General features: G+C 33.7%; 5 protein-coding genes across 5 annotated transcripts; 3 read left to right on the forward strand and 2 right to left on the reverse strand.

Annotated features, from left to right (window-relative positions):
* The first annotated feature begins 24,155 nt into the window (after positions 1-24,155).
* Positions 24,156-28,024, forward strand: LOC133202007 (bifunctional 3'-5' exonuclease/ATP-dependent helicase WRN-like). Its single transcript, XM_061337788.1, has 4 exons — positions 24,156-24,170; positions 26,904-27,710; positions 27,820-27,921; positions 28,019-28,024. Exons 1-4 carry the CDS (start codon positions 24,156-24,158, stop codon positions 28,022-28,024), a joined length of 930 nt encoding a protein of 309 aa, XP_061193772.1.
* A 28,702-nt stretch (positions 28,025-56,726) lies between these two features.
* LOC133202269 (uncharacterized) lies at positions 56,727-81,337 on the forward strand. Its single transcript, XM_061338063.1, has 8 exons — positions 56,727-57,570; positions 60,251-60,421; positions 61,798-62,256; positions 63,105-63,353; positions 71,544-72,071; positions 75,799-75,896; positions 76,668-77,840; positions 80,601-81,337. Exons 1-8 carry the CDS (start codon positions 56,739-56,741, stop codon positions 81,309-81,311), a joined length of 4,221 nt encoding a protein of 1,406 aa, XP_061194047.1. The 5' UTR covers positions 56,727-56,738; the 3' UTR covers positions 81,312-81,337.
* Positions 81,338-96,299: 14,962 nt separating this feature from the next.
* LOC133202083 (uncharacterized) lies at positions 96,300-99,716 on the reverse strand. The gene is made up of 3 exons (XM_061337866.1): positions 99,701-99,716; positions 97,198-97,469; positions 96,300-96,705 (listed from the first exon to the last, which is right to left on the reverse strand). The coding sequence occupies exons 2-3, from the start codon at positions 97,460-97,462 to the stop codon at positions 96,437-96,439; spliced, it is 534 nt and encodes a 177-aa protein (XP_061193850.1). The 5' UTR covers positions 97,463-97,469; positions 99,701-99,716; the 3' UTR covers positions 96,300-96,436.
* Positions 99,717-101,057: 1,341 nt separating this feature from the next.
* Positions 101,058-102,538, forward strand: LOC133202089 (uncharacterized). The gene is made up of 2 exons (XM_061337868.1): positions 101,058-101,347; positions 102,170-102,538. The coding sequence occupies exons 1-2, from the start codon at positions 101,074-101,076 to the stop codon at positions 102,412-102,414; spliced, it is 519 nt and encodes a 172-aa protein (XP_061193852.1). The 5' UTR covers positions 101,058-101,073; the 3' UTR covers positions 102,415-102,538.
* A 4,398-nt stretch (positions 102,539-106,936) lies between these two features.
* On the reverse strand, positions 106,937-118,115 carry LOC133202252 (1-deoxyxylulose-5-phosphate synthase YajO-like). The gene is made up of 8 exons (XM_061338047.1): positions 117,974-118,115; positions 114,651-114,713; positions 112,295-112,480; positions 110,253-110,411; positions 109,731-109,909; positions 109,299-109,350; positions 108,560-108,721; positions 106,937-107,459 (listed from the first exon to the last, which is right to left on the reverse strand). The coding sequence occupies exons 1-8, from the start codon at positions 118,091-118,093 to the stop codon at positions 107,364-107,366; spliced, it is 1,017 nt and encodes a 338-aa protein (XP_061194031.1). The 5' UTR covers positions 118,094-118,115; the 3' UTR covers positions 106,937-107,363.
* Between the last annotated feature and the right edge of the window lie 11,036 nt (positions 118,116-129,151).

Consider the following 129,151-nt stretch of genomic DNA (forward strand, 5'->3'; position numbering starts at 1 on the left):
TGTCTGTACTTCTAACTTTGTTTTATGCTTGTTTTATTGTATATTTAAGTAAAAGTTGTTGAATTATTTTATTATGCCTATACTTTATGTTGATTAACCTACCAATCTTCTAAAAAAATATACATACAGGTTTGTACAAAAATTCATTCATAAAAGTTTTAAATATTGAACTCACAGCATTGTTTCCCAGGGATAAGAAAATGTGACCCAGAAGAACTAGAGAACATGAGGTGAGGCGATTCAGATCTTCGGAGTTTGCCATCTTTAGAGTTTCTCTTAGGTATCGTCTGAAAGAAACATAATGTATAGTATAAGAAAACTGAATATTAACATTCTGAATTTCCCAAAAGGCATACCTAAATGCACCATCATTAAAAACTGGGCCTAGTGAGGACATGTAGCTGTTAGGAATTTGATCTTTTCCTTGTTTTCTAAATACTTTATTCAGTAAACTCTAGTTACTTTATTACATCCACTCATTCAGTAAATAGAAAAAAAAAACTTTTCTCAGGGCTCCAATTGTCAACAAATTTAGTCATTTTGGCTCCTAAAATTTTTTATTGGTGCCTAAAACTTCTCTGTAAGTCACAAAATTGATGACCATTTTAAATTGACATGGCGATCATCATTTTCCAGAAATATAAACATTTTAAACTATGTTTTTTTTCTGAAGAGGCAAAAAAATTAAAGAGGAGAGAATCATTTTTTAGCAATGGACTTTTCTTATGTTTACTTTTCATCTTGTTGGGGTTTTTTAACAGTCAGCGCATTAGCGAACAAAATTTCACGTAGCTACAGTGCATGTTAATCATGTAAACAATCCTCAATATGTTAATGATTTTTTAAAAAGAAAATACTGTCAGTTTAATTTTGGTATCTCAAACACAGATATCTCAAATACCATGGATATGTTGAAGTGACTTAGAAATTCCAGGTACTTATTCTTTAAGTAATTAACCCTGGATATCTAGAATCCACGGACATCTCAAATTTATTTCTTGGCCCCAATGAGTTCAAAATAACAAGGATTGTCTGTATAATTAAATCCAAGTTTTTTAAAAAAAGAAATGATAGGTTTAAAACTTTTGAATATTAGAGTTTTACATGCATGTTTAAGTAAAACCTTTGGCATTTAACTGGCTTATATTTCATATTGATTTTTACTTTAAGAAAAATATGATTTTCTTGACTCTTGAGAATGCACTGATTGCATGTACAGTGTGCGAAACTAACTTTTTTAAGCTATAGACAATTGGTCTACAATAATTTGAAATTCTATAGACCTGAGAAATTTCCTATAGACCAAAAAATTATATTTCTGTTTTTTTATTTAATTGTATATTTTTCAATTGCTTATTCCTTTTTCCCTACACTGCATTATTTTATGAATTGGCATAAGATACATGGAGGTTTATAACCATGATTATTAAGAAATGATTTTACGGGAGGGGGGGGGGTGTACTTTGAACAGTAAATTTATTATGTTGAATTTTACAGATGCAGGGAACATTAAAATTTCTAAGAAGATTTCAATTTTTGTTAATGAAAACTTGTGTGAATAGGCAAAAAAAATGTGTTTACTGTAACATGTTGAAGAAAAAAATTCTCGGCTCTTAGGATTTTTTTTTTCATTTGCCATATTGGTTTAAAAAATTAATTAAGCATATTGCTGAAAATGAAGATGATTTTTTTATCATTTTTATGTACTAGTTAATCAATAGTCATGCATAAATATCACTGACTTTAACTATCTTTCTATCCCCTTTTGCAAAGGTGCATACCTATAGATTATAGAGTGAACATCAATTTTTTTTTTCATGTTAGAATTTAAAATGTATTTTAATTATATTTTTTATGTGTTATAAATCAAACCAATACCCATTTTTAGGTTTACTGAGTCAGGAAATAATTTTCTGGGATATTTACACGTATCTACAATAAACAGAGGAATTGAGGAAATTCGGACTACAAAAAAATTACGATCGTTTTAGGAATAAATAAAACATGTAGTACTGCAAAATGGATTAGATGAAGGAGATTTATCATATGTTTATGAACAATAGAGCATTGAAGCTTAAGTTTTTCCTTGGCTGAAAAGTTGTATTGAGTAAAACGGCCAATTTTACTCTACAGACAAATCGGTCTTGAGATATTCACCTTGTTATAGACCGGACGCATTTTCTATAGATTTTGTCTATCGGTCTACCGTTAATTTCGCACACTGCATGTAGAAAGTACAAAATATTTGGAAAAAAAAACAACAAACAGTTCTTTTTACAGTTCTACTTTGAACATTTCCTAGGTATTGTATCTCTTCCATTACTATTCCAAGGGGGGGGGGGGGGGCATAGAGATACTCTCAAAAGTGGAAGGGGCACTAGATGTCCCTCTCCTGTGACTATCCCCACATGAGTCCCCAAGAAAAACTTGCCTGGTGACTAAAATTTCTGCAATGGCGATTAATTTTTTTTTTGATTAGGAGCCAGCTGGCACCTAAATTTTAGAGGTCACTTAGAGGCCTGCCTAGCATTACTTGTAGAATGCATCCCTTGATGCATAATTCACTTGATCTAAGTATGGCTTTTAATAATAAGGGACCTGGCCTATTTCAAAGACTTAATTTAAGTCACTCATCCAAAAATATGTCAGATGCAGTGTTTGAAACACAACTACATGTAATTGAAATCATCCTTCAACACATCATAGTAGATTGCTCAAGGTAAGACTTAAGTGACTTCAAGTCATCTCATCCCAAAACTTGAATTTATATCTAGCTATTCATCCAGAAAATGTATCAGATGCAACAGCCAAAGAAAGATTAGTAGTTAGAATTCACAGATATATCATCACTGCAAATTTGTTCCAGCTAAGGCTTGCACAGTCAATTCAGACAGAGACTTAAATATAAATAAATTGAATTTCATTTGTCAAGAAACATTAATAGAAAACTTACTGTTAATCTATGAATAATAAAACCACACCCTCCAGCATGACAGAACGTAGCACCACTCAACATTGCTTGATGACTGGTTACATATTCCACAAGAGGCCCAAGGGCCTTAACGGTCACCTGAGTATAATACAACAATTTAGAGGATCCATAGAGTATAAAATGAACTGAAAGGTGAAGCTTTGTTGCCCAAAAGCAAGAAAAATAGGGTGATCAGGATTAACAAAATAATTAGTCTAGTATTCATTAAAAGTTCATAAATTGGGTTCTAATCTGTTCCCCATTTATCACTCTCACCAGACAGTATATTAAGAAACTATCAGTGCTTCTGTACTCTTTTAATTCCTTGTGGAAATCTCTTACATTGGCCTGAGTAAGACTCTTGGTCTTTGATGAACATTTAAGGTACTGGTATTCCATCCCTAATAGCCTCAGATTCAATGAATTTGAATACATAACAGATGTGTACGGGTGGAATACTCAGAATATTTAGACATAATCTACATTTATTACTATTAGCAGTAAAGAATGGAAGTGTCCTAATTTATGACTTGACCTTTGTTGAAGAGTTATCTCCCTCTTTTTTTAAGTAATAAAAATCAATTTTAAAAAAATATACGGTAAAAAAATTGTTTTCACAATTTTGGTAGAGTCACTCTTGCTCATCATAACTATGTATTCAATTTGTTTCAATAATACCCAGGAGTAGAGAAGAAGATTTTCAAAGAAATAATGCATTTTCATTATATAATCAAAAGAGCCCCGCCCTAGCACCAGAACCCCTGACCCAGGGGCCATGAATTTCACAATTTTGGTAGAGTCACTCTTGCTCATCATAACTATGTATTCAATTTGTTTCAATAATACCCAGGAGTAGAGAAGAAGATTTTCAAAGAAATAATGCACTTTCACTATATGATCTATATAGCCCCGCCCTAACACCAGAACCCCTGACCCTGGGGCCATGAATTTCATAATTTTGGTAGAGGGCTCAATGCTTATTACAATCATGCCAACAGTTTGACTGCTTGATGTCCAGGAGTAAAGAAAAAGATTTTTAAAGATTGCATTAATTTTGATGGTTTTGGCCTCACCCCTCAGGCCCCAGGGGGCCAGGGGCCACGAATTTCACAATTTTTGTTCTTATTCACCCATAGATGCTATATGCCAAAATTGGTTGAAATTGGTTCACTGGTTCCAGAGAAGAAGCTGAAAATGTTCAAAAGTTTACGACCGACGAACGACGGACGACGACGGACGAAAAGAGATACACAATGTAGCAATAGGTCACCTGAGTGACTCAGGTGACCTAAAAATTTTGTAAAAGCATCCTTGTTCATCATAACTATACACTTGTTTCTTTGCTTTATAACCAGGAGTAGAAAAAATATTTTGAAAGAAATTATGAATTTTCACTATATAATCAGTAGAGCCACCCCCCCCCCCCCCTTTCACAAGAACCCCTGACCCTGGGGCCATGAATTTCACAATTTTGGAAGAGGCATTTTTGCTTATCATAACCATGCAATTCCTTTGTTTAAATAATACCCAGGAGCAGAGAAGATTTTCAAAGAATTGATGCATTTTCACTATATAATCAATAGAGCCCCACCCTAACAGCAGAACCCCTGATTCAGGGGCCATGAAATTCACAATTTCTGAAGAGGCACTCTTGCTCATCATAACTATGTTTTTAGTTAATTTCTTTAATACCCATAAGCAGAGAAGAAGATATTCAAAGAAATAATGCATTTTCACTATATAATCAATACCCCCCCCCCCCCTTCACCAAAACCCCTGACCCAGGGGCAATGAAATTCAAAAGTTCTGAAGAGGCACTCTTGCTCATCATAACTATGTACTTAGTTAGTTTATTTCATACCCATAAGCAGAGAAGAAGATTTTCAAAGAAATAATGCATTTTCACTATATAATCAATAGAGCCCCCCCCTTTCACCAGAACCCCTGACCCAGGGGCCATGAAATTCACAATTTTGGAAGGGGCATTCTTGCTTATCATAACTGTGTACTTAGTTAGTTTATTTTATACCCAGGAGCAGAGAAGAAGATTTTTGAAGAAATAATGCACTTTTACTATATGATCTATATAGCCCCGCCCTAGCCCCAGAACCCCTTACCCTGGGGCCATGAATTTCACAATTTTGGTAGAGGGCTCAATGCTTATTACAATCATGCTAACAGTTTGACTGCTTGATGTCCAGGAGTAAAGAAGAAGATTTTTAAAGATTGCATTAATTTTAGTGGTTTTTGCCCCACCCCTCAGGCCCCAGGGGGGCAGGGACCATGAAATTCACAAATTTTGTCCCCCTTTACCCATAGATGTTATATGCCAAATTTGGTTGAAATTGGTTGAGCGGTTTCAGAGAAGAAGCTGAAAATGTTCAAATGTTAACGCACGACGCACGACGCACGCCGACGGACGAAAACGGATAGCAATAGGTCACCTGAGTGACTCAGGTGACCTAAAAATGTTCTTCTCAAGGCTTGTGACTGGACGACATGTAGTTTGTAATATGTGAAAATATGTAATTTTTTTTGGTCTATCATATTTTATTTCTGAAAGATCTCTACCTCTACTAGTGAGTACCATTACTATAACCATTACTGTATCCGATATTGCCAAATATTTTGCAATTACATATTTTTCAATGTGCGTAAATTTTCTTGGAATCTTTATTTTGTTTTTCGCATATCATACAGTACCAACCAGACCCAACCTGACACTAAAGCAGTCCCAGAAAGCAGTCCCCGGGACTGCTTTGGAACCGCTCTGGGACTGTTGTGGGACTGCTCTGGGACCGCTGTGGGACTGCTCTAGGACTGCTGTGGGACTGCTCTAGAAAGCAGACCCAGCAGTCCCAGCAGTCCCTGGGACTGCTTTCTGGGACTACTTTGTTCTCTCATGCGTGAAAAAGGTTCTGAGTGACATGATAGCTCCGCCCCTTCTGTATTCTGAATTTGCAGCTCCTTGTTGTTGTTTTGTTTACTTTCTGCAGAGAGATGTTTAAGATAAAAGCAAATATAAAAAAGCAAGTATTAATTTCTTACAAAAATTAAATAAATAGAGATAGTTATACATGTAATTACTAAATGTCTTCAGAGGGCTGTAAATTTACACAATTGTAGTCTAGAATTAATTTTAAGAAAATAAAAGTAGTTAAAAAGGGAAGTCAGGGGATAATTTTTATCCCTTAAATTAAACTTCAATATAGGCGTTTGAAAAAAAAATTGTCTAGGCCTATTTAATAAATTATTGCTGTCAAATTACATATGTACTGAAAGTTTGCATTAGCACTATTTAAAAAACAAACAAACAAAAAACAAACAAATTTGTCATTTCAGTAAGATACATGTATTCAGAGGAACGTACTGTACTGGAGTTTTTTTTCTTAATTGAAAAAGCTAATACCATGCTTCAAAAAGAGCACTCCATGCTATTTTTTTACCACCCTCAAATAAAACCTAATAATTTATTTAATGACCATGAAATAAAATTATTCTACCGTTCTTCTGTCACATAAACAATGTGAACAATTATTCGGGGATTTATGTATGAATTAGTTTTTAATTTATAAACAATAATTAAGTCATTAAAAGAGTACATTTATTTAAAAAACAAACATTTGAAAATATCGGGAATTGTGACTTTTTTCTTATTTCTTCTGTTTGTGTTTACCTGGCCGGTTAATACAATGGGATTGTATAAAATGGTGTCAACATCTGAGGTTTCAATCGCCTTTGGGCATAATAAGCAGAAAGTCAATGCATGTTATTTGGGTATCAGTGTTACACATCACTGAACACACTGGTCAACATTGACACCAATTTCAATCTATGTCCTGCAAAAAATCTTATTTTCAATAATTGTGTATAAATTTATTTGGGATTAATTAATTTTGAACATAATCTGAGGGTTCCATTTGCGTGGTTTACAGATGTACACTCGAACATTTATATAATAAAACACTTAAAACTGAGAATCTAAAGATAATTAAATCGGGAAATCATTGAAAATAATCATGACTGAAATATAATACTCTGCAATGTTTAACAAAGAATTTTTCAAAAGCTCCAATACTTAAGAAAAATGCATTCAGAGTATAGTATGGGAATCGGCCTTGCTCTATATTTATTATTATCTATTCTAAGCTAATTCTGGTATAAAATATACAATTCAAGTTTAATTTTCTATATAAAAAAAATAAATATGAAAACCAATATCAATCACAAAAAATAAAGAAATTGGTTTATTTTGGTTAAAAATTAATATACCAAATAATTGTGTTTAAATATTCATGTTATTAATAGGTGTGAACGTCTTCTTCATTCAATAATTATAATTTGTTTCTATACGCGTACTGTGATTTTCTTAACAGTTCAGAAATGACTGTCGCATAAGAATTGTAAATATTTGTTGATACTACTCAGAAAGAATTGCTCATCAATTTCAACTGCCTTTTATATAGTTACATTGTTTATTGGTAATCTCATTCTGAGTAAGCTCCGCCCATTAAATTAATTAACCCCGCCCACTGGGACTGCTGGGACTGCTTTCTGGGACTGCTGGGACTGCTTTCTGGGACCGCTGGGACTGCTGGGACCGCTGTGGGACTGCTCTGGGACCGCTCTGGGACTGCTTTGTGTCAGGTTGGGTCTGGTTGGTACTGTATGTCGTTTCAGAATTTTCAGAATGGAATTTACAGCTTAAATGCTTCGAATATATGTAGAAGGTATAGTACTGGATGCTAGGAGATGGTTTGAATGAAAGCATAGAAATGTACACGGTCAGGACAAGTCGTATTTTTTTTTATTCACGATATATTTCCAGAAGTGGTTTGGAATGTTTCCCTAAATAATAAATGCTGATTTTGAATTTTTTTTCCCCTTTATTATAGATTTTTTTCTAAGAACTAGAAAAATTAGAAAAAGTCACTATTACAGTTCTTTTTAAACTACCTTTCGCGAGTTTCTTTAAAAAAAGAGAGATATTGTTTTTATAAAACCCCATTTTTTTTTTACTCTATTAATGATCAGAAGTGTTAGGTCCCTGCAGCATTCAACCTTAAACGGTTTTGTCACTTTCAATTTTTATTTAACCAGTCTTTAACCTCAACCTAATATGCCATAGAAACAAAAGACAAATCTCCTTTCGATGGAAGGGAATTGTTAAGAATGTTATGTTTAATAGAAGGGATGGGGGGTGTCTGGTCTGGAAAAAAATCATTGAAGAAATATAAATCGCTGAACTAACAAATACTCTGCATCAAGAAAATGTATGTTTAATGTGCTACAGAAAGAAGAGTGATTGATTGATCCTGCAGTGTCAAAAGGTCACGGCGCAATGGGTCAGACGAACTAAAACTTCATTTTTTATCTTTGCTTTTAGGATACAATTGTTCTCTTCTTTCCTTTTTCCTGTTTCTTTTCAACTATCTTTTAAGTTTGAATGATATGGAAATCAATCTGGAAAATAATTTCATGAACCCCTGTGCCGTTTGCGTAATTTAGGATCAATAATAATAGAAAAATAAAGGCAGATCTTTGTAATTCCAACAATTGGTAAAAAAAAAAACAGCTCCCTTTTACGGTCCAACAAAATTATAAAAAATAATGGACCTTTGTGAGGGTAAAATGGACAGGATAATGAGAAGCAAAGAACGGAGAAGCAATGCACATTTCCTTGTCAAATGGTTACCTTGACTTTTTTCTAATTTTTATTCTTCGTTAAAGAGTGTAATTCATATGCAAGCTTTAATTTTATATTCTAAGGGCATTTATACATAATTATACAAGCACTTTCTAAAGAAAATTCGGGTATATTGTTGTTATCCTGACCCGTCCGTCGTTTCCGTCTGTCACGCTTTCTTCTTAATCTAACCACTCCTGCATTTTAAGAAGAATTCAATTAATCTTTTTGAATATGATAGGTGGTGTCCTGTAAATGTGCAATAAGGTTTTGTAATTTTCAATTAAACCCCGAGGGACAAAACGGGAGTAAAAAAAAAAAGAAGACTTTTTTTTATACAAAAGCCTGGTTACCAGAACCTACATTTTACGCAGTAGCCTAATCATCTTTTGGAAGATGATCGGTGGTGTCCTGTAGATGTGCAATAAGGTTTCGGAATTTCATTTTCACCCTAGGGGTCAAATGGGGGTCGTAAAATGATGTTTTTAATACAAAAAGACTCTCGTTCCTAGAATTCCCCTTATATTTTACAGAGCAGCCTAATCATCTTTTGGAAGATTTTTGGTGGTGTCCTGTAGATGTGAATAAGGTTTCGGAATTTTCATTTCCACCCTGGGTTTCAAACGGGGGTCGAGAAATTATCTCTTTTATACAAAAAGACCCTGGTTCCCAGAACTTCTCTTACATTTTACGCAGTAGCCGAACCATCTTTTGGAAGATTTCTGGTGGTGTCCTGTAGATGAACAATAAGGTTGGGATTTTCATTTTCACCCTACGGGTCAAATGGGGGTCGAAAATGATGTTTTTTTATATATATATAAAAAGACCATGGTTCTCAGAACTTTTCTAACATTTTATGTAATAGCCTAATCATCTTTTAAAAGATGATTGGTGGTGTCCCGGAGATGAGCAATAAGGTTTCAGAATTTTCAATTCCACCCTAGGGATCAAATGGGGATCGAAAAATGACGTTTTTTTATGCAAAAAAACAAAAACAAAAAACAAAAAAAAAAAAAAAAAAAAAAAAAAAAAAAAAAAAACCACTGGTTCCAAGAACTCCTCTTACATTATATGATGTAGCCTAATTATCTTTTGAAAGACGACTGGTGGTGTCTTGTAGATGAGCAATAAAATTTTGGAATTTTCAATTTCACCCTAGGGGTCAAATGGGGGTCGAAAAATGAATTCTTTTTTATACAAAAAGACCCTGATTCCCAGAACTCCTCTTACATTTTATGATGTAGCCTAATCAACTTTTGGAAGATGATTTGTGGTGTCTTGTAGATGAGCAATAAGGTTTTGGAATTTTCATTTTCACCTTGGGTTTTAAATGGGAGTCGAAAAATGACTTTTTTTTTTAATACAAATACGCCCTAGTTCCCAGAACCTCTCTTACCTTTTATGCAGTAGCCTTATCATGTTTTGGAAGATGATTGGTGGTGTCCTGTGGATGTGCAATGAGATTTCGTAATTTTCATTTTCACCCTGCGGGTCCAATTTGGGGTCGAAAATGACGTTTTTATACAGAAAGATCGTGGTTGCCAGAACTCTTCTTACATTTATGAAGTACAGTACCAACCTGACCCAACCTGACACAAAGCAGTCCCAGAGCAGTCCCGGGGACTGCTCTGGGACTGCTTCAGTCCCACAGCGGTCCCAGAGCAGTCCCACAGCGGTCCCAGAAAGCAGTCCCAGCAGTCCCAGTGGGCGGGGTTGATTAATTTAATGGGCGGAGCTTACTCAGAAATGAGATTACCAATAAACAATGTAACTATAAAAGGCAGTTGAAATTGATGATGCATTTCTTTCTGAGCAGTGTCAACAAATATTTCCAATTTTCATGCGACAGTTATTTCTGAACTGTTAAAAAATAACACTAGGCATATAGAAACAAATAATAAATATTGAACAAAGAAGACGTTCACACCTACTAATAACATGAATATTTAAACACAGTTATGTGGTATATTAATTTTTCATCAAAATAAATCAATTTCTTAATTTACTGTGATTGACATTGGTTTCCATTTCTATTTATTTTTATAGAAAATTAAACTTGTGTTATTTCTTTTCTATCAGAACTAGCTTTAAATAAATCTTAGAATTATAGAACAAGGCCGATTCCCATACTATACTCTGAATGCATTTTTCTTAAGTACTGGAGCTTTTGAAAAATTCTTTGTTAAATTTGCCGAGTATTATATTTCAGTTATGATTATTTTCACTGACTTGCCAATTTTATTACCGTTAGATTCTCTATGTAACAGAAAACAATAACAATGTACATCTGTAAATCACGCGAATGGAACCCTCAGATTATGTTCAAAATAAATTAATTCCGAAATAAATTTATACACATTTATTGAAACAAAGATTTTTTGGCAGTACATAGATTGAAAATAGTGTCATTGTTGACCAGCGTGTTCATTGATGTGTAACACTGATACCCAAAATAACATGCATTGACTTTCTGCTAATCATGCCCAAAGTCGATTGAAACCTCAGATGTTGACACCATTTTATACATCTGTATTGCTTTTTTATTATTCGGCAAGGAAAACACAAACAAAACAAATAATAAATAAGTCACAATTTCCAATATTTTCAAATGTTTATTTATTTATTTATTTATTTTTATAAATTTACTCTTTTAATAACTTGTTTATAAATCAAAAACAAATTCATAAATAAATCCCCCAATAATTGTTCACATTGTTTAAATGACTGAAGAATGGTAGAATAATTTTATTTCATTGTCATTTAATATATTATTAGGTTTTATTTGAGGGCGGAAAAAAAATAGCATGCTCTTTTTTAGCATGGTTTTAGCCTTTTCAATTTAAAAAAAAAAATCCAGTACAGTATGACCCTCTGAATATCTTACAATAATGACAAGTTTGTTTGTTCTTTGTTTGTTTTCTAAATAGTGCTAATGCAAACATTGAGTACATAATTTGACAGCATTAATTAATTAAATATGCCTAGATATTTTTTCAAAACACCTGTATTGAAGTTTCAATTAGCATTAATTAATTAAATAGGCCTAGATATTTTTTTAAAACACCTGTATTAAAGTTTAATTTAGGGAATAAAAGTCATCTCCTGACTTCCCTTTTAAACTACTTTCTTCCCTTTTTAACTATACTTTCATTTTTAAAAATTAATTCTAGACTACAATTGTGTAAATTTACAGCCCCTGAAGGCATTTAGTAATTACATGCAAATCTATCTCTACTTATTAAAAAATTTCTAAGAAATCCTTGTTTTTTTTTTTTAATTCTTTATCTTAAACACCTCTCTGCTGAAAGTAAACAAAACAACAACAGAGAGCCTGCAAATTCAGAATACACAAGGGGCGGAGCTATCATGTCACTCAGAACCTTTTTTTATGCATGAGTGAACAAAGCAGTCCCAGGGACTACTGGGACTGCTGGGTCTGCTTTCTAGAGCAGTCCCAGAGCAGTCCCACAGCGGTCCCAGAGCAGTCCCAAAGCAGTCCCGGGGACTGCTTTCTGGGACTGCTTAGGTGTCAGGTTGGGTCTGGTTGGTACTGTAGCTTAATCATCTTTTGAAAGATGATTGGTGGTGTCCTGTAGATGTGTAATAAGGTTGTGGAATTTTCATTTTTTCAATTGAGGTCAAATGGGGGTCGAAAATGTCGTGTTTTTTTGTTTTTTTGTTTTTTTTAAAACAATTTGTTCCCAAAATCCCCTAACATTTTATGCAGTAGCCTAATCATCTTTTGAAAGATGATTGGTTGTGTCCCGGAGATTTGCAATGAGGTTTGGGAATTTTCAATTTCACCCTAGGGGTCAAGTGGGGGTCGAAAAATTATGTAGCCTAATCATCTTTGGGAAGATGATTTGTGGTGTCTTGTAGATGAGCAATAAGGTTTTGGAGCTTTCATTTTCACCCTGGGTTTCAAATGGGCGTCGAAAATGACGTTTTATATACAAAAAGGCCCTGGTTACCAGACCTCCTCTTACATTTTATTCAATAGCCTAATCATCATTTGGAAGATGATTGGTGGTGCCCTGTAGATGTGCAGTAAGTTTTCGGAATTTTCATTTTCACCCTGCGGGTCAAATTCGGGTCGAAAAATGACGTTTTTTTAATACAAAAATGACTTTGGTTCCCAGACCTCCTTTTACATTTTATAAAGTAGCCTAATCATCTTTTGACAGATGATTGGTGGTGTCCTGTAGATGTGGAATAAGGTTCTGGAATGTTCATTTTTACCCTGGGGGTCACATGGGGGGAAAGCGAAAGATGACGTTTAAAGTCTTAATGTCAAAGATTTTATGAGTTATGGTCTGTTTTTTCCCCTTTAATTTGACCTTTAATGAAGAAAGGGTCAATTGAAAAAAAAATTGAGTCAACAAATTTTGAGTCGGTGTCTTCTTTCCATGTTGCAAATTTGAATTCATAATGTCAAAGGGTTCTCAGATTATGCCCTAAATTATATTTTCATGTAAAAGATTGACATTGACTTTATTAATGGGTCAAGGTAGAAAAAATATTTTGTTGGCATGCACCCTTTCTATATACCACATGTTCCAAGATTGAAGTTTTAATGTCAAAGGGTTCTTAAGTTATGACTTGGAGGTGTTTTTCTCAATTTGAACTTGAATGAAGAAAGGAGTCAAAGTCAAAATTTTGGTTCAGTGAATCTTGTGTAAATATCTTCTTTCTATATTATAATTTTGAAATTCTTATGTCAAAGGGTTCTCAGGTTATAGCCTGGACAATATTTTGATGTAAAGATGACCTTGAGAAAGGTCAAGGTCAAAAAAGTTTGGTACCCTCAACCCCATATCCAAACCAACTTTTCTGGCCCAGTGATTCTTGAGAAGATTTTAGAAATACTATAAAATTTCCATCATTCTTATCTCCCCTTTAAAGAAGGTTTGACCCTTCATTTATAAACAATTGTTTTACACATGAAAGAATATTTTACATGAGAAATGAAACTCTTTGTGTTTCTAAATATTTCATCACACCTCTAGTTTGTTTCTTGTTTTTTTAACTAAGATAATGATGATTTAATCCTGACTGTTCAATTTTTGTACAGGCCTATGTATGATAATTATACCCTGAGGGGTATGTTTTCCTGTATTCAACAAGTCAGATGATTGTTCACAGTGAGTACTTTTCAACAATTTAGTTTATATCTGCCTACTCAACTACTCGACTTTCACGTATTTTAATTCCTAGTGATTTAAGTTAGGAATGAAATATATGGAGATAACGAACAGTATTCAAACTCAAAAGTCCATTAAACAATACAAAATAGGAGCAGAACAAACACGGACCTCTATACATCAGAGGTGGGATCAGGTGCCATGGAGGAGTGAGCATCCCCTGCCGACCGGTCACATCCGCTGTGTGCTCCTTGTCATGATCGGGAAATAACGGGAAAATCCGTCGACAATTCAGTGTGTAAATAATGGCAGATTTTTTTAATCGCGGAAAATAAATCAGCGTAAAGAGCAAAAGCCACTTAGGGCCTTTTTTGGCCCTGAGAATTTCTGAAATATCGAAACTTCTCAGTTTTGGTTGAAAATGCTTGGATTCTTGGAGACTGTGTATCTATAGAACATGACGTAATTTTCTCTCTAATCAATGCATTATGACGTCATAAAATGCGTCATTTTTCCCATATCCTTTAAATTCCCTTAAAAATGGCCAAAAGTTGAGGTGTTTTTTCAATATTTAATATAGAGCACAACCTCTGATCCAAAATATGCAATTACATAATGTAAGATCTGTTTCTGAAGATTACAAAACGTGTTTTAATTTTTGGATCCTGGGCTGTGCTCATATTTTAATTCTTTGCTGAAGGTAGTCAAATACTCATGTTTTCTGAAAAATTCAAGAACATTGCATTTTTTAAAAACCTGTTTTCCAATACCTGGATTCTCAAAAAGAAATTTTATTAAAGGAAATGAAAGGACAAAGTCTCTACTCTATTTTGATATATGAAATGGGACAGAGGGTGATAGTCAATTAATTGATAAAAGGACAGGGCCATTTTATGCATAAAGTGAACCTAGCTCTTTGATACAAAGTTTTGTTCTTGTAATAGAGTTATCTCTCTTTGCTTTATATAATAGAAGGTAGAAATAGCTGGATCAGAGGACAAGCGCCAGATAATAGGTATGTTAGCCTCATTGTTTGTGTAATAATTGACAAGCTAATTAAATTGATCACCTTCCATGCGTAAACCAATTTCTAATTATACCTGAGCTACTAGTCAGTATGTAACGGTGCATGATCTAAATTGTTTTAATCTCTAAAAAAAATATCAGGGGAAAACGACACTATGCAAAATCATTTCTGAAAAATGGATTTGAGAGTTGGTACGCAGCACAGTTGTGAAATCAGTTGAGCGGTCTTCCGAAATTGACGAGGTGAAGGTCAATCGATCTATCTCTTACTCGGATGAAGCCACTTGGAGCTTAATGGCTGACGAAGCTATATGATTACATGCAAACAAAACCCAAAATCGTCAGAAGAAAGGTTCAAAGAAGCAGAAATATCATCCATATTGGGATTCGTTTAAATTGTGACAGTTGATAGAAACTGTGTGAATTGTTTCGTTAATTGATACCGGATTTTTTTCATTAAATAGTAGGAGTTATACTTACGAATTCTATCATTTTCCAATTCTTTATAGGCTTAAACAATTGTGAATTATATTTCACAATGACTTTGAAATAGTGAAAATTTGAGTTGCGTAAATTTAATATACTAATTTAGGTTCTGATTCGCGGGAAAAACATGACGCGGAAAAAACCTGATATACTGTAAATAGTGTTAAGGTCAATCAATTTAAAAAACTTCAATCATAATTCCATTTCCATTTTTGGTCCAAGTCGATGTCAGAAAGAGAGAAAGAGGAGAGAGAGAGATTACCCCAGGTATAAAACCCCATGCAAAACTTAATAAACCTGTGAGCGCAAATGCTCGGTAGAAGACACATTCTCATTTAAGAAGCATTTTTTAAACTTTGTTCAATGACCTTGTCAGCAAATACAATTTATCATTCAGTCAAATGCTAACTGACGTTTTTCATACTAATCGTTAGGCCATTATTTACACACTAAATTGTCAACTTTTTTTCCCATTATTTCCCGATCGTGACAAGGAGCATGCGGCGGGTGTGACCGGTCGGCAGGGGGTGCTCACTCCTCCATTGCACCTGATCCCACCTCTGACGTTTTAGAGGACCGTGTTTCCTCTGCTCCAAAATTTGTATTGTTTAATGGACTTTTGAGCTTGAATACTGTTCGTTATCTCCGTATATTTGATTTTAGAACAGCTCAAAGCTGAAAATTTAGAATTCATACCATGTGAACATAATGCGACTTTTATCCATATCAATAAAAATGCACATTTTTTGAAAAAAGTGTGATTAATAAGCTTAATCAAGGTGCTTAATAGCACGATCAAGCTATACTTGTATAAATAATTCAACTACAGAGCTTAAGCAATTTTATGAGATTGTGCAATACCCTTTTAACCCTTTACTATTCAAAAAAATATTTATATCACCATTCCTGATTCAAGGGAGAGCTAGACATATGACCAAACAGTCCATTATTGAATTATTAAACATGTATGTTATGAGGTCAGTAAATGAAGATGACAAGAGGGAAATGGGGTTAATATTTACACATTTTAGGATATTTTTTACATTTAAGACCATGCAGACATAACTCCCACCACTTTCCCCTTCCCAGCCCCCAGGTCGTTCATATATATACAAACCAACACCTTGTTCTGACATAAACAAATTGTGAATATACAAAAATGTACATCTACACAAAGTTTGAAGGCGGGTCTGTGATTGATTTTCATTTCTAATTCGAGAAGGTAGGGCAGAACCTAGGGGATCAAGAATGAAATGTAAGATTATCATTGACGCACTTTTGACACAGGTTTATTTTGTAATCATTCCCAGTCAGTTTCAGGGGTGGGGTTGACTTTCAGGGGTTCATAACCTAAATATATCATTTAATGCATAATGACACAAGGAACAATATGATGTACGCTTAAGGGGAGTTTTCAACCATTTTCAATCTCTCTCTCTCTCTCTCTCTCTCTCTCTCTCTCTCTCTCTATATATATATATATATATATATGAATGAAACGTTAAAAACACCCCTTTGGATCATGTCATTTATAATTTTACTCATTGTCTATATATAGATTTGGATACAGGTGAAAGATTCGAGAATCCTAAGTAAAGGATTCGAGAATCCTAAACAAGTAAACAAATAGAAAGGATATTTAATTTTAAAAATGAAGATATCATGTACCGCGGTATTTTTTTTTTGCCTTTCTGTTCTATAAAAATTATAAAAAATCAAACAATGTGCGAATTCATCATGAGACCAAAAACGAAAAAAATAGATAAATAAATAAATTAAATTAAATTAAATAAAAAAAATTATACAAAAATTTAAAAAATCTGAAAAAAAATATCACATGCATACAAATTAAGAGAGTCCATTTTTCCCCGGTAGAAAACCACTCTCAGGGTAAAGGGGTCTGGACATTGTTGCAAACCACAGCCAAAATGAACGATCCTGGCTCTCCCATGCTATAGGAGGGAAACTGTATGCAGACTCCGGACCCTGGCATGAAACAAAGGGGTTTGGGCCGCCCATTCTCAGTTTGCAAGCCCATCCCCCGCTGGATCTGTTGGAATTAAAAAAAATGAACAAATCATATAGCTGAGGTTTCTCGATTTAACGTATGTCGGGATGCAGCGAAAATTGCACCCTACCGAATCACTACCTTTTTAAATCTCAGGCTTATAAGAAGCGTTAAATATTTTTTTTTTAGTTCTGAAGGATCAGCGAAACATACTTAGTTTTTTTTTTTTTTTTTGGGGGGGGGGGGGCTACCAAACAGAAATTCTTTGACAAACTAAAATATGCTATTATTGGGGGATCCCCCAAACCCCACCCCAACCGGTGACCGCGGCCATGAATCTATATTATCTTTAGTCATGCAACTATTGAGAACAATTGTCAATTTTTGTATTAAATACGTGTATAATAGCTATAATAAGGAAGAATATATCTTCTTTACGTTTACAAGGAGTTGAATATTTGATCCAGTTTAATCGTAATGGTGGATTCAGGACCATTCGGGACCCCAAATTCACCAGGAATTCTTTTTTTTTTTCAGAAGTGTCATTTAAAAAAGGTATACGTTGCAAAATGCATGAGATAAATAGACCTTATTTTCCAATCCCATGCACTGTTAAACATGAAAGCGTGAAATATTCAAACACAATTTTTGTCCCCCGCTTTCACTGAAAGTGGGGGATATTAATTTGGGTCTGTCTGTTCGTCCGTCCATCTGTCTGTCTGCATTTCTGTCTGTCTATAACACTTTCATATCCACGTGATATCTCGAGAAGCCTTTGAACTTTTGCAATTAAATTTTAACTAACACCTCCCTATCGCCTAAAGAAGACCTTAATTGATTTTGAGGTCAAAAGGTCAAAGATCAAAGTCATTGAGCTTTTGCAGTGAAACTTTATACCACAACTCCCTATGGAAGACCTCTATTGATTTTGAGGTCAAAAGGTCACAAGTCAAGGTCGAAAATTCAAATATTCTGTCTGTGTGTAAAACTTTCAATTCCAGGCGATATCTTAAAAGGCTTTTGAGCTTTTGCAATGAAATTTTATAACATAACTCCCTAAAACTCTGCCTGCTTCTCTTAAGGTAGTCTGATCCTCAGGCCCTGAAAATCAGCAGTTGGGTAATTTAAAATACTCGCAAATATGTTTATGAATTCTCAAAATAATGTGTATTTACCCATGGTATTTCTTCAAAGTTTATCATTAAAGTTAATCATATTATGTAGGGAAAATTATTAAATCTCAAACATATTTTCAGGAAATGCGAATCAATGTATCCCCTATACATTTTCTAGATGAAAATTGATCAACAAATATATTTTATAATAAAAAATTATAAGTATCCAGGCATTTGGAGGAAATTGCATGTTTTTCATACTTATTTGGTACTTTAGGTTTTTTTTTTTGTTTGTTTGTTTGTTTGTTTTTTTTGTTTATTAGTTCAATTGTTAGAAAATACATAGTGTAAAATGTTTGTGCTATCGTTGTAAGACATAACAGACTAATTCTAATTTCATATCATACTAATAAACATTAGTATCAAAGGATAGATTAAAGGAAATTCGATTTCTATAAAAATGTATTTATTTTTATACTTCATGGGGTACAAATGTCAAATTTTTACAAGATCGTTTCTAAGACTTCAAAGAATCTTGAATCATATTGAGAAACATAAAATTAAAATTGTTGCACGAAAAGATTTCAAGTTCAAGCTAAATTTTGAGACTGTTTAAATTAAATAACTATTTTAAGAGTTATCTTTCCTGGCTGAGGATCGGATATCCTTAAAATGTCCCCCATTTTGACCCCCTCCCCTCTAGATCCGCACATGCTGTTCCTTTTTCCTTATAAGCAGGGGACACAGATTCTCTGAATTAGCTTATAATTTCTAGCTAACTAAAAAAAAATGAAAATAAATTTTGAAAATTAGACAGTGACTCAGTAACAAAACTAAGATTAAAACGTTTGAATTTTCGATTCAATTTAATTGCAACGGCGGAATTAGGGACATTTAAATTGGGACCCGAAATCCGCCGGCCCAGTTTTCTTTTTTGATTTGAAAATTGTCAATTAAAAAAAAATGCATGAGATTAGTTATATTTTCAAGTTATTCTTTAACCCATTGTTTTACAATATTCAAACGCTTTTTTTCTAGTTTACTAAAAAAAATTCTTTTTTTTTAAATTGAAAATATATTTTGAAAATTAGACATTGATTAATGAACAAAAACATGATGAAATTGCATTGCTGTTTTGTAAACCTAAAATCAAATATATTTGAATGGAATAAATACAGGAATAAATACACTTATGATATGGATTTTATTAACTGTATTTTACATTTAATACACGTTTGGAAAGTTGTAATATACATGAACATCGATCGCGTAAATTTCAATTAAACAGTCGTACCCAGGGGGAAGGGACAGGCTGAAGCTTGTGTACCATCCAACTTTTGAGCGTGTGTAGACAATTTAAACGGAATTGTATTAATTAATGCATCTCGAGAATGTAAGGCAGGTGACAATACCTTTTGTGATTGTCAAATTGGAAGCAAATCTGATCAAATTCTGATCAGGCAAAATTGAGAGAGAGAGAGAGAGAGAGGGGGGGGGGGCAATTTTCCCTACATAACGTGATTTCGACAAGAACCTAATATATACTTTTAACATTCATTCGTATTATTATTATTCGTTCATTGTATTCATTATGACGTGTTTTTAGATTATCTGATATCTGTATATTAAAACAGCAGAAACATTCAAAGATAGAAAATTAGGAATTGCAAGCAAGTTTGATCAAATTTTGATCAGGTAAAATCAAAATTTTGTGAGAATTAAGTCGGGGTTCGGTAATTGACTTGAAACTTCGCATATTTATACATTGAAAGTATTCATTGTTTGTCAATGCATATTTGAAATAAAATATTATGAACATGGGCTGTAAACATCTATTTAATGTGATACATATAAACATTGAAAAAATAAAAACAGCAAATATAACGTTATTCGGAAAAAAATCTTTCTTTTTTTGATAAATAGTTACGTATACATGTATCATGTTATCATATGAAACAGATCTGTTTGTGAAACCGTGTACCTACGTATGACAGCAATGGACAAGGTAAAAATTATCAATGCAAGTCAGGCTCCAAAGAGGTCAAAAGTGTTTTTATCCAAACAAAGGTCTTGTCACAAACAATTAACCTGTGAAATATGAAAGCCTTAGCACCAAATCTTTAAAAGATATGGCTAAAGTGAAAGTTGTTCAAAAGAAGGACATATTTCAAGGTCAAAAGTAAAAAAAAAAAATTTTGGTATTCAAAGGAACCAGTGCTGGTAAAAAGGAATATATCGGTGAAATATGAAAGTCTCAACAGCAAATGGTCAAAAGTTATGGCCAATATTTTTTTTTTCAAAAGTAAGTCAAACTTCAAGGTAAAGAGGTTACAAATTATAGTGATTCTCAAGGGAAATTCTTGTCACAAAGAATAGATATGTTAAATGTGAAAGCCAAAGCGCAAAACACTCAAAAGTGTAAGCCAAGGCTAATTTTTTTCAAGGGTAGATCAAACCCCATGGTCAAGGTCAAAGGCAAACGTGTTGGTATACTGTATTCTATTCGCCCGCGTGGCGCAGTGGTTAGAGTCGCGGAGTAATTTTTAGGAGTTTAATCCTTACGTCGGCGGTTCAAATCCCAATATGGGACGTGGAGACCGGTCCTTCGAAAGATACCCTAAAAACCGAGGTCCCGTGTCGCAGTAGGTGCTGGCAAAAAAAAAGATCCCTCACTGCTCAATGGCCGTAAGTGCCGAGTATAGGACAAAAGAATGTTTCCACTTAAGCATATTAATTGCCGTGGCCCCTTTTTTCGAACCCTCTAAACATCATCTAATTAACTCAAATCTTTATCATTTTACACCTAACCCATATTTTGTTATCTGTGTGGTACATTACTTGCAACAATTTACATTGAAAACTGCGCTTTAGTTTTATTAAAGGTAATTAAAAATGCCCGCTAGTGGCTGTTAATTCCGGAATGTTGCGCTTGTCCGAGCTGGGTTTTAATTTTGTCTCATTAAGGAGTAGGCGGGGCATTTCATCGATCGATTGAAAACATGTAATGGCCAATTATATAATGGTTTCTGTGAACTACTTAGCATGATAGAATTTAAAAAAAAATACACAAAAGTAAACACAAAGAACATGTTAAAACTTCTCAAGGATTAAGCTAGTTTTTTTTTTTTTTTTTTTTTTTTTTTGTTTTTGAAAGAGGGGTGCGGGGGAGGATCTTGAAGATGTACATCATGTACTCCCTCCCTAAATCCAGATTTCCCCCACAATTTTTGGTAGGTTCTGGTAGATCCTTGAAGTCATGTAGTAAATAAACAAAATCTAGCAGCTTACTTAAAAACAGGTGAAAGACAGCTTACTTTTGTTTCGAAAATTTTTATTTTAAATAGGGTAAGTTGCGATTTAAGAAACGTACGTGGCGTACACGTGGAAAATCAACACTAAATAAACCAGGCCTACTTGAACATGTAAATACACACTTCACATTATTTTAATAAAAAAGATAAAAATAATATGAAAGAAAAACAACTTCCTCTGTATTTTCAAAAAGATTAGTGCCGTATCGATTTTTTAAAATAATATGATAAAACTCTCTCTCTCTCCTTACTAGTAAATACTGGTGTACGGAATAACAAAACATTTTTTTTGCGCTGCTGTAGTGAAACAATTTTATTAATTGTATGTGTGCTTGTTTGTTTTGTTATGTTCTTTTTTTATGTCCTAGTAAGCTTTCCAGTGTTAAACAATCTATACGTACTTCTACCCCCTTGTATCTATATTTTTACAGTCAAAAACATTTTAAGGAATGATGCTATTGCTAAGATGTAGACTATGCCTTGGAAACTCATTGAGCCCCCAAGCGAACCCCATAAATCCAAGGACTAAAACTAAAATATCATTACATTTGCCCGATTTAAAATTCCATTACCCTCATCTGTCAAATATTTCTTATAAATGGTAGCATCATTATTTTTTCTGTTTTCAATGTGGACCTAATACCTTAACAATATTAATATCCATCGGATGCCACATCGGATCATCGGTTTCATGGCCGTAGGAACCGGGGGGGGGGGGCACGGACCCCCCCTAATTTTGCCAATATATAGAACACTATAGAAAATATAGCTACCATACACTTCTGTCCCTTCAATAATTACGTCTGACCCCCCCCCCCCCACTTTTTTTTGCTTGTCAAGGAATTTTGGTAGTTGATAGTGCCCGCATGAAAATGTATGGCTGTGCCCCAAAAACTGAAATTGCTTCCTACGGGCCTGGATTTTACCAAAAGCTGGATTTCATACATACCTAAAGAACTCCTTTGAAAAGTTATATTGAACTCATTTGAAATCAATATAGATATGTTTTAATTTAAAGAATATTTTGTTAAGAAAAGTAAACGGAATTTAATAGAAGGGTCAGCCTATTATTAGCCTTCTCCCTACATCAAGGTCAACGTAAATACAAAAAAACAAAGCAAAAATGTAGAAAATGTACCAAAAAGAAGGGGTGGGGAGAAAAAAAAAACTAGTAAGCAAAATTACAGAGAAAAATAACCAAAATTACAAAAAAAAAAAAAATAGATAAAAAAAAAATACCGGTTTGAAAATATTCAAAAATGTTAAATTTACTTACAAAATAATGAATATTTTAGCAATATTTGTCACTACTACATGTAAAAATACTGAGCAGGAAAATACAATTCGATGTTGATCAATTGAAAATGTAACGGTCTGAATTGCTAATCGGAGCTATATAAAGCCACGTGATTTATTGATTTTTTTTTTATTCACTAAGTTACATGTACCTGAGTCTACAAATCACGTGATAATTGGAATATTCAACAGGTCATAATGAGGTCAATGACATGTAAATACCCGTGAATAGTGAAGAAAACGGTCGGTGTTTTCTACCTTTTTTCTAAAGTTTACCCCGAGCGCAGACTTGCCCAAAATTCTCCTTTCAATATGATGAATTTCCAACAGTTATATACTTTCTGTCCTTTTGAGAAATTTGGGCAACAATGCGCTCACCATGTATTACGGCTTTAAAAATCGGAATAACTTTGAATATCAATGGAGATTCGTGAATTTCAGTGACCCCTCTTACAAAACACAGCTTGTTCTTTATTTTTATGGACTTTTAATTCCCGTAATTTCGCAAATTTGCGATTTAGACACAGAAGAATCGCATTATTCATCGCATAGGGCTATTTTCTATACTTTATTTTTGCGCAATTTACTGGGGGCCACGTTTTGTACACTAAGTGCAATCATTCTTTGCAGCTCTCCAACGGCAAATGGTGGCGTCTCTATGTGAGTGAAAAATTCCCATGACCCATGCATGTAAAAATTAAAGCCCTAGCTTAATTCAAGTAAAGTCTAGCTTTCAACTTCAAAAGTTATGGACAAGATTATTTTTTTTTTGCTGAAAAACAGATAAACAGACGAGCAACTGTATGGCCCGAATTTTCAATGATGGTGTCATAAAAATACTAGCCCACTCTGAACTTTTTCAACTTTTTCACCGTTTTGCTGACTCGTATTTAAATGAATGAACATCGGGATCGAAATACAAAAAAAACTTTCATGTTCTAAAATAACCTGGTCCCCTGGCTTATAAGGTAGTGGCGAGTGATGCGAAGTACACGAAGCAGGGGCAGGGAACCAGACTAGTTCTAACGTAGCCTGGTTCCCGAGGCCTTCCGATGTGCACGCACAGAAGGCCTGGCATGCACCTAGCAATGTCAGCGTCCTAAGTAACATCCAAGATGGCGGCCGATATGGTAAGTTTGTATGTAAATGATGAATCTTGCCCGATTAATCACATTTTTCACTGCGTCATGTCGATTTTTTTCACTTATTTGATTAGAATTCAGTTCAATGAAATTATATATACTGCCATTTGTCCACGAATCACCTGATTTGATCTGCCAACCTACCACACATTTGCCGACATTCATCGATCAGCTGTTCACTTGTAAACATGAATGACATATCATAACACACTCAGATTTAACAAACCTCTGAACACTTCATTGAAAGTTTTTCGAAATAATTAGGTCAAGAATGGGAAGCTGCTTTCATATATAAATGCATCACGATTTTTTAAGAAATGTGATATAAATTCACAGTAAAAATAGAATGAATCTGCACGAAAATGAGAGGAAAGACACAAAATCACTGAAAACACTTCAGGTAAACATTTTTTTCTGCATGCCTCATGTATATAATTTTGCAGATAACAAAAAAAATAACGGACCTAATTACCCCCCCCCTTTTTAAGTGATTTTTTTTAATATCCCATGCATAACTGGTATTATATCCGAAGATCCAAACAGGCTATTTATCATTTTAATTTGGGCAATTACACTGATTTTTCAGTACTGTTTTACCTAATGTTAAGTGGTACCCTTTTCCTTTCCTTTGAAAAAATCTCAAAAATTTCCTTTTTTTACAGAATGCATACTTTTGCAACATTTTATACTCTTTCAAGTGAAATTCACTCCAAGATTTTTGTCTCAACAAATCTTCCTGAGATTAAACTGTTCTCAACTTTTTTCCTCCTATTGATGTGAAAAGGATAGACAGATAAAGTACCTAGATAAATTTAAAAAAAAAATGTTCCAAGCTGTTTCAAAATTTTTGAGTAAAAAAAAAATCATTTTCCTTTTCAATGCATGTAAAATAACTTTGTTTTGGTGTAATGGTAACACACCTTATCCAAGCTGAAAAAAGGGATAAGGAGATCCAGGTTCAATTCCTGGGAGCATTGTTCTTGTTATGCATTGACATATGAAAATGAGAAAAAAATGGAATTCATAGAAAAATTGAAAACTGAGTATATCCTAACAGCATAGTCTAAGCAAACATTGATAGAAACTACGTTGATGTCTTATACATAATGTTGGAAAAGACAATTTTAAAAGTCAGTTTTGGTTGCAGGGTTCATGTTTTTTTATTTCCTGTGCCATATGGCACATGTCGCACATCATAGTGCATAATTCATGTAATTACAAAATACTACTGTATATAACATTAAATATAACAATATGAGAGTGAGCATAATAATTAAAGTACATAGGGAATGTTATATCAGGTAATTGTAATTATGAAACAATTGAAAATAAGAAATAATTCATTCAGCTAATGGAGGCTTCACATGAATATTTTCTGAGATTTAGTGATTACATAGTTCCCTCACACTTTGTATTCTTAGAAGTTGAATTAATTTCCAAACACTACATTTCTTATACTAAATAAATACTTTTTTCAAATACATCAATCTGAGGTCATAATGAAAAGAATATAGAATGAAATTCATCTTCAATCAGCTTCAATGAACACATTTTACAAAATCCTTCTTGTTCATCTCATTAAAATATCTACAAGTTAAGTTTCAACATTTAGATTATGAGCAGAAAGCCAACAGTTCTTGCAATTTGTGTTGAGAGGTTTACATATTGTATATTGTACATTAAAAATATCTATCAAATGTTGTCTACAAGACTTTGAACATTGTTATGCGAAGTATATGCACCTCAAGAAATCTTTGTATTAACATGTAAAATATTTTATTTAAATCTGCATCTATATGTGTCCAAATCTTACCATGTTAAGTTCATCTTGTTTGTCCCTGATGCAACTAATATATCATATTACTTTGTTTTTAACAAATCTCAACATCCAACTTCAAAAATAGCATCTTTTACAACAGCATTACATGCATCTGTCAATACCTTGTGAACACAGTGCACATAAGAAAACCAAATGAAAATTGGCAATACTATACATCAATTATATAAACATAATTAATTCTCACTTACATGCAGTTCTCATTCGCTGACATGTCCACATCAATACATACATTTAATCTCGTAAAGGGAGACAACTCTTACACCTAATACCTATAAAATCAGTTCATTTACTAAGCATAAAAATTTATACCAAATTAAAGCCATCTGAATATATTTTCTTTCTCTGCTCTATAAGTTAAATCTAATTTATTTGATAATGATAGTTTAATTTAAATTCATTAATTACTTTTATTCTAAAAAAAAACTTCTTCAGCAAATATAATTCACACTCTTACAAAAGCAAACTGATAAATAATGACATTCACAACACAAAGTTACAACACTAAAAGTATTTCCAAACACCTCTGAGCTAAGTTATACCGGGCATCATGTAATATGACCAATATCTCATAAAATCATTTTAAGTAATACAATTGAGACACAGTAAATCTCAACTAAGGGAGTTAACTCTTACAGCTAAAAATTTCTCCCATATACATGCATATAAAAATTCACAAAATTTAAGGACATTTTCTTCCGTTTTGTAAGTTATAATAGTGAATTTCATCTTTATTTTTAAAACATTTATTCATCATTCCAAAAAAGTGAAATGAGATAAAATGAAATTCACAATACTCAAATATAACAGAAGGTATATTCAAACACCTGTAATGTCATGTTATAACAATTATAAATAGGCATTTTTACCCTTCTTTTTGAAAGGCCCTACAAAAGTACAATTTGATGTTTGACCAGAACATTTCAGCATTGAAACCACTTCAACAAAAGTCTTTGGAAAGTCTTCTGCACCATGATGTTGTAGCTATTTTGCCTACTGGATACGGAAAAAGTTTGTTATATGAACTTCTTCCGTTTTATCATTTGGAAGTGACAGGGAACCCTGCAGTTGTTCTTGTCATTGAACCTTTAAATGTGATAATTGAGGAACAAATGAAAAAGCTCAGCGATTCTTCTTTCCTTTTAAGGAATAGTTCCAGTTATGATTTTATAAAAGACTTTGAGAAAGGGAAAACAATGTACATTTTTGCACACCCAGAGGCTGTTGTTGGAAAACCAGAGGTTTATAAGCTACTACAGAGTGTATCTGACTATATGTATATTGTGGTAGATGAGGCCCATTGTATTTTAGACTGGGGACATGACTTCCGCCCAATCTTTCGGGAAATAAAGCAACTGCGTGCTGTCAGACCAGATGCTAAGTTTTTAGCTCTGTCTGCAACTGTTTCAGTTAATGGTGTTGTAGATATTACAAAATTCCTTGGCATGGAAAACCCAAAATTAATTAAAACATCACCATTGCGTGACAATCTCTCCTTGATTGTTCTACGAAGACCCAGTAGAAAAGTGTCTACACAAGCATCATATGATTACATTTTTGAAAATGTGTTTTGTGATCTGAAGAGAAACGAAGAGGATTACCCTGTCACTCTCATTTATTGTGTTGGAATCAACTGGGTTGGATATGGCTATGAGGTATTAAGAACAATATTATTGCAAATTAAAATACAGGTAAAATAAAGCAAAATATTTCCTGTTTATCAATTTTTTAAGTCGATTTCTTCACAAACTACTGTCACAATAATAAAAATAAATGATTCTTAATCAAAATTATACACAGGTTGCACAGCGCATACTTGGAGATGATATGTTTGATGGAGTAAGAGATATTGAACATGCAAGAGTAGTAATGTTTCACTCTTCAATTGGTAGAGATGAGGAGGTATGTTTAAATTCTTTGTTCTTAATTTATGTTCAGTGGCACTTAACTGTTTTTAAATAATCATTGAATTACATGAGGTTCAAATTCACTGATATAGCGTTAATTATATATTATGACAGTTTAAAATTAAATAAATTGATAATTATAAACATAATAAATATTTTAATAAATGTAGACCAAAGGTATGATCTACAAAAACATCTCCAAACACCCAAATGAAACTCCATTACGAGTTGTGATCTCCACCATTGCTCTAGGAATGGGGGCAGACTTGAGACATGTTAGAACAGTCATCCATGCAGGACTACCACAAAACATTGAAGGTCATTGTCTGTAACTTTCAAAAAAAAAAAAAAAGACATATTAACTTAAAGTTAAGTAACATGTTGTATGATTATTGGGATTCAGTTATACAATCACAAACAATAGAGTTACAACTGCAGTTACTAAATATTGTCAATAATTTTGTTGTATAAATTATACAAATCAGGGGAACTACTTTTAGCAAACCTTTGAATAAAAAAATTTCGAATTCATAATCACTGAATCCTATATTATTGGGATACTTTTCCATTTTGAACAGCATACATACAGCAAATAGGAAGAGCTGGCAGAAGTGGTATTCAGGCAGAGGGAATACTGTACTTTAACAATTCCGACATAGGTAACTCCTCTGTAAAGAAATCTATGATGGAATATTGTAAAAATGAGTCAGAGTGCAGAAGGAAAGTTCTTAATACATATTTTGGATGCGAAAATGAAACATCTATGAACAAATGTTGTGACATTTGCCAACCAGATTTGGGCTTCCTTTGGAAATTCAACGAAATTCCAAACAATATTCAGAAATCTGCTATTCGTGAAAAAATAGTTAACCTTCTGGCAGAAACAGATTGTGTGCTTGATACATATATTGTTGAGAAAATAGTTAATGAAGCACATTTGTTTACAAACTCCAAATATCTTGTATCAGAATTTGGATTGGATATAAATCTGTCAGAGAAAGTAGCCAGCATTTTGGCATCACATTAATGAACATATGTTAAGGTCGCTCTCAGCATATACCACATGTATAAGACCTAATTTTTCTGTCACCTTCAGAGCAGAGCAACTGTGACTTAGGGATCACTTTACCCAGCTTCTGTCTGTCTGTCTGTCGGTCTACCACACCTTATACCTGAAAAACTGTAAGAGGTATGGACTTGATATTTTGAATATATATTGCTTGGCACTATGGCTTTTTTAAATACCATGGTTACCAGATTCATGACCCTTTACCTTTGACATACTTTTCAAAATATTTCATACTGCATATAGACAGCATATTTTTCAAATTTAAGAGGTAAGTCTGTCATATTTAGCATGTGCACTGTTTGTCATAAAATATTACCGGGGTATATGAAAAGTACCACTGTATACAGTTACAATCAACTTGACCTTGACCTTTGAACTACTTTGCAAAAATACCCTGGACAGTTTAATTTTACTTATGTCTTTTTGAATTTTGGTACTTGAGCTTTCATATTTACCAGGTATATCCATTGACACAAGTCCTTTCTTTGGGTAACAACATTTTTGATCTCTTGACCTTGGAGTTTGGCTTGCATTTGAGAAACTTTAACCTTCACCATAAGCTGCCATACGGGGGCATAAGTGTTTCACAAACACGTCTTGTTTTTTTTAAAGAATTTAATGGTGATACTTGACTGAGAATGGGTCAGAAGTGAATCAGTAGGTGAATATTTAACAAATATCCACAATGTTTATATCATATTTATATCATATTGTATGTTACATGTATAATTGGTACCACTGTTATGGAGGGCAGAGCACTTTAAGTACTTTGATCAAGTGAAAGGTGTAAATCATTTCTACAGCATTACAATAAAGCTAAATCTGTGCACTTACCATGAAAACAGCAGAATTTTCCCTTTGTATACTTTTTGTTGCTATATCTACCAAAAACAAAATCATTTCAAATCAAAATTTTTTTCTGAGATTAATTTCTTATTGTGTATATGAATATATAATATATACTATCAGCAGTATACAATGTATATCATTACCATGAGTAAATAATTTTTGGCAAGTTATCCTGTTTCTGAGCTTGTATCCTTTGAAGTTTCCATGTGAACAGTCACTGTTTGACAGCTAGGTTGATCATGTAACTTGAAGTAGTGTAGTACAATGATAAATTTACCATCAACATACCTACAAAACTGATTCATAAAAATAAAGTCCTCAATTCACAACAAATCTTGAATTGAAGCATATTCCAATCTGTAGTAATTATCATAGAATTTTACTGCATGAAGTGAAGAATGCCTCCAAATTCCCCCTATAATCCAGGAATTGTGTAAATAAGCAAATAACACAAAAATACCATTTAACTGACAGCGAGGTTGCCTTCTGGAATTAAACTACCTCACTTCACAGGAATTACAACAGATATGAACAGATCAAAGGATGCTTATGTGAATAGCAATTTCATATAAGGCAGAAATAGCAGTTAGCGACTGGTATGTCACCCACCGCAAATTAAAAAAAATACAGGATTGCAAAACAACTGAGAACTCAGATGCAGGCTGCCATGTAATGTAATTGCAAACTACCACTTAATGAAATTGTACAAGCTAGCAAGTAATGAATTTTTTTAAAATAGCACTTAAATGACAAGTCACCCACTAGAATTAAACAAAGTTATGTAGAAGTTGTAGATATAATGGACGATTTCCCAGGAATTACAACAGACATGAACTGAAGCATGCTAATGTGAATAGTAAATTTCATACAAGGCAAAAATAGCAGTTAGCGACTGGCATGTCACCCACCGCAATTTAATAATACCATAGATCCCTAAATCAAAAATATTACATGCCCTTGGTAAAGTGGCATTTGTGAAGATAAATATTTGGGAGGATCTGATATCAACTGTTTCCTAATTTCTGTCTTGATTTTTATGTTTTTCTGAGTTGATGTCACTGACCAAGATCATGCAATTGCAAGTACTGATGTTCTCTAATCCATGACACTAAATTCTTGATGTTCAATTTCTTCAATGGACTTTGTACTGGGCTCTTATATGATGACATTTGGCGCCCTGGCACACAAGAAAATGGCTTCATTTGAATGAGTGAACTAATAATCAGCTGCTCATCATCTGATGAGGAAGGAATCTTGTGCTTGCTTGCTCGGATCAATGTGTTAGAGATGAAATCAAAATTGTTAGTAATTACTTTCATCCCAGGCAAAGCTGATGAGCGTTTTGCCATTGTTTTTTCATTTTTATTTGAATGAACTGCCTTTAAATTGTCTTTAACAAGTCTAACTATGTGCTCCATCTGTAGATCTGCAGCAATGCATGTGTTTTCTTTTCCAGAATTATTGACAAAAAGACCATAAAAGGTCTCATGTGCCAATTTTAAATCCATAGTTGAGAGTTGCTGACAAAGGAATCTTAAAATTTCTAGAGCATACTTTGACTTCCAGTTATGTCCTTTTAGTAGACACATAAGGTACTTCAAAAGAGGCAGCATTCTGTTTCTGTTGGGTATTTTGACATTCAAAAGAAGGCTTTCAAAGGCAAGCCCTAGTTCTAATATACGGGAGGAATAAGATTCCACTACATCATGTCGCTGTTCAACTACAGGTACCAGTATCCTCATAGGACTTCCATCAGAGCTGGTAATATCAATTTCCACACATGTTTGTGACTGTGTTCCTAGTGGAATTTTGAATAATTTGCAAGGAATCTTTAAAGATATATTTCTGTACAAAATTCCCAATAACATCACATATAATCTGCTTCTTCTCTGCATCACCTTGTTCACTATCAAGCAAATCTTTTAAGGTGGCAGGCTCTTCATCGACATCTTTCATGTTAAAGTATTGCAAAGCTGCCACAACGACATGTGATGATATCACAGAACTGCCAAGTTCTTTGCATTGCTCATAGTGATTCTTTACGTCTTCCCCATTTGCATGTGATCTCCCCAGCTTTATCTTTTCTGCATACAAAGTTCCAGGTTCAGTACAGTTGTCATTGTACAGTGTCTTAAAGAACGTTGTCAGGAAAGCCATCTGTAAATGGAAGAATTCAAATGTTACTGGAGACAGGTGAACAAACCGTTCTTTCTCAGTCATAGCTTGTTGGCGTACTCGCTTGGCACCAGAAAATCTTTCCCTTGTTAGTTGGTCACCACCTATGTGGACTTTAACACCATCCAGATCTGTGTTGCTTTTACCATAAACTTCTGTTATGTGGTCTTCGTAGCTGTCCATTATATCTACAACTTCTGCATAACTTTGTTCATTTTTGAAGAGAACTGGAAATGTGACAACTACATTTTTGGACTTCATGTCACAGTCCGTAGCTCGTAAATCATTTTTCAGTTCAGGTGTCAATTGCTTAAACTGCTTGAAGAATTTCATATGTCTCATCAGAATTTGAAATATGATATAGATATAATCATTTGAAATAACTTTAAAATCATTTTCATCTGGGAGAAATGACTGGGGTGGCAGGTCAAGAAGAGGCAGCTGAGGTAAATCAGATGGTAAATGATCAAAAATGTTATTTTGAATAATGGCTGCAGAGGCAAACCAATGCTCCATATGAGTTGAATTCCCTTTACGTTGATGACTTGCTGTCACCATGAAATTGACATTGTCACCAACGATTCTGAATCGTTTGCCATCCAGGACTGCTTGTATAAGTTCTTGGTTAAAATGGCCTCCAATCTGGTCCTGCACTTTGTTCAAAGTTGCATGGGAAACAGTCACTCCCAATGTCTGCAGTCTGTCATATACCTATATTTCAGAATCAGAAAATATTCAATTACTAAAATTCCTTTTTTAAATTCAAAATACCAAACTCTAATGCTTATCATTCATCAACATATTAATTCTTAAACACTTCATTTGAATTTCTTTTCCTTCTTGCTTTTACATCCCATACCATATCATTTTCAATACAGTGCTTCAAAATAATAGTGTGAATTTCCCTTTCAAATCACTTTGAAATCAATATACTCAGTAATGATTTCATTACATCTATTGCTTTCTTACTAATTTGATAATAAGGCAGATATCAATTAACTCTTATTTAGTGTTGCATAATAAGCATTACATAGAATTCATTACATTTGGTGATTCTTTTTTAACTATTTTAAAGCATCTTTCCACCATTCATTAGTTTAAGACTGAATGTTTTTGTAGGTCTAACATTTATACCCACAATTTTTCATAAATATTCATGCTGTTGAATAAAACTGCAACCCAGACAACCATATTATAGCAAATGATTAGTTCAATACTACAATTTGCTTAAAATATGATTTCATGAGTAGCAAAATACAAAGCAGGAACAATCTGCACAAAACACAAACAGGTTCTATCAAACAGCACAGGAAAGACTGAAAATGGAAGAATATAATTGTAAGCACAGAGGAATAATGAAGTTTTAAACTTGTAAATGCAGATAAACTCTAAATACAAATTTTAAGTCTTAATGCTTAAATAAAAATTTGAAATCCACTATAAATCAATTTTAATTATTTATTTGCATATTGAAATAAATTCCTGGAGTTTTGCAACTGACATCTGATCACTTGTAGTCCAGTCAATTTATTGTACATCAAATTAATTACAACAGAATGTTTATATGTAATAAATAAAGTCTAGAATGCACAAACTGGTAAAAGAAATCAGATGAGAGGAAAGCATTACTTTGGGCTATGACAATTACTATACAAAAGGGGCATAATTCTTGTCAATAGGGCAAAAACTTGGAAGATACACAGACTTATGCCCCTTTTACATAGTAATTTTTTTCTTAGGTAATTAAAATCATATGCTTTCCCTTCATTAGATTTTTTAGACTTTGTAATTCATATATATTGTGCATGTCTACCTAGATTTCATTTATCACAAAATATTTACATTTGCAAATGTTTTCTTTTATATAACACTATTAAAAGCAACGCGTATCTATATCCGTATAAACACGGGTTCCTCGCGTCATAAACGTTCGACGTAATTTCTCAGTGACATCATAAAGGGTCGACGCGCAATCAGAGGATCAAACACGTGCCGTTGGGTTTGAAAAATAAAACGTTTCACATGTTAAAGATTATAATCAGGCAAATATAAACCATGAATAAGTCACAAATGTAAATATAAGTAATAAGGTATCATTTTATAACATCTATCGGGCTATAAATACGGGTTGGTACGAGATCAAATTTACCATGAAGCCCTTCGGGCTTTATGGAATTTGATCTCGTGACCAACCCGTATTTATATCCCGATAGATGTTTAAAAATGATACCTTATTTCTTAAATAATTTCTGTTGCAATTAGCTTGTTTTTAGATCTATATTTTAGCTAAATTGACTGAAAACAAATCTCAAAAATGCCAAATGGTCACAGAAAGCTTTATTTTCCTCCAGTACTATTCCACAATGCAGATAAATTCAAATTGCCTTTCAGTTTCCTATTTTTTCAAATATTGTATTTGTACTTGAAGAATCAAAATAATGTTAAGATAAATCTAAAAGCAAAAAAGCTTTAATTTTTTTTTCACCTTTTGATGAACATTCTCCTGAGCAATTGCTATGGCAATCATTCTCTGAACCCGAGAAAGGATATGACTTCTCCTTTTCATCAGTATTCCATATATCAGTCCAATTTCTCTTGCTGCAGACATGTAATGGCAGTCATCTGTAACTTTGTTTTCTCCTGTTGAGATGGTAATGAGGATCTGCAAAAGCCTTGGCTGATAAAGAAACATTTCTTCAATAATGTTTTCCCATGTAAAGCACCTGAGGTCATCATATGTAACTCTACCTAAGTAACTCTGCTTTTTACATGCCATATACTTGGCGCTGGCTTCAATTTCTAACATGAAAAGAGACCAGAGACTTTCCTTTAGACATTTAATATTCATTATTTGCTTTGCAATGTCAATAGATGAACTTCCGGTGCAAATTTTTTTTATAATGTCAAGTACTAAGTGTGTTTCAAGATTATCATTTTCAAAAAAAAACTGTTTCTGTTCTTGGTCGGATTTGTTGTTTCTGGCACTTCTCAGATAGTGAAGCATCTTCTGACTATCTGGAGGGTCCAAAGAGTCACCTTCGAGTCTCTCATGTTGACTGGAAACCGACTGTCTACTATTAAAATACAAGTACATGCATTTAAGGAATGTTTTTAAGTTTTGTGTGAGTTATTGGTGTTAAATCACACAGACTTGTCACATACACATATTTCATGAAGCGTGCTAGCTCTTCATGAAAAATATGCATACGTGCAAGTCTGTGTGATTTACCCACCAATAATTCACACTAAACTTAAAAACATTCCTTATATTTACATTTTACATGTTCAAAAGCACCAAAGATATACTCAATGTTTGAATTATTCACTGCCCTATATCGTTACATTTTTATTAACGTCTCTGTAGCTCACTGTGACGTCACTCTAGCGCAAGTTTCTCCGTGCATATTTCTACGCATGTAGTATAAATGAAAATGGCATTCAAATCAATTTCACAAAAGTCTTAGTAGAAAAACATGGAAAATTTAAATATTGAGTTATATATGCTATTTTATATTTTCTTTGACACAAACACTTGGTAAAGCAATTAAAATATGAGTTTGTGAATTATACCTTTGAAGTGGAGGAATACTTAAGTCTGTTTGACATGACTGGTCCACAGTCATATTCTTTGATTGTACATCAGCTGATGTATCCCTTGTTGACTTTAAGAGTCTGGCATAAAAACACCTGCAGGACACACCTTTAAAAAGTATATGCATCAAACAATTATTTGATAAACAATTGATATTCTAAGTATATGCATCATACAATTGATATTCTAGCTGTTACATGCATCAAACAATTTATCTGATATTCTGAGTTATATGCATCAAACAATTGATATTCTGAGTTATATGCATCAAACAATTATTTGATATTCTGAGCAGATACTGATGTACCAAAATATTTAGTTTAAACTTTAGTCTCATTGCAAACCTGTTCTGGATGTTCCAAAAGTGTCATTAAGGCTCGATGCTAAAGAACGCCAATACTCATTTGATATTGGCATTAGTGGCGGATTGCACTCCAGAAATGTTTTCAAAAATTCTATCTCAGTACTCTCCCATTTTGAACCGACTGACTAAAAACATTGAAAGAATCACAGAAACTGAAAATAATCACATCAAGTGATTGTGTTTACATGTATGGTGTACCACATGGATATACTGGTTCATGTACACTTGGTTGCTTTTGTTTATCTTGTTGTGAATGTTTTGAATAATAAAAAAATGTAGCTAGAATTGCCACTGTGTACAATAATATTACAGTTACATCTAAGTACTTGTGTACTATGGTTGTTCTCTACAATAACAATAAATACCTGACACTGAAGTTTTGCTGGTTGGATAGGTGTTTCCCCAGAAGGCGTTCCTCTGCATCTTTTGGATGTCTTTGATTTTGGGGGGGTTAACTGGCTCTTTGCATATGAATGCATCATGAATGAAGGACCCCTTTCCTTTTTCATTTCTTGTTTTGTTTCCCGGGCATACTCATGTTCAAATGGCTAATAGAATTAAGAAAATTGAATTAAATAAACTGATGATGAAATGTAAGATAAAAATATATACCAAATCATCATTTGCAAGGGTTGATGATGACTCTTACATGAAACAATATATCACTTATTGTATATTGTTATATATGATATATTATACATTTATTGTTGTACTTGGTATTTCCTTTCAAATGTGCTTAATTATGCTAATGTTATGTGTATTGAAGGAAATCATAGTTTTTCTTAATAAGGTTGGTTGGCAAATCAAATCATGTAGGTTATATCATACACTGTACATTGAAGGAAACGGTAGGTTTTTCTTTTCTTTTTAAAAACCCTACAGTTCAACTAATCACTGCTAATGTCCTAAATAGAGAAAATACTTGTTTATCAGAAGTTGCTGCTTTCTGCTTTCGATGAAGTGTTCAGAGGTTTGTTAAATCTGAGTGTGTTATGATATGTCATTCATGTTTACAAGTGAACAGCTGATCGATGAATGTCGGCAAATGTGTGGTAGGTTGGCAGATCAAATCAGGTGATTCGTGGACAAATGGCGGTCTATATAATTTCATTGAACTGAATTCTAATCAAATAAGTGAAAAAAATCGACATGACGCAGTGAAAAATGTGATTAATCGGGCAAGATTCATCATTTACATACAAACTTACCATATCGGCCGCCATCTTGGATGTTACTTAGGACGCTGACATTGCTAGGTGCATGCCAGGCCTTCTGTGCGTGCACATCGGAAGGCCTCGGGAACCAGGCTAAGTTCTAACGGTCAATATACTCGGAGCTCCTCGTGTGTCACGTTCGTATGGGGTATATCGGAATCAGCCGAGAAATGCCGATTAAGGGTCAAAACACGCAGACGGTGCATGAAAAGCGAGATCGAGGAAAAGACAGCGAAACCCAGCATCTAACGTTAGGCATATTGACTTGAAAAACCGGGAACTACACGTATTGACAGCTTATTAAGTAGTTGATAATGAAAGTAAGGTCATATCACGTAGTCATAATCTCTGTACTGTTTTGCTCACGGTAAACTGAGTAACACGAACAAGGAAGTGGATTTTTTCATTTAGCCATTTTGGGGCAGGTCCGACACAATCTCTTGATTTAGCTATATAGCTTTATTAAGCTACTAGTATTCAGAATAGCTTGATTTATAATCTAGATATTTTATCACAGTTTTTTTCTAAAGAAGATGGGTGAACACGACGAGCGTAAAGCCTATAGTGTGACAAACATAAAGGTGAAAAATTTAAATCTCAATTGTATCAAAATTTTCGGGAAGGTATGATGCCCTGATAGTATAATGCCCTGATTGACCTGATTACATATATATAATGAAATAAAGAGTTTTTATGTGCATAAACAATATTATTTTTATTGGAAACGATGAATATTATCATTTTCTATAAGAATCATGAAGAAAATGCAAAATAAAAATACTTTTATTATGTTTTATTTGATAGAGAAAATTGATAGGGGTATAGTGTCCAGATTTTGGGGTATAATGACCTGATGACCTGATTGTATAAAAACTGCTAATAAACACAATTCAGCAGAATTTTCATACTGCAATTTGATTAAATATTTTTTAAGGATTATATATGAAAGTAGTTTAATTAAGTGTGGGAGAAAATATCTATTATATTTTGTTCAAAATCACTTTTGAAGTTTACTAAGGGTATGATGTCCTGATTTCTGAATGCCCTGATTGACCTGATTTGTGTGTGAATGCATGATTGAATTACTTGCTTCAATGAAAATCTTAAGTTACATAACCTTACTGTAGATATTATTAAAAATAATATATTGAAAAACAATATATTTCTGAGAAAAATGTTGGCCTATACAAAGAAGCATATTGATATCATGATTGTAAAACAATGCATACATATGATAATAATTAAATTAAATATACAGAACAATCTTTAAAGACCTGATGATAAAAATCACATATTATAACTTAAACATTATATTTTATTTGGGGAATTATTGATTAATGTATATTTGATGATTCTATACTAGTACTTACGTATATGTACACTTTCCGAGGATATGATTTCTTAGAATCTTATTATAATAAAAAAAAATTGATGACCTAGCTGCAGATATTTTGAAATTCAATTCAATTCACTTTTTTGCGCAAGACATACATCTTATTGTATACAATATAAATTTATAACATATAAACAGTAATATATAAACAGTATAAACAGAAATGACCAGATACCTAATCTGATGACCTGATATTTTGGAATGACTTGATTGTTTAATACTATTGAAACAATTTTTTGTATTTATATAAATAAAGCATATCTGAATATCTAAAAATCATTATTGGCAACAATTAAAGAAAAAAAAATTGCATTTTGAAATAACCTGATCTCATTTTCCACACATCCAAAAACCTGATATTTCAAAAAAAAAAAAAAAAAAAAAAAAAGAAAGAAAGAAAGAAAGAAATTTCAAATGATCTCACATGTTTTCACATTTTTTTTTTTCTTTTTTCCCCATAACACAACCTTAACTATTATATGTAATTTAATCCTATAAAAATTTGCAACAATCCAAGAAATTTATTTTGAAATGACCTGATATTTTGACTAATTAAAGTTTTATCATACTTTATATTTCGGTCGATCTGATGATTTTAAGTGACCTGAGATATTTAAAAAAAAATTTACTAGTATAAAACAAATTTGAATAACATATGACATGCAGGCAATATGAAAACTATCTAACCATCTATCCTTCTGTATTCAACAATCCAGAAGTGAAAAAAGAATTAGATAGATTACATGATCAGTACGTACTGGTCCCTGCTGACAAAGCAGGTAACAACATTGTCTTTGTTTGTAAGGCTCATTATATTAAATGTATTTTAGAGGAACTTGGATTTAATTCTACAAGTGGTAATCCAACTTATACTCATAGTTCCCTTTCTAAGGAAGAAATTCTTCAAAATCATATGTCAGTTTTGAATATTTTTAATATTCCAAACAACCAAAATGAATTCGAATTACCATATTTATATTGGATTCCGAAACTTCATAAAAATCCTTACAAACAAAGATACATAGCGGGTTCCAGTAAATGTTCAACAAAGCCTCTATCTTTACTCCTCACTAAGATATTAACAGTAGTGAAGGAGAAACTTTAAGAGTACTGTGCAACAATATATTTGAGAAGTGGTGTAAATCAGATGTGGAAAATTTGAAATCACAAGATTTTACCAAAATCAACAGCTTAAAAACTTACGACTTTTCAACTTTATACACAACCATTCCCCACGATAAATTAAAGTCCAGGCTTTTTGATATCATTGACAGCTGCTTTTTCAATAAAAATGGAACTCGTAAATATACTTACCTTGTCATTGGTCATTTGCAAAATTATTTTGTTAAAAAACATTCTGATTGTACACACAAGTACTCTGAAATTGACATTAAAAAGATGCTTGAGTTTCTGATTGACAATATCTATGTGGTTTTTGGAGACCAGATCTTCCAACAATCTATTGGAATTCCTATGGGTACCAATTGCGCCCCGTTATTAGCAGACCTTTTTTTGTATTCATATGAAGCAGAATTTGTCCAAAATCTTGTACGTGAAAGGAAGAAAACACTTGCTGTGGCGTTCAACTCGACATTTAGATATATCGACGACGTATTGTCAATTAACAATGGCTATTTTTATTCTTCTGTCGATACGATATATCCTGGTGAACTTGAGATAAAAGATACCACAGAGTCTGACACATCTGTTTCATATTTGGATATTTTACTTGAAAAAGATGTTAATGGTAATCTAACAACCAAGCTTTATGATAAACGTGATGACTTTAACTTTTCAATCGTCAACTTCCCTTACTTATGCAGCAATATACCTTCGTCACCTGCATACGGGGTATATATCTCTCAGTTGATTCGATACGCAAGAGCATGCTCTACATATGTACAATTTCTAAAACGAGGTTAATTATTGACAAATAAGTTGATGAAACAAGAATATCAGCTGTCTCGTTTAAAGTCATCATTTCGTAAGTTCTATGGTCGATACAATGACCTTGTCAGCAAATACAATTTATCATTGAGTCAAATGCTGACTGACGTTTTTCATACTAATTGTTAGGCCATTATTTACACACTGAATTGTCGATGGATTTTTCCGTTATTTCCCGATCATGACAAGGAGCACACGGCGGGTGTGACCGGTCGGCAGGGGATGCTCACTCCTCCATGGCACCTGATCCCACCTCTGATGTTTGGAGGTCCGTGTTTGCTCTGCTCCTATTTTGTATTGTATAATGGACTTTAGAGTTTGAATACTGTTCGTTATCTCCATATATTTCATGCAGCCATTTAGAATTGGCCCGATAGCTTGTTTTTAATTGAGGATCTGATATTGTGAAAGAATTTGACTTTTTTTAATGGGTCTTTCAAATGATTCGGTATATATTTTTATACTTTGTTTTAGATGAATTAAACAAAAGTTAATGTGTCTGAGATATTTTCTCATAAATAACAAGATTATAATTTAACAACATATTTTACAGAAACAAATTTTTATGTGATATATATAGCATTCAACATAGGAAAAAGGTTTATTAGGTTGTTTAGCACCTAATAGTTTTAACTGAAGACAGATTCAAAACTTCATTATATAAAGTATATAAATTCAAATGTATATAATTAATTAATAAATAATTTTGTCTTTTATATAATGTGTAATAATTAAATCAGAAAAATTAGATTCTATCAGGTTTGTTTATAAAATATGCGGTCAGCAGAGCATAGTTGACTGGTATTACACAGGTGATAATTACAGAAGCCATATAAGGGATGTAGTACACGGGATATGTATGGTCTATGTCCCTTTGACACTATCAGACATAATAAACAAGCAGTGTATGATTATCCAAACAGTGTATTGTTTTTTTTTTTCAATTGATCCATTTATTTTGTTGTACTGTCTGTACTTTGCAGTAAGAATTAAAGATAAATATTGGTATACATGTACATGTTCATTTTTTGTTTACCCTTACTTAAAATTATTTCCCCAAGAGAATTCATTCATTTTACATTTTAAAAGAAACACATCTGAACAATAAAACTGAATTTGTTATTCGAGATATATATTTTTACTTAGTAAATTTTCCATCAGCACATAAGTGCTCGTAACTTTTAAAACAATAAACAAATGAAAATAAACAAAAAATTATAAATTATATCAATCTTTTTCCACAGTTTTAAAATATCAAGTTACCTCAGGCCATATTTAAAATATCTGCATTATCTTTATACTTTCTTTTAATAATGTTTTGGCTGCCACAGCCTGTATATCAATATTTTGTTCATTTAAAAACATTTCTAATCAATTTCTCTAAAACTAGCTATCAAAGTTTACTACTAAGATTTTGGATTGTTTTGATATAAATCATAGCACAATATATATGGCAAACTATATATATGGCAAACAATATATATGTAAACTATAATTTGCATTGAATGATATAGACATAAGTATTCAAATCAGGTCATTATTGAAAATCAGGGCATTCAAAAATCAGAACATTATACCCCCTGCTAACTTCCAGAGCGGCTTTTGAGAAATAGAAAATAGATATTTTCCCAAAATCTTTTTTGTAAAACTTTTATTTATCCTCCTGAAAATAAATCAGATTGAAAAGTGAAAGAAATATAACGAAAACTTGCTTTTATTATAGGTTTTCATGTTATCATGTCATCAGGTCATTATACCCCAAAATCTGGACATTATACCCCCTGTTGTTGGCGTTGGCGTTGTCGTAAACTTTTTACATTTTCATCTTCTTCTCCAGAACTACTGGGCTAATTTCAATCAAACTTGGCACAAAGTATTCTTGGGTGAAGGGGATTGAGGTTTCTTCAAATGAAGGGCCACGTCCCCCTCTAAGGGGAGATAATTACGAAATAGCAAAAAATAAATGGCATTATTGAAAAATCTTCTTCTCAAGAACCAATGGGCCAGGAAAGATGAAACTCATGTGGAACTATTGTCAGGTAGTATAGACTCAAATTTGTTCAAATCATGACCCCCGGGGGTAGGGTGGGACCACAATGGACGATCAAAGTTTTATATAGGGATATATTAATAGGAAAAATCTTCAAAAATCTTCTTCTCAAGAACAGCAAATGTATGATTGGTCATATTTATATGGAAGCATATGCATGTGGTGTAGATTCAAATTTGTTCAAATCATGACCCCCGGGGGTTGGGTGGGGCCACAATGGACGATCAAAGTTTAACATAGGAGTATGTAGGAAAAATCTTTAAAAATCTTCTTCTCAAGAACAGCAAAGCAATGATTGGTAATATTTAAATGGAAGCATCCTCAGATGGTGTAGATTCATGTTTGTTCAAATCATGACCCCCAGGGGTAGGGTGGGGCCACAATGGACGATCAAAGTTTAATATAGGTGTATATAGGAAAAATCTTCAAAAATCTTCTTCTCAAGAACAGCAAAGCTATGATTGGTCATATTTATATGGAAGCATCATCAGGTGATTTGGGTTCAAGTTTGTTTAAATCATGACGCCTAGGGGTAGGTTGGGGCCACAATGGAAGATTAAAGTTTTAATTAACATAGATATATATAGGAAAAATCTTCAAAAATCTTCTTTTCAAGAACAGCAAAGTTATGATTGGTAATATTTATATGGAAGGATCTGCAGGTGGTGTAGACTCAAATTTGTTCAAATCATGACCCCCGGGGCTTGGGTGGGGCCACAATGGACAATCAACGTTTAAAATAGGAGTATATATGAAAAATCTTCTTCTCAAGAACAGCAAACTTATGATTGGTCATATTTATTTGGAAGCATCCTCAGGTGATATAGATTCAAGTTTGTTCAAATCATGACCCCCGGGGGTAGGGTGGGGCCACAATGGATGATCAAAGTTTTACGTAGCAATATATAGGAAAAATCTTCCTCTCAAGAACAGCAAAGCTGTGATTGGTCATATTTATATGGAAGCATCCTCAGATGGTGTAGATTCAAGTTTGTTCAAATCATGACCTCCAGGGGTAGGGTATGGCCACAATGAATGTTCAAACTTGTAGAGAAAAAAGTCACAGTCAAAAAATCATGTAAGCATCCTTAGTTAGTGTAGATTTAATTTTGTTCAAATCATACCCCCCTCCCACTCTCTTTTAGGGGTAGGTTGGGACCACTTATGCATTTAAGCTTTTCAATACTAAACAGATTTTTCCTCTTTTCCTAGCCACAGTGCTCAGGTGAGCGATGTGGCCCCTGGGCCTCTTGTTTAATTTTTTCTTTCATGAATCTTATAGACAATTAGTATTCTAATTATAATCAGTTAAAAGAAACTTGTTTTGGTACTCTTCTACTTCATATATTAGAATTAAATGTAATCAGGTCAATCAGGGCATTATACTATCAGGACATTATACCTTACCAAATTTGGGAATTTTTTCCTTGATATATCATCTAACATTAAAAAAACTTTGTGTAAAATCTCTACAATTGGCAAAAATCTCAAGAAGATTGAAATTATTTGCTTATGAAATATCGTACACACACTAAAGAGGGCAAAAAGAGTCATTTTCTCATACTGTAACACTATTTTTTGATATGAGTGGGTCTTTGCTCCATTTTTTTGAAAGTTAATCCTCAAAGTGTGCATAAGAATAAACATTTATGGAGCAAAGACCCACTATACCTTTAAAATATACTTTTATGACATAAACATTCGCATCTTTTCGAGAAATACTTGAAGTCCATTAGGGCAAGGGTCATATCACAAACTTGATTTTAATGCCATTATCCATCAGGACTTGTGTAGTCTAGTGGTTAGCGTTCTAGTCTCGAAAGAAAATGATATTCAGGATTTTTATTGCTAGGGTTGGAACCCCATGAATACCACATTATTTTTTTTAATAAAAGAATAAATTTTGCCGAGAAAATTTTCCTCAGAAAAGTTTTGTTTATCATAATTTTATAAATTTCAATAATGAGAACTTTACTTTAAATATAAATTCACAAATTGAACATGATTTTTATATATCTGAAGCTATAGGCTTTTTGCACGCTGTGTTCGCCCATCCCCTTTGTTACGCTATTTTTTCAGCATATACAAAAAGTCGCACCTTGGTTCAGTGATAATATTCAACTTTGAACTGTTCTGAATACATTGCATGTAAAAATAAACTCACCAAATTGTATCTACTTGAGAGACTTTGTACTCAAAGTTCTAATAGTTTTGGTGCTATTGATGAGTGACCATACAGTTACTTCTTGAATGAAATTATAGAGGAGATCAGTTATGGTCAACAGGATAATTGATTGGAAGTAGTTCCACACAATGAGAAGCAATCACACTTATCCATGCCTCACCGCACTCAAGGTAGTATACAGTTACTCAAACAATGGAAATTCATCTTTTACTTATAAGCATTCAACAGCTGCAATGTTACTGCTATCTTTGATTTGGGTTGTTTTTTTGATAGCCCATATGAATGGTCAAATACTTATGACTTTTTCTTCATTTCTTTAAAAAAAAACGTTTTTTTGTGAAAAACTGCATAAAAAATACTTTATCAAGCTATTTTGAATAGCTTAATACAGCTATATAGGTATTTCAAGCTATATAGCTTAATCAAGAGATTGTACTGGACCTGCAGGATGTGGATTAATTTGTTGATTTAAGGAGGTTGGATCCTGCAATCAAAAGTAATGAGAATTTTTTATCAAGTATATTTTTAGAATTTATACACATAGCTTAGTTAAAAATCAAAACAAAAAATGGGGGTAAATGCGCTTCTTTTGGTGCTACAGAGCATTTAGTTTGACCTTTTTGCACTGTAAATATGTCTTTCACATAAATCAATTTTTAAAAGTTTTCCTCCAATATTTTTTTTATTCAAATAGATTATGGGAACAAACACAATCTTATTTCATCTTGAATAGACACATTAAAATTTGTGACAACGAAAAAAATTTCAAATTACTCCGCAATTTCAATTATTTGACCTTTTTGCACTCAAAAAATAAAATAAAAAGTGGGGGTCTGTGATGTTAATTTTTAGGTATAACTAAAATAGTGCTAATTTTAAGCTTAAAATAGGGGTATTTTTTTCTTGATTTTCACAATATATTTGCTATATTTATCAAATATGATGATAGAATTCATGACAGTTTATTTAATATATAATTTAAGACCAGTATAAAACAGTTCACTGCACAATATAACTCTGTGTGCAGACTGCATGTAAAAATAGGAACCCAAACTTCACATCCTTTAAATACTTCGAAAGAGAAAAAAATGATCATTTTCTTCTAAAAAAAACCTTCCGCCACAAAATAAAGTTCCTCACCTAATGCTTTTGGTATGGAATTTAATCCTGGAGTTTTAACTGAATATAGTTTAATTGGCATTGTAGAATCCAAAATTATTGTAAGAATTAAAACCTTATGCAGAATTTTTGAAATATAGGTTAAGATATAAATCTGCTCAAAAGCTCAGGAGCGAACCTCGTTAAGATTTTTATATTAACTTTATTTTTTTAATTCCTTTTGGAAAAAACAAGATTTATTTGCTTATTAGAGAATTTTGCTTTCCTTAAAGTGGTGGCTTCAACAGTATAATGTCTCTGAAATTTAAAAATAATTAGGCTTGAACCAATCCCAAAATGGGACAAACTGTATGTATTCTTAAACAAGAAGCCCATGGGCCACAACGCTCACCTGAGTAACTTTGGCCCTGCTGTTCTTAACCTGATTTTCCCCTTGTAATACTAATTGTGGCCCAGCCCTGCCCCAGGCAGGATTCGAAATTAGCTCATATCCGTATGTCCGAGACTAGTAAAAATTGTGTCTGACTAGTCAAGCTCATGTAGCACTAGTTTGGGTTGGGACCAATCACCCAAACGGGCTAATATATCTCATTCTGGAGATTAGTCCCAACCTGTATATAAATAAATCAGTAATTATTGTAGATTAAAATAAAGTCCTAGCCCCATGGTCTACATACTATAATACCCTACTTAAGTCAAAAACTTGGCAAGTGTGGCGGTCAGACGGGTTCGATCGCCGGTGGCCAGATAGCTCAGTTGGTAGAGTACCTGACTGGAGATTCAGGGGGCCCGGGTTCGAATCCTGGTCTGGTCCGCTGCATTTTTCTCCTCTCCCGTTACATTTGGTGCCGTGCCATGCCCTGGAAGTGACAGGTGAAATACCTGCCAGGGAAGAGCCTGGGTTGGAGTCTTTGGGGGGCCAAAGACCTTTAAGGAAGGAGGAATGTGGCGTACAGATGGGTTGGATTGCCGGTGGCCAGGTAGCTCAGTTGGTAGAGCACCTGACTGGAGATTCAGGGGGCCCGGGTTCGAATCCCGGTCTGGTCCGCTGCATTTTTCCCCCTCCCGTTACACAAGCTTTATTTTAGGAGCCCCAGCCCTTACACGGAATCGCCAGTCTGGCATGATGTGTCACTGTACTAAGAACTGTAACTCTGTACTGTGTTCATAAAGAAACAATTGCTTCATTTTTTTTTTAAATTTGTTTTGTTAATTTTGACAGCTACCACAGAATGTGATGTCAACGTTATAAAGAATTGTGATGATAATTACCATCATGTACAGGTTTACTTTTTTCTTTTTATTTGGAGAAAATAAAGAAATACATTAGAGTCTTGAAAAGATCAGTTAATAGAATACTTTTATACAGGCTTACAACAATTACGTTACATATATCTGTATCTAACACCTAAAGTCTTGTTCTAAGTTTGTTCTACAAAAATAGATACTAAATGTACTGAGCTTATTTTGACAGCTTTCCCAGGATGTGCTGTATAACTGTGTAAATGATGAAGAAAAGGAAGAAATTGCTAATCTACAGGTTTTTGAATATCTTTTTGAATGTACAGGGAGTATATTATTAAAGAATTTTCAAAATTAGACTAACTACATGTACCTAGATATGCATATATTTAGGAAATAGCGAAGAATAAAAGAGTGTGTTGGTATAATTTGAAAGTTAATGATGATTAATATTTGTTCAATCATGGCCTGTGAGGATAGAATGGAACCACAGAAGGGCTCCATTGTTAAACACTCAAATTTATTTTGTAAGCTCGTTCAGAGTATCTCTATTTTGAAGAAGTGGATAAGTATTAAAGGAATACGTTTATTAAATGTTCCTTAGGGAAACCTTCAAAATCATTTTCTGTCTATCGTCTTGAAAAGTATATGAATAATTTATGCCATTTACTCATTTTTAATAGGTTTCAGATGATGTATTATAAAGTGTAGCTTTGGAAAAGAAGATTGCATCCTCTTTGTACAGGTTTATATAACTTTCTACCTCACCTGAGCCTTCGGCTCATTGTACAGGTTTATATAACTTTCTACCTCACCTGAGCCTTCGGCTCATTGTACAGGTTTATATAACTTTCTATCTCACCTGAGCCTTCGGCTCATTGTACAGGTTTATATAACTTTCTACCTTACCTGAGCCTTCGGCTCATTGTACAGGTTTATATAACTTTCTACCTCACCTGAGCCTTCGGCTCAAGTGAGCTTTTTTGATCAAATTTTTTCCCATGTCAGTTGTCGTCCTAAGCATCGTTGTCGTAAACTTTTCACAATTTCATGTTTTTCTCCAGAACCACTGGACCAATTTCAACCAAACTTGGCACAAAGTATCTTTCTAGGGGAGATAATTACAAATTAGTGAAAAATTCAGTAGTGAAGATTTAGATTTGTTCAAACATGACTCCCAGGGGTAGAGTTGGGCCACAAAGGACAGACAATTTTTTACATAGAATACATAGGAATAATCTTCTCAAGAACAGCAAAGCCATGATGAGTCATATTTATATGGAAGCATCTTCAGGTAGTGTAGATTCCAGTTTGTTCAAATCATGTCTCCTGGGGATAGGGTGGGATCACAATGGATGATCAAATTTTTACATAGGGCTTAATATAAGAAAAATCTTTAAAAATCTTCTTCTCAAGAGCAGGAAAGCTATGATTGGCAGTGATTTTTCTACATTTTTTAAAAGGGCCTGGGCCTTTACAATTGGGAAAAATTATCGACATTTGTGTCAAATTGGGAAAAATCAATAAGATTGAAATTAACCTTAATTGACAGGTAAAATAAAATATATAAGTAAATGTAATATCATTTATTCAAAATATTTACGTCAAAATAACAAATTAGATACAGTTCTACATTTTCAACTTTCCTTTTTTAAAGTTGTCATTAATTGAAACCGTTCTATATTTCCATTCCTTTTTTTTGCCATAATGGTAGACATAAGAGAAAATTCTACTCATAATAGCCATTGAAGATGATATAACCCGAATAATCTATAACAAATCATTTTTTTCTAACTAATTATTAAAGCTTTCTAAATTACCTAATGATATTGCTGCAATATTGGTGTAGAAACAGTTTGATTTTCATGGAATCAGGGGTACTTGTTGTAGAACTACCAGTACTTGGATTTACAAATAAAGCTATGTTTCGCCTGTTCACATGCATCTTACACTTACTTACAATGTATTTAGTTTGACGTTTGACATGAGCCGCATGTGTTTCTCTCTGTCTTGTAAACGCACAAAATAATCTGCTGTTCTTCGCTATTATTTTAAGTCTGAATGACCAGAACAATAGCGTTCCATTTTAGATAAGTCGTACATAAAAATTCAATATAATAACAAAAACAATCAAGGTTTTATTTTGGGAAAAAAGTAACTGAAATTGGGAAAGAACAGTACAAGGGCCAATATTTGGACCTAAATTGGGTGTAGAAAAATCACTGATTGGTCATATTAATATGGAAGCATTCTCAGGTAGTGTAGATTCAAGTTTGTTCAAATGAATAACCCTGGGGGTAGGGTGGGGCCACAATGGACAAACAAAATTTTACATGGGAGTATATAGGAAATATGCTTTTCTCATAAACAGCAAAGCCTTGATTGGTTATATTTATATATTTACATTTGCCGATATCTTTCCTTATATGACAATACTAATTAAATTGACTTTCAATTTTCAATGACATGAAGTTGGTCACATGATCAGACTTTCTTGTGTATGGAAAGCAAACTGCATGAGCCATTTGGAAAGTTCCGATTGGGACGTCATATGACGTCGTAGGTACGTTATGTTACATTTCCATAACAAAGTCTAAATAGTGCCTATTTTTCCTTGTAACACGAATAAATAAAATATAAATATAAGAAATAAAATACCATTTTTTTAGAGCTTCATTGGGATATGACATGAAGTAGGTACATGATGAAATCTACTAAAACGCCCTTTGGGCGTTATAGAATTTGATCATGTGACCGACTCCATGTCATATCCCAATGAAACTCTAAAAATGATATCTTATTTCTTAAATTGAAGCATCCTCAGGTATTGCAGATTCAAATTTGTTCAAATCATTACCCTGGGGGTTAGGGTTTGGCCACAATGGACAAGCAAAGTTATATAAAGAAATGCATAGGAATTTTTTTTTAAAAATCTTCTTCTCAAGAACAGCAAAGCCATGATTGGTTATATTTATATAGATTCTGAAGCATCCTCAGGTAGTGTAGATTCAGATTTGTTCAAATCATGACCCAAGGGGTAGGATGGGACCACAATGAAAATTTAGGGGCATTTTGTTTGAATATGAATGTAGATTTTATTTTGGACACATTTTTATGCCTAACCATTCATATGACCGGGGTATATAATAAGTATTTGTTTAATTTATCTTCTGCCTTTCCATCCTTCCATCTATTTGTCTGCCACACTTTGCATTAATCTCAGTTTTAATGAAATTGTTCATGATATTTTTTATCAAACTTCATTTATAAACCAATACATATTGGTGAAAGATATTGGACTGTGACATAATTTTCTCACCTTGACCTTCCCTTTGACCTTTCCTTTGATCTTTGATCTTCTTATGACTTTGATCCTCCGTATGACTTTGATCTTCCGTATGACTTTGATCTTCTTATGACTTTGATCTTCCGTATGACTTTGATCTTCCGTATGACTTCGGTCTTCTGTATGACTTTGATTTTCCATATGACTGATTTTCAGCATGACTTTGATCTTCCGTATGACTTTGATCTTCTTATGACTTTGATCTTCTTATGACTTTGATCTTCCGTATGACTTTGATCTTCTTATGACTTTGATCTTCCGTATGACTTTGATCTTCTTATGACTTTGATCTTCCATATGACTTTGATCTTCTTATGACTTTGATCTTCCGTATGACTTTGATCTTCTTATGACTTTGATCCTCCGTATGACTTTGATCTTCTTATGACTTTGATCTTCCGTATGACTTTGATCTTCTTATGACTTTGATCTTCCGTATGACTTTGATCTTCTTATGACTTTGATCTTCCGTATGACTTTGATCTTCTTATGACTTTGATCTTCCATATGACTTTGATCTTCTTATGACTTTGATCTTCCGTATGACTTTGATCTTCTTATGACTTTGATCCTCCGTATGACTTTGATCTTCCGTATGACTTTGATCTTCTTATGACTTTGATCTTCCGTATGACTTTGATCTTCCGTATGACTTTGATCTTCTTATGACTTTGATCTTCCGTATGACTTTGATCTTCTTATGACTTTGATCTTCCATATGACTTTGATCTTCCATATGACTTTGATCTTCCGTATGACTTTGATCTTCCGTATGACTTTGATCTTCCGTATGACTTTGATCTTCCGTATGACTTTGTCCTTCCGTATTACTTGTAATGATATTCAAGCATACTCTAGAAGACTTGTTTTGGTTATTAAAAGCTAATACATAGGAATATATGCGAAAAATTCTTAAATTTGTTGTTTCTCATGAACTGAAGCAAGCATCATCCAATACTGTATAGGGGATTAATTTCACGGGTTGTAATTTTCACGTTTTTCTCTAATCGGACACGATCGCAGTTTGTTGAATTCGCGGAATCGGTGTATAATAAAAGTTACCTCCCTTGTCTTTATCCGTGTAATTCATAGCTAATATAGCAAGAACGAGATTTATCAGCGTTATGTATTTACTTCATGAACAACAGGGTAGGTTTATATAAAATGATTAGATTTAGTAGTTAATTGATGATTAATTAAAACAAGTGCCGTTATTAAAATTTTTTGACTTTGACTATAAACGTCAAATGACTTTCCTATATGCTTTTGCGATGAGTGCATCTGTACACATCTTTCCGAAGGTATACACATCTCCGCAAAAAAAAAACACTGGACGCTAATAAATGTATAAATGTAGGTAGACGTAATAATATCCTTCCATATCTTCAGCAAGTTCGATAGTTATTCGAATGATATTTTTTTTAATCCAAAATTTCCATAAAAACTAATACGGATAATGCAAATGCAGGTAACAAATACACGTGGTAACGTTACGCACGGGTAATCAAAACCCGTGACCCATGTGTTTTAATTGATGAAACATGTATCTATTAAAACAGCTTTTTAACAATAAATACAGGTTATTAGTTGCTTATTCGAATTAAAGTAAAGCGTGATAATTAAGATAATTGAATGACAAGTACTACTCGTAATTACTGAATGACCATGTTTTGTACGTACATGTATATATACCTATCGTAGTTTATTCTCAAATTTCCAAATAAAACATTGAGGTTTAATATTTAAAACTTATTCACTGTGTCTTGAATTCACAGATTTATTAAAACCGTGAATATAGCGAATATTAACACCGCGAGTTATTTTCCCCCTGTACAGTACCCCTGTATATGTCAACTCCTGTATTATCCATATCAATCCCTGTATTATCTATATCAATCCCTGCATTATTTATATCAATCCCTGCATTTCCTATATCAATTCCTGTATTATCTATATCAATCCCTGCATTATCTATATCAATCCCTGCATTACCTATATCAATTCCTGTATTATCTATATCAATTCCTACACTATCTATATCAATTCCTACACTATCTATATCAATCCCTGCATTATCTATATCAATCCCTGTATTATCTATATCAATCCCTGTATTATCTATATCAATCCCTGCATTATTCATTTAAATTCCTGCATTAACACACACACACACACACACACACCCTCACACACACAAAAACAACACTTTATTGTTGAAATTGTAAGCATTAAGATACTTGTATTTAAAAAAAAAACGTAGCCCATAGCATTATTAGTACCTATACACCTACAGAACCTTACAAGACCATTATATAAATATATATAGGCTAATGTTCTGAATTTATTTTGACAGATTTCTTAGAATGTGATGTGCAGTTGCTAAGAGGATGAAGAAATCAACTTCTTACAGGTTTTTATCTGCAATAATTAAAAAATAATATATATAGAAAAAAAAATTCATCTATACCCTACATTTATAGATGCACTTTTGAAAATATTGACATCATGGAATAAAGTTTGTTTTAAAAAAGAAAGGGCTAATATCAAACAATTAACAATAAAACTGTTATTTGAATATTTAGTTCATCTGAGTCACTAAGGTGACCTACATGTATTACTATCTGGGGCCCGTTTTACAAAAGAACTTACGACTAAGACCAAAATTTAATTCTTCTTATTACTTTCTAATTTACATTGATTTGAAAATGGTTTTAATCCTTTTAAAAAGAATTAAACAAGATATTTTTATGCTAGCAATTTCAAACAGAATAATTAATTTTACAAAATTTTACAATCAGCTGAAGATTTTGGTCTCAGTCATAAGTTTCTTTTGTAAAACGGGCCCCTGTTCTTTTCTGTCGTCTGTTGTGCATCATATGTTAATATTTGACTATTTTCAGCTTCCTCTCTTAAACCACTGAACCAATTTTAACCAATTTTGGCATGTAGCATCTATGGATGAAGGGAGACAAAATAGTGAATAACGTGCCCTCCCCCCCCCCCCCCCCCTTGCAGGCCTTTTGGGTGGGGCTAAAACCATCAAAATTATTGCAATCTTTAGAAATCTTTTTTACGTCTGGGCATCAAACAGGCATGATTGTAATAAGGATTGAGCCCTCTACAAAAATTATGAAAATCACGACTCCAGGTTCAGGTTCTGGTGCTAAGGCAGGGCTGTAAAGATCATATAGTGAAAGTGCATTATTTCTTTGAAAAAATCTCCTTCTCTGCTCCTTGGTATTAAATTAACTAAGTGCATAGTTATGATAAGCTAGGGTGCCCCTTCTAAAATTGATAAATTTATGCCCCCTGGGTCAGGGTTCTGTTGTTAGTGCAAGGCTCTATTATAAATGCATTAATTCTTTGAAAATCTTCTTCTCTTTTCCTGGGTACTATGTAAACAAACAAAGTGCACAGTTATGATGAGCAAGGATGCCTCTTCAAAAATTATGACGTTCATGGCCCCAGGGTTGGGAGTTATTGTGAAAGGGGGGCTCTATTATATAGTGATAATGCATAATTTCTGTGAAAATATTGATTTCTACTCCTGGTTACAAATCAAAAAAAATATATATATATGATTATGATGAACAAGGGTGCTTCTTCCAGAATTGTTAGTTTCATGGCCCAGATCAGATGGTTAGATTTTGTGGAAGGGTGGGGCTCTATTGATAATATAGTAAAAATACATTATTTTTATTAATCTATTAAATAATATTGTCTTCTCCTGGATATTGAGCAGATAAACAAAGTGCATAGTTATGATGAGCAAGAGTCTCCTTCCAAAAACTTTAAAATTCTGAGTGTAGGGGATTCTGTTTTTTATGCCCCCCGTAATCGAAGATTCAGGGGCATATAGTTTTTGCCCTGTCCGTCTGTCTGTCTGTCTGTCAGTTTGTCCGCAAAAACTTTAACCTTGCCCATAACTTTTGATTGGTTAGAGCTATGGCTTTCATATTTCACGTATGTATTCCTTGTGACAAGACCTTTCTTTGGGTACCATCATATTTGACCTTGACCTTGGAGTTTGACCTACTTTTGCAAAATTTTATGACTTTAACCTTGGCCATAACTTTTGAACAGTTGGAGCTTAGACTTTCAAACTTCACCTGTGTATTTCTTGTGACAAGACCTTCCTTCAAATACAAACAACTTTGACCCTTTGACCTTGACCTTGGAGTTTGACCTACTTTTGAAAAACTTTAACCTTGGCCATAACTTTTGAATAGTTGGTGTTAGGGCTTTCGTACTTCACATGTATATTCCTTGTGACAAAACCTTCCTTTGGATACCAACAATTTTGGCATTGACCTTGACCTTGGAGTTAAACCTACTTTAAAAAAAATTAAAATTTGGCCATAACATTTAAATGTTTGGTTCTAGAGCTTTCACATTTCATGATCATGTGTATCACTTGTGACAAGGCCTCCCCTTGGGCATCATTTGACCTTGACCTTGCCGTTTTACTTACTTTGAAAAAACCTGCGCCATAACTTTTCAACAGCTTGTACTAGGGCTTTCATATTTCACAGGTATATTTGTTGAGACAAGACCTTTCTTTGGGTACCAACATTTTTGATTTCTTGACCTGGAGTTTGACTTGCATTTGAGAAACTTTAACCTTCGCCATAAGCTGCCATAGGGGGGCATCAGTGTTTCACAAACACATCTTGTTTTTTTTTTTTTTTTTTGAGGGAGGGGGTCTCTATTGATAATATAGTGAAAATGTGTTAATTCTTTAATTCTTTGAAAATCTTTTACTAAGTACATAGTTATAATGAGCAAGGGTACCTCTTCCAAATTTGTGAATTATATGACTCTGGGTCATGGGTTCTGGTTTTAGGGTGGGGCTGCGTTGAATCTATAGCGAAAATGCACAATGTCTTTGAAAATCTTCTTTGCTCCTGGGCATCTTGAAGGCAAACAGATTATAAGTTTTAATGAGCAAGGGTATTTTTACCAGATTTTTGAACATCTAGGCCATTAGATCAAATGTTCCGGTCTTGGGCAGGGCTCTATTAATTATTTTTTTCTACTGAGAAAAGTTATTCCCCCTTTGCCATTCATCTTTGATAATTATCACTGTAAATAATGTATTAAGTTAATAAAATAAGAGAATTATGCAAGAAATTTTATTGTACAATACAAAAAGTACTTTTCAGATTTTGGAAATAAATAATCTGTCCTAGAAAAGTTGGAAAATAAATAATCTGTCTTCAACCGGCAAGAAAATAAATAATCTGTCATTAGTTAGTGCTCAATAGAGATTTGGAGTTTATAGGACTTTTCTATGAATGGCATTAAAAGAAATAATCTGACTCGAAAATGTTGCTGCCCCCGAATCAAATAGTTGTTATCCTATTTCTCTTGCTTTTGGGCAACAAAACTTCATCTATCTATTCATTTCATACCTCTGTGGATCTTTTAAATAGTTGTATTATACTCAGGTGACCTTTAGGGCCCTTGGGCCTCTTGTTTAATTTCAAAATGTAGACATGATCTTGTCAATGTGTGAGTGTTTTTTTTTTTCCCAAAATGATAAATTCTATTTTTATTTTCTTTACCCAGGACACAGAAACAAGATGAATAGAAGCTGAACAGTTGTTACCAGATACAAGAAATCAGGCTGGTATTTATTTCTCTGTTACTTTATATAACTGTGTCACAAACTCACAACACACTGTAGATCATACCTATCTATATAGTTTGGCACATCATCACAAAAATCTGCATTGACATACTACACAACCTTGTAACATCTGAACTGATATATATGAAAGAAAGCAGAGTTTATTGTGATTATATTTTTGTATATTGTATACACGTAGTTGATACATTTGACTTGAAATGGTAGACATGATTTTAAATGATAATCTATAAGAATTTAAATCTTCAGTATTTTAACATAAATACATTTTATGTTTTAATCCATCAATATTTTATTTTAAGCAGACTTCATTGTGAATATTTGGACCCTGCTGTTCACAGAGAAATAAATAGAATTCTGCTGCAGTGTAAAGGTTTTTATATTTGTTTTTATTTTATTAATTGTAAGCAGAGTCAAGTTTTTGATCTAAATTAATTATATAAAATGTATAGAGAAAATTTTTATCTAAACATTTAATTCTGTGTAAAGAGATGTGTAACTGATGTAGATGATTCTAGTACAATATTGTAATTTACAGAGAGATCTCCCTGACTGAGGAAATCAACACGGGATTCTGTTATAAAACCACAGGATAAAGATGAAATAAATGTCTGCTGTCAATGATGTATAGATTAGTGTTACAGAAATCTGTCACAGTGACAGGTGTTAGGTGGTGTAATCACATTACCCGTGTATCCTCAGACCGGGTCTGGATCAGTGATATATATAACAATCTCATCTTGACAAACACAGCAGGGGATAAACTACATCTTTTGAAAGATATAGCTAGTCTATGGGGAGGACACACTGTGAACAATGACGGTGATTTAATTTATATAGACAGTGTGTATAACATCAACAAACTGTCTACAGAGAACAAGGTCAAGACTACATTAATAAAGTACACAGCACCATGGATACCAGTGAGTGTCTACAGCTCCCCCTCCACTGGAGACCTGCTGGTCGGGATGTATAATGATGATACAGATAGAGAAGGCAAGTTAGTGCGGTATAACTCCACAGGTGAACACATCCAGACCATACAGTACGACAACAACACAGGTCAGGGACTGTATAGATCACCTACCTACATCACAGAGAACCGCAATGGAGATGTTATTGTGTCTGACTTGGAACATGATGCTGTAGTGGTGACAGATCGGGGAGGAAGTCATCGCTTCTCCTACACAGGACACCCATCAGGATCACGACTACGACCATGTGGAATCTGTACTAACGCGCTGTCACACATCCTGGTGTGTGATTATTACACCAAGTCAGTACAGATGTTAGACAGTAACGGTAACTTTCTGTCACAGATACAGACATCACCACACGGGATAAACAGACCAGGGGGCCTGAGTTATGATGATACCACACAACTACTGTGGGTAGGGTCACTCAACAACACAGTCAACATATACAGAGTGGTAGATACAGACTCTCTGACTGGTAAGTAACACTGTAGTTTGTTTAAGTGTATTGTATAATTATAATATCACTACAACACAATAACCACATTATGTTAGAGAGGTCATTTAAGAATAACTTTACGTGAATGTAATCAAGTGTTTATTTACAAATGTTAAAGTTTGATCACAAATGATTTCTCATTGTGTAAACAACAAACATGAGATGTTAAAGATGAAGTCAATAGATAGATTAATAAGAAATAATAGATTAACATCCAGTCTGTAATTAACTGTACGGTGTTGTGTGTAATTAACTGTACGGTGGTGTGTGTAATTAACTGTACGGTGTTGTGCGTAATTAACTGTACGGTGTTGTGTGTAATTAACTGTACAGTGTTGTGTGTAATTAACTGTACAGTGTTGTGTGTAATTAACTGTATGGTGTTGTGTGTAATTAACTGTACGGTGTTGTGTGTAATTAACTGTATGGTGGTGTGTGTAATTAACTGTACGGTGTTGTGTGTAATTAACTGTACGGTGTTGTGTGTAATTAACTGTACGGTGTTGTGCGTAATTAACTGTACGGTGTTGTGTGTAATTAACTGTACGGTGTTGTGTGTAATTAACTGTACGGTGTTGTGTGTGACTTCATTCACTGATTCTTATTTCAAACTCTTCAGATGTGTAAATTTTTCTTAGAAATTTCTTATATAAAGTAGATACATAGATTTATACATTTTGTTAGACAAACTAAGTTTGATTTATGGATCCATGTATGATATACTGTCATTGGGGAAATTATCAACTTGTGAAATGTTGTGCTGTTTTGTTTGAGAAATAAAATTGGTGTAGTATGGTAAATTTTATGAGAATTAGTGAATGGTTTAAATTTTAAAATCTTTTCTAATTATTACAATATCCTAACCTTTATAATGTATTCAGTTTAAGTTATTCTACAGTAAGAACAGATGACATTTTGTACTGATGTTGACAGTTAGATATAAACACCATTGATATTTATAACACAGCTCTGTCTAGGAATGTTGTGTATTTCTGTAGCAGGTGTGGGGGAAATCTACACTGTGTACCGGGTTGACATTTTTGTGTATGAGAAAGTTCTAGATGAAATGTGGAGATAACGAAACAGTATTCAAGCTCAAAGTCCATAATGAAGTTTAAGATTCATGCCAATTTTATGAACAAAAAATTATTTCTTAGACACCAAAGAATGAGCCTGAATGCAACTGTATTGATCAATATTAGTAGCTTGCTAATGGAAGGGAGATAACTCAATTTTGAATTTGAAGGTGAAGAAGAAAATTAAGTTACCCCCCTTTTCATTATAAAGGTGTAAAAATAACTCCTGAAAAAAAAAATAACTTAGCCTTCTGCTTTGTTTCAAATTAGCTGGTCCTTAGCTGAAACTTAGAAATATAATTTTATTATTACTGCCTGTATCAAATGTAAGTGCATGATATGGTGAAGGAGGAAGTACTGTATATTTATCATTAGAATCATTCTGTCCATTTGTCACCCTATGTATCCCAGTCACATGAATTTAAAAGACTGGAAGCCCTTAGCTGATACTGCACTGAAAGTGTTTCATTTGTACACTGTTACAAGCATTGAAGGTCACTGGCAGATATATGTAGGGTTGATTTCTGTGGTTTAAACACACTCAACTAAGTGTTGAGGCTTGGGGGGGGGGGGGGGGGGGGGTAATGTATGATATGGCTGTCCTATTTCAAGTTATATCAGTAATTTTTCATAATAGTGATGTAAGAACTTATACTTCTGAACACTTAGACTGCATATAACCTATTTATGAGGAAATTGTTGGATTGCTTTTATTTTTAATTTATACCCACCCTGAAGATTGTGTGTATGTCACTGTTTTGTGTTTTTTTTATCATTTATTGGAGGAAGGGGGGGGGGGGGGAGGGTCTTGTAAAAGTGTTTCATCATGCTCATTCAGTGAATTTTCAATGGAGATATGTTAAAAAATCATTCTTGACACAAAGGTTGCATAGTACACGAGGGGGTGTCATAACTAAACAAAGGTCATGTGAGTATGGTTAAGGTCATCAGTACTTAGCTTATGTACATTTTTAATATATGGTGCATTGACCGTGAATGTTTTATGGAAGAAAGCAATTTAACATTGATTGCTCATGTATGTGATAATTAAAAGCTTTTCATTTGATCTGAGATGTTATGTGACCCAAACTTTTGTTTGCAAGCTTAAGAACATCATTTTGTGGGCATACTCACAGAGCCTGAACTTAATACCACAAATTTTAAAGTAGAAATAATTGTGGAGGATGCATTCAATATATCATTGATAACAGTTATCAATGACATTTAATCCCTAATGATATTTTTATATTGTTATATCTTATATGACAATATTGGAAACAAGAAATCCCCATACATAATCATTTTAGATCAGAAATCAGTGAGGTTTTATCACCACAAAACTTTCTCCCTCTGTATATCTTGGCATATAATCTTATACAAAGTTTTTCTAATGAATGTGAATATCTAGTCTTAGATTTGTTTCTAAAATTGTCTGGACTCAAAACATTTTGGCTACTGCAATATCATGAATATTGGGATTTCAGTTTGGTATAAAAAGGAAGAGTACTAAAAAGTCTTTGCTTTGTGAAGATTAATCAAGATTTATCAATTATTTACAAAATAAAACTTTATTCTTCTAACAGGACTCCCTCTGGAGGACATCAAATGCAAAAAGCACCCCAGAAGTCCCCTGAACCAGTTCTGTACCCCGTGTGGTGTTCCCTTGTGTGTGGAGTGTACCAGTTCTGAGGATCACAGCAGACATGACCTTAGAAATATAGAGGACTTGTTCCACAACATTCGCAGGATAAAAGGTAGGTGTTTGAAACTTCTTTAAAATTTTATAGCCAATGGAATATATTTTAAATATTTGACAATCATTCTGTTTTAATTATCAAATAAAATATTTATTACAATGACCTTTAATGACCTGAGCCAAACACCAAAAGGATAATTTTCTGATCAAAGTTTGTCTGCCTTGTTGCCTTGTTGCCAGTAGGTTTGTCTGCAACCAAAAGTTTTGGAGGGATATAAAAATCACCTTGTCAATCTGTCTGTCTAGCTGTCCATATGTTCTGTCTGTGCAATCATGCCCAGACCAAAACTTCATTATGGGAAAACACTGAAAGCTTATACTGGGTCCAATGATTATGTGTGTTGACCTTGACCCAAGGTCACTTTAGCAAGTTCAAGGTCAAAATCACCTCACTTAAATTCAGGAAGTGATGTATATTTACATTATTTAACTGATGAAGGGCTTTTACTAATAAACTTACAGAATTATACATGTGATGGAATTTTTGTACGGAGGCTCACAGAGTCTTGCGTTCTTTACTATTGTTCATGGGAAATGATCGCCATCTAGTGGTGGAAATCAATAACTTGACGCCATCGGTTCTCAATCGCAACTTCTTGGGCCTTTCCAACAAGTGGAATAAAACAACCTCAAATGTGTTACGTAGGTGTCCATGACACCCCCTTTTCAGAAGCATTTGAATAAATGTACTACTAGGTAGATTTGTTATCTGTACAGGATGGAGCTGAAAGACATTGAACGTAAGGATATTATCTAAAATATACCACAGAAGGGACAATATACTGTGTGTATTCAATACTTAAATAAATAGGAAGCAACTCCATTTTGTATGAAATTTTAACATCCGGTGATGTATATACATTTGAGGTGTTTTTCCAAAGTTACCAGAAAGACCCGAGAAGATTCAACTGCATCGGCTCTGAAAGAAGAATGAATGACACCTCTACAACATGTACAAAGGAGATTGAAACAAGAATTTTGCTTAGTTTTTGATAAGATTTTTTGATTATTATGTGCAGGCATTTTTAAACCAAGTGCAATTTTGAATTTTGATTATATCATGTATATGTGGGCATTTTAGATGTACACGAAATGTCGGCTCTTTCTACTCTGATATTTATTTTACCCGATTTTTAATCAAAATAAATATACATCATATATTTGTAGTACTTTATATGATTAACCAATTCACTTGCACAATATATGAGAAATTTGTACAATTTAAAATATATGTTAATTTGAATGTTAAAAAACTTGGAATTGTTATTCCCCAAATCCTGAAGACTTTCAGTACTCTGATTATTTTGTTTTAGACATTGTTTTATATATGGATGTCATTCATTTGAGATCTGAGATTTTGTTTTTATTTTGTAGATGGAGATACACTTTTGATGTCCCTTCTTCTTTCCAATTCCTACAAAATAAACATGAAAGAAGGAAACTGGATGAACAAATATAATGCTGTTGCCAAAAGTTTTCATTCCAAGAAAATCACAAAGCCATTTGCTCTTACAGATTTAGAAAAATACAAACCAATTCTGAAACTCAATGAATCAGAGATCAGTTTTTCCAATGAGCTCTTCAAAGATATCAGTTTCCTGAAATTTTCAAAGAGTTTTGGGCTAAACTTTACTGATATTTTCTTGACTTGGGCAGAAAAAGAAAATGTTGCTGAGTACTGTAGATCCTGGAATTATCCAAGAAGAGAAAATGAAGTTTGCTGTTGGTTACTGCCAGAAAAAACAGAAGAGTTGTTACAAAGACTTGGAGAAGATATTTTCACACACTCAACAATGAATGACCAGTCATTCCATGAAGCTGTATTTAGAAAACGTAGGTCTATTTTCAGCTCACCTGAACTAGTTACTCCGATAAAATTTAACAAGAGAAGTGTGTTTGGGTTATGAATTGTATTAATTGTCCATGATTTCATCTAAAACTAAAAATTCAGATTTTTTTTCTTTTAATCCTTCACGTTGATGTGGTAAATTAAACAAAATAAACACTTAGCTCACCTGAGCCATTCATGCAGTTGAGCTTTTCTTTGAAGAATGATTAGAGTCCTTTTGTTATCTGTAGACTTTACAAATGGGATCTTTTTTTAGAAACTTTTTACCGAATTCAATTAAACTTACTATAGATGAAATCATTCTTGGGTAGTTTGAGAAGGGATACCTTTAAGAATTTGCAAAACTCATGTCATTTTTTTCAAAGGTAGATTATATGCTACTATTGAATCACGATTTTAATCTGGGTCAGAATGTAACACCATAGAGTAATTCAAAGTTTTAAAACGTAATGTCTGGCAAGGCCAGCATCAAAGTCACAAGTGGGGATGAAATATGTAAGCTACATGGTATTTTTGTCACAATTACAGCTAAGTCAAATAAGTACACAATTGAGCTTGCATTGCTAGACAAACAGGCCTATGTTTTAAAATGTATGTTTCATAAGGGTAAAGGTATTCTAATTTAACTAGGAAAAATTTCTCATCTGCCTATTCTTCTTTTAATTAACATACTGTTAGGAATAAGTAAATCACTGAAAATTCTACGTGTGCTATATGTTTACAGAATTTGAGATCTCAAGAATAGGAAAGTTATTTTTATGATTGTTTGTCATCATGCATTTGACTCCGTCACAGCTTTATAATGTCTTTATAATGAGTTTTGTCATTATAGTAGGAATACCAATTCAGATTATTTTGAGGGGAGACAAATCAGTGAAGAATTTCATTGAGAATTTAAAGAAAGGGAAGACAACCATGTACCACGCCTCTGGAATGATAATAGGGTGTGCTGGTAGTGGTAAAACAACATTGTTAGAGAGACTGAAGGGTATTGACCTGGAAGAAATAAAGAAAAATGTCAGTTCAACCAGGGGAGTCCACATCCACACGGATATCTTTGATGTGACAGATAGCATCCAAGGTATTCTTTATTTGTTGTGTTCATTGATTGTGTTAATTGCTACTGTATGATGGACTTTAATTAAAACAAGGCAAATCATTTCATAAGAGTCATGATAAGGCACACAGAACTTCAAATTAAGGAATTGTTTAAAAAATCAGCTAAATTTGATTTGAACAAAGAGGCCGTTTTTAGCTCTACCAAGTCAATGCTCAAAGAGCTAATGCTATGGCCATTTGAGCTGTGTGTGGTCTGCGTAAACTTTTTAGAATATAGGCCATATCTCAAGAACCCCTAGGCCAATTTATGTCAAATTTGTATCAGAGTATCCTTGGCCAAATGTTTATATTAGAACAAGGGATTTGACCCTTAAACTAGGGGAGATAATTAGGGAAATAGAAACAAAAGTACTGGTTGCTAAAAATTCTTCTTCTCAAAAACCACTGGGCAGATTATCACCAAAATCAAACAACAGGATAAAGATATGTTTAGATATCAATTATTCAAGGCATCACCCTAGGGCAAAGGGCATGGTCTCAAGGTCACTTCAAAGTTAAACAAAAATTATGTTTTGGTTAAAACTTTGATATTTTGCTTACTATAAGGACTAAGATTATCAAATCTTGCATCATAGGACCTCATATCATGTTGACCTCCTTTTTAGCTCACCTGAGCCGAAGGCTTTTCTGATCACATTTTGTCTGGCGTCCATCTGTCTGTCTAGCTGTCTGTCTGTCTGTAAACTTTTCATATTTTCGACTTCTTCTCAAGAACCACTGGGCCAATTTCAACCAAACTTGCCACAAAGGGGATTCAAGTTTGTTCAAATGAAGGGCCAATCCTTCTGTCAAAGGGAGATAATTAGGAATTAGTGAAAAAATAATGGCATCTTTTAAAAATCTTCTTCTCAAAAACCACTGGGCCAGGAAAGATGAAACTTATTTGGACATCCTCAGGTAGTGTAAATTCAAGTTTGTTCAAATTATGACCCCAGGGGTATGGTGGGGCCACAACAGGTGATCAAAGTTTAACATAGGAATGCATTGGAAAATTCCTCTTAAAAGCTCTTTTTCCTAAGAATAGCAAAGCCGTTATTGGTCGTATTTTAATGGAAGCACCCTCACCCTTGCTTACTGATAAAACTAGGATCATCCAATCTTGTCATTTGATGCATCTTAGGACCACATATCATGTTAACTCAAAGTAGGTCACGATGACCTACTTTTCAAATTTTGCGGCCATTCATTTTCAAAATGATTAAGAGGCATATTTTGAACAATTTAAGGCCTATGATCATCAAATTTTGTCAGTTGATGCATCTTGGGTCTTAGGAGTATGTCAACTACAAAATAGGTCACCTTGACCTAATTTTTAGCTCACCTGAGCTGAAAGCTCAGGTGAGCTTTTCTGATCACATTTTGTCTGTAGTCCGTCTGTCTGTCCGTCTGTCCGTCCGTCTGTAAATTTTTCATATTTTTGACTTCTTCTCAAGAACCACTGGGCCAATTTCAACCAAACTTGCCACAAAGCATCCTTGGGTGAAGGGGGTTCAAATTTGTTCAAATGAAGAGCCACACTGTATTCCAAGGGGAGATAATTAAGAATTGGTGAAAATTTGGTGTCATCTTTTAAAAATCTTCTTCTCAAGAACCATTGGGCCAGAAAAGTTGAAACTTATGTGAAACCTTAATTACATAGAATAGATTCAAGTTTGTTCAAATTATGACCACTCGGGGTAGGGTGGGGCCACAATGGGGTATCAAAGTTTTACATAGGAATATATAGGAAAATTCTTTAAAAATCTTCTTCTCAAAAACAACAAAGCCACAGTTAGTCATATTGATATGGAATCATCCTCAGGTAGTGTAGATTCAAGTTTGTTCAAATCATGCTCCCCGGAGGTAGGACAGGGCCACAATTGGGAATCAAAGTTTAACATAGGAATATTTAGAAAAAATTCTGAAAAATCTTCACCTCAAGAACAACAAACCCAGAATTAGTCATATTGATATGGAATCATCCTCAGGTAGTGTAGATTCAAGTTTGTTCAAATCATGACCCCCAGGGGTAGGGCAGGGCCACAATGGGGGATCAAAGTTTTACATAGGAATATATAGGACAATTTTTAAAAAATCTTCTTCTCAAGAACAACAAAGCCAGAATTAGTCATATTGATATGGAATCATCCTCAGGTAGTGTACATTCAAGTTTGTTCAAATCATGACCCCCGGGGGTAGGGTGGGGCTACAATGGGGGATCAAAGTTTTACATAGGAATATATAGGAAAAATTTTTAAAGATCTTTTCAAGAACAGGAAAGCCACGATTAGTCATATTGATATGGAAGCATCCCCAGGTATTGTAGATTCAAGTTTGTTTAATGCATCCTCCAGTAGAAGGGTGGGCCCATAATGGGGGATCAAAGTTTTACGAAAGAAAATATATAGGAAATATCTTTAAAAATCTCAAGAACAACAAAGTCATGATTAGTCATATTGATATGGAAGCATCCTCAGGTAGTGTACATTCAAGTTTGTTCAAATCATGACCCCACCCCACCCCCAACCCCCAGGGTAGGGTGTCAAACATCTTTAAAATTCCTTTTTAAAGAACAGCAAAACCATGATTAGTTATCTGAATATAGCAGCATCCTCAGATGGTTTATATTCAATTTCATTCATAACATGGCACCTGGGGGTAGGGTATACCTAGAACAGGCCATCAAAGCTTTATATGAATATATAAGAGAAGAAATCTGCTGACAAAGAACAGCAGGGCCATATTGACTCAGGTGAGCGTTGTGGCCCATGGGCCTCTTGTTCAATTTTATGGCTAATCTTTTTCAAAAGATTAAAAGTCCTTACTTCAAATACTGAGAGGTTTAGAATCATTAAATCTTGTAAGATGATGCATCTTGGGGCAATAAAACATATTTATTAAAAAGTAGGTCACAGTGACCTACTTTTTGAACATTGCAGGCATTTGATTTCAAAGCGTTTTATAGGCATATTTTGGACATTTTAAGGCCTATGATCATAAAACTTTGTAAGTTGATGCACTTTGGGTCCTCGGAGAACGACAACTGAAAAGTTGATCACCGTGACCTACTTTTGAAATTTTATAGCTATATTTAAATATTTCAGGTATTATTTGGCTTAGAATCATCAAACTTTGTCACCTGATATATCTTGGGCCCTCCGAGAGAGTCGATTAAAAAGGAGGTCACCGTGACATACTTTTCAATTTATATGACTATAATTAAATATTTCGAGTACTAATTGGCTTAGAATCGTCAAACTTTGTCAGTTGATGCATTTTGGGTTCTTTGGAGTAAGTCGACTGAAAAGTAGGTCACCCTGACCTACTTTTGAAAATTTATGGCTTTAATTAAATAATTCAGGTACTAATTGGCTTAGGATCATCAAACTTTTTCAGTTGATGCATCTTGGGTCCTCGGAGTGCGACAACTGAAAAGTAGGTCACCGTAACATACTTTTGAAATTTTATGGCTTTACTTAAATATTTTCGGGTACTAATTGGCTTAGAATCATCAAAATTTGTCAATTGATGCATCTTGGAACCTCAGAGTATGTCTACTGAAAAGTAGGTCTCTGTGTCCTACTTCTCAATTAATATGGCTATAATGATATATTTTGGGTACTAAATGGCCTAGAAACATAAAACTTTGTCAGTTGATGCACCTGAGGTCCTTGGAGTAAGTTGAATGAAACGTAGGCCACCGTGACCTACTTCTTAAATTTTATTGCTTTATTTAAATATTTTTCAGTACTAATCGGCTTAGAATCACCACACTTTGTCAGTTGATGCATATTGGGTCAGCAGAGTAAGTTGACTGAAAAGTAGATCACTGTGACCTATTTTTTGAAATTTTATGGCTTTATTTAAGAATATCGGGTCTTTATTGGCTTAGAATCATCAAACTTCAGTTGATGCATCTTTGGTCCTCGGAGTAAGTTGACTTAAATGTAGGTCACTCTGACCTACTTTTTGAATTGTATGGCTATATATAAATTTTTTGGGGTTCTTATTTGCTTAGAGTCATCAAACTTTGTTGGTTGATGCATCTTGGGTGCTTGGAGAACTTCGTTTGAAAAGTACGTCACTGTGACAGTGTGACCTGATTAAATATTTTTTCAGGTACGGGTACTAATTGGCTTAGAATCCTCAAAGTTTGTCAGTTGATGCAACTTGAGTCCTCAAAGTATGTCAACTGAAAAGTAGTTTGCCTTGACCTATGTTTGGAATTTTAAGATAGTTTATTATTTCAGATACTAATTGGCTTAGAATCATCAAACTTTGTCAGTTGATGCGTCTTTGGTCCTCTGAGTGTGTCAACTGAAAATAAGGTCACCATGAACTACTTTTGAAATTTTACGGCTATATTTAAATATTTAAGATACTTTTTGGCTTAGAATCATCAAACTTTGTCAGTTGAGGCATTTTTGGGTCTTGGAGTATGTTTGCTAAAAAGTATGTCATGGTGACCAGGGCTTGACATTAACGCTTGTCCGCTTGTCCGGTACCAGTGAAAAAAAATTACGGACAAGTGAATATTGCTGGGCACTTGTCCAATTGGACAAGTGCATTTTAATATAAAGGAGTCTCTAAATAATAAAAAAAAATGACTGCTGAAAGTTAATCGGTAGTTTCAAGACGGAAGCTGTACATAAAAACCGGACTTCGAACCCGATAGTGATTGCTATTAATTGAGTTCACATTCGATCGGGATCAAAGTTCACTAATTGCATACTACTGAAAAGGCATGGAACTTACGAACTTAACGAAGTTTGGTTCACTTGTCTACATTTATGTTGTTGTCAGACCAGAAAGACTACCCCGGTAGATAAAATTTCGTTTTATGTGTTTGTTGTATTTATCAGTAACATCACGAATCAATCAAGCACATGTCATGTGTAATGGACTTTATTTTAGTTTTCCAGTTGACAGTATTAGATATTTATTGAAATTTTTTCGGACAAGTGAAGTTGAAGTTCTGACAAGTAAATGTCTTGGTCACTTGTCCGAATGGACAAGTAGGAAAAAAAGTTAATGTCGAGCCCTGGTGACCTACTTTTGGAATCTCATGGCTATATCTGCATATTTAAGATAATAAGGGGATTCAAATCAAACTTTGTCAACTGATGCATCTTGGGTTCTCAGTGTGTTTTAACTAAAATTTAGGTCATGATGACCTACCCTTAGAATTTCAATGCTTTATCTTAATGCTTAATATACAGGATACTTGTAGGCTTCAAATAGAAGTGATAGGTTGTACAGTTATACTGAAGAGCGATTCAAAGCCCGTGGACTGCTTGTTTGTTGTATATTTTGTGTCATCATAAACACTTTCCCCGTATCTAAGTTTAATTGATAGTCTAGGATATATACTTTACAAAGGATGCTGAATAGTTTCTGTACTGTACAATATAATTCCTGTGACAAAAGGCAAAAATATTAATAAAAAAGTCTATCTTTGTTCAAATTGAGGAGAGTTTTTGTAACCCTCCACCGCTTCCTTTTTATAAAACAGAGGTTATATAGTGATGTGGATGTCCATCTTTCCATCCTACAGTCAGTTTAATTTTGGGGTACCAGTCTCTTATACCACTGAATAAAATGTAAGGAGACTCACAGAATCTTTGTTGCATGGTATAATGGTGCCCATTTTTTATTTTTTATCTCCCCTAAGCCAAAGGCTCAAGTGTGCTTTTCTGATAACATTTTGTCTGCTGTTCGTCTGTCCATCAAGCTGTCTGTCTGTCCATCTGTCTGTAAACTTTTTACTTTTTCGCTTTCTTCTCGAGAACCACTGGGGCAATTTCAATCAAACGTGCCACAAAGTATCATTGGGTGAAAGGAATTCAACTTTGTTCAAATGAAGAGCCACACTCTCTTCCAAAAGGAGATAATTAAAAATTAGTAAAAAATTAATGACATCATTTGAAAATCTTCTTCTCAAGAACCACTGGGCCAGGAAAGATGAAACTCATGTGGAATCATCCTCAGGTAGTGTAGACTCAATTTTTTTTTTCAAATCATGACCCCCGGGGGTAGGATGGGGCCACAATGGACGATCAAAGATTTTACATAGAAATATTTGGGAAAATCTTCTCAAGAACAATAATGTCATGATTGGTCTTATTTATATGGAAGCATCCTCAGGCAGTGTAAATTTAAGTTTGTTCCAATCATGAACCCTGGGTGTTGGGTGGGGCCATAATCGAAAAGTAGAGTTTTATATGAGTGCATATAAGAAAAATCTTCTTTTCAAGAATAGCAAAGTTGTGATTGCTTATTGTCTATTCGGAGGTATCCCTCAGGTAGTGTAGATTAAAGATTGTTCAAATCATGGCACCCGGGGTTACGGTTGGGCCACAATGGATGAGCAAAGTTATACATAGGGATACATTGGGAATTTAAAAAAAAAATCTTCTTGGTCAAAACAGTTAAACTTTGGTTGGTCTCATTTATATGGAAGCATCCTCAGGTAGTGTAGGTTCAATTTTTTCAAATCATGACCCCTGGGTGTTAGATGGGGCCACATGGAAGGTCCAAACGGATAAAAATAAAGCCACAATTAGTCAAAGAAATATGTAAGCATCCTTAGTAAGTGTAGATTCGAGTTTGTTCAAATAATACCATCACCGTAAGGCCAGGTAAAATTAAACTTTAGATTCTCATCCCCGCCCGCCCCTCTCAAAGTGCCCCGCCCCGTTGTTTTTTATTTTGGTTTTGGGGTTTTAAAAGTATTTACATGTATTTTTTACTCAGCAAGAATCTGGGTCAAAATTTAGGAGTTATCTCCCGTCTGTATTAAAAGTCGCGTGGCGCTATTTATAGCACAAAAGTCATGGGAAGAATGGAGAAAAATCGGCAATAAAAGCAGTTTAAATATGTAGGGAAAAGATAATTTGCCAGGATAGAGAAGGCAGAAAAGCAAAAATAACATAAATACATTTAGATACCATCACTGGCATGAGCAAGTTTTTAAAGAGATTTTAACCAAGTAAAAACAGACGAAGAAAATGACATCTGGTCAAGGTATAACTTAATAATAATCGCCAGTTGTATGTGATTTTTTTTTTTTTTTTAAAAGATCGTCGGCAGACGTTAGAGGATAATAATGCTAAGGAAATAGTAAATCTTAAAACTGTTGAGCATAGGCTTTTCAGTAGAACATTTTACAGTTTTAGACATCCTGTTTTGCAAAAATGACATATTTTAATGTTGAACGTGTCAAGTCTCAAGAACGAAAGTATGAGGACAGTGGAAATCTGTGATATTTCACACAAAAACGAAAGGAGTTGTTGATAAAACTAAAAGGTATTTGGAGAAAGGCTGATGAGAAGTCGTTACTACTACATACAGCATATGCAATTTATTTGGATCCGCACCCTATTTTGTGTGGCGTGTGCTGCATCTGTGTACTTGAAAATTCATTAATAAAAACTATAAATATTAATATTCTATAACAAGAATCTTCGATAGATATTTAAAAGAATAAACAATAAAATATATTCATATTGGCATTAACATAATGTGAAAATTTTGTGTAAGAAGGGCGTTATGTAGATATTTTCAATAATAAAAAATAAAATCCGCCCACCCGCCCCAATTTTTTAGCAAATTAGGATGAGAATCTAAATTTTAAATTTATGTGGCCTAATGTATCCATTTAGGTGTAGGTAGGGACCACTTAAGCCATTCAATGCTGAATTGATTTTTTGGGTTTTTTTCCTAACCACAGTGCTCAGGTGAGCAATGAGGCCCATGAGCCTCTTGTTGATTGGACACATGTTTTGGGTTTCCCAAAGTAAAATGTGAACACTGCCATTCCTCTTTCAATAATATTGGGTGTGTCCTTCTCAAATTTACAACTCCTCCCATATCACTGAATAAAGGTTAATGATACTTTTACAGAAGCCTTATTACATAATTCCATTGTGCAGCTCTTACTTTATGTTTAGATTGGACAAATATTTTGATTTTTAATAGTAAAAAACGGACTTCGCCATTACACTCATATGGAACCTGTGGGGGATCATTATGTGAGCTCGGTGCTCATGGTGCCTCTAGTTTATATTTTTTAGCTGCTGATTTATTTAAAGTAGAGTAAAAGTCTATTTGCATAAAGCACAGGGACAACAAAGTGAGAAGGTGAAAAACAAATTGCATAAATTTTCATTTGCAGCTAATTCTTCAAGCCAACAACAACGCTTTAAACTTAGACTTGATAAAAACGACCTAAAACAGAGTGTCCCTGAATATCATGCAGCTGAGAATGCAGCTGATGATGGGGAAATGCAGGAAAAGATGGAACCAGTTGATGATGAGGGCAATACGACTGAAGCATCAAACAGTGGACAGATATCACATGATGATACCGACATTAAAACTACCTCTTCCTATGAACCACAAGGGGCCACATCACCAGAAAATTTAGTAGAAGTTATGAAGGAAAGCAAAGATATTCCACATAGTTCAGAAATTTCTGGAAATTTGCAGATAGAGGCAGAAAACATTTCAGAAGATCCAGATAAAAAAATTACCATGACTGACTTTGCGGGACAGTGTGCATATTATGCCTCACATCAGATTTTTCTGAGTCCACGGGCATTCTTTATTCTGGTGCTGAATATGGAGATGAATTTTGATGATAAGGTTGGAGAAGAAGTGTGTTGTCAGGAAGGCTCCATTTACAGGGGATGGACACACAGAGGTAATATTTTAATTATTACATGTATGGCCAAAAAAATTGTTTTTCAAGCACCACTGCATCAGATCAAAATTTATTGCATTGATAAATGTTATTGACATATTGAAAAGGGCAATGATTAAAATTTTTTCATTTTTTCAGAACCTGTCTGCCCCATTGAATTTTGAAATTTTTGACCTGAGAAATTTTAACTCTTTTATCCTAAATGAGAATTACTTTTCTATTTGTTTGTCCTTCTGCGCAGCTTTATGAAGGCAATAAGTTTGTTATGCCCTGCCATGAAAATGGCCGGGGCATATAGAGTTTGACATGTCCGTCTTCCTTCCTTTTGTCCTTCCATCCTTCTGTCCTTCCGTCCCGCTTTGTTTTTACTCAGTTAAAAGCTCAGTTTCAAAGAAACTTTTCAAGATATTTTGTCAAACTTCATATGCTGATAGATATTGATGAGCGCTATTCAACTGCATCAACATTTATTGACCTTGACCTTTTCTTTGACCTTGACCTCACTTTTTTAGATTACTATTTAGCTCAGTTTTTAAGAAACCATTCGTGAAAGCGTAATCAAACTTCATATACTGGAATTTTACTGATGTAAGCTTTTCAACTGCATCAACATTTTTTGACCCAGACCTTTCCTTTGACCTTAACTTCACTTTTTTTTTAAATTAGTGTTTAGCTAAGTTTTAAATAAACCATTCAAGATATTTTTTATTAACCTTCATATGCTGATACATACTGATGTAAGCTTTTCAAATGCTTCAACATTTTTTGATGTCGACATTACCTTTGACCATGACCTCACTTTTCTTAAATTAGTGTTTAGCTCAGTTTTAAAGAAACAATTCAAGATATTTTTATCAAACTTAATATGCTGATACGTATTAGTGAAAGCTTTACAAATGCGTCAAAAACTTTTGACCTTGCACTTTCCGGTGACCTTGACCTCACTTTTTCTTAATTTGCATTTTGCTTAAATTTAAAGAAATCATTTCTGATATTTTTTTTGTAAGCTGATGCACTTATACATAATTTGGTGAGAATTTATCATCTATATCCAATTTTTAAGATTTAAATTTTAATTTTAAAGAAAGTATTCAAGGTATTCTCATCAAACTTCATACACTAATACAAATTTTTATGTTGCATTACTAATAAATACTCGGCGGGGCATTCACGTCCTATGGACATATTTCTAGTTCATGAGAAAAAAATGAGAATATCATATTTGATGTTTATTGCATAACAATATCCCATTTTGAAGAGACATTATGGCATGGCATTCATGTCAGTCCATCTGTCTGTCTGTCTCTTAGCTCTTTAACTCACTTGAGCTGAAGGCTCGTGAGCTTTTCTGATCATTTGTCCGTCAGTCTAGCTGTCTATCCATCTGTTCGTAAAGTTTTCACAGTTTCAACTTCTTCTCAAGAACCACTTGGCCAATTTTTTAAAAAGTTGGCACAAAGCATCCTTTGGTATAGGGAATGCTAAATATTCAAACAAAGGACCAGGTCTTCTTTAAAGGGGAGATAAACAAGAGCAGACAAAAATAGAATGGAGTTATAAAAAATCCTCTGAAGAATCACTGGGCCAGAAAAGCTGAAACTTATGTGGAAGCTTTCTTTGGTCATGTACATGTAGATTCTAAATTATAAAAATCATGACCACTGTGGGAAGGGTGGGGCACAATAAAGAATCAAAGTCTTACATTGAAATACATTTGAAAAAATCATTAAAAAATTCTTCACAAGAACCATTTGACCAGAAAACTGAAACTTATCTGGAAACTTCCTGAGGGAGTGTAGATTCTAAATTGTAAAAGTCATGGCCCCCGGGGGTAGGGTGGGGCCACAATATATAGGGAATAAAGGTTTTTCATTGAAATATACAGACGAAGTCTTTAAAACTGTACTTCTCGTGAACAGCAAAACCTTGGTGAATCATATTTATGTGAAAGCATCATTTAGTAGTGTAGATTCACTTTTGTTGTTTATATCAAAGCCCCTGTGAGTTGGATGGAGCAAAAAAGGCAATCAAATTTACGGGATGGACAAACGAAGGTAATGTTGTATGACATGTATGGCCAAAAAAATAATAGTTTCAAAAACTGCCGCATTGATCAACTTTATTGACATATTGAGAAGGGAAACTATATATTGTTACCTAAAACATTCTTGTGACTTCATCTTTTTTTTTAATATGCTCCAGTAAATTTCTTATTTTCCTGAGCCCCGTCGAATATGTTACCCAAAGTTGTCCAATAAGATTAGACTTATTGGACAGCTACAGGTAACATTGAAATGAAAACGTAATGTGATATAGATAAATAAACAGCACTGAAAAAAGCTTTTATAAATCAATTTAGTATGAGCATTGTAGGAAATTAGCAATGTAAACACATGGTTAATAAATATTTACAATTTAATAAACATCCTATTGAATCCAAGGTAAAATGAATGTCTTCCAGGAAATGTTGTAGAAGAATCTGTGTCATCATTTTTACTCTCCGTTAAAAAACAATTCATTTTTATTCATTTCACATAAATTGACACATGGAACATTCACAGAATATTGAGGACACAAATGACGAATCTGGTGCCTGTGTTTCCTAACACACCTCCTTGGGTCTTTTTTTTTTGTTAGTTGAACATCTATTTTTCTGCTTTTAACTATTCCATTCGTGAAAATTCACTGCTTTTGAGTGGCTGGAGTAAACTCATACAAAAGCAGAAAACAATCGAGAAACTGTTTGTTGCAAATTAGAATATAAAAAAAATAATTTCCAAATTTCATAGTAGAAACAATCAAACTGAAAACTTATTTTAAATTAAATCCTTCGAGTCCTTTTGGTTTGCAGAATTGAATAGAATTTACCTTTACAAATGTGTAGCGTAAAGTACAAATGTTGCAATGTGGATAAATAAGACTAACCAAAGTCACTGCTTATATCTATCGATATAAAATTACTACTACTATTGAAAAGCTACAGCAATATATTCAATAACTTGTTTCTTTGGCCTAACTTAATGGACAGTGCCAGGTAATGTCTCCAAAGCAGAACGAGGCTAGTTTATCTGTGGCTACCCAATAAGTTAACAATCAGAGTGATTGACGTTAGCGACATGTTTTAAGGAGGCTGGGGGGTCAACAAATTAACCATCAGATATAACTTATTTTTTAGGTATGATATCTTAAGCTGTCAACTATCATTTGGCAAAGAAAAAATTCATACATTTTAGTTTTAAAATTTGATCATTTTTGTATATCGTTATATGGAGCTCTTCTTCTAAAGGAGATCAATATAGTCTAAAAATGGCCATGACCACCCAGCCCTCTTAAGTAAGAAATACGCCTCAAACTGTCCATTATGTCAGATATTATACTCTCCCCGGCACTAACGCTCCTCGAACTGTTTAATATCTGAAATAATGGTCAGTTTGAGGCTTATACATGCAACCATTACATAAATATCCAAACATGAAACAGATGTGTCAGACTCTATGGTGTCATTTATATCAACTGCATGAAGGAGTAAACATGATTAAGAAATCATGAATTCTTGTTATTCACATGCCAGTTAATATCAGTTTTGTGAAAAAGAAGCATAAGAAGAGAATGAAAATGCAAAAGTAGATTTTGGAAATAAAGGAATCGGCGCCTTGCCTAAAAGTATCGTTTCCTGCAATCTATCTTAATGAAAACTCTTACAGCTGAATGTTTCTTTGTTATTCAGATTACCTTGAATTCTGGATGAAGTCCATTCATCAATATAGCAGTGATAAGGCTCCTGTGATCCTGGTTGGTACACATAGTGAGAACAAAACAGAAAAGGTATCATTTTTAAATAAAAATCATCTTTTTACTTAAAATCATGATATATGCATGTTATGTAGTCAAAAATGTCGTATCAATTGTTATAAAAAAATTTCATTTAAAAAATCAGTAAATGTTGGAAACGGATGTAATCGTTAGAAAGTAAAGGTGAGGGTAATGTAATGCCTCTGTGGTAAAGTAATTCTTATTAGGTCATTCGAAAAATGTGGTTAAAAAATAAAGAAACAGGATATTTTTTTCGTGTTCCATTTTTAAAAAATAAGCCCTCCTCTCTCTCTCTTCTATATTCAACTCCTTATCCAGGAACTTCAAAAAAAAAAATAATTCTGAAAGCATCTGTACAGGTGATGGAAAATTTCCTTCAAAGAAAATTGAGATATTTGATTAATTTTTTAATATACCTACTTGCTTTTTTACGATGATTTGCCTCAGAGAGCAAAAAAGGCATTAATGTCTGGGAGGGATTGTTTGAAGTTTTTGGCCTCATGGATTTATCATAAATTAAAGCACAGAATCACTAATTTGATTTTCTCTCCTTTGAGAATAATACAAGTGAATTATATATATTTATTGTATACAAAAAATTTTACTTTGTCATGGATGTTTTGATCTGTAAATGTTTATTATAATATATACATGTGTACTTAAGCTTGTGCTTCATAAAGTCTGTGTAAACAAAAAAAAAGAAAACATTATATGAGTATGAACATTATTTTACCATGACTTCTTTGTTTGCATAAAATAAAATAAGGACTTTGTTTTCGTTAGGAAAAAAAATTGTTTTTTCGTGAAGTATGGAAGACTCTAGACATGAATAAGAAGTCTTTGCACAAACATATTGATGTGAAGCGACGGTTTGCAGTTGGATTCCAGGACAATGAAAGCATCGAAAAACTCAAGCTGTCCATTGCTGATGTCGTGTGCAGGCTTGATCACTGGGGTGAAGAGCTGCCACAGTCATGGGCTATGTTTGAAACATTCTTTCGGGAAAAGAAAATTCACAAGATTTTGAGTAGAGGTGATCTTCAGTCATTCATTGAAACATTGCCAGAGGGAATAAAGTTGCATACTATTAAAGATGTGGATGCCATGCTTCAGTTCTTCCATGACATCAGAGAAATTATACACTTCAATCAACAATTCCTCAATGAAGTTATTATTCTTGATGTTCAGTGGTTTGCAGATGCTTTTAAAAACATCATAACAGATAAAAACCATGCAACAGAAGATTTATTTGAATTTGCCTCAGAATGGGACAAATTCGATAAAACTGGAGAGTTGGATGAAACACTACTATCTGCTCTATGGAGAATGAACAACAATGATTACATTGAGCATAAAGAGGATATCATGATGTACATGGAAAAGTTAGGACTCTTAGCTAAAATGAGCGACAAAAAGTGGTATGTCCCCTGCATGAACAAGATGCAATTTCCAGTAAACAACTTCTCATCATACCCTGCCTCCTCCATCCTTTGCTACACGTTTGATGTTCTTCCTGTGGAAAATTTCCATCGCCTTGTAGCAACTTGCATGCAGATTCCTCACTGGGACATTTTTTCAGATGAAGAAAGAGGATGCATTTACCAGACTGCAGCAATTTTCGTGTTTCATGACCAGCACCATAACATCATGCTTGGAATGACTCAAACAGAAATTCAACTGCAAGTGTTTGTTGTGGAGGGAGACATTGATGTTTCAAATTGTCACCAGATTAGAGAAAACATTGACCGTATATTATTGAACCTTTCCAACACATTCCAGAAAAACTCAGAATTCCAGGTTGCATTCAAATGCAAATCAACTGGATTTTGTGATAGCAAAGAAAGCGCTGTCATAAGTGAATCTAAGTTTATCAGAGATAATTTTCTGTGTCCATCCTGTCCGGCAAACAGAAAGCATTGTATCAACACAGAAGATATAACAAAATATTGGAAACAGGTACTGTATAGGGGGAAAATAACTCGCGGTGTTAATATTCGCTATATTCACGGTGTTAATAAATCCGTGAATTCAAGAAACAGTGAATAAGTTTTGACTAGTAAACCTCGATGTTTTATTTGGAAATTTGAGAATAGACTATGATAGTTATATATACGTACAATACATGGTCATTCAGTAATTACGAGTATAGTACTTGTCATTCAATTTTCTTAATTATCACGCTCTACTTTAATTCAAATATGCAGCTAATTACCTGTATTTATTGTTAAAAGCCGTTTTAATAGATACATGTTTCATCAGTCAAAAGGCATGGGTCATCGGTTTTGATTACCCATGCGTAACGTTACCACGTGTATTTGTTACCTGCATTAGCATTATGTGTATTAGTTTTTATGGAAATTTTGGTTTAAAAAATATTATTCGAATAACTATCAAACTTGCTGAAGATATTGAAGGATATCATTACATCTACTTAAAATAATACATTGATTAGCGTTCAGTGTTTTTTTTTTTTTTTCGCTGCAATGTTATACCTTCGGAAAGATATACGTACACATGCACTTATAGGAAAGTCATTTGATGTTTATAGTCAAAAAAATTTGTTTTGATTAATCATCAATTAACTACTAAATCTAATCATTTTATATAAACCTACCCTGTTCATGAAGTGAATACATAACGCTGATAAATGTCATTCTAGCTATACTATGGATTACACGGATAAAGACAAAGGAGGTTACTTTTATCATATACCGATTCCATGAATTCAACAAACTGTGATCGTGTCCGAGGAGAGAAAAACGTGAAAATTACAACCCGTGAAATTAATCCCCTATACAGTAATTCTTCTAAAATGTAAAATACTACATCAATACATAAGATATATATTTGGCAACTGCAAACCAGTTTAGCAATTATTGAATAATTATATGAAATCTATATCCCTTTTAGACCATAGCAACATTCAAATTAAAGATTTATTCATTAAATGCTGCGTCCACTTATATCCACTTTAGGATCTTATTTTCCAAGAAAAACATGAAAAAATTTATGTGTAATACTCAATTCAAAATATGATTTTTTTTTTCTTAGTTTTTTTTAGCTCACCTGAGCTGAAAGCTCAAGTGAGCTTTTCTGATCACATTTTGTCCGGCGTCCGTCTATCTGTCCACCTGTCTGTCCGTCTGTAAACTTTTTGCATTTTCGAATTCTTCTCAAGAACCATTGGGCCAATTTCAACCAAATTTGCCACAAAGTATTCTTGGGTAAAGGGGATTTAAGTTTGTTCAAATGAAGGGCCATGCCCTCTTTCAAGGGGAGATAATAAAAAATTGGTGAAAAATTAATAGTATCTTTTAAAAATCTTCTTCTCAAGAACCATAGGGCCAGGAATGATGAAACTCATGTTGAAGCATCCTCAGATAGTGTAGATTCAAGTTTGTTCAAATCATAACCCCCGGGTGTAGGGTGGGGCCACAATGGAGGATCAAATTGTTACATAGAAATATATATATATAGGAAAAACCTTTAAAAATCTTCTTCTCAAGAACAGCAAAGCCATGATGAGTCATAATTATATGGAAGCATCCTCAGGTAGTGTAGATTCAAGTTTGTTCAAATCATGACCCCCGGGGATAGGGTCGGGTCACAATGGGGGATCGAAAATTTTACATAGGAACATATAGGAAAATACCTTCTTCTCAAGAACAGCAAAGCCCTGATGAGTCATATTTATATGGAAGCACCCTCAGGTAGTGTAGATTCAAGTTTGTTCAAATCATGACCCCCAGGGGTAGGATGGGGCCACAATGAAGGATCAAAGTCTTAAATAGAAAAATAGGAAAATATCTTCTTCTGAAGAACTGCAAAGCCATGATTAGTCATTTTGATATGGAAGCATCCTCAGGTAGTGTAGGTTCAAGTTTGTTCAAATCATAACCCCCGGGGATAGGGTCGGGTCACAATGGGGGATCGAAAATTTTACATAGGAACATATAGGAAAATACCTTCTTCTCAAGAACAGCAAAGCCCTGATGAGTCATATTTATATGGAAGCACCCTCAGGTAGTGTAAATTCAGTTTTGTTTAAATGATGACCCCTGGGGGTAGGGTGGGGCCCAATGGGGGATCGAAAGTTTTACATAAGAACATATAGAAAAATATTTCTTCTCAAGAATAGAGAAGCTATATTTAGTCATATTGATATGGAAGCATCTTCAGGTAGTGTAGATTCAATTTTGTTCAAATGATGACCCCTGGGATAGGGAGGAGCCACAATGGGGAATCAAATTTTTACAAAAGAATATATGGGAAAATATTTTTAAAATCTTCTCAAATACAACAAAGCCATTTGTTATATTGACATGGAAGCATCATCATTTAATTTAAAATTCAAGCCCCCCCCCCCCCCACCACCACCACCACCCCTGGTAATCTTTTCAATACTGAACTGATTTGTGCTTTTGCCTAGCCAGTGTGCTCAGGTGAGTGATGAGGCCCATGGGCCTCTTGTTCAGCAATGTATTGTGTTCATTTCAAAACTTTAATTGCATATATATCGGTAAATATTTGCAAAACCATGTGTGTATATTAACTCTTAGAATTGAAATCGGTCTTTAAATTTATAGTTAAGAGATTACGACGTTAAATTTGTAAGCGACATAAAAAATTCTTAATTGGGCACATTTTTTTAGAATGCCTGATATTCCTCTTAAATCGCTTAGCAATTTTAACTAAACATGTGGAACTTTGTTTCAGACAAAACCAAGTAATTCCAGTACTTCCATGGCTTCTGGACAAGACCTTGGGGGCCGATCTAGATTTGCCAAACTTGGAATGGCAACAAACGATGTCTTAAATGAGGCATACAGAGATATTCTAAAATCAGAAGTACCCCCTTCTGATATTGAAAACAAGGTGAATTCTTTATCAAATAAAGAAAGAAAGAATCTGAAGTTGAACCCAGATCAAGAAGGTCTTTTGAAAAGAGCAAAAAATACTGGATATAAGGAATTTGATATTTCCTTAACATACAAGATGATAAGAAACATTTGTTCAACGATCCAAAAACCAACAAAAGGAAAATGGGGACAAGAGCCAGCAGCAGGAGAGGTGACAGTGGGTGATGATATCGAGAGAATTAGGTTCATACGAAATAGATTGGCTGCACACGTGAGCTCAGCTTCTACCCCTCAGACAGAATTCGATGACACCTGGTCAACGATGTCAGACATCTGCCAAAGACTGGAAACTTTCACTGGAAAGAAATACTTGGATAACCTTAATGATATTAAAATACTGACCTTAAAAAGGGAAGTTAAAGATGTTATTATACAAAAACTTTACATGGAACATCAGGAAATGTTGAAGACACTCATGTCAGATATGCAAGAAGTCAAGTCAGATGTAAAAGACATTAAAACAGCAGTGTTGAAGCCAGAGAGCACGGGTGCAATGAATGACTCGTAAGACCTACAGTGGAACTTTCAATAAATACATGCTGTAACTTGAAAGTTAATCTCAGCAAATTTCTGTTACATGATTGATATTTTGCATAAATAACATACTAGGCATGAGAATTCGACGTTAAAATACGTTGTTGAAATTTGAAAGTAAATGTAGGTCTATGAGGCGCTGCCTTCTTTTTGCGGTCTGGGACATTTCTGGGTAAAAAAAAAAATTGAAATTTTCTTGACAATTTTGAAATTTTCAGAAGGTAATTGGAAAACTTGATCTAATACAGATTGATTACTGAGTATACGTTTATTATTATCATTATTTTATAATTATTATTTGTAAGGTCACCTGAGTCACTCACGTGACCTAATGCTATCTATTTTTGTCTGTTGTCCTAAATCATGTGTCAGTCTTAAACTTTTGAGCATTTTCAGCTTCTTCTCTTGAACAGCTGAACCAATTTTAAAATTTTGGCATATGGAATCATGGAATCAATGCAAGAAGAGGTACAAAAATTGTTAATTTTATGGTCTCTGTCCCCTCCCCCTTTGGCATTGGGAATTGGGCTAAAGAAGATAAGCTAAATGTATAGTTATGATGAGCATGGGTGCTTCTTCCAAAATTGTGTCTCCATATGTGGAAAAAATTCTCGAGAGGGACGTTAAACAACAAACAATCAATCAATCCAGACTTTTAATGGCAACAAACGATGTGTTAAATCAAGTATACAGAGATATACTGGAGATGAAGGTTCCTCCTTCCTTTGTTTACAACAAAGTGAAAGCATCAACAAATTTTCTCAAAAGATTGCGCCTAAAACAAGAACAACTCTTGATAGATGCTTAACATTCGGGATATAAGAATTTTGATATTTCATTAACACATTGATCAGAAACATTTGTTCAACTATCCCTATACCAACAAAAGGAAAATGGGGAGTAGAGCCTGCAGCAGGTGGGTGATGATATCGAGAGAATTAGGTCAATCCGAAACAGTTTGACTGTACATGTGAGCTCAGCCTCCACCCCTCAGACAGAATTTAACGAGACCTGGTCGACGAATTCAGATATCTGTCAAAGATTGGAAACTTTCACTGGAAAGACGTATTTGGTTACACTTATTGATATTCAAAAACTGACCTTAAGAAAAGAAACTGAAGATGCTGTAATTTGACGGTTTAAAATGGAAAGTCGGCATGAAATAGTGAAGTCAATACTGTCTGATGTGTAAGAAATTAAAACAGCGGTATTGAAGCTTGAAAGCACGGATACTCCAAATTAGGAGTATTACTCATAGAATGTATGGAGAAATTGAACTACAATACATGTATAACATTAAACTACAGCAAAATTATTATAGTGAGGTTCTGAGGACCTGCAAATTTACTTCGTTATATCCGTAATTCGTTGTGTCAGTATATCGAATTCGTAAAAGTGTGCATAGCGAATTCGTTATGATTTTTTTTCCTTCAAGCATGACTATCAAATGTATTTAGGGAAGTTTAAATTTTAAAATTTATCTCCGAGTTCAAAAGTTTTAGAATGGATTGAGTTTCATGTATTTATACTTACAAAATTATTATCAGTTCAATTTTTTAAAAATTAAGATCTTTAAAAATTCGCTATAAAAGACGTCAATTTTGTTATATTTAACTTATTTGGGACACAAAATCAGTTCGCCATAGCCGTAAATTCGCCATATCTTAGTTCGATAAATCCGTAAATTTTTAAAAGGATTTGTTAAGAATTTAGCCGGGGATTTCAAAAAACTTCGCTATATCCGTAAATTCGCTATAACCGTGTTTGTACTAAACGAGTTTTACTGTACTCTGAACACATAACCAAATAGCAACGATTTTGTTTGTAGGATCTGAGTTTAGAAATGAGATGTATCAAGAAGTTGATCCAAGCTCCAGAATTTTAGATAATTTGATATGAGAATTTTGGAGCCAAAGATTACAATGAATTCAAACTTTTATTACAAAGACCTAAGAATACTATCATACCATGAATGGAAATCAATATTCGAAGTGAAAGGCACAGGAAGGTCATATTTCAAGATACATCAGAGTAAAAATTTTAAAACTTTTATATTTACCTTTGTACACAATTATTTTGATATGTCAATTTATTTCAGAACATTTTTAGATACATTAGAGTACAAATTTTAATACTCATATTTACATGTGTACTCAGTTATTTTGATATGTCAATTTACCTTAGAACTGAATGTTATTGTGTATCCATTGATTAGATTTTGCTTTCTATTCTAGAATTTTGATTTTTTAGCTCACCTCGACGAAGCGAGCTTATGCTATACCCCCGGCGTCGGAGTTAGCGTCGGCGTCCCGGTTAAAGTTTTAGGAGCAAGTTCATTCCCAAGTAATTATAAGCCCTACCTAGACCAAACTTGCATGGATGATGCATCTAGGGATGGACATTACCACACTTGGCTCTTGCTTCGGATGCTGGATCTGACCTAGGTTTTCCAGTTGAGTGACCAGGTTAAAGTTTTTGGAGCAGGTCCATTCAACTATAAGCCCTACCTGGACCAAACTTGCATGGATGATGCAACTAGGGATGGACACTACCACACTTGCTTCGGATGCTGGATCTGACCTAGATTTCCCAGATGAGTGACCAGGTTAAAGTTTTTGGAGCAGGTTCATTCCCAATTACCTATAAGCCCTACCTGGACCAAACTTGCATGGATGATGCAACTAGGGATGGACACTACCACACTTGCTTCGGATGCTGGATCTGACCTACATTTTCCAGTTGAGTGACCAGGTTAAAGTTTTTGGAGCAGGTCCATTCCCAAGTAACTATAATCCCTACCTTGACCAAACTTGCATGGATGATGCATCTTCAAATGTACGCCAACCAACCTGCTTCGGATGCTGGATTCGACCTAGATTTTCCACATGAGTGAATTTTAGCCATATTTTAACCAAATTGGCATGGATGATGTAGCTAGGGATGGTCACTTCAAGACTTGCTTTGGATTCTGAATCTGACCTACATTTTCCAGATGAGTGACCAGGATAATTTTTTTTGGAGTAGCTATATAACATTATGGCCTGTTATGATTAAACTTGCAAAGATGGTGCATCTAAGGATGAAAACTTCCAGACTTACTTTGGATGTTGGAACTGACCAAAATTTTCATGTTTAGTAAACAGGATAAACGTTTTTTGAACAGGTTTATTTCCACGTATCTATAAGTCGTACTTAAACCAAACTTGCATGGATACATGTATTGATCTTGGGATGTACACTAACTAAAAAAAGAAAAAGAAAGAAATGTGAAATTTGCCCTACTTAAAGATAACATTCGTCGAGGTGAGCTTCGTAATCTTTGATTACCTATGTTTTTATTATATACATGTACATGTAAATAGAAAACATTTAGCTGAATAAATATTCATTATATGTAATGATTAGGTCACCTGAAGCGAAGTCTCTAGTAATCTTTTCTGATTTACAGGTGTCTGGCTTCTGTATGAAGTGTGTTGTCTGTAAACCTTTTAGCTCACGTCGACAAAGTCGAGTTGAGCTTATGCTATACCCCCGGCGTTAGCGTCGGCGTCGCGGTTAAAGTTTAAGGAGCAATTCCATTGCCAAGCAACTATAAGCCTGTCCTGGACCAAATTAAACTTGCATGGATGATGCATCTAGGGATGACCACTACTAGACGTGTTTTGGATGCTGTATCTAATATGCGTTTTCCAGATGAATGACCAGGTTAAAGTTTTTGGAGCAGGTTCATTCCCAAGTAACTATTAGCTTACTCGGACCAAACTTGCATGGATGATGCATCTAGAGATTGACACTACCAGACTTGCTGCGGATGCTGGATTTGACCTACATTTTCCGGATAAGTCACCAGGTTAAAGTTTTTAGAGCAGGTCCATTCCCAAGTAACTTTTAGCTCTACCTTGACCAAACTTGTATTGAGAATGCATCCAAGGATGGATTTTACCAAACTTGCTTCGGATGCTGGATCTGACCTACATTTTCCAGTTGATTGAAAGTACTGATCAACAGTGATGTAAGTCAGATGTGGATACTTAAAAACTCCAAAAAACTTTTGGAAAATCTGAAATCAAAAATTTTTACTAAAATCAATAGCATCAAAACGTACGACTTTTCAACACTATTCCCCATGATAAATTGAAGTCCAGGCTTTTCGACATCCTAGACAGCTGCTTTTTCAATAAAAATGGAAATCGTAAATATACTTACCTTGTCATTGGTCATTTACAAAATTATTTTGTTAAAAAGCACCCTGATTGTACACACAAGTACTCTGAAGTTGATATTAAAAAGATGCCTGAGTTTCTGATTGACAATATCTATTTAGTATTTAGATATCAGGTCTTTCAACAATCTGTTGGAATTCCCATGGGTGCCAATTGCGCCCCCTTATGAGCAGACCTATTTTTGTATTCATATGAAGCAGAATTTATTCAAAAACTTCTAAATGAGAAGAAGAAAACACTTGCTGTGGCCTTCAACTCGACATTTCGATATATCGATAACGTATTATCAATTAACAATAGTTACTTTCATTCATATGTTAACTCGATATATCCCAGTGAGCTTGAAATAAAAGATACCACAGATTCTGACATATATGTTTCATATTTGGATATTTTACTAGAAAAAGACGTTAATGGTAACCTACCAACAAAGCTTGAATGATAAACGTGATGACTTCAACTTTTCAATCGTCAACTTCGTTATTTATGTAGCAATATACCATTGTCACCTGCATATGGTGTTTATGTCTCTCAGAGCAAGAGCATGCTCTACGTATGAACAATTTCTAAAACGAGGCAAGTTATTGACAAACAAGTAGACGAAACAAGAATATCAACAGTCTCATTTGAAGTCATCTTTTCGCAAGTTTTTCGGTCGATACAATGACCTTGTCAGCTCATACAACCTATCATTGAGTCAAATGCTGACTGACGTTTCTCATACTTACGTAGTACAGTTAAGGTGCCAAATGGAAATATCGGCGATTTTTTTTTTAGATAGAAAATACATTTTTTACAAGGATGGGCGTTTCTTTTTAGGACTTTACTATTATCGGACAAATGCAATGTAGCTGAAAACGACATGTTGAGGACTTTATATTTCTTATTTAGACTTGTTTAACATATGATTATTTTCAACACTCTTTGTAGTTAGTGAAAAGTGCTGCGAACTTATATAGACTCTACTATCTAATTGCCAAAATTACATTTGTTAGACCGTATGTTGAATATTTTGCTGGTCAAGTACATTAAATGTAGATATAATTAATTCATTTGCAAGATTTCAACAGGTTCGCAGCAATTTTCAAATATCTTCATACTTCTTGAGTTTATGTGTAAAAGCTTGTCATAATTCATTGAGGGTTTGCCCTTCAATAAATCGATTTATTACGACCCTTCTATTACTCTTCAATGCATCTGCATACAAATATACGACAGTATCGCTTGTCTAGGGAATGTACGGGAAGTATATGAATAAAATCATAAAATAGACATCGCATCCAAGTTAATGGCCTCTTATATATCTACAATTTATATTTTATTTAATTACAAAATACATTTTTCATTGTATACATATAACTTGATCCGCCTCTCACTGCATACAAACTACGTCAAATTTTACGATATGACGTCACATTGACAAGTGCATTGCGAACAGTGAATTGTTTATATATTGCTGTGTGGGATTAAACCAACGGCAATAATGCATGCACTAGTTAGTATTGATGTAGTTTAAAGCTATTTAATAGTTGAAAAATAGCAAATCATTTCATTTTGTGGCAATTTGAAGAACTTATATTTTTGTGTGATGTCATAGTAAGCATTTCCCGTATAATTTAGGCCCCGCCTCCTTACTGCAGCCTTAACTGTGCTGCGCATATTGTTAGGCCATTATTTAAACACTGAACTGTCTACGGATTTTTCCGGCCTTTTGTTTCCCGATCATGACAAGGAGCACACAGCGGGTGTTACCGGTCGGCAGGGGATGCTCACTCCTCCATGGCATCTAATCCCACCTCTAAATTTTGAGGTCTGTGTTTGCTCTGCTCCAAATTTGTGTCGTTTCATTGGACTTTCGAGATTGAATACTGTTCGTTATCTTCATATTTCATTTAGCCATTCTCTAACCATCCATTAGCATGGATGATGTATATAATGATGGACACTTCCTGACTTGCCTCGGATGCTGAATCTGACCTACATTTTCCAGATGAGTGACCTTGGTAATGTTTTCGGAGTTGCTCTATAATTATATGGCCTCTTACGATTAATTTGCATGTATGATGCATCCAAGAATGGATACATCAAGTCTTTTCTTGATTAGTGAATAGGTCCAAGTTTTAAAGCAGGTCCCTTTCCAGTAAGTATAAGTTCTACTTAAAGTAACTTGCATGGATATTGATCTTGGGATGCATACTAATCAGAAACAAGATGTGTTTTTGAAACACTGATGCCCATGTATGACAGCTTTTGGTAAAGGTTGAAGTTTCTCAAATGTAAGTCAAACTCCAAGGTCAAGGGATGAAAAATGTTGTTACCCAAAGAAAGGATTTGTTTCAATTACTATACCTGTGAAATATGAGGTTAAAGTTTTTTAAATGTGGGTCAAATGCCAAGGTCAAAGGGTCAAATTAAAGGTACCCATGGGAAGGACTTATCATAAGAAATACACGATGTGAAATATTTAAACCCTAGCACCAATTGTTCGAAAGTTATGGCTAAGGTTAATTTTTTTCAAAAGAAGGTCAAACTCCAAGGTCAAGGTCAAAAAGTCAATATTGTTTGTATTCAGAGGAAGGTTTTGTCACATGGAATATGAAGGCCCTATTACTAACTGTTCAAAAGTTATGTCCAAGGTTAAAAAAAAAAAATCTTCGATTACGGGGGCATAAAAATATAATATGAGATTTGCCTTGCTTATAGATAACATTCAACGAGGTGAGCTTTGTAATCTTTGAATACCTATGTTTTTAAATTTTCATTCTCTTCCCCAGAACCACAAAGTATCCTTGGGTAAAAGAAATTCAAGTTTGTTGAAATGAAGAGCCACGCCTTTTTCAAGGGGCAACCATTCAGAATTAATATTTGGTGGCAACATTTAAAAGAACTACTGGGCTGAAATTGTGTGGATTCAAGATTTTTAATATCATGATATGGTCCTGGTGGTAGGTGGATTATAATAAGAGATCAAAGTTTAACAGATATATAGAAAAAAATTATAAACATTCATCTCGAGAATGGAGGGATATGACTGATATGAACTTTTCGGTATTTACACGTTTAGAGCAGCATGGTTGTAAATGTAGAGTAGGGCCACAATAGCGAATCAGCCTTTCACATTGAAATATAAAGGAAAAATCCTTTAAAAATTCATTCTCAAGAACCACTGGGCCAGATGAGCTGAAACTTTTGTGAAAGCTTCCTGAGATAGTGTAGATTATAAATTGTTCAATATGGCCCCCAGGGGAAGGATGGGGACATAAGAGGGAATGAAAGATATACATTGACACATAATTGGGAAAATTTTAAAAAGAAAGTGGGCACACTATATAAGCAGTCGGCAGGAATCATTGACACGAAACTATTCAGGTTTAAATGTCCAAGCACCACGTTGTTCTTTTACATATTTTATGATTCATGGGAATGGATTTCTGGATTAATGTTCGTTTCTTTGTTTTTAATCGTTTTAATTAAAAAGCGCCCTGAAAGATAAATTATTTATGCTGGATACATTTGACAAAATATAATACAAGCCGAACTCTAAATAATTTTTATGCTCAGTTTTCAAATGCACTGAAAATATTCAATATAACAGAACGATCGAAGTTGCTAGTTTTTGAAATATATTCAATATTTTTTTTCATCAGGTGTAACTTTTAGTTACAAGAACATGTATGTTTATTTCTATTTGACAACGTTAACACTATAAATGACGGAATGGAAACGCATTGAAAAATAAAACAATGTAAAATTATTTATAAAATATACTTTGCAGCTTTATTCAATGAGTAATTATTTACTACCAAATAATACTTTCAACCAAAAAAAACAAACAAACAAACAATCAAACAAACAAAAAAAAAAACAAAACAAAAAACAAAACAAAACAAAAAAACCCCAGCGTATTCAAACCTTAAATGCTACTTAGATGTGACTTGAATCCAGCGGCAACCAACGTAGCTACCCGGGGCACTATACATATTAGGTATTTAAATCATTATTTAAAGCCACAGTCCTTTACACTTGGACTTTGTCAATTTTCTCCCAGAAACCAAATGGAAAAAGTTTAGATTTTGGTATTTCTGGGTCGTCTCCCCATTTTTCAAACACCTGGAATGAATTTTACGGTTAAAAGTACACTGATAACGCATTTCAAATTCATGGACAGAAGACCCAAGAAACAATAAAATTCTTGAAAAACGGCTTTAAAAGAGCCGATTTTTGCATCATTTGATTCGTACGGCTATATTCAGGTGCATATTCAGATAAAATCAAACACATTCAACCGAACATTTGCCCATTTTACATTCATCTATAACACAGCCAATGGCTAGGTTGTGAAAGAAATGTATAAAATCAATGATATTTTCTATTCTTTTTATGAGCCACGTTTCCTGCCGAATCGCCATCTAAAGCGCCCACTTTCTTTAAAGAACCACTGGGCCAGAAAAGCTGAAACTTATGTGAAATCTTCCTGAGGTAGTATAGATTATAAATTGTTCAGAAAGTAGCCCCTGGGTGTAGAGTTGGGTAACAATAGGAAATCAAAGTTTTACATTGAAATATATAGAAAAAATCTTCTTTTCAAGACCCACTGGACCAGAACAGATGAAACTTAGGCGAAAGATTCCTGGGGAGGTGTTGATTGTAAATTGTTCAGATCATAATCCCAAAGGTTAGGGTTAGGCTGCAATAGGGATTGCATGGAAAAAAATCTTTAAATTCTGTACTCAAGAACAGCAAAGCTGTGATTTATTATATTAATGTGGAAGCGTCCTCTACTCGTTTTGATTTATTTTTACTCTTATCAAGGCCCCTGTGTATAAGGTGGGGCCTCAAAAGACAATCAATTTTGCATAGGAATAAGTGTATATTGGCAGGGTTAGTATATAGGTCCCTGATATTGGAAGGAAAATCTTATGCTTAATAGTATGGCCAAAGTGACTCAGGGGAGCATTTTGGCCCATGAGTCTCTTGTTTTATCGAAATAATTGAACGTTTAAGTACGGTAGGCTACAGACGAAGTCATTAAAAGTTCTGTCTAGTTTTCCATGAGTCTGTCACAAAATCTTATGTTTGGTCATAAAGGGATAGATAGAGCTTTCATTTTTTATATGTGGGTTACCTGTGATAAAAATTTTCTGACAATTCATGTACCGTAATCCTAAACTTATGACCTCTACTTGGAAGATTGATCTACTTTTCAATTATTTTACGTTTTGTCAAAGCTTTTTAATAAGTCAATGCATGGTTCTCATTTTACACAAGTGCATTGCCTATGACAAGACCTTTATTATTTTTCACCTCTTGTCCTTGATGTTGATGTCTGACTTATTTTTCAAAAACATTAACATTCACTTTAACTTTTTCACCTGAAGAGTTAGGGTTTTATATTTTACACGTGCATTGCCTGTAACAAGACATTTCTGGTTGCGTAACAAATTTAGATTCAAGTTTGATCTTTTTATTTTTAGCTCATCTGAGCTGAGAGCTCACAAGAGATTTTTCTGTCATCCGGCCGTCTGTAAACTTTCAACATTTTCGACTTCTCCAGAACCAATTTCAATTAATTTCAACCAAACTTGCCACGAAGCATCCTTCGGTGAAGTTGATTGCATTTCTTTAAATAAAGGGTCACGCTCTCTGACAAAGGGAGATGATTAAGAATTAGGGAACTTTTAAAAGATCTAGTTCTCAAGAACCACTGAGCCAAAAATGTTGAAACTCATGTGAAACCCTTAAGCATAGAGTAGATTCAAATCATGACCCTTGGTTGTTGGGTGAGTCACCATGGGGGATAGGAATAAAATTTTAAAAATCTTCTCAAGAACAGCAAAGCTATGATTAGTTTTATTGATATAGAAGCACCCTTAGGTAGTTAAAATTCAAGATTGTTCATTTCATAACCCCAATGGGTAGGGCTGGGCCTCAATGGGGGGTTGAACGTTTACAGAGGAGTATATATCTTAAAAATCATCTTCTCAAGAACAAGACCGTCACAATAACTCAGTCGGTAGAGCTCTCGCTCCGTGATCGGAAGGTCGTATGTGAATCACGGCTGCGACTGACTAAAGTCGACAAAAATAGGTAGCAACTGTTCTCTTCGCCAAGCGTTTGGTACTTTGAAATGAAAGTTGTGGGTCTTTCGGATGAGACCTTGACAACCGAGGTTCTGTATAACGATAGGCTTTGGCATGATAAAGAGCCCTTACTGCTCAGTGGCCCTGGGTTCCGAGTAAAGGTCTAAATTTGAAGCCCTTCGCCGTTATATGGTGACGTCTCTATATGAGTGAAAAATTCTCAAATTGGAGGTACCCTAACAAAAAAATACTATAGTTAACTATAGTTTACTGTAGTTAACTATAGTGATAACTTTGACACTATGAAAACTTTGATTTACTATAGTGATAACTTTGACACTTTGATTTACTATAGTTTTCACTATGAAAACTTTGATTTACTATAGTTTTCACTATGAAAACTTTGATTTACTATGACACTATAGTGATCACTTTAAAAACTTTGATTTACTATAGTGATCACTATGACACTATACTGATCACTTTGAAATCTCAAGAACAGCAAATCTTTGATTAGTCATATTAATATGGATGTAAATTCAGGTAGTGTAGTGTAAATTTTTTTTTTTAAATCATGAACCCCGATGGTAGGGTGGGGCCACAATGGGGGATCAAAGTTTTACAAATGGTTATATAGGAACAAGTTGCTGTCCTTTAAAAAAAAATGACTGCAATGCGTGGACTACAGGTCTGTGTTTCTACCAGAAATTTAATAGAAGTTCTGGGTTTTAATTAAATACATGTTACAAAAAAGATTTCTTCCATTTTGAAACATGTAATTTTTAATTATAATTAAACTTTATGGTCTAGGCCTACTTGCTAGAACTGTAACAACGTTCTGATGAAATTATCTATAGTTTACAGTATGTAACTTTAACCTTTATATGGGGACATCCATTTATCACAAATACCCACATATATACTGTTTTGCTCATGTTTAGATTTTATAATATTGTCAAGTTTTTACTAGTGTTGTTCTTCTCGAAAAAGAATACATATCTGTTAAAGAATACATATGAAGCCAGATCTTTCAATGCTATATAATTAGTAAGTATACTGTAAAAAAAAATTACGATGATAATTGCAGAAACTGGACAACAATAGCTGGAATGCACAATGGTTGAAGGGGATTCCTGTTTCTATTTATATCACCATTTTAGACTATACATTCATATGAAAAAACTTTGTGGCCACCACAATGATCTGGTTTTGATTTTTTTTAAAACTGTACTTCTCCTACAATAACTTGGCACACTAAAAGACTACACTAAGATACCCAATTCTTTTTTTCGGTTTTCATATTTGGCGAATCATATGCCATGATTACTAACAATAGAAATTTCGTGATTTTTTTCAAAAAGCTACATGTATGCTATTCTGAATATAACCCCAGCAGGCACGCAACGTTGTTTCAAAGTTGAAAGTAGGTGGAATATAAGTTGCAACGTTGAGCAACTATAGTTCAACGTTGCTTCAACGTTGAGGTTTCAATGTTGAATCCTCAACCTTTTTACAACGTTGAATGTTCGTCAATATTTCAACGTTGAAAATTCAACATATTTTCAACTTTGAATGATTGGTGTTATTTCAATGTTGAAACAACGTTGAAGCTGCAGCATGTCTTTAACGTTGAATATTCGTCGATATTTCAACGTTCAAACAATCTTGAAAATTCAACATTTTTTCAACGTTGAATGTTTGGTGTTATTTCAATGTTGAAATAACGTTGAAGATTCAACATATTTTCAACGTTGAATATTTGCTGTTATATTAAGGTTGAAACAATGTTTAAAATGCAGCATATTTTCAACGTTGAATGTTCGTTGATACCGGTATTTCAATGTTGAATAAACGTGGAGGATGCAACATATTTTCAACGTTGAAAAAGTGAGGAAACTTTAACGTTGAAACAACGGGTATTGAGCACCTTATTTTTCAAGGTCAAAATAGTAACTTAAAGGGTTATTTAACGGTAAAACAATGTAATGTTTTGCAATATATATGCAGTTTTAGAAAATATGATTATTCACAATAAATGAAATGCATTATGAATTAATTAATTTAAATTTCTTTCAAAAGAATTATGCTTACAGTACTGTAATAAAATGTTTAATGTGAGTTAATAATGAAGTATAACATCTACATTCAACTCTCCACTGCAATCGCATGTTTCCAAAAAAAGTTAATTTGTAAATTAATTGTGAACAGGGATGGGGCCAATTACTTTAAAAAGTAATTAATTAAATTACATTGTACAATTACTTTGACTTTTTCTTCAATTAAATTACAATTAAATTACAGGCTTTCTAAGACATGTAATTAATTAAATTACAATTACTTTGCAAAAGTAATTAATTAAATTACAAATTACATTTTTAATTTTTTTGAAAATTTTTATAATCCTTGTCAATGAATATACAGAACATCATTTATTTGTATATAAGCCCAGCCTCTGCACAAACAATACAAGAAATAATATGCTATAGGCATTGTGTATCATTGTGGTTTAATTTATTAATTATATTTATTTACAAAACAATAAGAATCTCTTAAAGAACTATCCGAGATCAGTTTGATGCAGTTTCCACCACACAAAACCTACATGTACACAAATTGCATGGCTTATGATATTTGATTAAAAGTGAGTATTTTAATAGAGTGAAATGATTCGCAACAGTAACCCCTCAAATTAAATATTTCCTTTGAAGGTAACATGAACATCCTAAATTGCTATTTATGTTGAACAATTTTACTTCATAAATCAGAATTGTACAGATAGAAAATTCATTCATAAAAATCTGTTTAGATGTTAAAATAATTATCAAATTGAAAGTTTTTCTTTTTCAAAAGCAAGCGAAGCATTTTAAATTGAAATAACTATCTCCATTTGCTTTGTCTTCTAAATCATGGAATGAATATCTCTTTAGAGGAGTCGATTTGTTTTGATTGCAATTTAAAGCTGTGATCTAGAAGGCAATTATCTCTTCCCAACAAGAGAGAACTTAATTAGTGACACACACCTTCTTTTCCTTTATTATTGATCAAACAACAAAGATTGAAATATAATAAATGTGTGTTTCATAGCTGAATAGACCTAAGAAGGGTGGTTCAAAATTTATGTTTATAAACATAGATCAAAAAATTCAAAATTTACATAATGATTAGAAAGAAACTAGTTTATTATTATCAAGCCAATCATTTAATTTTTTTTTTTAAAAGCATTAACCTAAGATTTTGTATAATTGAAGGATTGAAGATATTTTAACAATAAAATAAAAACCAGTAAAAGGGGGAGGTAGTGGTGACGATATATCATGAATATATTATGAATGTGTATTATATAAAGTAATTGAATGTAATTGAAAAAGTAATTGAAATTACATGGTATTTTTTCAGTGTAATTAATTAAATTACAATTACAAGTAATTGTAAATATGTAAGCATATTTTTAATCTGCATGAAATGCACATCCTTGGTTTGTGTATTTATGTGTTTTGTTGATATTCATTTGCACATTTAAAATATAGTATAGTAAGTATACATGTACAATTTAATTGCAGTTGGCCGTAAGGTTCCATCAACCACTGGCGGCTTTGAGACGTAACTGATGCCATGATTGGATCAGATCCTTTGCCCGTGAAAATTACAAAGAAATGCAACATTTTGTATGTACACCTCCATGCTTTTAACATTTTTCTTCAGAAATAATTATTTATAATCATACTGTTATGAATTTTAACACGAGGACAAATATAATTCTTTTCATTAATTCCAAGTATAAGAACATGTACTTTTGTATTTTTTTTTTGTTGTTGTTGTTGTTGTTAATTATTCATGTATATTTTTATCATTTGAAATAACGTTATCAAATAAATGACAACACATCATTATATATTTTATTAATAGGTTTTTCATTGGAGGATTGAGCATCCTGTTCATTTCTTTCCGACCGACGAGTCCTTTTGTGGGACTTAACTATGCGCCTGATGTAAAAATCAATGGATCCGCCACTTTGTTGAACTTAGTTTTATACAGATGCGTGATATGATGAACCTGGATATGTTTACTGTGACTCCCTTTTCACTAGGAAGATAAATTTTGATAAACACTGATTTTTGAGATTTGGTGATTGGATTCTGGATTTATGTTTGTCTTTAAAATACAGTTTAAAATAAATTCACTTTGAATAACAACTTACATATTTCACAGCTTGAATAAAAACTTTTATTAGAATTTGAAATGTATTTGTTTATAAAGCAAAACTCAATATGAATTCAACGTGATATTTCAACCAAATATCAACATTTGTACAACCAAAAAATTTCAACCAAAAGTCAACCTACTTTCAACTAATGTTCAACCTTGTCTCAATGTTGATATTTGACGTTGAAACAACGTTGAAGTTTTAACGTTGCCTCAATTTTCGTTTGCAACCAAAATTCAATTATAAATCAACCAAGGTTCAACCCATTTTCAACGTCTATTCAACATTGAAAATTGACGTTGAAACAGCGTTGCTCAACTTTCATATGCAACTAAAATTCAACGTAGTGTAACGTTGATTCAACGTTGAATCAACGTTGAAATGCCTGCTGGGACATTTATAACACAAAAAATATATGTTACTAAAAGGAAAAAATTTAAAAAAAAACACACAACAAAACAAGCCAGATAAACATCCAGTTATACGAGAATAGTCCAAGTATTCTTGACATGTTTACAATAATTACACAGGTATAATACTGCACGAATAAATACACACATTTATATTTAACTTCCTGGAATTGCACAAATTTCTATAACATCGGAATGTCTCTGGCTTCCACTCTCATACTTTCGGGAAGCTCCTTCTTTCTTCGTTCTCTTTCCCGCTCAATAGCCTCGTGATAATAACCGTAATATTTCCCTCGGTCAGCTCTTTCTAGTGGAACAAAGGCATCAGATTTCGGCCAGGAGATGTCTTGGAGGTCTCGTGGGGGCATGCTAGGTAAATCCCGAGTGTATCCGAACAGGCGACATTCGGGTACTCCAGTTTGCAACACACCTATGTCTTTGTGGTAGTATCCTGAAATAAAAAGTAAATTATTGTATTTTGTGGTCATGACGATACTTTTAAGTAATTACACAGTCCACTTATTACGAAAATATAGTATATCTCCCAACCTAAACCAAACCCCGGAGCCATCTTTATAACACTTTTGGTGTATTTTTTAAATTATCAAATTGATATTCATCGGAATTTTCCCATTAGGTCCTGGTGACCTATTTTTATGAAGTGGAGAAGTTAAACTTCAGTCCTTTGTTTATGGAGAACATTAACAATCCTAGCATGGGTGACCGTGGGAACAATGCTGGAAATAAACTGATGAAAGAACCGGAAAAGAAGGGGGACATTACCGATTGGTTTTACGCTTCCATTTTCCCTATCCTCCAATTTCCTTTTCCCTCAAGTTTCCATTAGATTACAACCCAAAAAAGAACATTGCACTAATTTACTTTCGCTGCTTGCAGCTTTTTTGCAATGAACAGATTCCCTATACCCAAAACACAAAATTACCAGAAGGCGTGTCCCTCTGTCTCATGAAGTCCACCCATTGGTCCTCGCTCTGCATCTCCTTGGCGTCACGTTTTGTGTCTCTAGGCAACGATCGGTAATGGTGTTGGTCTATCCAGGTCCTCTCCGACGGGACGTAGTGGGAGGGGCCTTTCCAGATGAGAGACTTTCCATCTCCACTGAGATAATTGTGGGTGGGGATGGGGTTGTGAGGCCCTCGGTCAAACAGCCTGGTACCAGCACTTATACCGTAATCCGGACGATGCATGACAGGGCTGTAAAATATAAATGAATCAACTTGGATTTATCCCTTTCAAAAAACATGATTACTGAGTATTGGTCATTCTGTGAGATATGAAAAAATAGATGCAAACAAATATTTCCCTTACATCAAGTAAACTGACTAGTTATTAAAAATTTCGTTTTATTCCATAATGCTGTAAACATTTTTAACTCATGTGAGCCAAAGGCTCAAGTTAGGTTATATGATTAAAGGAATCCAGTGTCCGTTCGTCTGTCAGTCTGTCATGTGTTGTCTGCAACCTCTCCACATTTTCAACTTCTTCTCCAGAACCACTTTACCAATTTCAACAAATTTACCTCAAATAGCCTTTGGGTTTAACAGAAGAGCCAGCCATCAGCTAGGCCAGAAAACATGAAACAAGTATGAAAACATCCTTTGTGCTTATTTAATCATGGCCCCCGAGGGAAGGTGGTACCACTATAAGGTTTACATAGGAATACACATGAAAAAAATCTTCTCAAGAACAGCAATGCCATGATTAATGATATTGATATGTAAGCATCTTCAGGTAGAGCAAATTCAAATTTGTTCTAGGCCCCCGGGATACGTTGGAGCCACAATAGGAGACCAAAGGTTTACACTGTGCATATAGGAATATTTGAATACATATGGTAATTTTTTTTATAAATCCCAAGAAGAGCAGGGCAGTCATTTGTGATATTAATATACACGCATCCGTAGATGGTGTAGCTGAGGAAATCGCTCTGGTTGAGAAAATTCTGACAGTTTTGTTGCACGCTTCGAGTATTGTTTCTTGTATTACATGCATATAGGTCCCCCTCTAAAAGCATGGTATCCGTTAATTAACAAAATATTATTACTCATTGTTTTGATTCTTTATTTATCTTTCAACGATTAAAAAAAACATAACCGCAACATAAATGTCGGATTTCAATTTTTTTTAACTGACATACCCAGGTTACAGACGGCTATTTTCTTCCAAACTACAACAGGGCAGTCATCAGGGATACTAAAACGTAACTACTGTAGGGCAATGCATAATATAGTAAACTTTGTTTCAATCCTTGGGCCCAGGAATAGGGTAAAACAACGATAAGGGATCATAGATTAATTATGTAGGAAAATTTTTGGGATTATTCTAAATTCTGGAAAACAACAGGGCTATCACTCTGATTAATAATTTCCCTACACCACTTTTTCTTGGACTTTCTACAAGTGATCTCTACGTCTTGAAGCAAATTTTCAATTTTGAATTTAGCGGATGGTCGTAAAAATACCAACTTTTATATTATGACAACCCCCTATAATGATTCAGTAGACTCCTAAAATCTGCCCAGACCCTTACTTTCTTATATATATAAGATCTCCTTCTCCCTTTGAATTTTGGAAGCAACCAAGGTAACAACTGGACCAGAACTTCTAATTTAGAATGTGTGATCGTTTATTTTTGAGTATGTGGGATGGGATGTGTGGGGATCAAGATAAGAAACAATTATATTGTACCGTGAACACATCAAACTGAGTCAGTCGGATATATGATTTACAGTATATATATATATATATATATATATATATATATATATATATATATATATATATATATATATATATATATATATATATATATATATAGAATGTTAATTTTGTTGTTCTAATTCATATTAATTGTTAGTCATTAATGAAAAAAAAAATAGCAGAAATGAATTCAAAACCTCTGTGTTTATTTAAAAGAAAGGGAGTGTATTATGGTGCTCCTGTAAACCTACGTCTTTCATATTAAATTTCTGAATATCATTACATTTATTTTGCACATCAATGGGGGGGGGGGGTTATAAAGTTCTTTCCATGCTTTGACACAGCTTCATGTATTTAAAAGAAAATAGTCAAACACCCCCTCCCGACCCCTCTTTCGGAATCTTAACTGGTCCATGATTTAGAAATTGTCCAGTAGTTAAAGTACGAATTCGTACATGATCCCTGATCTTCAGTGCCGCCTTTCCATATTCCTTAAACAAATGTACTCAACGTTCCAACAATTAACTTTGTTGTGATATGAAAAATATGTATCTAGAGTATCAGAGTTACGGTACTTCCCAGGTAAACGATGTACTGGGAAAAGTTACAGGAAGTCTAAAATGAAAATTAACAAGAAAAATGGAAATGAACTCATGAGTGTCATATACAGAAATCTTATAAGTACCAATTAACATACAGGACAAAGTGTCCGTTTAAAATTCCTACCTGAGATGGACGTAAATAAATACACAGGTGTATTGATCCGGTTACCAAGCGTGTATCTAGATGTAAACATCCGGTTATGTCCAAGTGCGTAATGCGATATTGACACAACCGAAACACCATTGCATTTAAAACGGTGAATATGTCTTACTTTGTCTTATCTTCTTATACTGTTTAATTAACTGATATCATCTATACAGTTAATTATGTGATCTTGTGGTATTTACATGGTCATTATGAAGTGTATACTTTGAAAAAAGAGGGGTTGATCGTTTCATTTTTGACACTTCAGTGCTCCATAATAATAATAATAATAAAAAAAAAAATGAACTGCATCAACCAATTTAAAAAAAAAGTGTTGAAATATTTATACACTGAAAGAGCAGCTTTGGCATTTTTTTTTCACCGTGTATGGTAGATGTAATTAACTTTGTTCACATTATGATATTACTGATTAATCATCGTTACAATATTCATGATTGTATATATACCGGTAGTTTATAAATAAAGAATGGTATTTTAAATGGGCACCGCAGAGGTTAACATAATAAGTACTCGAGATAGTTCTATACTACTAATGAGGAATTAATTGTCAACTTTGAGGTAGTCCGATCCTCAGGTTCATAAAATCAAAAAGTTTTAAGTAATTGAAAATTCTCACAAAAATATCTCTGAATTCACAAAGTAATGTATATTTACCCACAGTATTTCTTCAAAAATAATCATTATAGTTAATCATATGATAAAGGGAAAAATTATGAAATCTCCCATATATATATTCAAGAAAAGTGTATAGAACCATCAACTATGCATTTTCTAATTGAAAATTGATCGACGAATATATTTTAAATTAAAAATCTATCAATAGGCATCAAGGCATTGATTTCGTAGAAATTGGCATGTTTTGTATATTTATTTAGTATTCTAGATTTTGTACTTCCTTCAATTATTTTATAATACATAGTGTAAAAAGCTTGTGCTATCACTGCAAGACATCACATCACATATCACGTCTAATTTCATATCTTGCTAATAAGCATTAAATTGATTTCTAAGGCTAGATTTAAAAAAATCCAATTTCTCCAAAACTGTATATTTATCATGTTTATTTTTTACTATTATAGGGTAAATTTATGTAACTTTTTTTTACAAGTCCCTTTTTAGGACTTCAAAGAACATTGAATCATATTAAGACGCATACAATGAAAATTATTGCATGATTTTTTTTCAATTTCAAGCTTGAGACTTTTTTAATTAAATAATAATTTTAAGAGTTATCCTTCCTGGCTGAGGATCGGATATCTTTAAGTTCATTTTGTTATTTCATTTCTGATCAATTTTATTTATTTATTTATTTTTTGTCAGGATCAGCCGCGATGTACCGACCTGAGTATGGGACAAGCGCGGGAACTGAGGTCAGACTAAGAGGTCCATATAACGCCACGCCCCTCCACAACTACCTGGCGGGGGACGGAAAGTCTCACGTGTACAGAGGCCCCGCCTACTACGTCCCGTCAGAGAACCGCTGGATAAAATTCCATGAATATCGCTCACTCCCCCGAGAAACAAAGAGGGACGCTATCCTAATGGAGTCTGAAGAGCAATGGGTAGCGTACCAAAGACAGAGGGACAGGGAAACCCAGCCCGGGGGTAAGGCAAAGGATATAAAATATGTTGATACAGTGTTTTGAAAATCCCCCCTTCTCCAAAAAAGAAACTAGCTTTTTGTTAAATATTCTAGAAAAGAAAATACTCAAACCTAAAAAATCACGTTTTCAAAGTTTATACATACAATTATGCTTGGTCATTAGGTCGCCAGTCAGTTAATCCAGAATCCAGTTAATCCAGAACAGTGAACATGGTGACGGGGATAACAGTCTCTTATTATCTGTTCTTTTTATGTTAATACATCGATAAATGTATATAACAAACTGCTGCAAAGGTTTTAAAGTTGTCAAAAAGAATCTGATCAGGGTACACGTGTTTCTTTTAGATTTCTTACATATAGCTCGATAGAAAATTGTGGTAAAATTTACAGTTAAATCATAATTATCACAGAATAAAGCAAAAGCTTAAAAATCTTATGGTGATCCAAAAGTTGGAAATGACATTCACCATTGTCGCCGAAGACTATATCAGCTATGTACAATTAAATTAAAGGCATGTCTGTCCTAAAAAATGGATTGCCACGCATCTTGAACAAAAGGAATTAAGGCGCGCTCTTTTATCATGATATTACACTTAGTCTAGTAGACATAATTGAGATTAACATGAAGCTTTGCTTAAGTTTTTACACTATGTTGCTCAAACTAATTAAAAGTATAACCAGTTTCTTTTGTACGCAAAAACTTGAGCTTTGAAAAAGTACGTTGACCTGTGTAACATGTGTTGTAATTTTACCTCTATGTGTGGCAGGTTTAAAAAGAAAATGGACTGATTTTGAGCAAGGCTTACTATTAATTTCTATTTCAGGAATCACTATGTCTGGTAAACCGGAAGCTTTTACGGGAGTTCCGGTCCCCACACTACTTCCGTGGCGCGAAAATGCCTGGACCAAGAAGTGGTCGGGTTCTGGGTACTTCCTGCCAGCGGGAAACAAATGGTTTCACGATCAAGACTCGCCAGCTATTCCGCGGGAATCTCTGATGTTTTATAACGAGGAGGACTGGATTAAATTTAAATACATGACAGAGAACCAATCACTATCAACTCAGTGATCACGTGATCTCAATCTTAATGTACCTATGGATACAAGGGGAGAAAGCGATCTAAGTTACATGTAATAATATTTTAAGTAACTTAAAAAGGATTGTTGATGTTGACAAACTTAAAAAAGAAATTAAAAACGCCTGTCTTTCATATTGTTATATATAATAATAAATTAAAACTATTTATCATTACATTACTCTGTGTTTGAATTTTAAGGACATACATCTATTTTTTTTCCCGCCGAACAATGATTTACCTCTTATTCACTGCAATGGAGGTCATAATAATCACGGCTAAAACAATTAAGTCTAAACTATACGCATAACCCAGTTAATATAGATTTTGGCTGTTATAGGGTGTTTAAAATTATCAATATTGAAGTTTTCCTTAAAACGACTCAAAATAGTCAAGATCCGTAGTTCCAACCTTTGATGAGAGAAAAAACTCCACGTAAACCACGTCATTTCAATTTTTTATTTATCTTTTTTTTTATTATTATTTCAGAGCATGAAACAAGAAACGCCAATATCTTTTTTTATCAACTTTTTGTCTTCTTAAAATGTAGTTCCATTTCAAACTCTGTTTCACGAACATTTTCAATAAAAAAAAGGATTATCCTTGATTTCATCCTTAAACATATACGGACATTTGGATTGTTACAGGCGACCTTAAAGCTTTAAGGTGTGCTCCCTTTATCCAACGGTAATTATGTTAAAAAAACTTCTCAAGCGGTGTCTGCACCAGCACAACTCCTTTACATCAATCCAGAAAGATTTTTAGAAACAAGAGGCCCATGGGATTTTTTCCTAGCCACAGTGCTCAGGTGCGCGATGTGGCCCATGGGCATCTTGTTTAATGATCCTACCCTATTTTTGTCCTTTCTTGATTATCTCCCCTTGTAAGGGGGCTAGACCCTTCATTTTAACAATTTAAACTCCCCTTTACCCAAGGGTGCTTTGTACCAACTCGGCTTTTCACAAGGCTAGCAGAGTTTTGACGCTGTTTACCGAGATAAAAGAAAATAAATACAAGCATGCCATATATGGTTGTGTAGATAAATTATCGTAGAAGACAATGGTAATACAAGTATACCAGTGCATTTCCTCTAAAGCGTAAATGAGTGCGAAACTGGGGAGGGGGAGGGTTACTCCATGTAATTCGGAGTTGGATACCTTGTCTTATTATTATACTATGGGTTATAAAATTATTACCGAAACAAGTGCCTGTGCAATAAGTGGGTCGTAAAGGTATTTTGTAACGTGTGATCTCCCATATAATATTATTCTCCTTTCAGCTAGCATTAGTTGTCAATGATGAGAAATGAACGTACATACTGACTTTAATTCCTGGATCCGCGCCTGCTGACTGTAATGTTTGTTTGTTTGTATGTTGTTTAACGTCCCTCTCGAGAATTTTTCACTCATATGGAGACGCCACAACTTGCCGATGGAGAGCTGCAAATTTTGTCCTATACTCGGCACTTACGGCCATTGAGCAGTGAGGGATCTTTTTCGTGCCAGCACCTACTGCTGGCACGGGACCTCGGTTTATACGGTCTCATCCGAAGGACCGGTCTCCACGTCCCACAGTGGGATTCGAACCCGCGACGTAAGGATCAACTCCTTACTCCGCGACTCTAGAGCAGACGCTCTAACCACTGCGCCACGCGGGCGACTGTAATGTATTATGTACAATGTACATGATTTAGTTTGACAAAAACAGATGGGTCAAGCGAGTGATTCACAAAAATAAGAATTGAAGCTTTAAATTTTTTTAAAAAAAAAAGACGACCTAAAGGGAAATTTTAAATTTGATTTTCAAATATAAACCTTATTTTACAACAAGAGGCCCAAAGGCCTTAATGGTCACCTGAGTATGATACAACAATTTAGAAGTTAAATACACTGATAGTTGAAGCTTAATGTTGCCCTAAAGCAAGAGAAGTAGAAAGTATTCAGTATCAACTCATAAATTAAGTTCTAATCTGTCCCCCACTTAACACTATGCAGACTATTAACAAACTATTTGACTAGTGCTTCTGTACTATTTATAAACCCATATTAAGACCCCTAGCATTGACCTCTCTTATGGTCTTTGAAGAACTTTTAATAAGATAAGTTATTTTTGTCTCATTTTTATTTATCTATTACTTACAGGTCCACCTGTTTATTAAATCTAAGAAAGTACTTTTTTAATTATACGATAAACATTCTTGCATAATTATCTTATTCTATTAACCTTTCAAATACATTATTTACAATGATTAATTATCAAAGGTGAATGGAAAAGGGGAATAACTTCTCTCAGTAGAATACAAATTAATAGAGCCCTGCCCAGGACCAGAATGCTTAGACCAATGGTCCAGATGTTTAAAAATCTGGTAGAAATACGCTTACTCATATCATTTAAACTTTTACTCAGTTTGCTTCCAATATGCCCAGAAGCAGAGAAGAATTTCACAGGTACAATGCATTTTCACTACAGATTCAACAAAGCCTTACCCTAACACCAGAACCCAAGACCAAGGGTCAAGAAATTTACAAATTTGGAAGAGTTACCCTCATCATCATAACTATGGACTTCAAAGAATGAACAATTTTCCACTATATTATCAAAAGCCCCCCCCCCCCCTTCGTTATGCCAGAACCCCTGACCCTAGGACCACAAGATTTAAAAATTCTGTTCGAAGCTCCCATTTTCATCATAGCTAAGCAATTTATTTATCAGCTCAACACTAAGGAGCAGACAGGATTAATTAATGATTAATAGAATTAATGCTTTTTCACTATATAATCAATAGAGCCCCCCCCCCCCCCCCCAAGAACCCCAAAAACTGAGGCCATATATTTAAAAATTTTGGAAGAGGCATCCTTGTCTATCATAATCATGCACTTAGTTTGTTTATATAATCTCCAGTAGCAGAGAAGATTTTCAAAGAATCAGTGCATTTTCACTATATAATCAATAGAGCCCCGCCCTAACACCAGAACCCCTGACCCTGGGGCCAAGAAATTCACAATTTTTGAAAAGGCATCCTTATGCATCATAACCATGTACTTAGTTTGTTTAAATAATACCCAGGAGCAGAGAAGATTTTCAAAGAATTAAAGCATTTTCCCTATATAATCAATATAGCCCCGCCCTAACTCCAGAACCCCTGTCCCAGGGGCCATGGCTTTCACAATTCTGGAGGAGGCCCACCTCCTCATCATAACCATGTACTTAGTTTATCACCTTAATGCCCAGGAGCAGAGGAGAAGATTTTCAAAGAATTAATGCATTTTCACCATATAGTCGAAAGAGCCCTGCCCTAACACCAGAACCCCTAACCCTGGGGCCATGAAATTCACAATTTTGAAAGAGGTACTCTTGCTCATCATAACTATGTACTTAGTTACTTTATTTAATATCCAGAAGCAGAGAAGAAGATTTTCAAAGAATTAATGCATTTTCACTATATAATCTATAGAGCCCCGCCCTAACACCAGAACCCCTGACCCTGGGGCCATGAAATTCACAATTTTTGAAAAGGCACTTTTGCTCATCATAACTATGTACTTAGTTACTTTATTTAATACCCAGGAGCAAAGAAGAAGATTTTCAAAGAATTAATGCTTTTTCGCTATATAATCTATAGAGCCCCGCCCTAACACCAGAACCCCTGACCCTGGGGCCATGAATTTCACAATTTTGGAAGAAGCACTCCTGCTCATCATAACTATGTACTTAGTTCCTTTATTTAATACCCAGGAGCAGAGAAGAAGATTTTCAAAGAAATAATGCATTTTCACTATATAATCAATAGAGCCCCGCCCTAACACCAGAACCCCTGACCCTGGGGCCATGAATTTCACAATTTTGGAAGAGGCACTCTTGCTCATCATAACTATGTACATTAATTTACTTAGTAACTTTATTTAATACCCAGGAGCAGAGAAGAAGATTTTCAAAGAAATAATGCACTTTCACTATATGATCTATATAGCCCCACCCTGGGGCCAGAACCCCTGACCCTGGGGCCATGAATTTCACAATTTTGGTAGAAGGCTCAATGCTTATTACAATGATGTCAACAGTTTGACTGCTTGATGTCCAGGAGTACAGAAGAAGATTTTTAAAGATTGCATTATTTTTGGTGGTTTTAGCCCCACCCCTCAGGCCCCAGGGGGGCAGGGACCATGAAATTCAAAATTTTTGTCCCCCTTCACCCATAGATGCTATATACCAAATTTGGCTGAAATTGGTTGAGCGGTTCCAGAGAAGAAGCTAAAAATGTCCAAAAGTTTACGACCGACGAACGACGTACGACGACAGACAAAAACGGATAGCAATAGGTCACCTGAGTAAACTCAAACTAAAAATGTTTAAAAGTGTTGAGATTAATATGGACCCTATTAAAAGTATGCATAAAATAATTTTTTTATACAAGTAAATCTAGCCATTTTGGGACTAATTAAAATAAGTATTCAGTGTATCAAGAGTTACTGTCCCTTGTTGAGGGATTCACATAATTCGATATGAACACTTCACTTGACAATTAAATCACATTTATTCATTTCAATATTCTTAATGATCAACATTGAAAAATTACAATCCATTTATAACATCACCAAAATCAATGAATGATTCCCAGCTAATTAGCCTACTTATTAAAAGGAAACAATTTTTTTCATTCTTAAAAATTAGAAAACCCAATTTCTTCATGATTCAGTTTTCTACATTAACATGTACAAGTGCACAAGTTGAGTCCAATTACTACATGTATATTGTAAAAAAAAATTAAAATATAAATTCTTAATCACAAATCTTAAATTTACTGGTTTAACAATCAGATGTAAATAATACTGCTCATTACAACTCAAATGCCATTCAGAATTCCCTCTACCTATACAACTAAACTGCGTAAACATAAAATGATTAAGAATTTCCCGAGTGCTAGACTATATATAGAGTCCAATCATTCACAGCGGTCGGGGTGAGCCCATTGGTCGATGGAGTTCCCTATCTTCTTCTTCACAGCCTCTGTAGCATCAGTCAGCTCCTGGATGACATTCTACAAGATAATTAATAAATTGAATTAATTCTACAAGATAATTAATAATTCAAGTTAATTCAACAAGATAATTAATAAATTGAATTAATTCTACAAGATAATTAATAATTCTAGTTAATTCTACAAGATAATTAATAGTTTTTGTTAATTGTTAATAATTTTGATTAATTATTCAAGACAAATAATAATATTAACTTTATTATATTAATAATTAATAATAAATATTTTATAATATTAATTCTATAAGACAATAATTTCTGTTAATTCTTAAAAACAATTAATAATCTGAGTTAAATCCACAAAGAATAAGCTATACATAAACTTCATCTCTTTTTGTTGTAACTGTGAGGGTACATGTACAGTATATTAAGTAAATTCAACATTTTGATGGAGACGCAAAACAGTTACGGTGAAACACGACGTCTCCATCTATAAGGACCTTGATTTAAAAATAGACTTATCAAAATAATATTTGAATAAATATAACACTGAATACAAAAACAAAATTTTCATCACATTGTCTATTTTTGGACATTATTCAAATATGCAATTTTAAAACAAGTTCATTAAAAAAATAAATTGAATGAAAATCTGAAATTTAATTTGTTAATCTAAAATTTCACTGGGATTATCTTTGGGATATGGACAATTTTGATGTAATTATACTGAGGTGGATCAATCACTAGTATTATGTCTGAGGGATGGACAATTTAAAGAGGATGGAGAATTTGAAGTAATTTACTTGATGTAATTCAATAATTTCACTACTACTGTGCAGAGATGGACGATTTTTATGCACTACCTGAAAGATGGACATTTGAAAGAGGATGGAGAAATTCAAGTTAATGAGTTCACTACTACATTGTAACTTGGGGAGATGAACAATGTTATGCATTACCGGTCTGGGGGGTGGGCTGTAATTTATCTATTGTAGGTCAATAATTTCATTACATGTACTACCTTAAGGAGATTGACAATTTTATGCATTACCTGTCTGGGGGGTGGGGCTGTACCTGAGGTAGGACAATGGTTTCACTACTACCTTGGGGAGATGGACAATTTTATGTATTTCCTATCTGGAGGGTAAGGCTGTAATTTACCTGAGGTAGGTCAATAATTTCACAGTTTTCCACCATTTGTTCTGGAGTCCTAGCTCCCACTATGGCTACAGGGACATTCGGCTGGTTAAGCAGCCAGGATAATGCAGCCTTAGACATAGGAACGTTGGCCTTTTTACATATATCATTCATCTTAGCTATTGCCTGAAAATATGAAAATAATGTAATGTACCTTGACCCAGACCCTAATCAGATGGATATTAAAAGATGTGTTTATACAGTTTATTGAGTTTGACTGGTGAAATTTACTCACCATTTTACTTAACCAATGAAAATCATGCATTTCTGTCAGTATGTCTTGTTTCTATGTAATTTTAAACACCCATTGTGCATTTTTATGAACATTTTTTTTTTATTTTTGGTAATATGAATAATGTAAACCCAAGTATTATATGCAAAGCTTTTTATTTGTGATCTTCCATTTGAAATCATTATCTATCAGTGACGACTAATTTTTGCAACTAAGGAAATATTCTATATAAATAATGAAGGAATAATTAGTTTGTGACGAGAAATATTTGTGAGTAAATCAAAGTTGCGAACCTCAATTATACTTCTCACACATGAATAAAAGTTGGCTTACAGTAAATGTTCAGTAAATGAATGACCTTCAGAAAGCTCTTTAGATGTATGACAGAATGTATAATTATAGTATCTGTAAATTATATCTACTACTCAGTCAAATTTCATCCATTCTAACATGAGTGGTCAGTCTAAATACCTCAAATACTTCTTTTTCAGCACCCTCTTGTCCATGTCTTGCTAGATGACAACTGAAAAATACACACATCATTGACTGAATATTATTTTCACTAAATTTGAAAAAAAAATTATGAAATCATAGAATTTGTTTAAAAAATTTTTTACATGCCTTATAGGCTTGTCAATAGAAGGAGATTGACAGAAAGATATTTAAAAATTTAATTTTTAAAAAGAAACTCGAAATAAAATCATCAAAAGGATTTAACATTAACTTCTAATTTCTACTGTTTTCCGTCACAGTTTGGTTGAAAATTCTTATATACTTGTATTAAGTAATTTGCTTTTCTTGAAAAATCTGAATTCTTTTGATTGAAGTAAGTACATATGCAGAGCTACGCTAACCATTCAGGAAATCGTACATTAAATAAACCCTAGAGCTGACTAAATCTACCTCTCTGGAGAGAAGAGTTTCCCTCTTCGTCTTCCGAGGGGGACGTCGTCCACCTTAAGGAACCTCCCAGAGAGCAATCCCTGCTGTAAAGGGGAATAAGCCAGGATACTGACTCCATACTTCTTACAGGTGGGGATCACTTCATTTTCCACCGACCTCCACAGCAAATTATAACCGATCTACAATAAACGATGAAAGAAATCACTGATACATGTATAAATATACACCAACCTCCAAAATAAACTGTAACTGATCTACAAATGTCAGAAATCACTGTTTAATATGTTGGATATGCCTGGACATTAACAACAGTTGGAAATATGGGATCATTTGAAACACTAACCTGGTTTGTGAACAGTTTAATATTGACAGACTAAAGTGGTTTATGACTGGTTTACATATTGACCCACTAACTTGGTTTGTGACTGGTTTAAATATTGACACACTAACCTGGTTGACGACTGGTTTAAATATTGACACACTGACCTGGTTTGTGACTGGTTTAAATATTGACACACTAACCTGGTTTGTGACTGGTTTTCCTCCGGCTTCCACAAAGTTCTTCATGTTGATGGGTCCAAAGTTAGATACTCCATAATACTTGATACGACCCAGAGAGATCTGTCTGTTTAGTTCTTTAACAGATTCTTCCATGTTCTCTAAGAAACTGGCAAAGTGAACCTGCTCATAATCAACAAACCATTGGTAATAGGGATGTGCGATTTTATCGGTACATGTATACCAGTATATCGTGACTTTAAATTGCGTGATAGGTATCATGATACAGAGACTAAAATACCGGTATTTCCGTAGTTAAAATTTCCAGAAATTATTCATTTATTTGTTTAATCTTTCAAATTACATTTACAGGAAGTGTAGAAAATGTTGAAAACTGTAAAAGAACAGAATCCTAGCTAGCATCCAAAATTGCTTGATATTATGTAAATAAGAAAAATGAAAAGAGTGCAGTTATGTTTTTCCTGCATTTTTTTTTTGGAAAAATTATGAATATTCATCTAAAATCATTGTAAAAGTTGCTTGTAAAAATATCATGATATTATCGTGGTAAAAAAATTGTGATATATAGCGAAATGAAACCTTTGGTGATACTCATGCATCCCTAATAGGTTATCAGAGATTACAGAGCTCACTTCAACGAATGTTGTCTTTAAGTAAGGCAAAGTCCCGGCCACAAAAGACTAATAATCTAGTAGAGTACATCCCAGGATGCAACTTAACCAAAAACTTCAAACTAGTCACTCATCTAGAAAATATAATTAAAATCCAGCATCTTAAAAAAGTTTCAGTGTGTTCATCCCTTAATGAATCATCCAAGCAAATTTGGTTCAGATAGGCCTTATAGTTTAATAGTAAAAGACCTACATCCAAAACTTTAACTTGTTCACTCATCTGGAATCTTAGGTCAGATCCAGCATCTGAGCAAGCGTGTCAGTGTGCATCCTTAGATGCATCATCAATGCAAGTTTGGTCAACATAGGGCTTATAAGTTACTTGGGAATGAACCTGCTCCAAAAACTTTAACCTGCTCCAAAAACATTGACCTGGTCATTCCTTAGCTGAAATTGCACCATCTGAAACCTTGACTGGTACAATGAAACACACTAGAAGCATCTTCCATGCATCTCTGATTAATGTAGGGCATAAAGTACTTAGAAAAGAAAACTACACCAAAAACTTTAACTTGGGACGCTGGTGACAAGGATATCACATTAGCTCCCCTCAACTTCGTTGAGGTGAGCTAAAAACTGGCAAAAAGGGACTTGTTCCTAATCAACAAAATACTCAGATGAAATCACAAATGAACTAAAACTGCCATTCAAGGTACATGTAACCTTCAATGAGTGGATTTTAAATATTAGCATGACATCCTTATGATGCAACTTACAAGAGTACAGGTTAGCTTCTTACAATCTCTGCTATGACTTGAACAATGACTTGAACAAGGACTTGAACAAGGACTTGAACAATGACTTGAACAAGGACTTGAACAATGACTTGACCAAGGACTTGAACAAGGACTTGAACAAGGACTTGAACAAAACAAAAATCCAATTGCTCTTCTGAGACACTTTTTTTCAATCAGCTCATAATCTTGGTTATTAAGGTTCAATGACACTTTGAAAAGAGAGATAACTCTAGATCTTACATGGATGAATGACTATTTTTTTTTTTTAATTGACAAGATAAAAGGCAATTTCTATCATTTTTTTAGGATACATGTATCTTGAAATTGTATGCATTTTAATAATGAATGAGATGTATGTCTGATACTGTACATCTGTATACTGAGGAAAAATCATTAGTGAAAAGTTCATTGTTAAATGAAAGAGCAGAGTAAGGATAGATCTCCATAATACTTGATACGACCCAGAGAGATCTGTCTGTCTAAGGATAGATCTTAAAGCAAAGTAAAAAAAATCTTACACCCCCTTCAATTTTTAAAAAAAAATGATATAATTAGGAAGAATGATAGAAATAGTCTTAAAGACAGTATAAATATGTACTGTATGCCATTCTTATGTATAATAAACTTTTGTTGTTACCTGCAGCAGGTCAACATAAGATGTCTTCAGTTTATTTAAACTCCGCGTGACAGCTTCGTCGATCTGCTGGGGGGAGTAAGGAGGAGTATTGGGTCCCTCCCGGAATCCAAACTTAGTAGCAATGACTGCATCCTGTCGACGTCCCTCCAGACACGCCCCCAGGACCTCCTCTGAACCAGCATACCCCTATGTCACATAAAAATTTTAAAAATTTAAAATTCATTATATTTTAACTTAACCATTAAGTCACATAAAAATCTTATAGATTACTGTAATTCAATATTGTAAATTAGTGTTTGGGAAATACTACATTTACATATTTCCAATATGAAAAATTTATCAACATGATGGGAATGTCCACAGTACGATGACAAAATTTGGATCAGTTAATTCCAGGCAAAAATGAATACATCTGCAGTACATTAGCACAGCCATCTTTGTAAAACAAGTGTCTTTTATTTCAAATTTAACAAGAGGCCCATGGGACACATCACGCTCACCTGAGCACTTTCACTAGGAAAAAGCAGAAATCAGTTCAGTATTGAAGTTTAAATATAAAATATAAAAGTGGTTTCAGGGGGGATGGGGGAGGGGAATGCTGATTTGAACGAACTTGAATCGATCTACACCACCTAAGGATGCTTTTGAATTAATATGACTAATGGCTTTGCTGTTCTTAAGAAAAAAATTTTATTGATATATCCTTTATATTCCTTTGTATAACTATGATCCCCTGTTATGGCCCCTTTATACTCCTGAGGGGTCATGATTTGAACAAATTTGAATCTACATTACCTGAGGATGTTTTTATTTTATTATGACCAATCACTGCCTTGCTGTTCTTGAGAAGATTTTTCCCATGTTTTCCTATGTAAATCTTTGATTGCCCACTGTGGCCCCACCCTACCCGTCCCCTGCCCCTTGGGGGTCATGATTTGAACAAACTTTAATCTACACTGCCTGAGGATGATTCCACATAAGTTTCATATTTTCTAGCACAGTGGTTCTTGAGAAGATTTCTAAATGATGCTATTAATTTTTCACTAATTCGTAATTTTCTCCCCTTGGAAGAAGGCGTTGCCCTTCATTTGAACAAACTTGACTCTCCTTCACCAAAGGATACTTTGTGTCAGGTTTGGTTGAAATTGGCCCAGTGGTTCTTGAGAAGAAGATGAAAATGTGAAAAGTTTACAATGATGACAAAGGACAAATTTCTATCAGAGAAGCTCACTTGAGCCTTCGGCTCAGGTGAGCTAAAAATTGTAAAAACTTTTAAGCTAAAGCCATTTTTGTAGGATTTTAATAGTTGATGTACATTCATTGCATGCAGTTGCATGAAAGTCCTATTTTGTCCTAACATTGGAGAAGAGTGGAAGACTGTTAGTCTAAGAATCAAATTGAAATACTTTGTACCATACTTCATTATACAGCTGTTATATGCATTATAATATTGCAGTAAAATGGATTCATTCTTTACATAAAAAAACTCAAAAATATATACAAAATAAATTCAGTCAAGATATGATTTTTTGTCAGATTTAAAAAAATTTTAAATTTAACTACTGTTACTGTGATACCAATATTTGTGCAATAATTGTAGCTTTACTAGCTTTGTCGTACAACAATTTCATATTCTGGAATATTTTGTTAAATTATATAGAAACTAAATCACCGAGTACCCAGTCTTAGTGTACCTGATTCATTTAAAGCTGCGCCTCGGATTGACAAAGGTTTTCGTGGGGTGAAAATTTTCAATGTTACACTCAACTACATGCAATAATTATTATATTATACTGAATGTTTTATATAAATACATATAACAGTGAACCATGCACGCATAAATTCTGGGCAGTCACTATTTTTGGGAATATCACCCGTCGTCAAGCAACGTTGATTGTTGCTACGCTGGAGAGCGTGGCTTCATCATTCAGCGGGTAATAGTGTTTTTTAACAAATGTTTCGTGACGAATCAGATTCAACTAATTTACATGAAAGTATAATATTATAAAATAAGGGTACATCAAAAAATGAAAGAAGTAATTGATTGTGCTAGTTTATGATGTCAGATGAGCAATACCATTATAGCAAACACGCTTATAATGAAATCACACTTAAAGCGAAGCCATTTTTATTTCCCTTATTTTCAAAACCTATTATGAATTTAACAGATACAAACTGAACAAATTAGGTTTATAACAAATCAATATTGCTGGTTCCTGGCACTTCATTATAAACATGAAAAAGCTTATTTTACCATGATGATTACTGTATGTATACATAATATACTGATAAGGCAGATCTCTTCTTGAAACCTAAAAAAAATATAACTGCTGAATTTAATTACTAAGCCCCTCACCTCTGCTGTGTCAAAGAAGTTTACACCAATCTCAAAACATTTGTCCACTATTGCTCTAGATTCCTAAAACAAAAGAACACATATACATATAATTATATAAGTAATACTGTAATTTAATAATATTTAGCATGTCCTATATATGGTGGAAATTGATTTTTAACAAGTTGGCGAAGATTTGATTTAGCACATTTCTTAATGTTCCTTAGTTTTTATTTATATATATTAGTGATGTACCGATTAATGGATTAAATCCATTATCTAATTGAAATGGTCCCCGATTATAGATTATTGATTATACTTTTGATAATCGATTACTCAAAATATTAGTTAAAAGCAAATTATTCCTTTGATTTTTGATTCATTCTTCTTTGAATCTAACTAAATCCTAAATAATAACCTTACAAATGAACCCAATGATACAAAATATTTCAAAAATATAATTTAGAAATCACTGCAGAATTTCTAACCAATTTATTCTTCATTCCAAAATGAACAAATATACTATTTGAAATTGATCAATTTTTAATCGAATATAGTGAATCAGATTTTTCCGATAATCGATTATGAAAAAAATCCTGATTTCCCATCACTAATATATATGTATATGCAAGACATTTTAAAAAGTATTGCTATGTACCGGTACTTGAATCAGCAGAAATTTCTTTCCACCATCAGGATGCTTCATTATTCCAGACAATTTGCTCAGATTTGTCCAGAGTAATGAGGCTCACCTGTATCTATCAGGATGCTTCCATATAAATATGACCAATCAAGGTTGAGCTGTTCTTGAGAAGAAGATTTTTAAAGATTTTCCTTATGTATTGCTATGTAAAACTTTGATCGCCCACTGTGGCCCCACCCTACTCCCGGCGGTCATGATTTGAACAAATTTGAATCTACACTACCTGAGGATGCTTCCATATAAATATGACCAATCAAGGCTTTGCTGTTCTTGAGAAGAAAATTTTTAATGATTTTCCCTATGTATTGCTATGTAAAGTTAACCTTTGATCGCCCACTGTGGCCCCACCCTACCTCCGAGAGTCATGATTTGAACAAACTTAAATCTACACTACCTGAGGATGCTTCCACATAAGTTTCATATTTTCTAGCACAGTGGTTCTTGAGAAGAATATTTTTAAAAGATGCCATAAATTTTTCACAAATTCGCAATTATCTCCCCTTGGAAGAGGGTGTGGGCCTTCCTTTGAACAAATTTGAATCCCCATCAACCAAGGATACTTTGTGTCAAGTTTGGTTGAAATTGGCCCAGTGGTTCTTGAGAAGAAGATGAAAATGTGAAAAGTTTACAACGACGACAACAACCGACAACGGGCAAATTTCGATCAGAAAAGCTCACTTTAGCCATCGGCTCAGGTGAGCGAAAAACAGCATTGCCAGGATCAGCATCAGCAAAGGATAAAACTAGCATTGATCTACTTAAAATCAGCATTGAGCCATTGACCATGTGTTGACCTACTAGCATCAGAGTGTCAATGAGGTTCTATTCAGTAAAAAAATTGAAAAATGAGCAAGGAAAATTGGTTAAATTATTCAAATTATACATATAAATGAAATATTATGATCAAATGATTACATAAGGCATTTTTATTGCTTTAAACTGCAATGCTGAAATTCAGATATCTACTTCTGGTAGCATTGACCTAATTATAAAACAGCATCAGGATATGGATAAGGATATGATCTGAAGTTATTTTTGGTAGACATGAAAAACATGATTAAGATACATGTATTAGTATTTGAAATTTCAATCTTTACTTTTTGCCTTTATTTATTATAATATCAAACAACCAGGCACTTTTATTTGCTTAAAAAATAAATTTTTTTTTCAAACATGATAAAATATTTAAATAATAATAATTTTTAACTAAGCTTAGGTTTTAATGATTGAAATAATAGTTCTAATCTCTTAATTTTAGGAGATTGATCGACATCATTGAAACTTGACAATTTTTTCCTATTTGAACATTCTGCTGAGCATTGCTATCTCTAGGTTTTGTGAATGACTGACCACTATGTGTACATTAATCTTAACACTGACCTAATTTGATATGTCAAAAGGCTGCAAAGAGACCCCTCTCAAGGGATCATCCAAGTTAAATATTTACACATCTCAAGATTTATTTCTGTATGTTCAGAGATATGACAGGGCAAGATAATTTATCTATTTTCTACATGGTGAAATGTACAGAATAAGCCTAGGAACATGTGGAATAAGACTGATACATTATGAACATGATAAATATAAGTTTATAATATTCTGTCAAACTACATACAGTACATGCACAACTTGATTACAGCATAAAAATTTTAGTGCATTTTCAGCATGTTTAATATTGTACTCTGTAACTGGAAAGGAGAAAATGTATGGCTGGACCTGAAATCAAACCCAGGTCCCCTGCATCACTAGTTAAGTGCTCTACTGACTGCGCTACCCAGGCTGATATCCACAGCCAAAACCATTACTTCAAGGCCATTTGGATAAATATACAATCAACTTTATTTCTGCTATTATCAATATTGAACATGACCAGGTTATGATTTCAAAAGCAATAAATATGAGGAGGATATGGATTGAAACCTTAACGTTTCCTGCTTAAATTACTAATTATGTATTACTTAAATTACTAATTAAGTAATTACTTGTGTCAAATGCTTAATATTTTTGTTCAAAATTTTGAAGGAGCAGTGAATTCAACATGTTCAACTGTGACTTACTCTTTCGATTAATATTCAACATGTTCAATATATTGATATATTCATTTGTTAGTCCCCCTCAGGTGAAATACATTATACATGTAACTGTGCCACAACACAATCTTCCGATGTAGACTGTCCCTTTAAACCAGGCCCAACATTTATCAGTGTCCTAACGTCACATTCTTTTCTAGGTCAAATCATGTAGGGCAAATGCACATTTAAATTTCTTGTATGCACAAAAAAAAATATGCATAAATAAGGGTTTTAAATATAGAAACTAAATGCTCCGGCATGTTAGAGGTTCACGGCGAAATACTTTCTCGACCTATATCAAAACAGCATTAGTGCTCAAATAAAGATTATATTTAAACACAGCATATTCCTTCTACCAGTCTATCTACTGATGATAGATTTACACGTAATCGAGTACTTTTTATGTTAAGACATAAACAGCTGACAACTACAACAAAACATAACAAATTATCAGCAATATCCTTGTACAATTTTAACCCCCCTTAGCGAGCCCCAGGCGACACTGTTCATCTTCTTTGACTTGCATTTTAAAGCATTATTAAACAAACCCGGGCGATGGCATCACCTACCTCGGGTGTTTGAGCATCCCAGTTGATGGTATTTTTACCCCCATTAAACTGCCAACACCCCAGACAAATTCTGGACACATTCAAATCCGTCCCTGGCAAAGTGATTCTCTTAGCGGCCATGTCGACTAGAAAATGAAAGTAAAACCGGAAGCTATTTTTTGTGCGCCATTAACGGAATTGGTAGATAATTTGTGTAAATTCTAAAATAGATAGATATTATCTAAATTAAACTTCTTAAATACTTTTAGTTTTTTTGTAAGGTTATATACACCGTGGTATGTGAAAAGTTCCTTTTTTTTGGCGGGGAGGATAGGTGCGGGTTGGGGGGGGGGGGGTCATGTATATCACAGCTGTTACGCGAGGTAACTCGTACGTACTTATGGAGATACAGCTCCTGTGACCTGTCCGCCACCCTGCAAGCGCTAGTGTACACATATTACTTTGTAGCATAAAAATTGATGTGAAAAATTCCACCGCCTTAACTCACCTGAAATTTTGCATAAAGCTAGAACAATTCAAGTCCAAAAATAGTTCAAGTTTGTGTAAACCATGACAATCGTGGATAGGGTGAAACCATTACTAACAGGTGATCAAAGATTTACACAGGAATATATGCGAATAAAACCTTTAAAATTGTATTCTTAAAAGAACTACAGTGACAGAGGAGTGAATTCTATATGAAAGCTTTATTAAATAGTATAGGTTCAAATTTGTTAAAATCCTGAACCCCCCCCCCGGGGGGGGGGGGGGTACATGTAGCATGGAGCCAGGACTGGCGTTCAAGGTTTTATATCGGAATATTATGTCATATGTATGTAGAAAAAAAATCTTCTTTTCAAGAACCACTGGACCAGAACAGTTGAAACTTATGTTAAAACTTCATTACATTGATAAGTATAGATTCAACAAGGGGACCGCAAAGCGGAGCATTCCTAATAAAAATACTATAGTTATCTATAGTTTACTATAGTTATAACTGTAGTATGAAAGTAAAAACTTTGATTTACTATAGTATAAACTTTGATACTTTGATTTATAATAGTAAAACCCGTGGAATTATGTTATTGATTCCCAATCTGACATTTTATGATATTTCATGATCAAAATTCCTGAAATTAAGCTTCAGAGAACTTTTGTAAGCCAATGACAAAGTTTGTATCTTTTTCAAAAAGTTTATTAATCCACCGTGATCGTATAGATTTTAAATGCTAAGTTTCTGAAATCTCATCAGAACAGAAAAATACACTTTGATATAGCAAAAGTGTTTAAGATCCGTCCCAAATATTTAAAAAGAGCGTAGAACTAAAACTTAAAAGTAATAATTATAAGGTGAGGTCCGAAAAATTAGAGTCCAAGGTGTAGTGCAAAGAGTGCCAGTATTCCAAAAGAGTATCTATAGATTCCAAAGAATAGTCGAAATTAAGAAAGAAAGAATGCCGTTTTCCGACAAAACAGGGTATGTATTCATGGTCCTGGATATAAAAGTACTTTTCATTGGCTGAGTTTGTTTTCTTAATTTTAAAGTACAAATACATATTGTGAGTCTTTTTTTTTTTTTTTTTTTTTTTTTTTTTTTTTTGTTAAATTTTACAGTGAATTTCAATAGATTTCGTTTTAATTTAAGTCAAAGCATGACTAATTTTTTTTTTTAAATCACAATGACATGTATCAAAATATCTTCAATTATTTGTATAGTTAACATATCACATGGTGTCTAGTTAGCTCACCTGGCTTGGATTTCTCGAAAAAATCTTAAGTTTTTACTCAAGTTCGATCTCAAATCCTGAGAAAAAACTCAGCTAAGATTTTTCTCAAATCGCGTTTCTCGAAACAAACTCAGTCAATTCTCAGCTAAGTTTATTTTCTTTCTCAACTGAGTTTTTTCAACGTCACATAAGCGGCCTTACTCCTGTAGGAGTTGTATTTCACACTCTAAAATATTTTCACTTTTACCCAGGTTCGTTCCGAAATATTATTGTTCTGGACCAAGATTAACTTTCCCTAAATAAAACAACTTGTAAAGTTTCAACAATTTATTATACAAAAAAAAATGCAATAATGAAAAAACATGTAATACCTGATTCAGGTGGAAAAGGTGTCAACCCTAGACCTAGTCAATGAGTAGATACACTACTGATAATATAAAGGTTTGTCATGATTTAAATAGCCAAAAGAATAAAAGAAGTGAAAGTGACCAATAGATACTTTTCATGCTTGACTGATAATAGAACACCGATAGCCAAAATATATCTCTCGATAGAGCTGTATTAATCTGAATACCTTTAATATTATGGAAAGCCAAAAGTGAAATCTACTACACTCCTTACTTCCGGTTATAGTATCCAATGTAAATAATCGTCTGCAACACCAACAAATGCAAAAAAATGGAAGAGAGGGTAGCTAAGACACCTCGCCGGCCCAATTGGACAGAGAAAGAAAAAATCGTTTTGGTTGAGGCGGTCCGACAGCGTGAGGACCGCCTCTTCGGGAAGATGAGAGGGCCGGGGGGTGTCAAGAATGCGAAAATTAAAGAGGAGGCATGGGTGGAAGTAGCGGAGGCAGTAAATGCGTAAGTATCAACACTTCTGCATGCATTACAATCATGTACATGTATATGCAGAATCAATAGATCTATGTCGCTTGAATTTTCTTAAAAAAAAAACGACTCGTGTGTAAGAAAATGGAGTTACCCCTCTTACTTGCTATAATTAGAGTACATACGCATAAAGGGGAATTCCAAAATTTTGGGATCGACATAAATTGTTGAGCATACAGATGTGGATTAAAATATTAATAATTAGTAATTCCTTTATGAAAGATGGTACTGGTAGTGGACTGTGCAGCAGTATATATGGTTTACAAGTGTAGATCATAAAAATATACGTTTCTTCTTATTGTTTAAACATGGGCCCAAAAAAAAACAAGAGATGAGGGTCATAGCATAACACAAATCTTAACCAGTGTTAAGGATGGATTCTTCTCATATTTCTTATAATGGCAGAATCTTGATTTTCTGAACACTCAATATTCAGACTGTTTACACTATTTTAACATCCAAACACTTTGGTGTCATCGGCCTTGATTTTCAGTCAAGGTCATTTGAAAGTCAGACCTAAAAATAGTACTTTTACACAGAGAAGTTTTGAAATTTATGCATATGAATAAATTTTGCTGACTGAAAAAATATCTTTCACCATAAAATTAAAGTTGTTACTTATTTTTGATGACTAATTCATATGAAATGAGCTGGTGAAAAGATAACATGAAATCCTTTATATTCAATGAATACATTTAATCCGAATTTTCTCGATATTTTTTCAAAATTCTCAGTTTTCATGAATTGACATGAAATTTCATCTCAATTTTTACAGTTGACCATATAATGTCAAATATTTAGATTTTTGTCTGATGAATATTCAAAGGTTCAAGATTAATTTACAAGGTAAAAAAGATATAGTAATCAGGCAAATTATTGAAAAAAAAATTAGCCCGAATTTGCTCTATACTTTATGAAATCTTCAATTTACAGAGTGTTTTAAATGCCATTCAATGCTTAATATATGAATATCAGAGGGACTAATATATATGCCTATACATGTATATGTAGTTATATACATATAAGTCCCTGGTATTATGTTATTATTGGATATTTTACATTTGTAAACTGAGTTTTGAAAACAACAAGCAAATTCAAAGAATGGTGGTCCCCCGCTTTCGATGTCTTAGTGGATGGGAGACCATTATTTATGGCATATTGTAACTGTCTTGTTTGTTTGTCCTGTCTTATCTGTGCATCATACAAAAAGACATAAATTATTGAATTAATAACAGTTATGGCAAAGAATTCAAAATCAAGGTCATGAGGTCAAATATCATAATAAAATCCAAAAGATCTTCTCACAAGTGATGCACATGTAAAAAAAAAAATATCAGAAACCAGAGTATACAATCAGAAAGGTCTTGAAACAGGTAATGCACATGTCAAATGTAAATACGTACCATATCTTCTCTCAATCAAACGTTATTAGCAATGATAAACTTTAAAAATTAGGTCAAACTTCAAGGTCAAGGTCATGGGATTAAAAATCATAGTACATTTGGAAATGCTTGTCACAGGTAATGCACTTGTCAAATATGAATGCCCTATCTTTGCTCCTTCAAAAGTTAGCAAACTGATGAAATGTTTGAATATTAGGTCAAACTGGAAGGTCAAGGTCCCAGGGTCAAATATCATAGCATATTCAGAAACATTTTGACACAGGTAATGCACTTGTCAAATATGAACACCATATCATATGTCATTCAAAAGTAATCACCAAATACAATTTTTTTTTGAAATTTAGGTCAAACATGAAGGGTCGCCCGCGTGGCGCAGTGGTAAGAGCGTCTGCTCTAGAGTCGCGAAGTAAGGAGTCGATCCTTATGTCGCGGGTTCGAATCCTACTGTGGGACGTGGTGACCGGTCCTTCAGATGAGACCGTATAAACCAAGGTCCCGTGTCGCAGTAGATGCTGGCACGAAAAAGATCCCTCACTGCTCAATGGCCGTAAGTGCCGATCATAGGACAAAATTTGCAGCTCTCCACCAGCAAGTGGTGGCGTCTCCATATGAGTGAAAAATTCTCGAGAGGGGCGTTAAACAACATACAAACAAACAAACAAACATGAAGGTCAAGGTAAAAGGGTAAAAAATTATAGCATGCTCGGAAACACTTTGTCACTACTAATGCACATGTCAAATATGAAAGCCCTAACTATTCTAAATCAAAAGTTATAAGCAAAGATAAAAATTTTGAAAGTAGGTCAAACTTCAAGGTAATGGTCATGGGGTCAAAAATCATAGTACATTTGGAAAGGTATTCTTACAGGTAATGTTCATATTTAATATGAGAGCCCTATCTTTTCTCATTTAAATTTAATGACAAATTTAAGGTATTGTTAATTTTTTTGAAAAGTAGGTCAAACTTCAAGGCAAAGCCAAGGGATCAAAATTCACAGTATATTTGGAAAGGTCTTGTTACAGGTAATATACATGTGAAATATAAAAGCCCAATCTCTTCTCACTCAAAAGTTATGGCCAAGGTTAAAGTTTTTGTGACAGGCAGACTGACAGACAAATGAGATTTAATGTCCCCTCTCTTTCGTGAAAGCGAGGGACAATAAATACCTACACACATTTATACAATGTAAGTATATAGTTTGTTCAGCACCAATAAATATAACTCCTCAATGTGATCATATATTGCATAAAATTTGCTGGAGTTTTAAGATAACAAAAAAGCCATCTATGACAATCAAATGCCCTTTGCCATCTTTGCCTGAATATGATATCCTTGAACTTTGTAACAATAATATGCATGCAGCTATCAAACTTAATTTCACATTTAGGTGCAAAATACTTATTCAAGGATGACATTTCTTTTTGAGAATTTGTAGCACAAACATTTATTGATCAGTGTCAATAACATGTATTGAAATTGAATTAAAAATTACCTCTTGTGGGTTTCTACTGCAAGTACATGTATATGTAGTTCATTTGTGAAAATCTAAATTTTAACCCGGCCACTACCACCAATTTTGTTCGGCATGTTCTTGCTTAAAATCACCCTTTAACTAAATGATCTAAAGCAGGCACATTTTTATGTATTCCAGAACTGTATTTTAAGATTTTAACTGTATCTGAAAATGTAAAGCAACTGAATACATAGAGCTAGGTATATATCATTTACAAGTTGTTGTAATGCCAGTACATGTAAATCTTCACATTGTAATCTAATGAAAGATAATGCTTGAAAAATTCACTCTGGGAGTAAGATTTCAAATCTGAATCAAAGATTTTGTAAAGTAATCACATTCTACAAAGCGTGCGCTGTATCGGGTGCTTTGGAATCAAATAATTAAACATTACATAATTATAAATAAAACTATTTTTGACTAAAAGTTTCTGAAAAAAAAATCAAGAATGGAATCATGCAACAAGCAGCACTGACTTTGATAACATGTATTGACTTCCACATTTCTAGAAAAACATTTCTTTGATCAGATAAATATGTAATTCCTGCTTCTGACATGATATATTCTGAGAAAATCTCTTTTCCACAGACAGCCATCATTCATTTTATGTGAGAATTTCTTGCTGAACATGTGTCCACCTGGTGAAAGTCCAAATTTTTTGTTGACCTATAATTTAAAAAAAAATAATATATTTTACATAGCAGCACAGATGCTGCATTATATGATAGTTAGATAAAGTTGTATCCATGTTTCTTATACATGTACCTCAATAGTCCATCTGCCAGCACTCCTTGCTCAATCATCCTGCATTCTGACCTCCAGTCTTTTTTTCTAGTCTAGGGTAAAGTAGGGTTGTTTTTCTCCCAAGAATTAAACATGAACATCTCTTAGACTATTTTTTTTAAATTCATGGAAATTGATTATAAGATTAAACAACTTATCTCATCTGTATTTCATTTATTGATTTAAATGAATGAAAATATTTTAATAGATTCTACCACATGCATAATGTCTTATATTATAGTGTATTGGATATAAATAAATAGACATTTTTTATCCTAAAAGTACAGAAAAGTAAAAAAAAAAATAATAATATAAATAGTTTTTTAACAATAATGTTTCATTTTGCTCTATTTATTAGACAATTGTGTGTTTCAATATTATTGATATTTCCACATACAATATCAAGTTATTTTTCCTTTTGATTTGTACCCAAGCGGAACACCTTACTTTTCTAATAACTTGATGATTGTTGTGTCTTGAACAAAGTAGGCTAGTTAAAAATATAAAATTTGTTGTAATCATATACAAAAAATGCTATTTTTGTGAATTATTATTCCTAAGCCTGACGAACACACGAAATATATCCTCTTCAAATGTTGACAAGTCGCAGGAATAAGCAGACGAAATATTAATAACAGGACTTTAATTTCCGTGCAAATTCCCATAAATCAATACAAACCAGCATGTAATTGAATTCGATTTCAAAATTATAAAAATCTTCAGACATATATATAACTAACTTACATGCTCACTGCACACGACATGACATCAGACGAGGCAATGTGGATCTGCAATCTTGCACATGTTCGTGACCTTCAGGTTCAAGCTTCCCTTTTGGTTGATCGGAATGCCCCCGGCATAAATAACTATGATTTAATTTGTCATAACTGTCCCTGGGCTTCTGCAATGCTTCGATAATGTTCACAGTTTGTAGGTTTTACAAAACAACCCTCTCGGGGTTTTCTACGGAAAATGATCTGGACATGTTGACATTCGCTACCGAACTGCGAATATTATGGCGATTGTCGCAAATCAAAGAAATTATTACGAAAAATTTATTAATTTCAAAAGAAATAGATTCAACATTACTTAAACTGACAAATTAACCAATAGTTTTTCCTTCAGTATAATTAAATATGAATTTTGCATTTTACGACTTGCATAATTTATGGAGACCCATTGACGACGTAAAATGCTGACAAGAATCCATCCTTAAAATTTTTGAGGGGAACAAGCATATACTTGTTTTCTGTTAAATGGGGCATGTACATGTAATGACAGAAGTATTGAGAGATAAGGAGGGACAGTTGTAAATTAGCATTGTTTTCTATTGTAAATCAATATATATATATATATATATATATATATATATATATATATATATATATATATATATATATATATATATATATATATATATTGATATCCAACATCCATTTATGTAATACTGTATCAAATTATCAAATCTTAAATGTCTCAAAAAGACACAGAAATATGTCAAGGGGCATGCAGTGTGTATTCATAATACATTTATAGAAGTAAAATCTTTTTATAATTTAACCCAATATTTTTATCCCAAGTCAGAAGAGGGCAAGAAAAAAAAAATGGCTTAATCACATATTTATATTATATTTGTACATTATTTCTTTAAGTATTTATGAATAATTTAAGAAATTACAGATATGATAAACTTTTATATGGCCTAAAATATAAATAATATTAGGTGACATATACTACAGCAAATGGGACATATAGATCGAACAATGAAATAAAATAAACCATGTACTTAATGTTTTATGACAGCAAAAGAGAAGTCTGATGCCACCAGAAGACCTGTTACAGGTGGTGGCCCTAAACCCCCCTCTCCTACCCCTGTAGAAGCAGAGCTCCTTAGCCACCTTGAAGACAAGCCAACCCTGTGTGGTCTGTCCACTGGACACGACACAGAGGAAGGTTCATATAATTATTGATTATATAAATTTTTGGAAGGCCAGAAAGATAGGGCAGTCAATTAAACAACTGATGATTATATTGAAATTAGAAAGACATAATAGATTTCATTTTTAACGTCAATGAATAAAAAATGTAGATTTTATAATACCGTGCTGTGTTAAATGTTGAAGTACATGTATGTATAATTATATGTACTTCTTTATAATCATAAAAACAGTTACATGTTATGATTATTTTTAGTAATTTTAACAGTTCTACCTGAAGAAATTTATCCCATGAAAAATGATTGTATGCTTTCAACAAGTGCAAGTGGCACAGGTAGGCTTACCTTATGTCCTAATGATATTATTGTGCAACATTATGACTCTAAAGAGAATGATTTAATAATGTATTCTGTCAATAAAAGAGATAAAATTTGAATCAATACTTCCAGATTAAATACAGTTGAACTTCCGCATCTCGAACACTGATATCTCGAATACCCCGGATATAAGTGATTTGGAGGTCCCACCCACTTATTCTTTTATGTATTTTACCATCGTTATCTTGAATCTTTGGATATCTCGAAGTCTATATAAACTCAAATGTAAACTAGATGCTGTCATGAGACAGTAATACCCGCACTAAGGTGTTTGCCTCTAAATGCACACTCCTTCATATTGGGCTTACCAAGGAAAAAGTCCAAATAATTCTATAATTTACACAGTACATGTATTCGTCAAATCGAGCATAAAATGCTCAGGTGACCATGTGACCCATGAACCTCTTATACGCATTTCATATACTTAATTCATTACCAGTCTGAAATATCAGAATTTAATTAATGTTGTAAATTAGGTTTTAATAAAAAGGGGGGGGGATATAAATTTTTGGCCCATAATTGGAACTTTTTAAATTAAATTTATCTTCTCAACAACAAATAATATTATTTTAGTACAAAGCGTTTTTGATGAATTTATCAAAATGTGCAAACCTTTTTTAGTATTTGATTAGGCAAAAACCTCCTTGAAAAGCCATACCCAATCAATTTATATGTGCCCCCCCCCCCCCCCCCCCCAAATACACACACACACAATTTGCCTGTTTTTGGAAATAGGCCTAGATGGTAAAGTTATGTTAAAACATCGTTTGTTATGATAATTTAAAATTTGTTCTTGTACTGTACATGTATGTGAACACCTTTTTGAAAATTTCTACATCACATTGGGCTTGCGTCACCCTACCAGTACTAGTACTAGTTTTACCATTATCATTTTTAGATTGCACATGCCATGTGACATGGTGTAGTGTTACATGTATATCAGTGGAAATTAATTCATTTTGTGTTTTAATTGGATTATATTTCATGAAGTTGACAGGACCTATGACAGTCGGTAAGTACAAGTTTAAGTATAGATTGGGGTAAAATAAACCAAAATGCAAATGGTTAGGTTAAAGTTTAAAAAGGATCAAAGATCATCGGCAATCTCCTATGCAGAGTTGTCGTTCGTTTCTCTCTCAGACACTGAATGTATGAGCCGATCGTAGAGAGTGGATCATCGATGCCACAATAGACGAATTTCACATTCTGAAGAGTTATCTCCCGTTGTCGACATTACATTCAGTTACAGGCATAGATCCGGGAATTTTTTTCCGGGGGGGAGGGGGGTCCACACCTCGGTCCAAAAAAATTCCAGCCCAGAATTTCCTGAGGAGCAAAATAAAAAACAAACAAACAAACAAACAAAATAAAAACAATGATGGTGGGGTCCATGTTTTTAAAGGGGGAGGGCATCCAAAGTCATTTTTTATTTGCTTCTGTAAATCAGTATATAGTCCTATTTAAATAACTCTGCAAATTCCGGGGGGGGGGGGGGGGGGGTTCCAATCTCCCTAGCCGCTCCCTGTCCCTGAAATGACAAATGATCATGCGACTCCTAAATAGTAGAAAATTTTTCCATTTGACTAGACATAATTTTGTTTCTTGTGTTATTATGTTATGTACATCTAATGGTTTAAGGTTATGAACCCTTGAGGTCATCCCCACTCTCTTGTTCATAATATGACTACATCAAATTAAATAGAAGTGCATCAATGATAAGATTACTTGACATTTCATTCATGAATTTGGGTCAACCTAGAATTAGGAATGAAAATCATTCAAAGAGATGGACCATTAAACTATTTGTATGTATTCACATTTTTTTTATGTCAAACCAAAGTATTAGACTAGTTTGCATACATGAACAAACTGGGGTCTGGGAAGGGGAAGGGGCAAGGGGAAGGAGTTATCTCTTTACGTCTTAATTAATTGTTGAAAATTCCTAAAATGAATGTTAACCTTAAATCCGACTTGTACGTCTTCATTATTTTTAAGTGGTGGTGTCTCCATATGAGTGAAAAATTCCCAAGAGGGACATTTAACAACAAACAAACATTAATGACTTAAAAAACACAATATACATGTACATGTTTATTAGTCAATGGATATACTTCTGATCATATCTCTAGTTCTCCCTTGAATCAGAAATGATGATATAAATATTTTAAGAATGATTAAGAGTTGAAAAGGTTGTGCATTTTAAAATTCACTAAGCTCTGTGGTTGAATTAGCTATACCAGTTTAGCTTATTTTGCTACTCAAAGCACCTTGATTAACTATTTTTAATCATACTGTTTTCTGAAATGTGAAGTTTTTTCAACATGGATACAAGTCATACCTTTTCAGCTTCTGAAAACAATTAATGCATGAAAAAAAAACTGCTTTTCAAATACTGTAACTCTTTCCAAGTACTTGTGATCATCAGTTTTTAGCTCACTTGAGTTTTTCTGGTTTTCTGATCACATTTTGTTTGTCATTCATCTGTCCATCTGTAAACTTTTCACATTTTTGTCTTCTTCACTAGAACCGCCGGGCCAATTTCAACCAACCCTGCCACAAAGCATCTTT

Source organism: Saccostrea echinata, unplaced genomic scaffold (assembly GCF_033153115.1).
Source record: "Saccostrea echinata isolate AGI-Se365-2 ecotype Australia unplaced genomic scaffold, CSIRO_AGI_Sech_v1 ptg000046l, whole genome shotgun sequence".
Classification (NCBI taxonomy): Eukaryota; Metazoa; Mollusca; class Bivalvia; order Ostreida; family Ostreidae; genus Saccostrea; species Saccostrea echinata.

What these genes read in the sequence shown, in the direction of transcription:
- LOC133202007 (XM_061337788.1), top strand. An exon ending in TATTGCAAATTAAAATACAG is followed by an intron (nt 27,711 to 27,819) that starts GTAAAATAAAGC and finishes AATTATACACAG; the next exon opens with GTTGCACAGCGCATACTTGG.
- LOC133202269 (XM_061338063.1), top strand. Translation starts at nt 56,739, where the DNA reads ATGATGTATAGATTAGTGTTACAGAAATCTGTCACAGTGACAGGTGTT. An exon ending in CAACATTCGCAGGATAAAAG is followed by an intron (nt 60,422 to 61,797) that starts GTAGGTGTTTGA and finishes TTTATTTTGTAG; the next exon opens with ATGGAGATACACTTTTGATG. An exon ending in CAGGGGATGGACACACAGAG is followed by an intron (nt 72,072 to 75,798) that starts GTAATATTTTAA and finishes TTTGTTATTCAG; the next exon opens with ATTACCTTGAATTCTGGATG.
- LOC133202083 (XM_061337866.1), bottom strand. Translation starts at nt 97,462, where the DNA reads ATGCATCGTCCGGATTACGGTATAAGTGCTGGTACCAGGCTGTTTGAC. An exon ending in ACAGAGGGACACGCCTTCTG is followed by an intron (nt 96,706 to 97,197) that starts GTAATTTTGTGT and finishes TTTTTATTTCAG; the next exon opens with GATACTACCACAAAGACATA.
- LOC133202089 (XM_061337868.1), top strand. Translation starts at nt 101,074, where the DNA reads ATGTACCGACCTGAGTATGGGACAAGCGCGGGAACTGAGGTCAGACTA. An exon ending in CAGGGAAACCCAGCCCGGGG is followed by an intron (nt 101,348 to 102,169) that starts GTAAGGCAAAGG and finishes TTTCTATTTCAG; the next exon opens with GAATCACTATGTCTGGTAAA.
- LOC133202252 (XM_061338047.1), bottom strand. Translation starts at nt 118,093, where the DNA reads ATGGCCGCTAAGAGAATCACTTTGCCAGGGACGGATTTGAATGTGTCC. An exon ending in CTGAAAAAGAAGTATTTGAG is followed by an intron (nt 108,722 to 109,298) that starts GTATTTAGACTG and finishes TCATATTTTCAG; the next exon opens with GCAATAGCTAAGATGAATGA. An exon ending in AAATTATTGACCTACCTCAG is followed by an intron (nt 107,460 to 108,559) that starts GTAAATTACAGC and finishes ATTATCTTGTAG; the next exon opens with AATGTCATCCAGGAGCTGAC.